This window comes from Schistocerca cancellata, chromosome 10, assembly GCF_023864275.1.
Source record: "Schistocerca cancellata isolate TAMUIC-IGC-003103 chromosome 10, iqSchCanc2.1, whole genome shotgun sequence".
Classification (NCBI taxonomy): Eukaryota; Metazoa; Arthropoda; class Insecta; order Orthoptera; family Acrididae; genus Schistocerca; species Schistocerca cancellata.
In genome coordinates, this window is record NC_064635.1 from 100,669,005 (window position 1) to 100,813,183 (window position 144,179).

At 43.6% G+C, this 144,179-nt stretch overlaps 1 protein-coding gene across 1 annotated transcript; it reads left to right on the top strand.

Moving 5' to 3' along the window:
• The first annotated feature begins 27,988 nt into the window (after positions 1–27,988).
• On the top strand, positions 27,989–118,775 carry LOC126106574 (MD-2-related lipid-recognition protein-like). The gene is made up of 4 exons (XM_049912917.1): positions 27,989–28,145; positions 74,972–75,109; positions 100,702–100,871; positions 118,468–118,775. Exons 1-4 carry the CDS (start codon positions 28,061–28,063, stop codon positions 118,573–118,575), a joined length of 501 nt encoding a protein of 166 aa, XP_049768874.1. The 5' UTR covers positions 27,989–28,060; the 3' UTR covers positions 118,576–118,775.
• The last annotated feature ends 25,404 nt before the right edge of the window (positions 118,776–144,179 follow it).

Below are 144,179 nucleotides of genomic sequence, written 5' to 3' on the forward strand. Positions count from 1 at the left end.
CTTGAAACAAAGACTATGACAATAACAAAGGCATTGAGAAGAATCTGAGGCTGTACGAAAGACGGAGGTACTTGGAGAAGAAGAAAGACTAATGAAATTTATGAGACCAGGAACAAGGCCAATGTTTTACGTTGTAAAATTTATAATATCAAAAGAGCAGATGACCCTAGCGGACATATCATTTCTGCATGTACACCTACATGATTACCCCGCAATTCACAATACAAGTGCCTGCTAGAAGGTTCATCGAACAACCTTCAAGCTATATTTCTCTGCCGCTCCACTATGGAACAGCGTGAGGGAAAAAAGAAGTCGTAAATCTTTCCGTGCGAGTTGTGATTTCTCTTATTTTATTGTGATGATCGTTTCTCCCTATGTAGGTGGGCGCCAACAAAATATTTTCACACTTTGAGGAGATAGTTGGTGATTGAAATTTCATGAAAAGATCCTGCCGCATCGATTTTGCTGCCCCAATTCTCTTATCATATCCGTGGCACTCTCCCCCTATTTGGCGATAACACAAACCGAACTGCCCTTTAAACTTTCTCGATGTCCTCCGTCAATCCTATATGATGCTGGTCAATACTCCTGAAGAGGAATCTCTAGTAGACCTATTCCATTTTTTAAGCGTTCTCCCAATAAGTCGCAGTCTTTGGTTTGTTTTTCCTGCAACGTCATCTATGCTGTAGTTCCAGATTAAGTTATTCGTAATTTTAGTCCCTACATATTATGTTGAATTTGCAGCCTTTAGATTAGGGTGGTTTATCGTGAAACCGAAATTTAGCGGCTTCCTTTTACTGCTTATGTGAACGACGCACAATTTTCATTATTTAGAGTCAATTTCCACTTGTCGCTTAATTCAGGTATCGTGTCTAAATACACTACAAGATTGGCGCCGGTGGCGACACATACAACGTGCTGACATGAGGAATGTTTCCAACCGATTTCTCATACACAAACAGCACTTGACCGGCGTTGCCTGGCGAAACGTTGTTGTGATGCCTCGTGTAAGGAGGATAAATGCGTAGGCCTACCATCACGTTTCCGACTTTGATAAAGGTCGGCTTGTAGCCTATCGCGATTGCGGTTTATCGTATCGCGACACTGCTGCTCGCGTTGGTCGAGATCCAATGACTGTTAGCAGAATATGGAATCGGTGGGTGCAGGAGGGTAATACGGAACGCCGTGCTGGATCCCAACGGCCTCGTATCACTAGCAGTCGAGATGACAGGCATCTTATCCGCATGGCTGTAACGGATCGTGCAGCCACGTCTCGATCCCTGAGACAACATATGAGGACATTTGCAAGACAACAACCATCTGCACGAACAGTTCGACGACGTTTGCAGCAGCATGGACTATCAGATCGGAGACCGTGGCTGCGGTTACCCTTGACGCTGCATCACAGACAGGTGCGCCTGTGATGGTGTACTCAACGACGAACCTGGGTGCGCGAATGGCAAAACGTCATTTTTCGGATGAATCCAGGTTCTGTTTACAGCATCATGATGGTCGCATCCATGTTTGGCGACACCGCTGTGAATGCACATTGGAAACGTGTATTCGTCATCGCCATACTGGCGTGTTGGTATGGGGTGCCATTGGTTACACGTCTCGGTCACCTCTTGTTCGCATTGACGGCACTTTGAACAGTGGACGTTACATTTCAGATGTGTTACCACCCGTGGCTGTATCCTTCATTCGATCCCTGTGAAAACGTACATTTCAGCAGGATAATGCACGACCTCATGTTGCAGGTCTTGTACGGGCCTTTCCGGATACAGAAAATGTTCGTCTGCTGCCCTGACCAGCACATTCTCCAGATCTCTCACCAATTGAAAACGTCTGCTCAACGGTGGCCAAGCAACTGGCTCGTCACAATACGCCAGTCACTACTCTTGATGAACTGTGGTATCGTGTTGAAGCTGCATGGGCAGCTGTACCTGTACCGGCCATCTAAGGTCTGTTTGAGTCAATGCCCAGGTGTATCAAGGCCGTTATTACGGCCAGAGGTGGTTGTTCTGGGTACTGATTTCTCAGGATCTATGCACCCAAACTGCGTGAAAATGTAATCACATGTCAGTTCTAGTATAATATATTTCTCCAATGAATACCCGTTTATCATCTGCATTTCTTCTTGGACTAGCAATTTTAATGGCCAGTAGTGTAACGCTCTGTAAAGAAGCATGGGACTTCATTTCCGTTTTTTTCCAAGTGTAATTATGCAATTCCTTTTGATTATATGATGGCTTTACGAGACGTCAAATGGCAGCATTATCTGCAAACAGTCTTATGAGGTTGCTCATACTGTTTCCTAAATCGTTAATGTAGGTCAGGTACAGCGGAGTGGCTATAAGACGTCTGTGGCGAACGTCAGATATTGCTACTGTTTTACTCGATGACTTCCTGTCAACGAATCCACACGCCAGAAACCTGACTTCCTAAACAAGCTTTCATTTCTCACGTTACTGCAAAGAGATCCCGTGGAAGGCGTGAAGAAACAGATTGGAAGACGACGTAAAAGAAGATACGGATACTTTGATTGTTGTCAGTTGTGAGGAAACAGCAACAGACAGAACGCAGCGGAATCGACTGACGACACCGCTCGTGGTATACAGGGTCGGTGACCATTGGGTAAGTACGTAATCTACAATGAGTAACGTTAATATTCCGACGCTGTGAGATTTTTGTCTTTGTAGTGTCGTAACATTATTCTTAACAAAACAGAAATAAAAAATAATCAATAAGGTACATAATCAAAATATCCACGGGTGTGCTGCCGGTCTATAGTGTCCAACGGGCACAATATTTCGGCGATCATACATGTCGCCATCATCAGGTGAACTGACGGACTGAGCTCCTGTGAACGTGCCGGCACGGAGATCCGTACGCTATGGCTGCTCAGGGGGAACTGGGTTCGGTCGCGGCCGCGGCCGATTTAAATACCCTCCGCCCGCGGCGCGTTCCCTCCGCCGTCCGCGCCCCGCTCCACGGTCGCGCGGCGGAACAGATTGCGACGGCGTCTGAGATGACGTCGGTGTGATGGCTCTGTCCGCCGTGGTCGTCACAGCTATACGTTTGCTCGATTTACTCTTGATTAACCCAATCGCTGGTTCCCAAGCCTTGCTAAGATTATAGCCACAGTCACGGTTTATGAGGTCGTCATTGGTGCGAATTTCGATGGCCTCTCTAACAACGCTGTCCCAGTATCTCGACGTCTGTACCAGAATCCTCGTGCGGTCATACTCCATGGCCTGATTTTCCGACAAACAGTGTTCAGCGACCGCCGACTTGCTCGGATACATCAGTCGAGTGTGCCTCTGGTGTTCACGGCATCGATCCTCGACGTTACGCATCGTCTGACCAATATACGACTTGCCACATTGACACGGAATCTGGTACACGCCGGCCTTCCTCAAACCGAGGTCATCTTTGGCGCTCCCCACCAGTGCACGAGTTTTATTTGGAGGACAAAACACAGTTCCGACCTGGTGTTTCTTCAGAAAGCGGGCGATTTTCCCCGAGAGTGCGCCTGTGTATGGAATAAATGCAGTGCCTACCTCCTCCCTCGTGGCTTCATCCATCTCAACAGGTTGTGCTGCAGTGGTTGGGCGGAGAGCACGTTGAATCTGCCACTCTGAGTACCCATTTTTTCGAAATACAGTTCTCAGGTGTTCCAATTCCTGGAGTAGACTCTCTGCGTCAGAAATAGTGCGCGCCCTATGTAGTAGAGTTGTGAGTACCCCGTTCCTCTGTGAAGGGTGGTGGCAGCTGTCTGCGTGCAAATACAGATCAGTGAGCGTTGTCTTCCGATACACCCCATGACCTAGGGTGCCATCAGCCCTTCTCTTGACCAAGACGTCAAGGAAAGGTAATTTACCCTCCGTTTCTATGGAGACTGAAACGGAGGGTAAATTACCTTTCCTTGACGTATTACATATTCAAAAAGATTTCAGGCTTGCAGCCGGTCGTCGTTAGCTTCCATCCACGATATTTCGACTGGACAACTGCCAGCCATTCTCAGGTGAGCCATCGAAGACTGCTGAAGACCCCCTCCGTTCCGTAATACACTCCTGGAAATTGAAATAAGAACACCGTGAATTCATTGTCCCAGGAAGGGGAAACTTTATTGACACATTCCTGGGGTCAGATACATCACATGATCACACTGACAGAACCACAGGCACATAGACACAGGCAACAGAGCATGCACCATGTCGGCACTAGTACAGTGTATATCCACCTTTCGCAGCAATGCAGGCTGCTATTCTCCCATGGAGACGATCGTAGAGATGCTGGATGTAGTCCTGTGGAACGGCTTGCCATGCCATTTCCACCTGGCGCCTCAGTTGGACCAGCGTTCGTGCTGGACGTGCAGACCGCGTGAGACGACGCTTCATCCAGTCCCAAACATGCTCAATGGGGGACAGATCCGGAGATCTTGCTGGCCAGGGTAGTTGACTTACACCTTCTAGAGCACGTTGGGTGGCACGGGATACATGCGGACGTGCATTGTCCTGTTGGAACAGCAAGTTCCCTTGCCGGTCTAGGAATGGTAGAACGATGGGTTCGATGAGGGTTTGGATGTACCGTGCACTATTCAGTGTCCCCTCGACGATCACCAGTGGTGTACGGCCAGTGTAGGAGATCGCTCCCCACACCATGATGCCGGGTGTTGGCCCTGTGTGCCTCGGTCGTACGCAGTCCTGATTGTGGCGCTCACCTGCACGGCGCCAAACACGCATACGACCATCATTGGCACCAAGGCAGAAGCGACTCTCATCGCTGAAGACGACACGTCTCCATTCGTCCCTCCATTCACGCCTGTCGCGACACCACTGGAGGCGGGCTGCACGATGTTGGGGCGTGAGCGGAAGACGGCCTAACGGTGTGCGGGACCGTAGCCCAGCTTCATGGAGACGGTTGCGAATGGTCCTCGCCGATACCCCAGGAGCAACAGTGTCCCTAATTTGCTGGGAAGTGGCGGTGCGGTCCCCTACGGCACTGCGTAGGATCCTACGGTCTTGGCGTGCATCCGTGCGTCGCTGCGGTCCGGTCCCAGGTCGACGGGCACGTGCACCTTCCGCCGACCACTGGCGACAACATCGATGTACTGTGGAGACCTCACGCCCCACGTGTTGAGCAATTCGGCGGTACGTCCACCCGGCCTCCCGCATGCCCACTATACGCCCTCGCTCAAAGTCCGTCAACTGCACATACGGTTCACGTCCACGCTGTCGCGGCATGCTACCAGTGTTAAAGACTGCGATGGAGCTCCGTACGCCACGGCAAACTGGCTGACACTGACGGCGGCGGTGCACAAATGCTGCGCAGCTAGCGCCATTCGACGGCCAACACCGCGGTTCCTGGTGTGTCCGCTGTGCCGTGCGTGTGATCATTGCTTGTACAGCCCTCTCGTAGTGTCCGGAGCAAGTATGGTGGGTCTGACACACCGGTGTCAATGTGTTCTTTTTTCCATTTCCAGGAGTGTATATAGCGTGCAGCGAGTATTCCGCGCATGCGTCAAAATCATATGGAGTGACGAACCACACCGCCCGCCAGCAGCGCCCTCGCTGGTGGAACTGCAGAACTCAGCTGCCTTCGGCGTTGTCAATTGCCGCGGCCATCGGCGTACTCTGACGTCTGCGTCTGGAGCAGATCTTAGAGATGACGGGGATCCACGCATTATCTAGCTGGTAGCCATTGTCACGGTTGATAAGATTGTCTGTCATGCGAATTTCCACTCATTCTTTTATGACGGAGTCCCAAAAGGATGTTGCTGTGGCCAAAATTGTTGTTTTGTCATACTCCATTGAGTGTCCAGAATGCAGAGTCTATTGAACTGAAATACTTTTAATTTGCTGTTGCGGTACATCACACCATTACATACCGGTACCCATAATGCTACAAAAGGGACTCAATATGGCGGCCATCAGTGTCCAGAAGAGCGCAGGATTGCATTCTGCACGGCAGAACGAAGCGTGTCCGTAAGTACACTGGCTACCTCTTTTGATATGCTGCACTTCGGATCAGCGCATGTGCGAATGTTCCCCTGGTAAACATTGTCCTTCAGGTAGCCCCACAACCAGAAACCACTGTGAGTGAGATCAGGTTATCGTGCCGGACAAGCATCTGGAAACGATCAGCTGGTAATAATTCGATCCTTTTCAATTGCATTTGAGAGAAGCTGGTGAACTTCACGAGCGATGTGCGTTGGGGTCCCATCTTGCAGGAAAACTGTTGAGTTCAATGCGTGTCCCTCCTGTAGGGCGGGACAGACACGCTGGTGAAGCATATCGCAGTAACGCTGGCCAGTCACACTGCACGTCTTTGGTCCCTGAGCGCCAACCTGCTCAAAAAAGAATGGGCCAGTGATGAACATAGCCATGAAACCACACCATACAGCGACACGATCACCATATAGAGGAACTTCATGCACAGTGACTGGAGGTGAAATCCCCACACTCGGCAGTTTGTGTGCTCACCTCACCTGTCAGAGGAAAATTACCTTCGTTTGTGTATAGGATGGTCCAGGGCCAGCCCTCGTCAACTTCAAATGGTTCAAATGGCTCTGAGCACTATGGAACTTAAGGGGCTCCGGAAAGGTTCAAAATCATGAAAAGTTCAATTTTTACTTTTTTGCGTTTTCTGAATCTGCAGACTATTACCTTTTAATAGATATATAATTTATTCAATTCCGAAGACTACAACTATTTTTAAATTTTTTTTGAAATGTGTTCTACATGTGCGTGACCCACTGTGGCGCTGTTAAACTGCTGTCAAATGGTGTTATTATTAACGTCCGTGTTCATCAGGTACATTTTAGTGATGTGAGATAAAGTATGTGTTGTGGCTAACCTATGATGGTTCAATATATATCGCTGGTGTGACTGTCGATTGTTTCATGTTTATTTACTCTGTCGTTATCTCGAAAATATTCGTAATTAATTCTGTTTCTTGAGTCTCTCTTTTGATGAAGTATAATAATGAGTAAAAGTAAAGTTGCTGTTGCGACTTTCAATGATGGCAACATTGTAAGGTGCAAGGTATTTAGAAATATGGGAATGAAGATAGGTTCTAACATGGTACGAGCGATGCTTGCTTTAGACAAGGAACGCCTTCGGGCTGCAGACAGGGCTGTAAAGGGTCTAGAAATACAAGCAAGAGTAAACAGGAGGAGGAACAAGATGAAGCTGGAGGAGGAGTTTGCAGAGGATGAAGATAATTCATCGTATGGACCTGGAATGCACTAAAAAGTTAATCCAATCTTTGTCGCTCGATTCCCAAAACTTTTATTTTCTCATACTAATTACATGTTTTCTAAGGATCTTCCAAACATATTTGTTTCAAACTTTCAGTAAATGTTACACAGTACCTTCTGCATAATTTAACACAGCCTTTTTTCCAAAAAAACTGTATATTTTTGAATATATAAATAAAAAATTGCAAAAAAATGTTGTGAATTTTCATTACAATTGAAAAAAAATCATCTTTAATAACTGAACTAAAATTTCGTAAAATCCCTGTGTTAAGCTGTAGCCCATATTCCAATAAATAATCTGTAAAAAGTTCAACTTTCTACCTCAAATACTTTGTGAGGAAAGATGTAATTTATATGCGTTATTTTAACATTGCAAGTATAGGGCGTTCCGGAGCCCCTTAACAGCTCAGGTCATTAGTCCCCCATACTTAGAACTACTTAAACCTAACTAACCTAAGGACATCACACACATCCGTGCCCGAGGCAGGACTCGAACCTGCGACCGTAGCAGCAGTGCGGTTCCGTACTGAAGCGCCTAGAACCGCTCGGTCACAGCGGCCGGCCAACTTCAATTCGTGCGAGAGAGTGGAGAGGAAGTCAACATGTCGGTGTGCGTCCTGTGGTGCAAGCTGCAGTACGATATGGATCTTGTACGGGCACCATGTGAGAATGGTTAGAAGCATCTTCCACACAGTGAACCACGGGTTGTTCAACCATCGGGACACACCACGCGCACTGCCTGACGATCCGGAATTGCGCGCAGTGTCGACTGCCGTAGCAACAGCGATTTCATCAGCCACCTGTGGTGCAACCGGTCGTCGGTCTCTTCCCGGAGCGACGCTCATTTCTCCATTTGATTCGAACTTCTTCATCACGCTCCGCACAGCAGGTGGAGAAACAGGACCCTTCCGTAATGCTTTCAGCGGGCGATATTCTCGAAGTGCAGCTGTAGTATTGCTGTTGTTTTGATAATAGCGCTTCACCAACAATTCCCTGCTCCTTTTGTCCAAGCTCGTATTTACACGTCAACAAGTGCACTGCGACTGGACAGATCTGTGAAACTATGAACCCCGATGACAGATCACGGCCCCTGGTGCTCATAGCTGGAACTGGATGGTGGCGCTGTGATGCACGGAAATCATATACCGCATACTCTGGACAATAATGCTACCATGTTTGCTACTCGTATGGTAATTATTTTCCGTGTTATAACGTACTAAATAGGGAAAGCTTAGTTATAACCACCCGGTACTTTCTTCTCAGTCTCGTTTAGAAGCTCACTTGCTAATATGGCTGAACCGAGAGTTCTCTCTTTTTCGTAATACACTCCTGGAAATTGAAATAAGAACACCGTGAATTCATTGTCCCAGGAAGGGGAAACTTTATTGACACATTCCTGGGGTCAGATACATCACACGATCACACTGACAGAACCACAGGCACGTAGACACAGGCAACAGAGCATGCACAATGTCGGCACTAGTACAGTGTATATCCACCTTTCGCAGCAATGCAGGCTGCTATTCTCCCATGGAGACGATCGTAGAGATGCTGGATGTAGTCCTGTGGAACGGCTTGCCATGCCATTTCCACCTGGCGCCTCAGTTGGACCAGCGTTCGTGCTGGACGTGCAGATCGCGTGAGACGACGCTTCATCCAGTCCCAAACATGCTCAATGGGGGACAGATCCGGAGATCTTGCTGGCCAGGGTAGTTGACTTACACCTTCTAGAGCACGTTGGGTGGCACGGGATACATGCGGACGTGCATTGTCCTGTTGGAACAGCAAGTTCCCTTGCCGGTCTAGGAATGGTAGAACGATGGGTTCGATGACGGTTTGGATGTACCGTGCACTATTCAGTGTCCCCTCGACGATCACCAGTGGTGTACGGCCAGTGTAGGAGATCGCTCCCCACACCATGATGCCGGGTGTTGGCCCTGTGTGCCTCGGTTGTATGCAGTCCTGATTGTAGCGCTCACCTGCACGGCGCCAAACACGCATACGACCATCATTGGCACCAAGGCAGAAGCGACTCTCATCGCTGAAGACGACACGTCTCCATTCGTCCCTCCATTCACGCCTGTCGCGACACCACTGGAGGCGGGCTGCACGATGTTGGGGCGTGAGCGGAAGACGGCCTAACGGTGTGCGGGACCGTAGCCCAGCTTCATGGAGACGGTTGCGAATGGTCCTCGCCGATACCCCAGGAGCAACAGTGTCCCTAATTTGCTGGGAAGTGGCGGTGCGGTCCCCTACAGCACTGCGTAGGATCCTACGGTCTTGGCGTGCATCCGTGCGTCGCTGCGGTCCGGTCCCAGGTCGACGGGCACGTGCACCTTCCGCCGACCACTGGCGACAACATCGATGTACTGTGGAGACCTCACGCCCCACGTGTTGAGCAATTCGGCGGTACGTCCACCCGGCCTCCCGCATGCCCACTATACGCCCTCGCTCAAAGTCCGTCAACTGCACATACGGTTCACGTCCACGCTGTCGCGGCATGCTACCAGTGTTAAAGACTGCGATGGAGCTCCGTATGCCACGGCAAACTGGCTGACACTGACGGCGGCGGTGCACAAATGCTGCGCAGCTAGCGCCATTCGACGGCCAACACCGCGGTTCCTGGTGTGTCCGCTGTGCCGTGCGTGTGATCATTGCTTGTACAGCCCTCTCGCAGTGTCCGGAGCAAGTATGGTGGGTCTTACACACCGGTGTCAATGTGTTCTTTTTTCCATTTCCAGGAGTGTAGATACCTCTTGTCAAGCGCGTCAAAGTACTTTTGAGGTTTTTGAATCGTCTGACGATATCTGCCACAGTACTCTTACTCGTCTTGAGCATGGCGGCAGTTTGTATTTATGATTTGTCTTTCGTCTTACGAAAAATCACAAGTTGTCGAAACTGGCATTAGTTTTGCGTCGCATTGTACGGTCTGGACAGTCGGCCGCGCTTGTACAGAAACTCAGCCTTTCAACTCAAGAGTACCGGATGGTTATAATTAAGCTTTCCCAATTTAGTACGTTATAACGCGGAAAATAATTACCGTACGAGTACCAAACTTGGTGGCATTATTGTCCAGAGTATGGGTTGCATGTTTTCGATGCGTCACAGCGCGACCATCCAGTTCCAATTATGGCCAACAGGTGCCGTGATCAGTCATCGTGGTCCATAGTCCCACACACCTGACCAGTCGCAGTGCGCTTGACGTGTCAACATGAGCTTGGACAAAAGGAGCAGGGCATTATTGGTGAAGCTCTGTTTTCAAAACAGCGGTAATGCTGCAGCTGCACTTCGAGGATATCGCTGGCTGAGAGGATTACGGAAGGGTAATCATTCTCCACCTGCTGTGCGGAGCATCATGAAGAGGTTCGACTCAACTGGAGAACTGGGCGTCGCTCCGGGAAGAGTCCGGCGGCCGGTTGCACCACAGGTGGTTCGTGAAATCGCTGTTGCTATGGCAGACAACGCTGCGCTCAATTTCCGATCGTCAGGCTGTGTCACGACTGTTGAACATCTCGTGGTCCACTTGAAAGGGTACAGTACCGCCCGACATTGAAAATAGGTACAACATACTTCATTATTCTTGTCAGAACAACACATTTTTTGTAAAAATAACTCAATTTCAATTAATACAGCGAAGCCGGATACCAGTGTGGGAAAGAATGACAATTTATTTATTTAATTGATCACATGTGCACTCCCACAAAATAAATCCCTACATCCAGTTTGGTGAGATCTGTGAAATGAATGAATGTATGGTCGTCTGCTAACCGCAGATAGTGAATGTGAATATATGATCATCTTTGAGACGATCCTTTGGCCACCTTTGGTGGAACCAAAGAGATGAAACTTACCGGAGCTTTGAGCGCCTGAAATGTGGCTGACCAATACGGTAGCATGGTCTTCCCCCACCTCGACAGAGGTGCGAGATGACCTGAAGAACGGCCATGTTTCAGCACTCTGCCGCTGGATCTAGTGTTGGTAAGACCTGTCTTAGGCGTACTCCGCAAGGACAAAAGAGTGGAGACATGGTATGCATGTGAAATACTTAAGAGTAGTTTAGAATAATAATTTCTCTATTTCAGGAACTTTTGTGGCGAGAATTAAATGTCAGGCAGGTAATATTAATGGGATCGTAGTAATCTTAGGAAGTGACCAACGGTCACAATGAAACCACGTGTAGCAATAAGTTGAAATACTTCCGAGTGCTGAAGTTAAGCTGAATTACTAGAGTGTGTACTATAAGTTGGAAATATTTAAGAAATGGCGTGTGCAGGACTTGAAATTTGAGACGAGTACTTCCACGTGGTGAGTACTGTGTGAGTCTCAATCTGTGTGTGAGACAAAGGATAAAGAGAAGTACTCGTCCATGGTATCAGTTGAGGACTAGCGTGTGTGATGAATATGTTCTTAATATTACTTTGCGTGTTGTGTTTCCGTGTGACGCTTGATTCAAACTATAGTACTCTGAGAGAGAAGCAAGGTGAGTCAGCCGTCTATCCAGCAACGCCACTTGGCTTGTATTGCACAGGAAGACGTGCATATAACATCCAGAGTTCGTAGTAGGAAAGAAAAGTTACGAAGTGGGGCAGTGTCGTGTGGAACTGGGATGAATACTAATTGAAGTGGGAAAGCTGAAAGTGATGGGATTATAATGTTTTGACTATCCCTTATGTCGTATTCCATGTTGCAGTGTGGTGTATTGTCATGTAATTTAAGTATGTGTGGTTTGCATGGGAGAGTAGCAAGGTAGTTTCAGATGTAGTGGGTTATGCGTGTTCCTTTTGTACCGCTCGATCTGGAGGAAAGTTTCGTGATGATGGTTGTGAGAGTCGAAGTGTGAGATATAGAAAAAGATCCACCATCCTATCCAGAAAGTGCACTGTAGCATTAAATAATTACGAGACCATAAGATAGAGAATCACCAATGTAAAGCCATGCCCACTGGGCGGAAATTCTCATGTGTTATTGTTGTAGGTTATAGAATTTGTGTGTTTAGGTTATAGAATTTATCGGAATAAATAAGATAGTGAAAAGAAAAAGATTGGTGGCCTTTTCCTTCGAATTGTATGTTGTCATGATATCCAGAATTTATAATGTGTGCGCCATTCATATTCAGTGCGATGGCCACGTGTTGATAAAAGCCGTTAAATAAGAAAGAAAATGTGGTGTTGCCAGTGCGTAGTGAACAGTCAGTGTTGTGTAAATTACTAATAGTCAGATGTGCGTTTCCGTTGCGTAATATCCAAGCAGGAGAAGAACTTTTAATTTAATTGTGAGTACTAGAGTTCATGTTACCTGATAAATAAAGAAAAACAACCCACTCGCTTGCAGGCCACTCATCTTGCAGGCCTGACTGCTTGATGCCACAGTATGAGCAAGGCATGTGGGTGCCTCTCACACTGTACCGAAATTACTTCGAACCATTCTCAAATTGTATCTGAACAAGATCCAAACAGTACAGCATCTTGCACTACAGGGCGCATAACGACGTGTTGACTTCGCTCTCCATTTTCAAGGATAACAGTTGACGATGGTTGGCCTTGGACCATCCTATGGACAGAAGAAAGCTCATTTTGCTCTCATGGGTCAGATGAAAGCACAGAACTGTAAAATGTGGGGATCTTCACCTCCAGTCACTGCGCATGAAGTTCCTCTATATGGTAACGTGTCACCGTATGGTGTGGTTTCACGGCTATGTTCATCACGGGCCCATTGTTTTTTGAACGGGTTGGCGCTCAAGGACCAAAGACGTGCAGCGTGACTGGTCAGTGTTACTGGAATATGCTTCACCAGCGTGTCTTACCCAGCCTACAGGAGGGAGACCCATTGAACTCAACAGCTTTCATGCAAGATGGGGTCCCACCGGACATCGCTCGTGACATTCACCTGATTCTCCGACACACATTTGAAAGCAATCGAATTAACTGCCGATCGTTTCCAGGTGCTTGGCCGGCACGATAACCTGAACTCACTGTGATTTCTGGTTGTGACGCTACCTGAAGGTTTACCAGGGAAACATTCACACATGCGCTGATCTCAAGCGCAGCATATCGAGAGAGGTAGGCAGCCTACCTACAGACGTTCTTCGTTCTACTGTGCAGAATGCAATCCTGCTCCTTCGTACGCTTCTGGGCACTGATGGGCGCCATATTGAGTCCCTTTTATAGCAGTAATGGTAACGGTGTATAATGGTGTGATGTACTGTGGCAGCACATAAAAAGTTTTTCAGTTGAATCGATTCTGCATCATTTCCCTGCCCTAAGTCCTTGACATTATTGCTACCAAGTCAGGTGCACGTACGGTAATTATTTTCCGTGTTGTAAAGTGTTAAATAGGGGAAGTTTAATTATAACCACTCAATACATCTACAAACGATTCTAAGAGCACTGAAAGATAGTGGCTCCAACGGGAGAGTGGTTAGGAAGAAACCGTAAATGAATGAACAGATTCGAAAGAAGAGATCGGACTTCCCTAAAGAGTTTATTACGAAGGAAGAAACATGGTGGAAAGACGTCATTTTTACCGTGAAAGTAAATTTAACATTTTGGGGACGGTTCGACCAAAGTTGTTTTGGCATAATGAGAATGACGTATTTAAAGTCACAAATGTTAAGCCGGCTGCAAAGCATGTAGATGGCACAGTGTTCTTGTCTGGGGCTATAGATCCACTTTTGGACTGGGCTAGTTACTGTTCATCGACAATACTCTGGACAATTTTGTCTATCTGAACATATTAAAAAATAATGTACGCAAAAGTGTTGAAGAAATGAAGATATCAAACACATTCAGGTTTTACTAGGAGCGTGACCCAAAATATATAAGGCTCGCATTGTGTTGGTATATACAACTGCCCGAAATTCGTCTTACAACCACAACCTCTATCCCCAGACATCAGCCCTGTTGAGAATGCGCAGGGAGAACTGGCGCAATGTATTAGAAAAACACCAATATCTTCCATAGAAATTTTGAAACGTCGATTAAAAGACGAATGGGTTGGTCTATGTACTGCCTATTTTTTAAAAAACAAGCATCATTAACAGTATACCGCATTGTTTGAAAGAAGTGATACAACAGATGACTACAATGTGACAGACGTCATAGGATAGCGATGCGCACATATGCAGATGGCGGTAGCATCGTGTACATGAGGTACAAAAGTGCAGTGCATTGGCGAAGCTGTCATTTGTACTCAGGTGATTCATGCAAAAAGCTTACCGACGTGATTATGGTCACACAACGGGAATTAACAAGACATTTCATATAGAATAGTAGTTGGAGCTAGACGCCTGTGACATTCCGTTTTTGAAATCATTATCGACTTCAGTGTTCCGAGACCTAGTGTCAAGAGTGTGCCGAGAATATCGCTTTTCAGGCATTACCTGTCACCATGGACAACGGCCTTCGCTTAACGACCGAGATCAGCGGCTTTTGCGTAGAGTTGTCAGTACTAACAGACAAGCAACACTGCGCGAAATGAATGCATAAATCAATGTCGGGCGTACGGCGAATGTATCCGTTAGGACATTGCGGCGAAATATGGCGTTAATGAGCTATGGCAGCAGACGACCGACTCGAATGCCTTTGCTAACAGCACGATATCGCCTACAGAACCTCTCCTGGGCTTGTGACCATATGTATTGAACCCTAGACGACTGAAAAACCGTAGCCTGGTCAGATGAGTTCAGATTTAATCGTATGGCTAGGGCCCCCCGTCGGGTAGGCCGCTCGCCGGGTGCCGTTCTTTCAATTTGACACTTTGGCGACCTGCAGTCGATGAAGATGATAGGATGATGATGCGGGCAGCTCAACACCCAGTCCCTGGGCGGAGAAAATTCCCCGACCCAGCCGGGAATCGAATCCGGGCCCAGAGGATTGATAATCCGTCACACTGACCATTAAGCTACCGGGGGTGGACGCCGATTTCAGTTAATAAGAGCTGATGGCCCAATTTGAGTGTGGCGCAGGCCCCACAAAACCATGGACCCGAGTTGGCAACAAAGCACTAGGCAAGTTGGTGGTGGCTCCATAATGGTGTGGATTGTGCTTACGTGAAGTGGACTGGGTCCTCTGGTCCAACTGAACCGATGATTCACTGGAAATGATTATGTTCGGCTACTTGGAGACCATTCGCAGCCATTCATGTATGGATGACAATGCGCCATGTCACTGGCTCACAATTGTTCAAATGGTTCAAATGGCTCTGAGCACTATGGGACTTAACATCTGAGGTCATCAGTCCCCTAGGCTTAGAACTCCTTAAACCTAACTAATCTAAGGACATCACACACATCCATGCCCGAGGCAGGATTCGAACCTGCGACCGTAGCAGCAGCGCGATTCCGGACTGAAGCGCCTGGAACCGCTCGGCCACAGCGACCGGCTCCACAATTGTTCGCGACTGATTTTAAGAACATTCTGGACAATTAGAGCGGAATGATTTGGCCACTCAGATCGCCGGACATGAATGCCATCGAACATTTATAGGACATAATCGAGAGGTCAGTTCATGCACAAACTCCTGCACCGGCAACACTTTCGCAATAATGGAGGGCGATAGAGGCAGTATTTGGCTCAGTATTTCTGCAGGCCTCTATCAACGATTTGTTGAGCTCATGCCACGTCCAGTTGCTGCACTACGGCTGGCAAAAGGAGATCCCCAGAACATTAAGAGACATCCCATAACTTTTATCAGCTCAATGTGTATTTGTCACAAAAATGTGTCTCGAAATAATTAATTCTAGTTCCGGAAAGTGTTTGAATATTGAAGAGACGTGAAAATGAGGCCGAGTTTTACTTAAATCGTATTATTAAAGAACTTTTGTAAGTTATGTTAATGAAGTTGAGGCTGTTATTAAGACATATTGTATTGTATGTTAATCGGGGACCTAGAAACGACAGAGAGATTCCGTCCCCGCCGCAGCCGCAGCGGTCCGCAACCCCACGGCGACTACCGGAGTCCACTTCAACCCTCCGCCACCCCACACCGAACCCAGGGTTATTGTGCGGTTCGGCCCCTGGTGGACGCCCCCCCCCCCCCCCGCACCACCCCTCCCTCCCACCAGGGAATGTCTCACACCAGACGAGTGTAATCCCTATGTTTGCGTGGTAGAGTAATGGTGGTGTACGCGTACGTGGAGAACTTGTTTGCGCAACAATCGCCGATATAGTGTAGCTGAGGCGGAATAAGGGGAAACAGCCCGCATTCGCCGTGGCAGATTGAAAACCGCCTAAAAACCATCCACAGACTGGCCGGCTCACCGGGCCTCAACGCAAGTCCGCCGGGCGGATTCGTGCCCGGCACCAGGTGTTCCTTCCCAATCCGGAAAGCCGTGCGTTGGACCGCACGGCAAACTGGGCTGGCCACAAGACATATAACTTGATATAGTAGTTAGTTATGTTTTTTTTATTTGTTTCGTTAAGAATAAAGTTACGATGTTTCATTTTAAGTACAATTTTTTTTGTTGCACTATTCGTTTATTTACTCATAGTGATACAAGTTACGTTGTCTAGTGTACCTCAGAAGATAGTAAATAGGTATAATATCGTTCCTTACGTCTGTGTTCATTGATATCTACATACTGCAACTCGTGTTTGTGTCTTAGTTGGTATGACGTGGTCCATATGAGATCTTGGAGAGTAAATGTCGGCATCTTTCTGTTACGATATGATCATGTTATTTATAAGTATACCGAGTGAAGTGGCGCAGTGGTTAGCACACTCAACTCGCATTCGGGAGGACGACTGTTCAAACGCGCATCCGATCATCCTGATTTAGGCTTTCCATGATTTCCCTAAATCGCTCCAGGTAAACGGCTGGCTGGTTCCTTTGAAAGGGTACAGCTGATTTCCTTCCCTAACGCGAGCTTGTGTTCCGTCTCTAATGACCTCGTTGTCGACGGGACGTTAAACACTGATCTCCTCCTCCATTATTTAGTTGTTTGCTGTCTGTTTGCCTAATCTTGTAAAGTTATATTTTACGGCCTTTTGACAGCTTCGGCTGTAGCGATGCTGTGTGTTTGCAATAGAATTTCTATTTCATGGGAAGTCGTTGATTACGTTTAATTTTTCAGAGATAGTATTTGCGATTTTTGCCCGTAAGTGATAAGTTTTGTATTGTTTTGTGTTTATCGCGATAATTTACACTTTTCCGTTTATAATGTCCGTAAAATTTTGAGGTATTTTTTGTGTTTAAAATCTGTTTGTTCGCTGAGGATGTTTTCTCAGCATTTTGCTGTACGAGCGTAAATTTCAATTTCCTCCAAAAACTTGTACTTAAAATATATTGTTCTTCGACCTCCTGTAACCAGCGGCACCACTGGAAATGAAAGTCATGATCCTACAAAGTAAGCCGGCCGGTGTGGCCGAGCGGTTCTAGGCGCTACAGTCTGGAACCGCACGACCGCTACGGTCGCAGGTTCGAATCCTGCCTCGGGAATGATGTGTGTGATGTCCTTAGGTTAGTTAGGTTTAAGTAGTTCTAAGTTCTAGGGGACTGATGACCTCAGAAGTTAAGTCCCATAGTGCTCAGATCCATCCTAGCGTGGTTCCAGACTGTAGCGCCTGGAATCACTCGGCCACTCTGGCCGGCTTTTGAAAGAGTCTTTTTGCCAGCATTATAAGGTCATCCGGATTTTCAGCGATTAGTGCTATGTCATCTGGAAAGGCCAGCACATTTATTTCTGTTCCTATTTGAATTCCCTCTTGTGCTTCACTTGCTGCATCCACGCTTGCTGTAGGACAATGTTGAACAAGAGGGGCAATATTCCATCTCCTTGCCTGACTCCTGTTTTTATATCAAACGCCTTGGAATACTCTCCATCCATTTTCACTGCCCGTTTCGAGCCTTTCAGTGTCACTTGTAAGATTTGTAATCTTCTTCGGTATTCCGAATCTCTGCATTTTCTTCCACAACTTGTCTCTGCATATACTGTCATAGGCTTTCTTAAAATCGACAAATAGTATTGCCATTGTTTTGTTACACTCACAATATTTGAATACGGCTTCTTTCAGTACGAATATTTGGTCAGTAGCCGAACGATTCTTCATGAACACTTGTTTCTCATTTGTTATCTCTTTTTAATATGGCTCTAATTTTTTCTGGAGGATCTTGGAGATTACTTTATAGGCGGTGCTAATTAAGGAAATGCCTGTGTAGTTCCTGCATTGTTGTTTATCGCTCTTTTTTTTTGAACTGCTGTTATTGTCGTTCCAGTCCGCTCTTTCTTCATTTCAAATGTTCATGACAAATTTGTGTATTTGTTTCACAATTTTTATTCCTCCCTTCTTAAACAATTCAGCTGCTATGCCATCTCTCCCTGGAGCTATTCTGATTTTTAATATTTTGATTGAGTCTATTGTCTTTCATTGTCGATTTACACTGTGTTAATCATGGTTGTTGCACCATTCTTGCACTTCTATCTTTAAAATTTAGAAGCTCACGAAAATATTCCCTCCAAATTTACATACCTTTGGATCTTTCCAGAACTGTATTGCCACTTTAACCTTTAATGTCATACATCTGTAGTACATATCTTTTTCTGAAAAATCTAATTGATGTGTAAAAATCTCTTGCATTCCCTGCACTGTTATCCTCCTGTGCTCTTTTGATTAAACTATCCACATGTTCTCTCTTTTCCATTCTGAGAAGATTTTTAGTTTCTCTATTAACATTTTCATATGCTTCTTTATTTTCGTTGGAATCCTCTTGTAGATGTTTTCCTTCACTGCTCTTTTTCCTTTCACTTTTTGCTCACATTCTTTTGAAAACCATGGAATTTTCGTCCTTTTTCTTTCTCCGCGTACTTCTGGCGCCGCTTCTTCCACATTTGTTTTTATCATTTCCCAGTGGTCCTCAATGTCAAGGTTGTCTTTCATTGTTAGAACATCAAATTGGTTTTGCAACTTAATGACAAACTTCTGTGCTTTGCCGCTATCCTTCAATCTGTCTGTGAAAAAGTTATGGTCTTTAATGCTCTTCCCGCCCCCCCCCCCCTTTGACTTTTCTATGGCTATTCGTTGGCGTACCTCTGCTACGGGTAGATAATGGTCTGTGTCTGCCTCTGCTCCCTTGGTTTTCACATTCATTATACTGCTTTTATGTCTTTGATCCACTGGCACATGGTCTATTTGGTTTTTTATTCTTCTCTCTGGTGATACCCAAGTCACCTTGTGAATGTCCTTCCGAGTAAAGTGTGTGCCCATAACCATTAGGTTGGCTGCACTTGCACAGCTTAGTAGCCTCACTCCATTACCATTACTTTAACGTGTAGGCTTTCAGTCCCGGCCATTCCTTTCCAGATGATCCCCCATCCACCTTTAGCACTGGCATCTCCCACAATGAGCTTCGTATCCTATCCTGGTGTCTTACTAATAACCTCTTCGAGAATTTCATAAAAACTGTCTTTCTTTTAGTCTTCCACCTCGGTCAGAGCATATAGTGTAACTACTGTTACATTTGTGAATCTACCTTTTAGTCTCACGACAGCTATTCTATCATCAATCGGTTGGAAATCAGTTACTGCTGCTCCTAAAATTTTGCTGATCGTAAAACCTACTCTCTTTTGGAACATTCCATATACCGATTCAATGTAGTATAGAATGTACCTGTCCGTTTCCAGTTTTCCTGTTCCTGGGTATCTAATTTCTTGCAGTGCTACAAGATCCATTTCAATATCAACGGTGTTGTTGTTGTGGTCTCCTGTCCAGAGACTGGTTTGTTGCAGCTCTCCATAGTACTCTATTCTGTGCAAGCCTGTTCATCTCCGAGAAACTACTACAACCTACATCCTTCTGAATCTGCTTAGTGTATTCAACTCTTGGTCTCCCTCTACGATTTTTACGCTCCACGCTTCTCTCCGACACTAAATTGGTGACCCCCTAGTGCCTCAGAACGTGTCCTACCAAACGATCCCTTCTTCTAGTCAAGTTGTGCCACAAATTCCTCTTCTACCCAATTCTGTTCAGTACCTCCTCATTAGTTACATGACCTACCCATCTCATCTTCAGCATTCTTCTGTATTAACACATTTCGAAAGCTTCTATTCTGTTCTTGTGTAAATTGTTTATCGTCCATGCTTACTATCATACGCAGCTACACTCCATACAAATACTTTCAGAAAGGTCTTCCTGACTCTTAAATCTATACTCAATGTTAACAAATTTTTCTTCTTCAGAAACGCTTTCCTTGCCATAGCCAGTCTATATTTTATATCCTCTCTACTTCGACCATCATCAGTTATTTTGTTTCCCAGAGAGCAAAACTCATTTACTACTTTAAGTGTCTCATTTACCAATGTAATTCTCTCCGCATCACCTGATTTAGTTCGACTACATTCCATTATCCTCGTTTTGCTTTTGTTGATGTTCATCTTATATCCTCCTTTCAAGACACTGTCCACTCCGTTCAACTGCTATTCCAGGTCCTTGGCACTCTCTGACAGAATTACAATGTCATCGGCAAACCGTAAAGTTTTTATTTCTTCTCCATCGATTTTAATTCCTACTCCAAATTTTTCTTTTGTTTCCATTAATGCTTGATCAATATACAGATTGAATAACATCAGGGATAGGCTACAACCCTGTCTTACTCCCGTCTCAATCACTGCTTCTCTTTCGTGCCCCTCGACTCATAACTGCCATTTGGTTTCTGTACAAACTATAAATAGCCTTTCGCTCCCTGTATTTTACCACTGCCACCATCAGAATTCCAGTATTCCAGTCAACATTGTCAAAAGCTTTCTCTAAGTCTACAAATGTTGTAAACGTAGGTTTGCCTTTCATTAACCTGTCTTCTATGAGAAGTCGTAGGGTCAGTATTGCCTCGTGTGTTCCAACCTTTCTACGGAATTCAAACTGATCTTTTCCGTGTTCGGCTTCTACCAGTTTTTCCATTCTTCTGTAAAGAATTCATGTTAGTATTTTGCAGCCGTGGTTTATTAAACTGATAGTTCGGTAATTTTCTCACCTTTAAGCACCTGCTTACTTCGGAACTGGGATTATTATATTCTTGTTAAAGTCTGAGGATATTTCGCCTATTTCATACATCTTGCCCAACACATGGAAGAGTTTTGTCGTGGCTGCATCACCCAAGGCTATCAGTAGTTTTAATGCAATGTTGTCTACTCCCGGGGCCCTGTTTTGACTTAGGTCTTTCAGTGCTCTGTCAGATTCTTCACACAGTCTCATATCTCCCAATTCATCTTCATCTACGTTCTCTCCCATTTCTATAATATTGCCGTCAAGTACATCGCCTTTGTATAGACTTGCTATATAGTCCTTCCGCCTGTTTGCTTTCCCTTCTTTGCTTAGGACAGGTTTTCCATCTAAGTGCTTGATATCCATACAGGTGGTTCTCTTTTCTCTAAAGGTCTCTTTAATTTTCCTGTAGGCAGTATCAATCTTACCCTTGTGATATATGCTTCTACATCCTTGCACTTGTCCTCTAGCTGTCCCTGCTTAGCGATTTTGCACCTCCTGTCGATCTCATATTTGAGACGTTTGTATTCCTTTTCGCCTGCTTCATTTACTGCTTTTTTATATTTTCTCCTTTCATTAATTAAATTCAGTATATCTTCTGTTACCCAAGGATTTCAACTAGCCCTCCTCTTTTTACCTACTTGATCCTCTGCTGCCTTCACTATTTCAAAGCTACCCACTTTTCTTCTATTGTATTTATTTCCCCTGTTCATGTCAGACGTTCCCTAACGCTCTCTCTGAAACTCTCTACAAGTGCCGGTTCTTTCAGTTTATCCAGGTCCCATCATCTTAAATTTCTACCTTTTTGCAGTTTCCTCAGTCTTAATTTACAGTTCATAACAAGTAGATTGTGGTCAGAGTCCACAATTTAAAACCTGGTACCTAAATCTCTGTCTTGCCATTATACAGGGTGGTTCATTAATAGTGACCGGGCCATCTGCTGCGTCGAGAGGACCCCCCTCATTGTCGCTGTGGTGAAACCATGACTGTGGCCCATCTGTTGTTGGAATGTCCTCTTTTAACCGCTCTCAGGCGTGCATTTAATCTTCAGGGTGATTTATCATCTCTTTTAGGTGACAATGTCTCTCTGGCAGATCGGGTTTTAAGTTTTATTCGCGCAAGCGGCTTTTATAGGTCCATTTAATTTTATTACATCACCCTCATTTGTGCTGTATCTTTTACTTTGTTTTGTGTTGTAATTCGACTCCACCCTAATCTTTTAGGCTGGAGGTTTTAACTTGTTGCAGAGTGGCTTGCTCATCCTATTATTTTCGTGATCAGCCAGCCACAGTCCTCTGCTGTGCAGTTTTAATTCCTTCTGCCTTTGTTCTCTATGTAGTTTTTGTTGCTGTGCTCCGTTTTCCGTGTTGTCTTACCATTGACCATGGGGCTTTTCTTCCCCCGGAATTTTTATTTTAGTGCTTCGCCTGACTGGTGGATGGTTTCACTGTGCTCTGTGTTTTTATGAAGGAAGGGACCGATGACCTTTGCAGTTTGGTCCCTTTAATCTTTAAACCAACCAATCAACCACGAAACAAGCATCAAACGAAAAAACTACAAAAAACGAAACTCGTCTAGCTTGAAGGGGGGAAACCAGATGCCGCTATGGTTGGCCCGCTAGATAGCGCTACCACAGGCCAAACGGATATCAACTGCGTTTTTTTAAAAAGATGAATCCCATTTTTATTACATATTCGTGTGGTACGTAAAGAAATATGAATGTTTTAGTTGGACCACTTTTTTCGCTTTGTGATAGATGGCGCTGTAATAGTCACAAACGTATAAGTACGTGGTATCACGTAACATTCCGCCAGTGCCTCGTGATACATAACCCGTGTTAAAATGGACCGCTTACCAATTGCGAAAAAGGTCGATATCGTGTTGATGTACAGCTATTGTGATCAAAATGCCCAACGGGCGTGTGCTATGTATGCTGCTCGGTATCCTGGACGACATCATCCCAGTGTCCGGACCGTTCGCCGGATAGTTACGTTATGTAAGGAAACAGGAAGTGTTCAGCCACATGTGAAACGTCAACCACGACCTGCAACAAATGGTGATGCCCAAGTAGGTGTTTTAACTGCTGTCGCGGCTAATCCGCACATGAGTAGCCGACAAATTGCGCGATAATCAGGAATCTCAAAAACGTCGGTGTTGAGAATGCTACAACATCGATTTCACCCGTACCATATTTCTATGCACCAGGAATTGCATGGCGACGACTTTGAACGTCCTGTACAGTTCTGTCACTGGGCACAAGAGAAATTACGGGACGATGACAGATTTTTTGCACGCGTTGTATTTAACGACGAAGCGTCATTCACCAACAGCGGTAACGTAAACCGGCATAATATGCACTATTGGGCAACGGAAAATCCACGATGGCTGCGATAAGTGGAACATCAGCGACCTTGGCGGGCTAATGGTGCGGCATTATGGGAGGAAGGATAATTGGCTCCCATTTTATCGATGCCAATCTAAATGGTGCAATGTATTCTGATTTCCTACGTAATGTTCTACCTTTGTTCCTACAAGATGTTTCACTGCGTAACAGAATGGCGAAGTCCTTCCACCATGATGGATGTCCGGCACATAGCTCGCGTGCGGTTGAAGCGGTATTGAATAGCATATTTCATGACACGTGGATTGGTCGTCGAATCATCATACCATGGCCCGCACGTTCACCGGATCTGACATCCGCGGATTTCTTTCTGTGGGGAAAGTTGAAGGATATTTGCTATCGTGATCCACCGACAACGCCTGACAACATGCGTCAGCGCATTGTCAATGCATGTGCGAACATTACGAACGGCGAACTACTCGCTGTTGAGAGGACTGTCGTTACACGTATTGCCAAATGCAGTCAGGTTGACGGACACCATTTTGAGCATTTATTGCATTAATGTGGTATTTACAAGTAATGACACTGTAACAGCATGCGTTCTCAGAACTGATAAGTTCACAAAGGTACATGTATCACGTTGGAACAACCGAAATAAAATGTTTCTACGCACCTACGTTCTGTATTTTAATTTAAAAAACCTACCTGTTACCAACTGTTCGTCTAAAATTGTGAGCCATATGTTTGTGACTATTACAGCGCCATCTATCACAAAGCGAAAAAAGTGGTCCAACTAAAATATTCATATTTCTTTACGTACTACAGGAATATTTAATAAAACTGGGGGTTCCTGCTTAAAAAAAAACGCAGTTGATATCCGTTTGACCTATGGCAGCGCCATCTAGCGGGCCAACCATAGCGCCATCTGGTTTCCCCCTTCAAGCTAGACAAGTTTCGTTCTTTGTAGTTTTTTCGTTTGACGCTTATTTCGTGGGATATTTGGCCCGATCATGATCAATGGACCACCCTGTATATGTGGCTCGGTTGTTTAGAGAACATTCGCTGCCGGGATGTTCGCTTCGAGACTTTTATGGAGTGTGAACAAATACCTATTTTGAAAGCGACAAGTTAATATGTACCTTACGACGTCACCCGTGGTTGAAATGGCTCTGAGCACTATGGGACTTAACTGCTGTGGTCATCAGTCCCCTAGAACTTAGAACTACTTAAACCTTACTAACCTAAGGACATCACAAACACCCATGCCCGAGGCAGGATTCGAACCTGCGACCGCAGCGGTTCCAGACTGTAGCGCCTAGAACCGCTCGGCCACTCCGGCCGATCACGATCAATGGACCACCCTATATAATCTATCTGAAACCTTCTAGTGTCTCCAGTTATCTTCCACGTATACAATCTTCTTTCGTGATTTTTAAACCTAGTGTCAGATATTAATTTGCGCTGTGTGCCAAATGTTACCAGGCGGCTTTCTCTTTCATTCCTTACTCCCAGTCCATATTCATCGACTAGTTTTTCTTCTCTTCCTTTCCCTACTATAGAAATCCAGTCTATATCAACGCTACTCACTGTAAATCGTTCGGAGTGCAAGTGGCTCACGAAACGTGTAACTATAGTTCAATTCTTTTATCTTGGCGGTTCGCGCATGCCCACCCAGATGCGGGAGATCGCTGCGTTCCCAGTTGTACGCGCCAAGAGAAGCAGCGCCATAGTATAGTTCGCAAACTTACGTTTAGGGGGAAGCGCGCAGTTTATGAAGTAAAGGCACCTCGGCAGCATTAACCCTTCCGCTGCTACAGAGACGTGTTCCCCGCATTCCGCGATGTGCTCGATTTTGTCATAATTGCACTGCTCGCCTGTGCAGACACATAGTGTTCCGACTGCTTTGACACACTTCATCATTCGTTTTCACAAAAACTATTTGGCCAAAAAATTTGATTTTTACACATCTTCTTGACTGATACCTTCCCCTGATAAATAACTTAATTTTGTTTCGATGTTAAACGCAGTTGTTGTGCAGCATTAGATGTAGTAAACCATTGCACGAAATTTTGAAGAGTTTGCAGAGGTAAAAGTCCATAGCGTATACTTTCCGTAGGGTCGATTTTAGTTGCCGCTAGAAATTTCAAAAAATTACATTCAAACGAATAAAATTCATGAAGTAAGACACTTCGATATTGTTTTTAAATAAAGAAAATATTAAGCACCAAACAAGGTCTTTAAAATAATACGCAAAATACCGACAAACACTATTGATATGACTACGAATTACTAACGTTTCGTCGAAGAACAATAGGAAATAAACAATTACCGCTGTTCTTTATTGTGAAAAAGCGGTTAGTGAGAATGATACAAACACCTTTCCTTGCCATCGCCTGAATTAGGAGACTTATTGCTTGTTTGGTTTAATTAATTAATAGAATATGAAGCAATTGGTATAAAGAATGCTTTTTCCAAACTTTCTATAAAAGAAAGTCTGCTATCAAGACATTGCTTTTGTTCAATTACTTTATTTATGACTTAACGTTTCTAAAACTGAAGACACTCGTCCGTGCTCTGCACTGCAGTCGAGCTCTGGCAACGTCGTTCTCTGTTCATTGGCTGACACTGTTTTGTGACGTAATGCTCGGTTTACACTAGCAAGTTATTGCAGCAATTTACGTGCGCGGAGGAACTTGCTGCGCGATTTTGCGAGTGTAAACATATCGCCAAGTCGACTTGCGACCGAAACAATTTATTGCGGAAGAGACTTACCGCACGTTTTCCGCTTCCCGTGTGAACACCACGCAAGAAGTATCTGCAAGTAACTTGCAGCTTTTAGGATTTATTTATATTTCCTGCAAGTAGGAAGCGCAAGTTGTAGTAAGTATGTCGTCTGCATAACACTCATATTTAACATTTTACTTAATGTGGTGACTGAATTTTATGCAACCATCTTACGCATTATATGCAAACAAATTTCAGAAATGGAGGAGAAACGGGAATGGGTGCAGCAGGATACAGAACATTTTACTGAAGCCGTGGAGAGCTACCCCGAAATATGGAACGTGCATAAACGAGACTTTAAGGATAGAGTGAAGAAGATGAGCGCATTAAATGAAATCTCGTCGATATTCGACACATCTGTGAAAGAAGTACAGAGAAAGTAGGATAACTTGAAGACACAACCCCTTTGCCACCTGCATCCACTCGCTTGTTGTTTTAGGAGTCTAGAAAAAGACGATGTGTAACTATTACATGTTCTATTTAATTATCATGTCACTTTCCATTTTATGAGCGTTAGAAAAAAAAAACATTTTTATAAGCATATCATTCTGTAAAATGCAGTTTATTTCAATAAAAATTTAATTTTATTGTTGTGTTCTCACATACCTTGAAATAATTTTCCCATTTCAAGACGTTAAAAATGGCTCTACATGCATCGGGTACGATCAGAGAAATCGTGCTGATGGGAATATGAAAGAAGTACATTAGGGACTCGTATGAGTTTCCTACAAATAAAGTATTTCAAAAAACATACTTTTTTTGGTTGTATGTTCCACATAAATAAATGAAATGCCTATTTTATTCGTAGCTCACCGGTAGCTATAAATCGTAGAGTGACTAGCAAACGTTCCTTTGCTGAAACAGCAGTACGGAAGTTTGTGTCTCGTTTTGATATGACGGGCGCTATTAACCACTATTTGTCATCAACTAATACTCCAGATCATTTGAGGACATTCTGCAAAAGTTTTCAAAAGTATCCAAGCTCTCGATACTAAGTTCTTGCAAAAGATTATTATAGGCACCATTTTGCGATCTTCTAATTATCTATTCTCTAACCCAAATATTTTTCTTTTTCACGTTTTGCATTACAATTACAAGAGCTGCAGCATATTTCACCCGCCTACTTGTTATTATACACTTTGGCTGACACTCGTAGTGGCACTGAAGGCATATGTAAACACTATCAGCAAGTTGTTGACGCAAGTTTCTTGCTAAATAACTTGCGGAAGAATCTTGCTTAATTCTTGCGCTGCTGTGTAAAGACAGTTGCAGGCGCCTAGCAATAACTTGCAGCAAAAACTTCTGCAAGCGACTTGCTAGTGTAAACCCAGCTTTAGATGCGCAGAACGAACCTAAACTCGGCCGCCGTCATAAATGACGCGCACTTTAACTGGACACTATTACCTACAACCCTTTCTGTATCTCGCTTCCTGAGGGGGATAAGACGCTGTTTTCTGACGTTGTATTTTCGACTTGCTGTCACGTTGTGACCTCTCGACCTCCAGACTTTGGCCTCTCCGGAGCGCCGGCAGTACGGTACACACGGGCTGTTGTGGTCGCCGCGTTGGACTTGGCGGGCGATAGAGCGCTGTGTGACGTCACGGCGGGGTCAGGCGACCCTCGCCCCAGTAATCGGTTGTCCGCCCCGCAGCAGACTGCCAGAGCGTGTCACGCTGCCCACCGGACGAGAAGGGAGACGGGATGCTGCGATCCGCCGCGTGTCTGCTGCTGCTGCTGGCCGCCTGCGTGGCCGAGGAAGTCATCTTCCGGAACTGCAACGAGAAAGGTGAGGCTCCGCGACCGTTCGTTCACTTCCTGGAAGCCACGAATCGGGGGTAGGTGCGGCGTTTCCCGCTGTGGTGTACGGGAAGGTGTCGTCGTTGAGTGACTGTAGGAGGATACAAGATGACTTGGACAGGATTTCTGATTGGTGTAGAGCAGGGGTCTCCAAACTACGGCCCGCGTTAGCTGGCCGGACGTCCCCGGTATCCGGCTGCCAAATATTTGAGGTGGTACCTGTACTGCCAACAATTGAGTTTCGAGGCCTATCGCGACCAGTACACCGCGACATTGTCGGAGCTCTATCTTTACAAAGCGGTAGGTCATGGTTAAACTTGTGGCTATCCACAATAAACAGACAGACCATTCTCCGTGCGACAGTAGAAAAAAAAAGAACGGTAACAGACTAGATTGGCGAAAACATTTTAAGTAAAAAAATTCTTTGCATTTTATTCTACTCACGAGTCTGGTGCAAGTCTTTCAAATGGGCGCCACTTCGGCGACTAGCCTTAGTAATCAATCATTATCGAAGATGCTTCTTAAGCAATGTTTCACTTTCTTTTGATTACGTTGTAAAATACATACAGAAAGTGCAGTGATATACTTTTATGTCGGTGAAATTCGCCAGAATAAAATACACCAGAATTTCGGTCAGGTACATCCACCAATCAAAATTATGTAATTAAATAAAAATCGTAGTTCGTTTCAGTGCTAGCTATTCCCACAACCTTAGATTTTTGCGATTTCATCTTTCCTTTAGCCTTACATCACGGTGATCATGGAGTGCTAGGGTGCTTTAATCCCACTAGGTAGATCTTGGCCCTTATGACTTCGTGGAGGAGTCAATGTGGCCCGCGGACTAAAACGTTTGGAGACACCTGGTGTAGAGAATGGCAGCTAACTCTAAATATAGATAAATGTAAATTAATGCAGATGAATAGGAAAAAGAATCCTGTAATGTTTGAATACTCCATTAGTAGTGTAGCGCGCGTCACAGTCACGTCGATTAAATATTTGGGCGTAACATTGCAGAGCGACATGAAGTGGGACAAGCATGTAATGGCAGTTGTGGGGAAGGCGGATAGTCGTCTTCGCTTCGTTGGTAGAATTTTGGGAAGATGTGGTTCATCTGTAAAGGAGACCGCTTATAAAACACTGTTGTTGTTGTGGTCTTCAGTCCTGAGACTGGTTTGATGCAGCTCTCCATACTACTCTATCCTGTGCAAGCTTCTTCATCTCCCAGTACCTACTGCAACCTACATCCTTCTGAATCTGCTTCGTGTATTCATCTCTTGGTCTCCCCCTACGATTTTTACCCTCCACACTGCCCTCCAATATTAAATTGGTGATCCCTTGATGACTCAGAACATGTCCTACCAACCGATCCCTTCTTCTGGTCAAGTTGTGCCACAAACTTCTCTTCTCCCCAATCTTATTCAATACTTCCTCATTAGTTATGTGATCTACCCATCTAATCTTCAGCATTCTTCTGTAGAACCACATTTCGAAAGCTTCTATTCTCTTCTTGTCCAAACTATTTACCGTCCATGTTTCACTTCCATACATGGCTACACTCCATGCAAATACTTTCAGAAATGACTTCCTGACACTTAAATCTATACTCGATGTTAACAAATTTCTCTTCTTCAGAAACGCTTTCCTTGCCATTGCCAGTCTACATTTTATATCCTCTCTAGTTCGACCATCATCAGTTATTTTGCTCCCCAAATAGCAAAACTCCTTTACTACTTTAAGTGTCTCATTTCCTAATGTAATTCCCTCAGCATCACCCGACTTAATTCGACTACATTCCATTATCCTCGTTTTGCTTTTGTTGATGTTCATCTTATATCCTCCTTTCAAGACACTGTCCATTCCGTTCAACTGCTCTTCCAGGTCCTTTGCTGTCTCTGACAGAATTACAATGTCATCGGCAAACCTCAAGGTTTTTATTTCTTCTCCATGGATTTTAATACCTACTCCGAATTTTTCTTTTGTTTCCTTTACTGCTTGCTCAATATACAGATTTAATAACATCGGGGAGAGGCTACAACCCTGTCTCACTCCTTCCCAGCTTTACTGTATGATTAAATAAAACACTAATAGGACCTATTCTTGAGTACTGCTCGTGCGTTTGGGATCCCTATCAGGTCGGATTGAGGGAAGACGTAGAAGCAATTCAGTGGCGGGCTGCTAGATTTGTTACTGGTAGGTTTGATCATCATGCGAGTGTTACGGAAATACTTAAGGAACTCGGGTGGGAGTTTCTAGAGGAAAGGAGGCGTTCTTTTCGTGAATCGCTACTGAGGAAATTTAGAGAAACAGCATTTGAGGCTGACTGCAGTACAATTTTACTGCCGCCAACTTACATTTCGCGGAAAGACCACAATGATAAGATAAGATTAGGACTCTTACAGAGGCATAAAGGCAGTCATTTTTCCCTCGCTCTGTTTGGGAGTGGAACAGGGAGAGAAGATGCTAGTTGTGGTACGAGGTACCCTCCGCCACGCACCGTATGGTGGATTGCGGAGTATGTATGTAGATGTAGATGAAATCGTTTACTCAGGACCTAGCAGACTGCCTCTCTAAGCCCTTCTTCGTACTTGGACGAGTTAAAGTTCATTGTCCAGACAAAAAAGCTCGATAAAGTCGCCTTTGAAGACTAGCTGTTAAGTACGAAACATTTGTTAACAATGAACGTAGCAGTCTGCAGCTGAGCACGTAGTGTAGAAGTATCTACATCTACATTATATTCCGCAAGCCACCTAATGGTGTGTGGCGGAGGGTACTTTCGGTCCCACTATCTGATCCCTCCAACCCTGTGTAAGTAGGCTGTTTAGGTTTCTATGTTGGTAACGTCACGTAGCGCTCGTGTCAAAATCACTGGCTGTGCTGTGTGCAGTCTGTGGCTGGTTGGCATTGTTGGAATCTTCGCTATTGTAGTGCTGGGCAGTTGGATGTGAACAGCGCGCAGCGTTGTGCAGTTGGAGATGAGCCGCCAGCAGTGGTGGATGTGGGAAGAGATGGCAGAATTTTGAGAGCGGACGATCTGGACGTGTGTCCATCAGAAAGAGTACATTTCTAATACTGTATATCGTGAACTGATACATATATATAATGACTTTTGAATATTATTAAGGTAAATACATTGTTTGTTCTCTATCAAAATCTTTCATTTGCTAACTATGCCTATCAGTAGTTAGTGCCCTCAGTAGTTAGAATCTTTTATTTAGCTGGCAGTATTGACGCTCGCTGTATTGCAGTATTTCGAGTAATGAAGATTTTTGTGAGGTAAGTGATTCATGAAAGGTATAGCTTATTGTCAGTCAGGGCCATTCTTTTGTAGGGATTATTGAAAGTCAGATTGCGTTGCGCTAAAAATATTGTGTGTCAGTTGAGTATTGATCAGAATAAGTAAAGAAAGAAATGTCTGAATACGTTCAGTTCTGCTCAGCTGTTTGAAAATCAAAAAGCGTAAGAGGTTAATCAGCACAGTAACTCATTAATTTTTCTAAGGGGATGTTTCACCTGTTCCACTCACGAATAGTGCGTGGGAGGAATGATCGTCGGTACGCCACCGTATTGGCTCTAATTTTCTCCTCATGGTCCATACGCAAGATGTGTATGGGGGGAAGTAATATGATGTCCGAGTCCTCCTGAACAGTGCTGTCCCGAAATTTCAATAGTAAATCTCTCCGTGATGGACAATGCCTCTCTTGTAACGTCTGCCAGTTGAGTTTGTTTTTTTAGCATCTCCGTAGCGCTCTCTCGCCAGCTAAACGATCCTGTGACGAAACGCGCCGCTCTTCATTGGATCTTCTCAATCTCCTCTATCAGTTCTACCTGATAGGGATCCCAAATAGAAGAACAATATCTACATCTACACGGATACTCTGCAAATCATATTCCAGTGCCTGGCAGAGGGTTCATCGAACCACCTTCTCAGTTCTCTATTATTCCAATCTCGTATAGCGCGCGGAAAGAGTGAACACATATATCTTTCCGTACGAGCTCTGATTTCCCTTATTTTATCGTGGTGATCGTTCTTTCCTATGTAGGTCGGTGTCAACAAAATATTTTCGCATTCGGAGGAGAAAGCTGGTGGCAACGAAAAACGCCTTTCTTTTAATGATTTCCAGCCCAAATCCTGCATCATTTCTGTGAACTCTCTCCCATATTTCGCGATAATGCAAAACGTGCTGCCTTTCTTTGAACTTTTTCGATGTACTCTGTCAGTCCTATCTGGTATGGATTCCACATCGCGCAGCAGTATTCTAAAAGAGGACGGACAAGCCTACTGTAGGCAGTTTCCTTAGTAGGTCTGATACACTTTCTAAGTGTCCTGCCAATAAAACGCAGGTTTTGGTTAGCCTTCCCCACAACATTTTCTATGTGTTCTTTCCACTTTAAGTTGTTTGTAACTGTAATACTTACGTATTTAGTTGAATTTACGGCTTTTAGAATCGGGCGAAAGAGCGCCTTATAAGCCACTTTTTTCGTGGATGAGTTACATTTCCTTAAGATTCTTCCGATGAATCTGAGTCTGTTGTCTGCCTACAGCAGTGGATTTCTTTTCCTATGCACGCGCAATACGTTACATTTATTTACGTTCAGGGTCAACTGCCAGAGCCTGCATCAATCATCAATTCTCTGCAGGTCGTTCTGCAAATTCTTACTATCTTCTGGCGCTGCTACTTTGGTATAGACAACTGCACCATCTGCGAATAGCCTTAAAGAGCATCCGTCGCTTTCTAACAGATCATTCATCTATATTGTAAACAGCAACGGTTCTACCACACTTCCCTGTGGTACTCCGTATATTACCTTTACATCCGTCGATTTTGTTCCGTTAAGAGCGACGTGTTGAGTTCTATTTGCAAGAAAGTCTTCAATCCAGTCGCAAGTCTGCTCCGATACTCCGTAAGCTCGTATTTTTTTTTTCATTAAACGGCAATGCGGGGCGGTATCAAATGCGTCACTAAAATCAAGGAACAAGGCATCAACCTGCGCTGCGGATCTCATGGAGAAACAGAACAAGCTGAGTTTCGCAGGATCTCTGTTTGCGGAATCCATGTTGATTTGTATAGAGGAGATGTTCATTTTCCAGAAACGTCATAATTCTTGAGCATATAACATGTTCCATAATTCTACAACAGATTGAAGTCAACGATATAGGTCTATAATTGTGTGGATCTGTCTTACGGCCTTTCTTAAAAACGGGAATGACCTGTGCTTTTTTCCTGTCGTTAGATAACTTTAGTTGCTCAAGGAATCTACGATGAACTACTGCTAGAAGGGGAACAAGTTCTCTCGCATAATCTTTATAGAATCTTATAGGTATCTTATCTGGTGCTGATGCCTTTCCACTACTAAGCGACTGTAGCTGAGATAGTTCGGATATGGCTATATTCCGTCCATACTAAGAATAAACCTCATGTAAACATTACATTATGTATTCTTCTGCGTTTGATGGAACCCCATTGGATTTCGGTTCACGTGGAGCAGGACCCAATCTGTCTCGAGTACAGTCAAGTACGATAATGAGGATACGCTTTATGGTGTGCGTTACGCGTACATCGACTCAGCGATAATACGGGACAACAGCTTTACCGGCGCATTTGACTTGGAAAGCTCTGGCCAGCTACCTGGTCCAACTAACCTGCAGTGGTGTGAACAGTTGCAGTAAAGACGCAAAAAGAGACGAGCAGAGAACAGTGTAGCGTTGAACGTCATTTAATTTTTTAACGGAAGGAAATAATGGTAAAACTCAGGCGATACGCTTCTTAGGTGATCTGCTGGAAAACATAGCATGCTCTCGGTCTTAGCTAACATAGTACTGCAATTAAAAACGAGTGTGTTAGAAATTCCTTAGTTTAGCAAGGGTAAGTTTTCTGCATGAGCTATGTGCGGAGTAAAAGCGCACTACTGGGTTTTCAGCATGCAGTTAAATATTGAAGCCACGGAAGGTGTTACAGTCAGTTGTCTGGTAACCACCGAACTTCTTCCATATCGGACTCCGAGGAAAGTGGTACACTTCAATACTGTTACATTGATACCGAGACGATCAACAGCAGAACCCCAAGCCACCAAAAAGTCCATATTTCCTCCTCCTCCTCCTCCTTTATGACGTGCTGTTCTGCATTTCAGCATCGTTCGCCAGTGATGTGCCATAAAGCTTCGTGCATTAGTTGCAGTAAGTTTGGCAGCTTAAATGTCTTGTTACTTCTCGCGGCAAATCCCTTAAATAGGTTCCAGATCAATTCTATTGGGTTCAGATTGCAGCATTAAGGCGACAACTTTAAAAATGCAGCATTTGTACTGTAATCGACTCCGTGAAAGTTACTGTTCCCTTATTTCTACGACGCTTGTCACTCTTCGCTCGTGTGAGACCACATCTGTGCTATAAAACGGTGGGCATATGCAGAAAGAGTATTTGATCTTTCATTTTTCTCCAAAAAATTTAAATGTGTAATGTTTTCTTAACTTCAAAATCTTTAACAATCTTTTTTAATATAACTGTAATTAAGAATGTGTATTTGCAATGAAAACCAGAATTCTGCGTGTGATATGTAATTAGAAACTAGAAGACGTGCATTTTTCTCGAAAAAGTGATGGTTAAACATGAGTTAATTACCACATATTTGATAAATTTTATGTTACATGATTTAGATATTGAATCCGAACTTTCAGTAGAGCACAACGAGTTTCGAACCGCGGCCCACCCATTCGGTTATCAACCTACGAATCTACCGATTACGCTACGAATATAATTAAATTACCGCCTCGTATATTTAGTACATTGTGATTCTCGAAAAACGTCAAAGCCGATTTTTCTCTGTAATGTGAAAAACATTAAGAACAACTTATTTCTAGCCATCAGCGGCGTTCCGTGCGCGTCTCTTACTACGAAGCACGAGGCAGTGTCATCCATTTTCTCGGCACATACAAACAGCGGGGCAATCAAAGCCCAAGTAGCGCTTACTGAGACTGTGACTCTACACGAGTTTTTAAATAAAAATAACGTAGCTAAAGTATGATGAAGAAAAACGTTGGCGGCTGTTCATACATCAGAATGTCTTAAAGTTTCATTTACAGTGACATAGTAATAAGATATCCGACACGTAAGTTGGACCTACTTCCAAGAGCGGAACAACACCAGTGTACTAGAGTTATGGCTGCTGACTAATCTCGCGCCTGTGTTTGTTTAAGTCAGGTTTATCGTTATGATGAACGGAGTATAGTACACATCTCTTTTACTTTTAAATTCTGTATTTATTTACAGATATAAATGCTAATTAACAAATATTCAATCGTAATTTTTCAATAAAGTTACATTTCTTTTAATTACGATACTAGTCGTATGGATATAAATAAAAATTTTATATAGATATGCGAAATGCTTCATTGTTAAATAAAAAATATATGCAAATCAATAATATTGTACAATTTCTAGAGATAAAAAGTACTTTATTTTCTTCTTCTCTTGCTTGTATAAGGTCCTCTTATGACATTTTTATATTTTTGACAAAATTACATGTAAATCGTTTATTTCTTGTTGATTACATAGGATTCGGCATATGTGGCATTTTCAAGTGTTCCTGTTGACATTGCATGTATGTATAATTTTATTCTACGTCTAGGTAATAGTTCTATGGAACTTTATCTTATATTATATTTGTGTCTAAATGGAGTAATGTCCATAAAAATGGAGTAATGTCCATAAAAATGGAGTAATGTCCATAAGAATTACAGTGGAATTTCACATTTTTTTTACTATTATAAAATTATATATCGCTCCAGTGTCAATTATAAGATTATAGATAGTTTCATTGTCAATTGGATAGATCTATTATCTTATAGCTGCCAAAAAAATGAAATTTCACTATTGGTCTTCTATAGAAATTAAATACGAGACCTATGTTAACAACACAATACATAAAAGAAATTATATTCCAAGATGTTTTATGGACATCACTCCATCTAGATGTAAATATAAGATTAGCTCCTGTAGAACTATTATTTAGACGTAGAATAAAATGATATATACATTTAGTGTCAACAGGAACACCTTAAGATGGCAAAAATGTCGAAACAAGCTTGTCGTGAACCTATGTAATCAACAAGAAATAATTTGCAACTATTTCTGCCAAAAGTATAAAAAAAATTTATTTTGTATTTGACGTTCCGCATTTTTAATTATTTCTATAAAAGACATAAAGTCACTGTATGAGCCTACGACCATTGTCAGGAAGATTCTCCGTGTTGATCACTATTTTCATTTTTAGGGTTCTGTACCTCAACCTATAAAAACGGGACCCTTACAGGATGACTTTGTTGTCTGACTGTTAATAACCCTTTTTCTCAGGAACGGGGTGACGTATCAAGCTGAAAGTCATGTCCCATTCTAAGGTCTACGGCCCCTTTGCGGTATAAAACATTTACGCTTGAAAGTGAATGCAATCAAAAGATACACCTATTAATGTCACACATGTTGATATGTTGCCTGTATCAATATCGATGACGGACGAAAATCGTCGAAATTCTCGATTTTCGTGAGTCCTTCTCGCACTTATTCGGATTTCTTTTGTTATGCAGTAATACACCTTAACGGGTTTCGGCCACAGCCACCCTCAGAATTTGTCATCAACTAATAGAACAACCGAGAAGTAGTATTTCTAGAAATATTACAGTAACACATACACAGTATAAAACGAAATAGTGTCACATTTAAAGTCTCGATACCCTGGCAGTTCCCATGTATACTTTTACATTAGAGAAGTGCTGTGGCCGCTATGTGGGATTAAATGAAAATAGACGTGTCAAAGTTAATATTCAAATAAACACCAACAAGATTTTTCTGGTATTAAGCAGACAGTTATTTTATAAAAAATAGTGTGCAAAAATAATGAAATGGTCAAATTTGACGATGAAAACCATTTAAGATGTGGCTTAGAAGTATACAGGGTGGAGTTTAATGTAACTTCCACAGTAAGTATTAGGTACGTGAAAACGTTTTCGTAATCCCTTTCTCTTTTTCTAAAATTTAAACCTTATGACTTCATTATTTAAAATACACAGGAAGGACGTTAAAATGTGAACATAAAAGATGGAAACGTCGTCATTTTGCTGCTGTAGTGTTTACTTCTGGTGTTGACATAGCAACCTTGGCCATGTCCACCGTATGTTAACATTTTAATGTCCTTCCTATGTATTTTAATAATAAAGTCAACAAGTTTTATATTTCAAAACCTATCCTGTGCAAGACTTTCCTTCTATGCATAACTGCTGCACCCTATATCGATCTGAACTTAATTTTTTTCTCGTCAAACGTTGTTCTCCGTCTGCAATCTGTAACCCCCCCCCCCACACACACACTAACTTCCATCACCAAACTGACGATTCCTTGATGGCTCAGGCTGTATCCTGTCAAGCGATCCCTTCTAGTGCCACAAATTTCTTTTTGCCCATGAGATTCAGCACTCTCTCTTTAGCTCTTTGATCTACCCGTCCAATTTTCAACATTCTTCTGTGGCAGAATCTTTCGAAAACTTCTATTCTCTTTTTGTCTGAACTGTTCATCGTCCACGTTTCACTTCTGTACAAAGCTACACTGCAGACTCATACCTTCAGAGAAGACTTCCTAACGCTTAAGTTTATTAGAATTATATTAATACCTTCAGCTGCTGACGGGCGTTGATATATATCAACAGGCCATGTAAGCAGGAGATTCCGGGTTCGAGTCCTGGTCGGGACACACATTTTCATCTGTCCCGCTGATATACGAGTATCAACTTCCGTCAGCAGCTGAAGGTATTAATATAATTCTAATTTCGTTCTAGACGGCTGCAGGTCATCAATGGTGTTTATATTCGATGTTCACAAATTTATAATTTTCTGAAATTCTTTTCTTGTAGTTACCTATTTGCATTTTATATCCTCTATTATTTATTTGCTATTCTTAAAATCATAAAATCATGGGTATGTGTGGTTCGTTAAGAGTGGAGGTGCCTTGCCGCCGTCCGATCACCGAAGTTAAGCTCTGTCGGGCTGGGCTAGCACTTGGATGGGTGACCATCCGGTCTGCCGAATGCTGTTGACAAGTGGGGTGCAATCAGCCCTTGTGAGGCAAACTGAGGAGCTACTGGATTGTGAAGCAGTGGCTCCGGTCTCGGAAACTGACCTATGGCCGGGAGAGCGGTGTGCTGACCACATGCCCCTCCATATCCGCATCCAGTGACGCCTGTGGTCTCAGGATGACACGGCGGCCGGTCGGTTCCGTTGGGCGTTGATGGCCTGTTCGGGCGGCGGTTAGTTTAGTTTAAGAGTGGAGGTGATGGCAATTTGATGCGAACGTGATAGGGTGGCGGCGGACGGGAAAAGATAGTAAATGATTTTTAAACAATCAATTGTTTTGTGAAATGATTTGTACAAAAGTAAGAAATATAACAGATTAGAGAAACGTTTGACACGTCTTTGAATGATGCTCGAAGTCATGTAAAGCAAATAAGATTCGTCACATGCTTCTCTAGTATATATTATTTCTTATTTGTCGAAATCATTTCACAAATTTTTGACCGTTTTCTTTTTTGCAACTTTTGTATAGAAAACACGAAGAATAATATACTTCAATATCGATCGGTATTCTGTTATTATTAAGAGTATATAGGTCAAGAGAAAGCAGAGGAGTTTCTATATACGCTGTACTTTGATACCTTCATTTTACTTTTTTAACACAGACGAAAGAGTTCGACGATTTGTGCTCCAATGCAACATTTTACGGACCAAAATACATAGGCCTTACAGAGATGAACTTTGACGCATCATTTACGTAGTCAGCAGTAGCCGTACGTCAAATATTTCAGTTTGCCTGAAATCACTAATTAAGTTTTTCTTAATTATCCTGATTTCTTTCAAGCAATTTTTTTTAGGTTCCGTCTTTCAGTCGGTAAAAACGGAACCCTTATAGGATTAGTTTGTTGCCCGTCTGACTGTCCACCCGACTGTTAAGACCAAATTTTCTCAGGAAAGGGCACACGTAGATCAAGTTAAAATTTGTCGCATACTGAATTCTATGGTGCCTTGGCGGTGTAAAAACATTAAGCTTCAAAGTCAGTGCAGTGAGAAGACATTGCCATTTATGTTACATATTTTGCTACTTTCAAACTCATTCATCAAAGCCTGTAGGGTGCATCCCACTGACATAGAATCGTGAAATTTGGCAAGACGGAAGGTTTTACAGTCCAAGTAAAGGAAAAAAAAACATGATAACTGTTAATTTATAATATCACACGATTTTTTTTTTTTGGCACTTATTATCCGTCTGTCTTTCTGTACGCCTGTTAAGACACCTTTTTCTCTGGAACGCGTAGGCGTATAATCTTGAAATTTATGTCACATACAGAAGTCTACGGTTCCTTGACAGTGTAATAAATTTAAGTATTCAAGCCAATGAAATCAAAAGATACTGCTGGTTATGAGGGTCGTTCAATAAGTAATGCAACACGTTTTTTCTCAAGGCCGGTTGGTTTTATTCAGGATTCCAATACACTATATTATTCTCTACTCTTCTGACTACAAAACGCTATTTTTCAACATAATCTACGTTCAATGTGACAGCCTTATGCCGTCTTACTAAGACAGCCTCTATGCCCACATGGTACGACTCTACTGCTCGACGTTGGACCCAACAAGGCACTGCACCAATAACCTCCCCATCATTCACGTACTGTTTCCCTCGGAGTGCATCCTTTATTGGGCCAAACAGATGGAAGTTGGAAGATGTGAGACCAGGGCTGTAGGGTGGATGAGGAAGAACAGCCCATAAAGTTTTGTAAGCTACTCTCGGGAGTGCAGACTTGTGAGTGACCTGGCGTTGTTGTGGAGTAGTACGAGGGGCGTTTGAAGTCCGTGCAAAAACAAAAGCTACTCACGTGTTTGGGGTAAACCATTTTAGTTTTCGACGTAGTCTCCTTTTAGACTTATACACTTCATCCAACGCTGTTCTAATTTGTTGATCCCTTCCAAAAAATAGGAATTGACCAAGTCTGCAAAATAGCTATTAGTTGCTGCGATCACCTCCTCGTTTGAATAAAATATTTGTCCCGCCAGCCATTTGTTCAAATTGGGGAACAAATAGTAGTCGGAGGGAGCCAAGTCTGGAGAATAGGAACCCTATTTCGATTAATTTTTTGACGACAACTGCGGAGGCGGGTGCTGGTGCATTGCCGTGATGGAAAAGGACTTTTTTGCGGTCCAATCGTCGCTGTTTTTCTTGCAGCTCGGTTTTCAAACAGTTTAATAACGACGAATAATATGCACCTGTAATAGTTTTACCCTTTTCTAGATAGTCGATGAGAATTATCCGTTGCGAATCCCAAAAAGACAGTCGCCATAATATTTCCAGCCGAAGGAATGGTCTCCGCCTTTTTTGGTGCAGATGCCCCCATGGTAACACATTGTTTAGATTGTTGTTTGGTCTCAGGAGTATAGTAATGTATCCATGTTTCATCCACAGTGACGAAACGACACTTAAAGTCCTGCGGATTCTTCCTGAACAGCTGCAAACCACCCTTGCAACACTTCACACGATTCCATTTTTGGTCAAGCGTGAGCAATCGCAGAACCCATCTTGCGGATAACTTTCTCATGTCCAAATGTTTATGCAAAATATTATGTAAACGTTCATTCGAGGTTCCCACAGCACTAGCAATCTTATACACCTTAACTCCACTGTCATCCATCACCATATCGTGGATTTTATCAATGATTTCTGGAGTCGTAACCTCCACAGGCCGTCCAGAACGTTCAGCATCACTTGTGCCCATACGGCCACTCGAAAATTTTTGAAACTACTTATAAACTGTTCTAATCGAAGGCGCAGAGTCGCCGGAATGTTTATCAAGCTTCTCTTTAGTCTCTTGAGGCGTTTTGCCTTTATACAGTAATGTTTGATCAGCACACGAAATTCTTTTTCTTCCATTTTTTGACAATCACTCGACTTCCTTGATCCATACAAATGCCAAACACAAAGAAATAGACCAATATGGCTGAAACTTGGTGTGCGTTCTTTCCAGGCCCCCACAACCGCACGAGTGGTCGACTGTGAAGAGCGGACAAATTGAATAGCTGGGCGGCGGCCATTAGAGTGGTAAAGTGACGCGCGGAGTTCGAATGTTTATACATCGCTTTTGATTATAAAATGCCTTCCCTTGAGTTAGGTCGCAAACATAATGCCTCATTTAAACACGTTACTACAATATACTTTTTAATTTATGAACAAACAGCAACTAGTCACTGTTTATGAATTTATCTTACGTACTACATGGAATCTGCCGTTGCTAAAAGTTATGTACTGGACCCCTAGCATTTTTCGTAGTTCATTTACGATAGATGTACGCAAAATGCATCAAAATACTCGAAGATTTGCCCACTATATTAATAGATATCTTCTGACTCTACCTTGCTTTAGATTTTATGACGAGAAGTGCGTTATATATGGCTTAGTGCTTTGGCAACTCACGACCAAATTATCAAGTTTCAACCTAACCTAGACCATGAAAACACTACCGATCAGCGAACTTTCTTCAAAATGATCAGAACATATAAAAAGTTATTCTGTCGGTCGGAAATCTTGCCTCCTGACAGCGTGTAACCATTTTTGTAACAGCTGTGGTTTTGAGAAAGGAAACCTGCAAATAGATGCACAGACATTATGCTAATACCGTGTTACAAAAACATTTATTAAGCAAGTGCACTGACATACAAAACAACTTAAAATATCCACATACCTGTGAAATGTAATATCCGTTCCTTTCTCGAATTTACAAGTCAATTAATCGCTGCACAACCCTTCACCATTGTACTTCTTTTGATTGGAACGTACAGACAGTAGAATTACGAGTAACAAATACCGTATGTACGCCCCAACAAATATACAACGTTGAATCAGCGTCTTCATAAACAACAATACTATACAACACATCAGACTACAACCACTATAATGGCGTCCAGCCGAAGGTTCAAATTATCCCGCGAATGCAGCGCCATAAGTGAGTCTAGTTATTTTTTACAATGTCTTTGGTTCCTTCCAAAGATGCTACTAACTAAACATGTCAGCGATACACGCCGGTGGTGCCATCTCTCGGACTTTGCACAGACTTTTCAAACGCCCCTCGTAGAAGGTCGTTTTCATTTTTGTGGCGACTATCTCGCTGACGTCGTTTGTTCAGTTTCCTGAGGGTAGCGCAGTACGCTTCAGAGTTGATCGTTGCACCACGAGGGAGGACATGAAACAGACTAGCCTCTGCAGAATCCCAGAAGACTGTCGCCATGACTTTACCGGCCGAAGATGCGGCTTTGAACTTCTTCTTCAGAGGAGAGGTGGCGTGGTACCACTGCGTGGATTGCCTTTTTGTTTCCAGTGTGATGCACCCACGCTTCATCGCCTATGACGATGCCTGACAAAAAATTGTCACGATCTGCCTCGTAATCCGAAAGCAGTTTCCTCACAGATGGTCCTTCGTTGCTCTATATGGTGCTGTATCAGCACTGTCAACAGAAACATCCAGCTGAGCAGCAACGTGTCTGTACGAGGTGCATTCAAGTCCTAAGGCCTCCGATTTTTTTTCTCCGGACTGAAAAGAGATAGAAACATGTGCATTGTTTTAAAATGAGGCCGCATTCTTTGTCAATACGTCCCAGAGATGGCAGCACCGTACGGCAGATGGAATTTTACCGCCAGCGGCGAGAATGAGAACTGTTTCAAATACTTAAAATGGCGACGTTTTCCTTACTTGAACAGCGTGCAATCATTCGTTTTCTGAATTTGCGTGGTGTGAAACCAATTGAAATTCATCAACAGTTGAAGGAGACATGTGGTGACGGAGTTATGGATGTGTCGAAAGTGCGTTCGTGGGTGTGACAATTAAATGAAGGCAGAACATCGAGTGACAACAAACTGAAACAACCTCGGGCTCGCACAAGCCGGTCTGACGACATGATCGAGAAAGTGGAGAGAATTGTTTTGGCGGATCGCCGAATGACTCTTGAACAGATCGCCTCCAGAGTTGGCATTTCTGTGGGTTCTGTGCACACAATCCTGCATGACGACCTGAAAATGCGAAAAGTGTCATCCAGGTGGGTGCCACGAATGCTGATGGACGACCACACGGCTGCCCGTGTGGCATGTTGCCGAGCAATGTTGACGCGCAACAACAGTACGAATGGGACTTTCTTTTCGTCGGTTATGACAATGGATGAGACGTGGATGCCATTTTTCAATCCAGAAACAAAGCGCCAGTCACCTCAATGGAAACACACACACATTCACCTCCACCAAAAAACTTTCGGGTAACCGAGAGTGCTGAAAAAATGATGGTGTCCATGTTCTGGGACAGCGAGGGCGTAAACCTTACCCATTGTGTTCCAAAGGGCACTACGGAAACAGGTACATCCTACGAAAATGTTTTGAAGAACAAATTCCTTCCTGCACTGCAACAAAAACGTCCGGGGAGGACTGCGCATGTGCTGTTTCACCAAGACAACGCACCCGCACATCGAGCTAACGTTACGCAACAGTTTCTTCGTGATAACAACTTTGAAGTGATTCCTCACGCTCCCTACTCACCAGACCTGGCTCCTAGTGACTTTTGGCTTTTTCCAACAATGAAAGACACTCTCCGTGGCCGCACGTTCACCAGCCGTGCTGCTATTGCCTCAGCGATTTTGCAGTGGTCAAAACAGACTCCTAAAGAAGCCTTCGCCGCTGCCATGGAATCATGGCGTCAGCGTTGTGAAAAATGTGTACGTCTTCAGGGCGATTACGTCGAGAAGTAACGCCAGTTTCATCGATTTCGGGTGAGTATTTAATTACAAAAAAAATCGGAGGCCTTAGAACTTGAATGCACCTCGTAAAACGCCGGTCAACTCGAAGAATGGCCGCACGTTCCACCACTGCAGGAGTCACAGCCGACGAGGGCGCCCGGGACGCGGAAGGGACAGGTTTGAGCGACCTTGTGATGATGACAGATGCCTCGCCCAGTGACCCACCATGCTTTTGTTCACTGCCAAGTCTCCGTAGACATTCTGCAAGCGCCTATGAATATCTTCGATGCTCTGCTTTTGCACCGAAAAAAATCAACAAAGACTCTGGTTGGAACGCAGCTCCGTTACAGACGCCATTGTGAAGTCTACTTATAGTGCCGCCACCTATCGGAAATTCATGAAACTATAGCGGCTGAAGTGGGAATATTCCACGATACCACGCGCCAAAATCCGCATTTGTGGTGCAGTCCTTATTGAAAGCCCCTCGTATGTCACATGTTTTGATAGTCGCAAACTCACTCATCGAGACCTATTGCGCAGAATTATTATTTAATTTAGGGGCGACTAGACCCTTCAACAATAACAAAAAACAATAGGGTTCGCGTTGTTACAACTTAGCAAATAGCCTCTAATTCCCTAGTGTTACATCAATACCCATTCCCAACTGGCCATGGTTGATTGGCTGATGGAGATAGGTGCCTTCAATAACTGCTTACACAACGTCACTAATTTACGTAATTTATTAGCAATAGTTCACCAACAACAACAAGTCTTAAAACACCTCATAAAAGACTGAGTAAACAACTGTTTATTTGGGTAATAAATTCTCAACCAATGACAGTAGCAAACATCAGCACTTCCAAATGAAAACTTACAGAATCGTAATGGTAGAAAGGTACCTTTCAGACTTCAAAATTAACTTTCATTTAACACGTAGATATAAAAACCTATCCAAAACTCACAGTTAGCATATTTGTCGAATGTTTATAACCCGCTGAGCTACATCACAGAACTGAATTTCAAATCTATCCAATGAGTAATCCTGATAAAATTATGTTCACAAATGAGAAATATAATAACTTTATGATAACGCCCCCGGCATTGGCCACACTTTTACACAGTCGTCAGTTCCTTTGAAAAGTGACAGTTACTGCTCAATATCAACAAAGCTAAGCAAACTAACACCGCGGAAGTCACTGAAGGTTAATACACGTACCGTATTCCACTACTTTCCTCTCCAATATCACGACATCCTTATTGTGGGCGAACATGCTACAGCACAGCGTGTTCAGGTTGGGCCCACGCTGCCTTGTTTATCTGCCGTGCCAAAACACCCACAAACGACATCGGCCTCAGCTCGCCGTAATTGCGTCCATATAATTGCAGAGCCCACGGCTTATCGTTCCACAGCTGCGTTGAATTCCCAAGCGTCTCGGTTTCACCATCAGCCCACAACCACCGAATGCCAAAATTATTAAATGCACAATTCGGACGATGCGGACCCCAGGATTCAGCCGTTCTGTCCTGCTCGCTCGGTACTCTCCAACCCTCCTCTCCTCGTCGCCAGAGGGCCACTACTTGCCGCCACTCGGCGCCCCAGTATCTCTGGCGAGGCCAATATCGACCTTATCACTCGCGGCCGGAACACAAGCGTGCTGAAAATCGGCACACTATATGGTGATTCCCATTAACCTAGAATCATAACATTTGACACGAAGCAAGGTTTTACAGTACAAGTAAAGGAAAGATTCGAAAATTGTGAATTCGTAATTACAACACAAGAAGAAAGAAAATATTTTTGTCATGTTATCTGAGTATCGATCAGTTTGTTAATACCCGTTTGTCTCAGAAAATGGTAGACGTAGTTAGTTGAAAAGTTAAATGGCTCTGACCACTATGGGACTTAACATCAATGGTCATCAGTCCCCTAGAACTTAGAACTACTTAAACCTAACTAACCTAAGGACAACACACAACACCCAGCCATCACGAGGCAGAGAAAATCCCTGACCCCGCCGGGAATCGAACCCGGGAACCCGGGCGTGGGAAGCGAGAACGCTACCGCACGACCACGAGATGCGGGCGTAGTTGAAAAGTCCACGGTCACTTGGCGGTGTAAAAAAATTTAAGCTATTACGTCAATGCGGTCAGAAAATATGGCTATTTGTGTAACATATTTTGATATCTTGCGAGTATCGATACCGATAACAGGCCCATCCGGGTAGATGTACTTTATATAGGCCTACCCATAACAAAGTTTGTACGGAACTCTCAGTGCGTGAGATCTACTCGCATTTAACAAATTTAGTTTTTTTTTTTTTTTTGTTTTGCAATACTAGACTTTTTTTCTGGTCAGTTTGCTACAACATTTGTCCATTTTCCACTGTTCGTTTGTTTATAAATATTCGAACAGAGTACATTGTGTAATGTCTAAGGAGCCTTGTTTTCGCCCCAAACATTTAACGAGGAATTATCACACTCCAAGAATCGAAACGTAGATATACGCCTCCCGGCTCTATTCGGGCAGGGAGAATGACTGATTCCCGCTGAAGCGCCAAAGAAACTGGTATAGGCATGCGTATTCAAATGCAGTGCTATGTAAACAGGCAGAATAGGAGGCTGCGGTCGGCAACGCCTATATAAGACAAGTGTGTGGCGCAATTGTTAGATCGGTTACTGCTACTACAATGGCAGATTATGAAGATTTAACTGACTTTGAGCGTGGTGTTATACTCGATGCACGAGCGATGGGACACAGCATCTCTGAGGTCCGAGGCAGCGATGAAGTGGGGATTTTCCCGTAAGACCATTTCACGAGTGTACAGTGAATATCAGGAATCAGGTGCAACATCGCATCTCCGACAGGACTGCGGCCGGAAAAACATCCTGCAGGAACGGGACCAACGACGTCTGAAGAGAATCGCTGAACGTGACAGAAGTGCAAATTGCTGCACATCTCAACGCTGGATCATCGACAAGTGTCAGCGTGCGAACCATTCAACGAAACACCATCGATATCGGCTTTCGGAGCCGAAGGCCCACTCGTCTATCCTTGTGACTGCACGTCACAAAGCTTTACGCCTGGCCTGGCCCGGTCAGCACCGACATTGGACTGTTGATGGCCGGAAACATGTTGCCTGGTCGGACGAGTCTCGTTTTAAATTGTATCGAGCGGATGGACGTGTACGGGTATGGAGACAACCTCATCAATCCGTGGACCCTGCATGTCAGCAGGGGACTGTTCAAGCTGGTGGAGGCTCTGTAATGGTGTGGGGCGTGTGCAGTTGGAATGATATGGGAGCCCTGATACGTCTCGATACGACTGACAGGTGCACGTACGTAAGTATCCTGTATGATCTCCTGCATCCATTCATGTCCATTGTCCATTCCGACGGACTTGGGCAATTCCAGCAGAACAATGCGAGACCCCACACGTCCAGAATTGCTACAATGTGACTCCAGGAACACTCTTCTCAGTTTAAACATTTCCGCTGCCCACCAAACTCCAGAGACATGGACATTATGGAGCATGTCTGGGATGCCTTGCAAAGTACTATTCAGAAGAGATCTGCACCCCCTCGTACTATTATGGATTTATTTACAGCCCGGCAGGACCCATGCTGTCAGTTCCCTCCAGCACTACTTCAGACATTAGCCGAGTCCATGCGACGTCGTGTTGCGGCACTTCTGCATACTCGCGGAGGCCCTACACAATATTAGGCAGCTGTACTAGTTTCTTTGGCTCCTCAGTGTAAATGCATCTGTGGGCATTGTGATTAGTTCATGTTGTCTTCGGCGTCGCTTAGGGGACTGAAGTGCATTCATAGATTCCGCACCGCCGCACGGAGTGACCGCGGGGTTTGAGGCGCCACGTCATGGATTGCGCGGCCCCTCCCGCCAGAGGTTCGAGTCCTCCCTCGGGCATGGGTGTGTGTGTGTTGTTCTTAGAATAAGTTAGTTTAGGTTCGTTTAAGTAGTGTGTAAGTCTAGGGACCGATGACCTCAGCAGTTTGGTCCCTTAGGAATTGACACACATTTGAACATTTTTGATTCCGCATTCAATACTTGTTCTTGATTTTTTCTAAGTAGAGTTTCTCGGGTAGTTAACACTCAGCTTCAAGCGAAGAGAGGTTTTTCAGCGTTTCCGTGACTCTCTCCTTTGTCAAAAAATCCTGTGACCATTCGTGCTACCCTTTTCTGTGTACGTTCAATATCCACTGTTGGTCCAATTTGGTACGGGTGCCACACACTTGAGCAATATTATAAGGAAGGTGGCACAGATGTTTTATAAACAATATCCTTTGTAGACTGTATTTTCTCAGCATCCTCTCAATGAATCGAAGTCTGCTTGTGCTTCACTTACTGTTACGCTTATGTAATCATTTCATTTCATATCCCCATGAACTGTGACACCGAGATATTTGTATGAGTTACATGATTTCAGCAGTGATTCACTGATATCGTAGTCAGAGGATAATACTTTAATGTGTTTTTCCAACTGTACAACTTCACTTTTCTTACCTTTAAGGATGTTGGCGTTCTTATATCACCACTTTGAAATCTCATCGATATTTGAAACTTCCTGGCAAACTAAAACTGTCTGCCGGACCGAAATTCGAACTCTGGACGTTTCTCTTTCGCGGGCAGGTGCTGTACGGACTGAGTTGCCCAAGGACGACTCACGACCCGTTCTCACATCTATACTTGCGCCAGTACCTCATCTCCTAGTTTCCAGACTTCACAGAAGATCTCCTGCGAAACTTGCACGACTAGCACTCCTGGAAGAAAGTAAATCGCGGAAACATGGCTTAGCGACTGCCTGGGGGCTTGTTTCCAATTTTTGCTTGAATATCGATACAGTTTTTTTCGGATAGGGACCATTATACAGTAGATAAATGCATCATCTGCAAAAAGTTTTACACAGTCCAATGACATTAATACGAGTGTTGTAACTTAGATAGTGGCAACTATTTATTCACAACCGATACAAAAGAGTTACATTTTTGCACCTTTTACTGTCCTTCAAAGTAGTCACCAAGGTTGTATAGAACCCGTTGCCAGCGATGCGGAAGTCATAGTATGCCGTTAGCAGAGCCTATTCCGTTGATGTTATTACTGTTCGTTTTTGGAGCAACACCTGCGACCAGCTTTGCAAAAGAAGCGGCGACACTTTCTGCGCAACCCACCCTTCATTTTGCACGACAAGCTGACCAGGATGTCGTTTGGTGCAAGTTTTAGTTTCCTCAGCGTCTCAATGAAATTTCCTGAGTCCTTTATGTACGTGTCAGTCTTTCCCACGTGAGGCTGAAGCAGAGAGGTCAAGTTTCGCCAGTTTATATGTCGTTGAGCCAGGAGCGCTAACAATTGGTCTTAGTGGAACATTGTTCTTACGGATCTTAGGTAATCCATACAGCCGATGTGGTAAGGCTTCTTGTGTTGCGCAAGTTCCTCTGTATGTCCGCCGGCAGAGGAGACGTCTTGGTTAACCGATTCCGTGTGATAAGCTGCGTCGGATCTGCGCTTAGTTTTCGGTACGTCGTCGGATCTAATAGGTCCCAGATCTTTTGCGCATAGTCTTCGGTCTTCATTACGACGATCGCATGCTGTATCATGCGTACCGATATTTGCTTCTAATCCCAACTCTTTCCGTCGCCTGATATTAATCCTATGTCTGCTCCATGCTGTTGGCTACGAGTTTAGAGAATATCTTCTACATTACAGAGAGGTAATTAAAAGGGCTGTAGGTTGTTTGTTTTTTTGTCTCTTCCATTTCCTAAATAGCACACTCCCAACATTGTTGCATTTTTGGCAATTGTTTAGTGTCTCAAACGCACGGAAATTGTGCTGGAGCTAATTTTGTATTAGTTTCCGTGAGGATAACATTTAACCGCCACACACATTCACTGATTTTATCAACCCATTCATTCATCAGATTTCAATAGTTTTGACATCATATGTTCCACCAAGTATCTCAATAATTGCGAGGGAGTATCGTCTGCTCCATGTGCTTAGTTCCCCACCCACGGTGACGACAATGAAATTTTCTGAGTAGTAAAAACATTTGCGGTTCAGATATAATTCAATCAAGGAAAAAATACTTTACAAAAGTCATTTCTATTATCACTATCGGTTGGGCTATAATATTTATTAAGTATAACCAATTACTACCAAACATTTTCGAATACGAACATTCGCGCACGATGCAATGCGCCGGAAGGTGCAGCTTGTGAAACGAATATGTTATCCTTCCTATATGCAGTTCTCGCAGTCAGCGATGGTCACAACTTAGCAAATAGCCATCTTGTTTGGCACTGTGTGTTCAGTGATAGAGCGAATTATCGCCCCGTTTGCCGTTCAACGGCTCTCCCTGAGAGTTGTTAGTTCGCCAACAGGGCCAAACCAACAGAACACATATTTATTTCCAAACTATCAAACCTCGTAATCCATACTAATATTATAAGTGCGAAAGTAACTCTCTCCGTTACGTTTTCACAACTAAACCAGTGAACTGATTTCGGTGAAAATCGATATGGAGACAGCTTGAAAGCTGAGAAAGAACATAGGCTACTATATATAGTAAAAAGAAAAAAAGAAAAATCATCACTAAAAGGGTACAGTAGAGAATGGAACGTCTTTTTTACATCAGTGACCATGTTGTTGTTGTTGTGGTCTTCAGTCCTGAGGCTGGTTTGATGCAGCTCTCCATGCTACTCTATCCTGTGCAAGCTTCTTCATCCCCCAGTTCATAATGCAACCTACATCCTTCTGAATCTGTTTAGTGTATTCATCTCTTGGTCTCCCTCTACGATTTTTATCCTCCACACTGCCCTCCAATACTAAATTTGTATCTTTCGCATGACATGCCAACTAACATAGCACGTTTAAACTTGGACCCTACGTAAAAAGAACAGCTACATTATAGTACAGACGGTTGTTGTTGTTGTCGTCGTGGTCTTCAGTCCAGAGACTGTTTTGATGCAGCTCTCCATGCTACTCTATCCTGTACAAGCTTCTTCATCTCCAAGTAACTACTACAACCTACATCCTTCTCAATCTGCTTAGTCTATTCATCCCTTGGTCTCCATCTACGATTTTTACCCTCCACGCTTCCCTCCAGTACTGAATTGGCGATCCCTTGATGCCTCAGAACATGTCCTACCAACCGGTCCCTTCTTCTTGTCAAGTTGTGCCACAAACTCCTCTTCTCCAGAATTCTATTCAATACCTCCTTATTAGTTATGTGATCTACCCATCTAATCTTCAGCATTCTTCTGTAGCACCACATTTCGAAAGCTTCTATTTTCTTCTTGTCCAAACTATGTATCGTCCATGTTTCACTTCCATACATGGCTATACTCCATACAAATACTTTCAGAAACGACTTCATGACACTTAAATCTACAGTTGATGTTAACAAATTTCTCTTCTTCAGAAACGCTTTTCTTCCCATTGCCAGTCTACATTTTATATCCTCTCTACTTCGACCATCATCAGTTATTTTGCTCCCCAAATAGCAAAACACATTTACTACTTTAAGTGTCTCATTTCCTAATCTAATTCCCGCAGCATCACCCGACTTAATTCGACTACATTCCATTATCCTCGTTTTGCTTTTGGTGATGTTCATCTTATATCCTCCTTTCAAGGCACTGTCCATTCCGTTCATCTGCTCTTCCAGGTCCTGTGCTGTCTCTGACAGAATTACAATGTCATCGGCGAACCTCAAAGTTTTTATTTCTTCTCCATGGATTTTATTACCTACTCCGAATTTTTCTTTTGTTTCCTTTACTGCTTGCTCAATATACGGATCTCACTCCCTCCCAACCACTGCTTCCCTTTCATGCCCCTCGACCTTTGTAACTGCCATCTGGTTTCTGCACAAATTGTAAATAGCCTTTCGCTCCCTGTATTTTACCCCTGCCACCTTTAGAATTTGAAAGAGAGTATTCCAGACAACATTGTCAAAAGCTTTCTCTAAGTCTACAAATGCTAGAAACGTAGATTTGCCTTTTCTTAATATTTCTTCTAACAAGGGAACCTCCCCATCGCACCCCCTTCAGATGTTGTTATAAGTTGGCACAGTGGATAGGCATTGAAAAACTGAACACAGATCAATCGAGAAAACAGGAAGAAGTTGTGTGGAACTATGAAAAAAAAAAAAGCAAAATATACAAACTGAATAGTTCATGCGCAAGACAGGCAACATCAAGGATGATCTAAGCTCAGGAGCGCCGTGGTCCCGTGGTTAGCGTGAGCAGCTGCGGAACGAAAGGTCTTCGGTTTTAGTCTCCCTCGAGTGAAAATTTTAATTTTTTATTTTCAGACAATTATTTTCTGTCCGTCCGTCCGTCCGATGCGAGGTAACCGCGCCGTAGTATGGGGACGCTACACCTGAACAAACATTTAAACACACGACGTGAGTCGACTACAGGACACGGATGAGAGAGTATTCCTGCTAACAAGGCTCCCTGGCTGGCAGTTGACTGTTCGCTACTTTGGACGAGAAATACGTGAGATGTATTCCGTGGGCAATATGAATCCAGCAAATATAGCGGACGGACTCGAGGGAAGACTTGAACCAAGGACGTCTTGCTCCGTAGCTGCTCACGCTAACCACCGGACCACGGGACTACGGCGGTCCTGAGCTTATATTACCCTTGATGTTGCGTATCCTGCTCATGGACTACTCAGTTTGTATATTTTGCTTATTTTTTTCACAGTTCCACACAACTTCTTCCTGTTTTCTCGATGGATCTGTGTTCAGTTTTTCAAGGTCTATCCACTGTGCCAACTTATAACTAAATCTGAGGAGCGTGCGATGGGGAGGTTCCCTTGTAAGATAAGTCGTAAGGTCAGTATTGCCTCATGTGTTATAACATTTCTACGGAATCCAAACTGTGACCATAAATAATGATAAATGAAACTGACCGGTTGCGAGTAGAACTCCTACCTTGAGGGTTCCGTAAAAACTTAGATATTCACATAGACCGTTCGTCCATTCCGTGAATGGAGACTGTTGACAATTTTTTACTTGTTATCGACATTGATACTTGTAGGATATCGGCCCCAGGGATTCCAAGATTTTCGAGAATGTTTTAATTTCAGTCATATAAATATGGCATAAAGTGATGCAGGAGGCGGGCCGCGCGGCCTAGCCACGCAGTCTGGGGCGCCTTGCCACGGTCCGCGCCGCTCCCCCCGTCGGATGTTCGAGTCCTCCCTCGGGCATGGGTGTGTGTGTTGTCTTTAGCGAAAGTTAGTCTAAGTTACCTACCAATATTCAAGAAACGTAGTAGGAGTAATCCACTAAAGTACAGGCCCATATCGTTAACGTCGATATGCAGCAGGATTTTAGAACATATATTGTGATCGAACATAATGAATCACCTCGAAGAAAACGGTCTATTGACACACAGTCAACACGGGTTTAGGAAACATCGTTCTTGTGAAACACAACTATCTCTTTATTCACATTTAGTGCCGAGTGCTATTGACAAAGGATTTCAGATCGATTCCGTATTTCTGGATTTCCAAGGCTTTTGACACTGTACCACACAAGTGGCTCGTAGTAAAATTGCGTACTTATGGAATATCGTCTCAGTTATGTGACTGCATCTGTGATTTCCAGTCAGAGAGGTCACAGTTCGAAGTAATTGACGGAAAGTCATCGCGTAAAACAGAAGTGATTTCTGGCGTTCCCCAAGGTATTTTTATAGGCCCTTCGCTGTTCCTTATCTGTATAAACGATTTGGGAGACAATGCGAGCAGCCGTCTTCGGTTGTTTGCAGATGGTGCTGTCGTTTATCGACCAATAAAGTCATCACAAGATCAAAACAAACTGCAAAACGATTTAGAAGAAACATCGGAATGGTGCGAGAAGTGGCAGTTTACCTTAAATAACGAAAAGTGAGAGATCATCCACATGAGTGCTAAAAGGAACTAGATAAATTTCCGTTACACGATAAATCAATCTACTCTAAAAGCCGTAAGTTCAACTAAATACCTAGGTATTACAATTACGAAGAACTTAAATTGGAAGGAACACATCGAAAATGTTGTGGGGAACGCTAACCAGACTGCGTTTTATTGGCAGGACACTTAGAAAATGTAACAGACCTACTAAGGAGACTGCCTACACTACGCTTGTTCGTCCTCTTTTAGACTATTGCTGCGCAGTGTAGGATCCTTACCAGATAGGACTGACGGAGTGCATCGAAAAAGTTCAAAGAAGGGCAGCACGTTTTGTATTATCGCGAAATACGGGAGAGTGTCATTGAAATGATACAGGTTTGGGATGGACATAATTAAAACGAAGGCGTTTTTCGTTGCGGAGGAATCTTCTCACGAAATTCCAATCACCAACTTTCTCCTCCGAATGCGAAAATATTTTGTTGAGACCGACTTACATAGGGAGCAACGATTACCAAGACAAAATAAGGGAAATCAGAGCTCGTACGGAAAGATACAGGTGTTCATTCTTTCCGTGCGCTATACGAGATAGGAATAATAGAGAATTGTGAAGGTGGTTCGATGAACCCTCTACCAGGCACTTAAATGTGATTTGCCGAGTGTCCATATAGATGTAGATGTAGAAGTTAGATTAAGTAGTGCGTAAAATTAGGGACCGATGACCTCAGCAGTTTGGTGCCGTAAGACCTTACCACAAATTTCCAAAAATTTCCTGGAGGCGGGCGACCATTATTGTAATAATCGCTAGTTCTCGATTCAGGCTGAATGGATCGCACTTGCGAAAGTCAAACAGCAGCCAAGGAACGACTTTATTGTTCATATCACGCGCTCCGGAATTTATCCATCTGCATATACCCAGGAGCGACTACTGCACGTATGTGAAACAAATATTCGCAGACTAGTCTGTTTTGAATAGCGCCATCTTGCCATGTAAGGTATACTTAACAACGACGGCACGCGAACAATTTACAGGATGACAATTATTGAACTATATGAAAAAAAGTAAATTAGTTACAAACTACGGTGTGCACACACTTTATTCAACATGTAAACGTCGGTACAGATACTCGGATTTAGGTTATGACATGTTCGATAAGTCTGCCATCATTGGCGAAGATGTGGCGCAGTCGAACAGCGAAATATTGCATGACCCGCTGAAGTGTCGGAACATCGATGCTGTCGATGACCTCGTGCATCGCTGTTTTCCGCCTAGCAATGGTTTTGTGGTTTTTGCTGTACATCTTGTCTTTAATCTAGGCCCACAAAAAGGAGTCGCAAGTGTCCAGATCCGGAGAATACGGCGGCCAATGGAGGGCCATGCCAGTGGCCTCTGGGTACCCCAGAGCCAAAATGAGGTTCCCAAAGTGCTCCTTCGGGACATCTAACAGTCTCGTGCTTCGATGGGGTCGAGCTCCGTCTTGCATTAACCACATTTTGTCGAAATCAGGGTCACTTCGGATAATGGGGATGAAATCATCTTCCAAAGCCATCACGTAGCGTTCGGTAATCGCCGTGCCATGAAGGAATATCGCACCGATTATTCTGTGACTGGACACTGCACGACACACAGTCGGCCGCTGAGGGTTAAGAGACTTCGATCGCTAAATGAGGATTCTCAGTCCCCCAAATGCGCCAGTTTTGCTTATTGAGTTGGGGGGGGGGGGGGAGTTGGGTTGTTTGGGGAAGGAGACCAGACAGCGAGGTCATCGGTCTCAACGGATTAGGGAAGGACGGGGAAGGAAAGTCAGCCGTGCCCTTTGAACGGAACCATCCCGGCATTTTCCTGAAGCGATTTAGGGAAATCACGGAAAACCCAAATCAGGATGGCCGGACGCGGGATTGAACCGCGTCCTCCCGAATGCGAGTCCAGTGTTTTGCTTATTGACGAACCCATCCAAATGAAAGTGGACTTCGCCGCTAAACCAAACTATACTAATTCCCGTCATTCCTCGCGGCTAACCGGTCAATTTGAACGTCCTAACGCAAACCGTTCAGAAGTCACGACGATTATATTTCATACAGTTCAATAATTGTCACCCCGTACAAACTTAGCCGTTTCGGAAATGCTTTCACCTTTGGCCCGAAAGCCAATGATCGTGCCCTTTTGGGCGTCAGATAAATCGCTCCTTTTCCTAATTGCGGCAACGACTGCTCTGTTTTCTGCGTCCCCTCGACACGCTTTACGTATCCTCCACTGCCAGTGCCTCCATCTGCCGTCTGTGAGATCGCAAGAGTATAGGTGGTCTAATTAATATTTGCAATTATTCTGAGAACACAAGATACCAATAATGCGCCATACACTCGTATTACCTCACTGTTCCGGAATAATTTATAAAAATTCAGCGAAAATATTAATCCAGTCAAAATGTGCCTTGGCGCAATACATAATGATACATCATACGATTAATAATATATGCAGCTGTGTAACAAATAATTTCATCTTCCACAGCTCCAAAGGCTCGTTACAATAAATAGCGTCTGCAATATATTTTTACAAACGTTAGCAGAGATACATTATGTGATCAAAAGTATCAGGACACCCCCAAAAACATACGTTTGTCATATTAGGTGCATTGCGCTGCCACCTACTGCAGGTACTCCACATCATCGACCTCAGTAGTCGTTAGACGTCGTGAGAGAGCAGAATGGAGCGCTGTGTGGGACTCACGGACTTCGAACGTGGTCAGGTGATTGGGTGTCACTTGTGTCATACGTCTGTACGCGAGATTTCCACACTCCCAAACATCTCTAGGTCCAGTGTTTCCGTTATGAGAGTGAAGTTGAAACGTGAAGGAACACGTAGAGCACAAAAGTGGACAGGCCAATCTCGTCTGTTGACTGACAGAGACTGCCGACAGTTGAAGAGGGTTGTGATGTATGACAGGCGGGAGGTGAGAATCCTTGGATTTCGTGGTCGAGCGGCTGTTCATAAGCCACACATCACGCCGATCAATGCCAAACGACGCCTTGCTTGGTGTTAGGAGCGTAAACAATGGTCAATTGAACAGTGGAAAAATGTTGTCTAGAGTGACGAATCACGGTACACAATGTGGTGATCCGATGGCAGGGTGTGGGTATGGCGCGCGGGATTAGCCGAGCGGTCTGAGGCGCTGCAGTCATGGCCTGTGTGGCTGGTCCCGGCGGAGGTTAGAGTCCTCCCTCGGGCATGGGTGTGTGTGTTTGTCCTTAGGATAATTTAGGTTAAGTAGTGTGTAAGCTTAGGGACTGATGACCTTAGCAGTTAAGTTCCATAAGATTTCACACCCATTTGAACATTTTTGGTGTGGGTATGGCGAATCCCCAGTGAACGTCATCTGGCAGCGTGTGTAGTGCCAATAGTAAAATTCGGAGGCGATGGTGTTATGGTGTGGTCGTGTTTTTCATGGAGGGAACTGGCACCCCTTGTTTTGCGTGGCACACACCTTCTTGCTTCCCACTGTTGAAGAGCAGTTCGGGGATGGCGATTGCATCTTTCAACACCACCTGTTCATAATGCACGGCCTGCGGCGGAGTGGCTACACAACAATAACATCCCTGTAATTTGACTGGCCAGCACGTCCTGACGTGAATCCTACTGAACACCTTTGGGATGTTTTGGAACGCCGACTTCGTGCCAGGCCTCACCGACCGACATCGATACCACTCCGTGAAAAATGGGCTTTCATTCCGCAAGAAACCTTCCAGCACCTGATCGAACATATGCTTGCGAGAGTGGAAGCTGTCATCAAGGCTAAGGGTGGGCCAACACCACACTGAATTCCAACATTACCGATGGAAAGCGCCACGAACTTGTAAGTAATTTTGAGCCAGGTGTCCGGATACTTTTGATCACATAGTGTAGGTGCCCAGTATTCCTTGTCTTCCGGAAAGCAATGGGTACAAATGGTTCAAATGGCACTGAGCACTATGGGACTCATCTTCTGAGGTCATTAGTCACCTAGAACTTAGAACTAGTTAAACCTAACTAAACTAAGGACATCACACACATCCATGCCCGAGGCATGATTCGATCCTGCGACCGTAGCGGTCTCGCGGTTCCAGACTGCAGCGCCTAGAACCGCACAGCCACTTCGGCCGGCGCAATGGGTACAGTTCGACACTGGATAAAGAACAAAATACGAGCGTACGAATTGTTAGACCAACTGTGTGAAGAGTTCCTAGCAAACAGAGAAGAAGCACGTGATCCTGAACTGAGAGAGGTCTTCAGACATAGAAGTTACTTCGGGCGTGGCCCTGGGGATTGTTATAGGACCACTACTTTTCACACAGTAGATAACGTCCGAAGTTCCATGAGTTTTCCGGCGATGATGCTGTTGTATACAGAGAAGTCACGACGGTAGAAAATTATAGTGAAATGAAAGAAGACCTGCAGAGGATCGACGCTTGGTAATGGGAGTGACAGCTGATTCCCAACATAAGCAGGTCTAATGTATCGCGAATAGCTATACAGAAAGGCCCTTTATGGTGTGGTCACACAATTGCAGAACAAACAGTGGAAGCAGATACTGGCATAACATATCTAGAAGTACACCTACGGCGCGATTTGAAATGAAACAGCCACATAAATTAGTCGCAGCCAAGGCAGATGCCTGGCCGAGATTCAGTGGAAGAATGCCCAGGAACTGCAGTCCACCCACAAATGAGACAGCTTATAACTCACTAGTTCGACCAATACTTGAATATTGCTCGTCAGTCTGAGATCTGTATTAGATAAGATTGATAGACGAAGTAGAGAAAATTCCAAAGAAGAGCAGCACGGTTCGTCACAGGTTCTTTTAGTATGCGCGAAAGCGTCACGGAGATGCTCAGCCAGCCCCAGTGGCAGGCGCTGCAAGAGAGGCGTTCTGTGTGGCGTTACGGTCTACCGTTAAAGTTCTGAGAGCGCACATTTCTAGAAGAGACAACAAATATACTGCTCACTCCCGCGTATATCTCGCGGAAAGGCCGTGACAGTAAAACTGGAGACAAAGGTCCAACTGTTACGGACTTTCGTCCTTCCCGTGAATCACACTTGTCCGGAACAGCGTAAGGGGAAAGTGACACTCGCACTCGAAGTACCCTCCGCCACATACCTTAAGAAGTCTTTCGGAGTATACGAGCAAACGGAGATGTAGGAGCTCTTCGCCTCTCCAACCACCTGTGGCACACGGCTGCTACGAGGGCTGATCAACAAAGACAGATTGATTTTTTTTTTCTGTAGCTTCCGTGATACCTTGAATAAGCCCGCCCGGTTATCCGTGCGGTCCAACGCACGGCTTTCCGGATTGGGAAGGAGCACCTGGTCCCGGGCACGAATCCGCCCGGCGGACTTCTGTGGAAGACCGGTGAGTCGGTCAGTCTGTGGATGGTTTTTAGGCGGTTTTCCATCTGCCTCGGCGAATGCGGGCTGGTTCCCCAATTCCGCTTCAGCTACACTATGTCGGCGATTGCTGCGCAAACAAGTCCTCCACGTACGCGTATACCACCATTACTCTACCACGCAAACATAGGGTTCAAAAATGGCTCTGAACACTATGGGACTTAACTTCTGAGGTTGGTTGGTTGGTTGGTTTCGGGAAGGAGACCATACAGCGTGGTCATCGGTCTCATCGGATTAGGGAAGGATGGGGAAGGAAGTCGGCCGCGCCCTTTCAGAGGAACCATCCCGGCATTGGCCTGGAGTGATTTAGGGAAATTACGGAAAACCTAAATCAGGATGGCCGGACGCGGGATTGAACCGTCGTCCTCCCGAATGCGAGTCCAGTGTCTAACCACTGCGCCTAACTTCTGAGGTCATCAGTCCCCTAGAGCTTAGAACTACTTAAACCTAACTAACCTAAGGACATCACACACATCCATGCCTGAGGCAGGATTCGAACCTGCGACCGTAGTGGTCGCGCAGTTCCAGACTGTAGCGCCTAGAACCGCTCGGCCACTCCGGCCGCTTCAGTGTGAAAATCTCATTCTGGGTAGGGGTTACACTCGTCTGGTGTGAGACGTCCCCTGGGGCAGTGCACCGGAGGCCGAACCGGACAATAACCCGGTGTGGGGCGGCGGAGGGGTGAAGTGGACTGCGGTAGTCGTCGTGGTGTTGTGGACCACTGCGGCTGCAATACAATATAATACTTTGAATATCTGAAAATACCGGGTTTTTATGTATAATGTCTATTGGCGGCAGCACACTCGTTACGGCAGATCGGTAGTGATGCTATGTTTTGTAGACGCTCTTTGCATTTCGCATACTGCAAGCCGAGAAGTGCAGCATGTCTTGGCTGACGGAGGGGACGCGTTTCTGAAGCCAATTATCATCAGTGATGAGTCCTGGCTGCATCATTACAACCTGGAAGTAAAACGAGCCAGCACAGTGTGGAAATCGCGAATGCCAACACCAATACAGGCGAAAGTTATTCCATCTGAAGAGGAAGCGATGGTGATCACATTTTTTTACCGCCATGGAATGGTTTACGAGCATGCAGTTTCCCCTCACTCTACTGTTACAACAGAATGCTACAAACGCACTGTAAGGAAACGACCAGAACTTTCTCGGAATTGGTGCTGACTTCATCATGACAACGCCCGGACTCAGGTCGCATATCAAGTCATGCTGTTCTAGCTCAGTTTAACATTATCTGTATACTACATCCGCTTATAGCCTCGATGTTGCACCCTATGTTTTTTTTTTAATTCCCATCACCAAAGGAAAAGCTTTGGGGCATTCGTTTTGGGAGTCCTGAAGCAGTGCTCAAGAAAAGTGAGGCGATTCTCAAGCACCTGAGATATAATGGACTGTACTATGTTTTAAAGGACTAGCAGAGACGCCATAAAAAGAATATTTGTAGAGGAGGAGAGTAATTTAAGGTCGTGTACACACTGGAATGGAGTAATAAACATCTGTGGAATAAAGTCACTCTGAGTCTTTGTTGAAGAGAAGAGGAGCACGTTCTTTCGTGTACTCAGATTCAGTGAGCCAAAATCTTGGAGACCTTTTGGGAAATACTGCAGTCGTTCCGTTAGTCTTCTGAATGATCTTCGCCGGTTCGAGTGAGGATCGCGGGATAAGGCGCGTGTCGTGGGTCGACGTATCGGGACCAGAAGTTGCAACATGGGCGCTTCTCAGGGACGACAAACAAGCTGATGTGACCCCTGACCCCGTAGCGATAGCCGTGTGCTGCGCTCCTCCACGCAGGGGCACGCAGCGGTCCTAATCGCTGCTGCGGCTTTATTCACTCGGGTCAAAGGCACGACAGACAGCGTGTAAAACGTTCTCCGTCTTCCTGTAGAGCCCATTTAGAGAGTAGTTGTCCCCAGTCTGACGGGTAATATCAACACTGGCGGGTGGACCGAGTGATACTCGCGAAAGGGTAAAAACCTAGAAATGTAATACACTAATGTCTGAGAAAACTGGAACACCAAGAAGGAGTCGTGATTGATGGGAGTGGGAACGCCCTATCCCGCTGATGTTAAATTTAGTGACTTGGCTTCCCTGTATTTCAGGAACCACTGTAGCTATTGACATGAAACTTTTAGAGGACATTAAACTGTATGTTCAGAGACTACTGAGCTACAATAATTGCATTTCAGCTTTCTGAAATACAATTTTTTTAATTACACAGTTAAATTTTGTGTACTTTTTTGTACGTTATCATAAATAATTTTAATTATACATAACATTATGTTCTTCTTTTAGTTCAGTAGACTCAGGATATGTATGTTATTACTCCCTGAAAATTTGAATACTCTACTCGAAGTGTTTTCTGAGATTTAGGGAAAAATGCAACAGAAAATCTAAGTTTTCAGGAGCGGCTTCTAAAGTTTCAAAAGACTGTAACTCACTTAATATGTAGTTAATTTTTTATTTTTAGTCACTCAGAAACACCCTACACCATACTGTATATCATCCTCTTGATCTTTTTCCAAGTTTTTTCTTCTTTCTGGACTCCTTAGTGGCCAACTGTGCTGCATTCTCTACTTTATCCATGCGAACCTTGTCCATCCGTTCAAGTTCTCTTATGCAGTTTGCTCCAGGATTAATTCCCATATTCTGTAGCATTTTCACCCTAGCAAAGTTGCCATCATTAAAAGCAATAACAGCGTCACTGGACCCCCCCCCCCCACTTTAGTGTCTTCATTCCAAGAAGTAAGCGAATTCATATAAGATTATTGAACGACTCTTTGGGATTTTGAGTCTGACCATGCAGACACTTCTTCAGTAATTTAGGATTTGCCAGGTCTCTGTAAATAGGTATTATGACTTCCACGAATACTGCTGCGACGTAATGTTTATGGCTGCATGAACTGTTTGAGTACTGCACGTTACGGTAATTACATCATGAATCGCCGGCCGCTGTGGCCGAGCGGTTCTAGGCGCCTCAGTCCGGAACCGCGCTGCTGCTACGGTCGCAGGTTCGAATCCTGCCTCGGGCATGGATGTGTGTGATGTCCTTAGGTTAGTTAGGTTTACGTAGTTCTAAGTCTAGGGGACTGATGACCTCAGATGTTAAGTCCCATAGTGCTTAGAGCCATTTGACCCATGAATGAGGTCCAGGAGGGCAATTGTGGTGTACTGGTTTTTCATCAGTTGACAGTCTGTGGAAGAAAGTAGCCCATACTGCCTGCTTCATTTTCAACAAGTCCTGAGTATTATTTCTAATGGCCATCCCATAATACGGGTGCAGTTCATCAATCATTTTGTCTGTCAGCCTATTTCTTATGGTTTTACCATCAGAAAGTTTCTTGCCTCTCAAACTTTGTTCCAACTTCCTCAACCTGGTGCCCATCCTCTTCTGGAGATGACCAACACATTCCAGTTTTGTGTAGTTCATTTTACGGATTTTATTAGATCTTGAAGTAATGCACGGAAAAATTTTAACATTGTCAACATTTATAGATTATATTTTTAAAAAATAAAATAAAATACTTCTCATGTGAGTTATATATATATATATATATATATATATATATATATATATATATATATATATATATATATATACAGGGTGGTCCATAGTGACCTGGCCAAATATCTCACGAACGAGAAAACTACATAGATCGAAACTCGTCTAGCTTGAAGGGGGAAACCAGATGGCACTATGGTTGGCCCGATAGATGGCGCTGCCATAGATCAAACGAATATCAACTTTTTTTTTAAATAGTAACCCTCCCTTTTTTTTATTACATATTCGTGTAGTACGTAAGGAAATATGGGAAGATATAGGTGTTCGTTCTTTCCACGTGCTATGCGAGATTGGAATAATAGAGAATTGTGAAGGTGGTTTGATGAACAGTTTGCCAGGCACTTAAATGTCATTTGCAGAGTATCCATGTAGATGTAGATGTAGATGTAGATGTATCGCACTCACATCAGAAAGACATGAATACCACACGAATCCTTTGTCTACATCTCGTTGCTTACATACGCCATCGGAGTCGCTCTACATTGTATGTACATTGCAGCAACGTCCTCAAACGGAGACATTGTGATCACTCCTACTTTATGAAGGAACTGATAACCTCGTTTCAGCGTGCTGGCGGTATATCTGTCTTATGGATACTGCACTCGTCTGAAGCAACAGACGCTGAAAATCTATTTTTGACTGGTATGGGGTAAAGATATGACATTACATGTCAACAGGACACCGGAAATTGGTTTCCAAAGTGTGGTTTTCGTCTTTCGCGCAAGTTGAATTTCCTGGAAACGTAATGTCGCAAAGATTGACAGAAATCGCTACATTAGGGTAAAAACTCAAGCTTCCCAGCGATTACCTCCCGTCTTGGTTTCGAGTAATCCTAGTTGCTCATAAGGTGGCCTCGTGTAACAGTTTATCGGCAGCTGATTGCTCGACCTGCGTCATCGTGACGTCATCATGCCAGCGATCGTGTCAATCTCTGCGAGGCAGCTACAGTAGAACCACAACCGCTCACATTGGAACGTAAACATCTCAGATTTCTCTTCACTGGTTCACGGGCGTCGCGTCGGATAATGTGGAAGTTGCACAGTATTTCAACAAGACAGCTACTACATCTGCACCTATGTGGCTGCTCTGCAAATCACATTTCATTGCCAGGCAGAGGTTTCATCGAACCACCTTCAGAGTATTTCTCTGTTATTCCACTCTCGAACAGAGTGCAGAACGAACACCTATATCTTTCCGCGCGAGCTCTGATTTCCCTTATTTTACTACGATGATCGTTTCTCCATGTGTAGGTCGGCGTCAACAAAATACAGGGTGTACATTAAGTCCAGGAGCACTTTTAATCATTTATTGCACAAGAACCAAACACTTTATATATATCATTCATATGTCATTTTGAAGAGAAACCATGAAACTTTTTTTTCATGTATACCGCCACAGCGTAGTTTGGTAATTTGCCGACAGTCAGCGCTAGTCGCAAGCATGGGGAGTTCAGGTGCAGAGCGAGCTTTCTGTGTGTTGGAGTTCGAAACCTGGTAGTTAAGGAAGGCAGGATTCGGTTACAATTGTGGACGGGGCCGTAATCAGTTACTATTGGTTCCCTTTTGCAATTTATAATGGCTCCTCTTATTACTAGGCTAATTACTATTTAGCTCTACAGGGCCTTTATACTGAAATGGTTCTCCACACCACCTAGTATTGTCTTTCTATGTGTATGAGTAACTGTTTGTTCACTGTTGTGGGTAAATACATACAGCGTACACAGGGCGGTGTGTGAAACTGATAGCGATTACACTCTTCCGCTGTTGTAGAAATCTGCTCCAGATGCTGCAGATACCGTGTTGAGCTGAAAGTGGTAACCAAAGTACGGAGAAATATTCTTCGGGGCTCTGTTGCATAGCAATCAGATTGCTTTCAGTTCTGAGAAATGTCCAGTTACTATTGTGGATTTGAATGATCCATGAAGTGACTTCTTTTCCGAAGAAAACATCGAACTATTTCACTAGAACTGAACGCTCCCGTCGGAACTGTTCTCAGCTGGTGTTTATTAGTAGATCACAATAGCAGTATATCGCTGGGTGCATAATAAGACGTACCTTCTTGAAATGAACAATATTTTATTGTTCTATTAACAAATTTCCGTCCATATGCACTTATATTTTACAATGTGAATCAAAACTCGCAATGGCGTCGATTTTTTACATCACAAGAATGGCTCTCCTCTCCTAAAATTACTCTTAACAGGAAGAAACAAAAAACTATATCCTAAGAATAATTATGTGAGCGCTGACCGCCACAGAGTAATAAACAACATCTTTGTCTCTCTCTCGCACTGTCACAGCAAGTCACGCTGCATGATACATCATAGGAGTTCAGGTGCGGAGCGAGCTTTCTGTGTGTTGGAGTTCGAAACCTGGTAGTTAAGGAAGGCAGGATTCGGTTACAATTGTGGACGGGGCCGTAATCAGTTACTATTGGTTCCCTTTTGCAATTACACACATTTACTTTAAAACGGTAATTCCTGACTCAGCGATAAATAAAGATATCACATGTTATTAATGAAACAACTGAAACGTCCCCTTAGAAAAATTATACATGACTGTGCTTAAACTGACACACAATATTTTTGGCGCAACGCAATCTGACTTTCAAAAATCCCTACAAAAGAATGGCCCTGACTAATATTAACCTATACGTTTCACAAATCACTTACCTCACAAAAATCTTCGTTACTCGAACTACTGCAATACAGCGAGCGCCACTACTGCCAGCTAAATAAAAGATTCTAGCTACTAAAACCACTAACTACTGATAGGCATAGTTAGCAAATGAAAGATTTTGACAGAGAACAAACAATGTATTTACCTTAATAGTGTTCAAAAGTCATAATATATATAGCAGTTCATGACATCCAGTCTTACAAATTTCAAAACTCTGCCATTTCTCTCCCCACATCCACCATTGCTGGCGGTTCACCTCCAACTGCACAACGCTACGCTGTTAACAGCCAACTGCCCAACACTACAATGGCAAATTCCAACAATGCCACCCAGCCACAGACTGCACACAGCACAGCCAGTGATTTTCATACAGAGCGCTACGTGGCGTTACCATTAAAAAAACCTAAACAGCCTACTTACAGAACAAACAACTGTGTAATTAATAGTGCTTTCAGTGCGTTACAATTTACCAAATGAGCATAAAATACAGACACAGCAAATAATGTTTTAAAAACAAGCCAATGTGATCCCAATTAGAATTTTAAGGCAAGTAACCACTGTCACAGCTGAAGGCCTTTAACGCCAGGAACGACACTTATAAAAAATTTAACAAACACACTGTAAAACAGCAGTGCAATAGAAAATGTTAATTTAAAAAGACAGGCAACTGATCACCAAACAGGCGAGACAAAACGATGGTAAACTTGGTAGCACAATCATTTAAACCTGCTGTAACGCCAAGAATGGCAATTATACAAAAAAATTCAGAAACATACAATAAAATAGCTAATTCAATAATAAAACAGAAGGGCCAGTCACAGACAGTGCACCAGGAATCGACCTCTGAGTAGGTCCGCCAAAAAACACTTCCGTGAGCGATGAGATAGGCAGCCAAGAGTTGCATTCACTTGACAAGACGGTAACTCAGACTAGAGGCAGTCTAACGAATGACTAATGATAATCTTTCTGAGGCTGCCTGACGTCCAATAAACCAAATGCAAAGATGTAGAAACACGCCAAAGCCGGAACCGGCAGTCCGGACTCCATCCGCAAAATACTGTGCTTAGAGCGCCCGGAACGAGAAAGGAATCACTACCACCAGAGTAGAAGAATCGCCTCCAACCTACAATCAAGAAAGCTGCCAAAACTACACGCCTCACTGGACAGCAGCGGCAAGGCAAGGAAACGTACACTGCCGTTATACAGGGTGTTACAAAAAGGTACGGCCAAACGTTCAGGAAACATTCCTCACACACAAATAAAGAAAAGATGTTATGTGGACATGTGTCCGGAAACGCTTAATTTCCATGTTAGAGCTCATTTTAGTTTCGTCAGTATGTACTGTACTTCCTCGATTCACTGCCAGTTGGCCCAATTGAAGGAAGGTAATGTTGACTTCGGTGCTTGTGTTGACATGCGACTCATTGCTCTACAGTACTAGCATCAAGCACATCAGTACGTAGCATCAACAGGTTAGTGTTCATCACGAACGTGGTTTTGCAGTCAGTGCAATGTTTACAGATGCGGAGTTGGCAGATGCCCATTTGATGTATGGATTTGCACGGGGCAATAGCCGTGGCGCGGTACGTTTGTATCGAGACAGATTTCCAGAACGAAGGTGTCCCGACAGGAAGACGTTCGAAGCAATTGATCGGCGTCTTAGGGAGCACGGAACATTCCAGCCTATGACTCGCGACTGTAGACGTAGAACGACGAGGACACCTGCAATGGACGAGGCAATTCTTCGTGCAGTTGACGATAACCCTAATGTCAGCGTCAGAGAAGTTGCTGCTGTACAAGGTAACGTTGACCACGTCACTGTATGGAGAGTGCTACGGGAGAACCAGTTGTTTCCGTACCATGTACAGCGTGTGCAGGCACTATCAGCAGCTGATTGGCCTCCACGGGTACACTTCTGCGAATGGTTCATCCAACAATGTGTCAATCCTCCTTTCAGTGCAAATGTTCTCTTTACGGATGAGGCTTCATTCCAACGTGATCAAATTTTCACAATCAACATGTGTGGGCTGACGAGAATCCGCACGCAATTGTGCAATCACGTCATCAACACAGATTTTCTGTGAACGTTTGGGCAGGCATTGTTGGTGATGTCTTGATTGGGCCTCATGTTCTTCCACCTACGCTAAGTGGAGCACGTTATCGTGATTTCATACGGGATACTCTACCTGTGCTGCTAGAACATGTGCCTTTACAAGTACGACACAACATGTGGTTCATGCACGATGGAGCTCCTGCACATTTCAGTCGAAGTGTTCGTACGCTTCTCAACAACAGATTCGGTGACCGATGGATTGGTAGAGGCGGACCAATTCCATGGCCTCCACACTCTCCTGACCTCAACCCTCTTGACTTTCATTTATAGGGGCATTTGAAAGCTCTTGTCTACGCAACCCCGGTACCAAATGTAGAGACTCTTTGTGCTCGTATTGTGGACGGCTGTGATACAATACGCCATTCTCCAGGGCTGCATCAGCGCATCAGGGATTCCATGCGACAGAGGATGGATGCATGTATCCTCGCTAACGGAGGACATTTTGAACATTTCCTGTAACAAAATGTTTGAAGGCACGCTGGTACGTTCTGTTGCTGTGTGTTTCCATTCCATGATTAATGTGATTTGAAGAGAAGTAATAAAATGAGCTCTAACATGGAAAGTAAGCGTTTCCGGACACATGTCCACATAACATATTTTCTTTCTTTGTGTGTGAGGAATGTTTCCTGAAAGTTTGGCCGTACCTTTTTGTAACAGCCCGTATACACTAACCCCCAGGGCAGGTAACTGGGGCGTTAGCGGCCACGAGGCAGGAAAATACCGCTGGTTGAACTTAGCAAATAGCAACAAACTGAACGCAATAAATAGTAATTAGATGTCCAGGAAAGCTGACCAGATCCGCCTTCCCCAAGCACTTCCCCTCACCTCAGCAACACTACGAGCAGCAACATGAACCCAAGTCACTGGAGAATCGCAAGATCTCACAATGGTGCGGGTTTCGCTACTTAAATCCAAATGCACTCAACTTAAAACTTGCAGGATCCGGTTTACGACGAGGTCGTGCAACCTCGTGACCACAGGCCTTCGATCCAGCAGTCCGTGCACGCCGCCAGCAATCCCGGCGTGTTCTCGCACTGCACGGACCTGGCTCCGCCAGAGTCCCCAACAGAACTGGTACACTCACACGACCCAGAAGAACCACGAGGTCGCTCCAAAGACAGGGCCACTCTTACTATATATCGATAACCGCCGATGCTGCCACTAGCGGACAGGCAACGCTTGCGAAACCGAGTGGCGCCAGTCAACACGAGAAGAAGACAAACAACCGCAACCGAGTCAACTAAACGATACGGCCTGGCCTCCAACACAGGACGGAAACCCACAAACAGTACCAACGCGAGCCGCAGCACGGCTCAAAACAAGTGTGCTACAGCTGTTCAACGGATGTTTAGAACCAAGTACGGTAAGAAGCCACCAATAAGGAAGGCCATTTACCACTGGCACAACAATTTCGTTACGACGTGTTGCGTGTGCCCGGCAAAAAGAAGCGGATGTCCCAGTGTGAGTGAACTGAATGTGGACCGATTCTTCTACAATTCTCGCAGCTGTTGCGGTCTTCTTTTCTAAATAGTGATATCCCCTTTGTGACAGTCTTCCTGGAATAGCTTCCGTTCTCCAGCAAATATGAAATAAATGTAGTAGTCTCTTTGGTTGTAGGCTGCCTCCATATTGTAGCAGTTCAACGTTTATAACTTCCATATCAGTGGCGTTTCTGTTTTTTGTGGAGTTGAAGGCTTCTCTTAATTCTACATCTACATGATTACTCTGCAATTCACATTTAAGTGCTTGGCAGAGAGTTCATCGAACCACAATCATACTATCTCTCTACCATTCCACTCCCGAACAGCGCGCGGGAAAAACGAACACCTAAACCTTTCTGTTCGAGCTCTGATTTCTCTTATTTTATTTTGGTGATCATTCCTACCTATGTAGGTTGGGCTCAACAAAATATTTTCGCATTCGGAAGAGAAAGTTGGTGACTGAAATTTCGTAAATAGATCTCGCCGCGACGAAAAACGTCCTTGCTTTAATGACGTCCATCCCAATTCGCGTATCATATCTGCCACACTCTCTCCCCTACTACGTGATAATACAAAACGAACTGCCCTTTTTTCCACCCTTTCGATGTCCTCCGTCAATCCCACCTGATAAGGATCCCACACCGTGCAGCAATATTCTAACAGAGGACGAACGAGTGTAGTGTAAGCTGTCTCTTTAGTGGACTTGTTGCATCTTCTAAGTGTCCTGCCAATGAAACGCAACCTTTGGCTCGCCTTCCCCACAATATTATCTATGTGGTCTTTCCAACTGAAGTTGTTCGTAATCTTATCACCCAGGTACTTAGTTGAATTGACATCCTTGAGAATTGTACTATTTATCGAGTAATCGAATTCCAACGGATTTCTTTTGGAACTCATGTGCATCACCTCACACTTTCCGTTATTTAGCGTCAACTCAAAAATGGCTCTGAGCACTATGGGACTCAACTTCTGAGGTCCTTAGTCCCCTAGAACTTAGAACTACTTAAACCTAACTAACCTAAGGACATCACACACATCCATGCCCGAGGCAGGATTCGAACCTGCGACCGTAGCGATCTCGCGGTTCCAGACTGCAGCGCCTAGAACCGCACGGCCACTTCGTCCGGCATTTAGCGTCAACTGCCACCTGCCACACCACACAGCAATCTTTTCTAAATCGCTTTGCAACTGATACTGGTCTTCGGATGACCTTACTAGACGGTAAATTACAGCATCATCTGCGAACAATTCATCAAAACATAAATGGTCTATGCATTCTATTTCAGTATCAACCTCTATATTCTCTGCAGAGAGTGTTTCTTCATACCTCAAGTTCTTATAATGATCTATCGATTTCGATTGTTGGATGTTATTTATTTGAGCAACTATTTTTTGTGTTTGATTTAGCAATTTCATTGTCTTATAAGCTATCGTTTGCATTCTGTGAATATCGTCTTCTGTTACGTTTGTAAACGTATCCGAAGATTATTGACGAGCTCGCTTCATTGCACCTGATTTCTTGCATTTCTCTCTTGTTTGTAAATTTGATGCTACTCCTCTGTTGGTTCATTAAGATACTTACGTTCGTATAAATTTTTGGAGAACAGCGATCTTTATTGTTATAAAATTATTTAAATACAGTGCCAGCCACGGTGGTCTAGCGGTTCTAGGCGCTCAGTCCGGAACCGCGCTGCTTCTATGGCCGCAGGTTCGAATCCTGCCTCGAGCATGGATGTGTGTCATGTCCTTAGGTTAGTTAGGTTTAAGTAGTTCTAAGTTCTAGGGGACTGATGACCACAGATGTTAAGTCCCATAGTGCTCAGAGCCATTTGAACCATTTTTTAAAAAAAAGTCATGGTCAGAGACCATGTTAACTTCTGACCGGTGTCGGCCTATTAATTACGGGCAATCATCCAAGTTTGCACTATAATAACAAAAGTAAAAGTGCTATATTACATAGAGAAGTCAGTGATGTAAAAGTGTACTCTAAAACGATGTATCATTATCCATCTGGATGACGGTAACGGCGCCTGACCCGCGGGGCGGCCTCAGTCACTGTTAACTGGTGCTGATCCCGACGGCTGAGCAGTCTCGAGTTGTACAGGGTAGAGAGAGGGCGCTCCAGAGTCCGAGGCAATGGGGAACCGCTTACTTATCATCTACATCTACAGGGTTATTACAAATGATTGAAGCGATTTCACAGCTCTACAATAACTTTATTATTTGAGATATTTTCACAATGCTTTGCACACACATACAAAAACTCAAAAAGTTTTTTTAGGCATTCACAAATGTTCGATATGTGCCCCTTTAGTGATTCGGCAGACATCAAGCCGATAATCAAGTTCCTCCCACACTCGGCGCAGCATGTCCCCATCAATGAGTTCGAAAGCATCGTTGATGCGAGCTCGCAGTTCTGGCACGTTTCTTGGTAGAGGAGGTTTAAACACTGAATCTTTCACATAACCCCACAGAAAGAAATCGCATGGGGTTAAGTCGGGAGAGCGTGGTGGCCGTGACATGAATTGCTGATCATGATCTCCACCACGACCGATCCATCGGTTTTCCAATCTCCTGTTTAAGATATGCCAAACATCATGATGGAAGTGCGGTGGAGCACCATCCTGTTGAAAGATGAAGTCGGCGCTGTCGGTCTCCAGTTGTGGCATGATCCAATTTTCCAGCATGTCCAGATGCACGTCTCCTGTAACGTTTTTTTCGCAGAAGAAGAAGGGGCCGTAAACTTTAAACCGTGAGATTGCACAAAACACGTTAACTTTTGGTGGATTGCGAATTTGCTGCACGAATGCGTGAGGATTCTCTACCGCCCAGATTCGCACATTGTGTCTTTTCACTTCCCTATTAAGAAAAAATGTTGCTTCATCACTGAAAACAAGTTTCGCACTGAACGCATCCTCTTCCATGAGCCGTTGCAACCGCGCCTAAAATTCAAAGCGTTTGACTTTGTCATCGGGTGTCAGGGCTTGTAGCAATTGTAAACGGTGAGGCTTCTGCTTTAGCCTTTTCCGTAAGATTTTCCAAACCGTCGGCTGTGGTACGTTTAGCTCCCTGCTTGCTTTATTCGTCGACTTCCGCGGGCTACGCGTGAAACTTGCCCGCACGCGTTCAACCGTTTCTTCGCTCACTGCAGGCCGACCCGTTGATTTCCCCTTACAGAGGCATCCAGAAGCTTTAAACTGCGCATACCATCGCCGAATGGAGTTAGCAGTTGGTGGATCTTTGTTGAACTTCGTCCTGAAGTGTCGTTGCACTGTTATGACTGACTGATGTGAGTGCATTTCAAGCACGACATACGCTTTCTCGGCTCCTGTCGCCATTTTGTCTCACTGCGCTCTCGAACACTCTGGCGGCAGAAACCTGAAGTGCGGCTTCAGCCGAACAAAACTTTATGAGCTTATCTACGTATCTGTAGTGTGTCGTGACCATATGTCAATGAATGGAGCTACTGTGAATTTATGAAATCGCTTCAAACATTTGTAGTAGCCCTGTACATGTACATCCATTCTCCGCAAGCCACCTGACGGTGTGTTGCGGAGGGTACTTCGAGTACCTCTATCGGTTCTCCCTTTTTCTTCTCGGGGAAGATCAGTTTGGATTCCGTAGAAATGTTGGAACACGTGAGGCAATACTGACCCTACGACTTACCTTAGAAAATAGATTAAGGAAAGGCAATCCTACGTTTCTAGTATTTGTAGACTTAGAGAAAGCTTTTGACAATGTTGACTGGAATACTCTCTTTCAAATTCTGAATGTGGCAGGGGTAAAATACAGGGAGCGAAAGGCTATTTACAATTTGTACAGAAACCAGATGGCAGTTATGAGTCGAGGGGCATGAAAGGGAAGCAGTGGTTGGGAAGGGGTGAGACAGGGTTGTAGCCTCTCCCCGATGCTATTCAATCTGTATATTGAGCAAGCAGTAAAGGAAACAAAAGAAAAATTTGGAGTAGGTATTAAAATCCATGGAGAATAAATAAAAACTTTGAGGTTCGCAGATGACATTGTAATCCTGTCAGAGACAGCAAAGGACTTGGAAGAGCAGTTGAACGGAATGGACAGTGTCTTGAAAGAAGGATATAAGATGAACGTCAACAAAAGCAAAACGAGGATTATGGAATGCAGTCGAATTAAGTCGGGTGATGCTGAGGGAATTAGATTAGGAAATGAGACACTTAAAGTAGTAAAGGAGTTTTGCTATTTGGGGAGCAAAATAACTGATGATGGTCGAAGTAGAGAAGATATAAAATGTAGACTGGCAATGGCATGGAAATCGTTTCTGAAGAAGAGAAATTTGTTAACATCGAGTATAGATTTAAGTGTCAGGAAGTCGTTTTTGAAAGTATTTGTATAGAGTGTAGCCATGTATGGAAGTGAAACATGGACGATAAATAGTTTAGACAGGAAGAGAATAGAAGCTTTCGAAATGTGGTGCTACAGAAGAATGCTGAAGATTAGATGGGTACATCACATAACTAATGAGGAGGTATTGAATAGAATTGGGGAGAAGACAACACATACTTTATCTCACATCACTAAAATGTACCTGATGAACACGGACGTTAATAATAACACCATTTGACAGCAGTTTAACAGCGCCACAGTGGGTCACGCCCATGTAGAACACATTTCAAAAAAAATTTAAAAATAGTTGTAGTCTTCGGAATTGAATAAATTATATATCTATTAAAAGGTAATAGTCTGCAGATTCAGAAAACGCAAAAAAGTAAAAATTGAACTTTTCATGATTTTGAGCCTTTCCGGAGCCCCTTAAAACAAGTTGCGATTTTTGACTGTTTGTTACGTAGCGGGTGGAGAGAAGCGTAGCTGCGAGCGTGCTGAGCGCATGAGCAGGTGACCGCAGTATCTCAGGCCTCAGAAGCGCAGCGTTTGTGTCGGCTGGTCAGCGAGCTTCCTCAAACGATTTTAAACAAACTATTCGGTAATAAACTTTCATCCTCGCACATCTGATAGTTTAATTAGTCAGCTTCATGCTGAACTGCCTATCATTTCGTTAATGGCCATAGTTATTGCGATATTTCGATAGTATGTAAATTGCTACAAGAAATTCTTAGATTGCGGTGAAAAATAGCTATCGCCATGAATGTGTTTGGTGCGTGTTAGGTTACTTGTTGCTGCGTATTAAATGAACTATTCTTTTAACCTGGATGGGTATCGCTTTTTACAATCTCGTGAAAATGGAGTTTATCTAAAGGGCTCCGTCATGAACTCGTGCGTCAGTGAATACTAGAATGAAATATTCATAAATTCCTCGTATCTCATAGACGGTTTGAGATATTGAAACACGATTTTGGTAAATGACAGCGCCCAGAGACAAGAGTGTTTTGTCATATGATTAATATGCAACACTTCCATGTCTACCGCGACATTCAAGCGACTACAGGTTTTTTCAGTGAAATAATGTAGTTATTGAGGGCCATCGATAGAATGTAATTATTGAGGGCCATCGATAGCTGATGAAACGAGAACTTCTGTGGGTTTTGTAACAATACAAGTGAAGAAGTTACAAGTTTGTTTTTATACTGACAATGAACTGTTCATAAACTATTGACCTGACTGTGTGATGTCCTTAGGCTAGTTAGGTTTAAGTAGTTCTAAGTTCTAGGGGACTGGTGACCACAGATGTTAAGTCCCATAGTGCTCAGAGCCATTTGAACCTTTTTTGAATTGTCATCCCGTATTAGCAGTTACATCACAAACCTAGGCTCGTCGCCAATGACAAGTGCTGAAGACGATGGACACGATGCGCACTCGATTCGAGTTGTCTGCTGGGCTGAATGTGTGCGTGTGTTGTGTTTCAGGGCTGGATGACGTGGGCACGTCGCGCAACTGCAGCATCCACCGGGTAACGGTGAACCCGTGCAGGGAGGCGGCCCAGAACAAACCCTGCAGGCTGGTCAAGGGCCGCAGCGCCGGCATCTCCTTCACCTACACTCCAGGTCAGTGCAAACTACCACTCATTGACCCTTTCTCCACCACTCAGTCACATGTATCCTGCATTGGCTTACCACTGAACTAGTGGGAATTTATTGCATGTTATTGCTATGTATTACTGTCTCACTAGTAAAAGGAACCTCGCTAATGGTTGGCTGGCTGGTTGGTTGGTTGATTTGAGGGGAGAAATGGACCAAATAGTGAGGTCATCGGTTCCACAGGATTAGGGAAGGATCGGGAAGGAAATCGGCTGTGCCCTTTCAAAGGAACCATCCCGGCATTTGCCTGAAATGATTTAGGAAAATCACGGAAAACCTAAATCAGGATGGCTGGAAGCCGGTTTGAACCGTCGTCCTCCCAGTATGCTAACCATTGCGCCACCTCACTCGGTCGTGTTAATTGTTTACAGAATTCTTATACACTGAAGCGCCAAAGAAACTGGTATAGGTATAGGTATTCAAATACAGAGATATGTAAACAGTCGGCAACGCCTATACAGGGTGTTACAAAAAGGTACGGCCAAACTTTCAGGAAACATTCCTCACACACAAATAAAGAAAAGATGTTATGTGGACATGTGTCCAGAAACGCTTAATTTCCATGTTAGAGCTCATTTTAGTTTCGTCCACCTACGCTCAATGGAGCACGTTATCATGATTTCATACGGGATACTCTACCTGTGCTGCTAGAACATGTGCCTTTATAAGTACGACACAACATGTGGTTCATGCGCGATGGAGTTGGACATTTCAGTCGAAGTGTTCGTACGCTTCTCAACAACAGATTCGGTGACCGATGGATTGGTAGAGGGGGACCAATTCCATGGCCTCCACGCTCTCCTGACCTCAACCCTCTTGACTTTCATTTATGGGGGCATTTGAAAGCTCTTGTCTACGCAACCCCGGCACCAAATGTAGAGACTCTTCGTGCTCGTATTGTGGACGGCTGTGATACAATACGCCATTCTCCAGGGCTGCATCAGCGCATCAGGGATTCCATGCGACGGAGGGTGGCTGCATGTATCCTCGGTAACGGAGGACATTTTGAACATTTCCTGTAACAAAGTGTTTGAAGTCACGATTGTACGTTCTGTTGCTGTGTGTTTCCATTCCATGATTAATGTGATTTGAAGAGAAGTAATAAAATGAGCTCTCACATGGAAAGTTAGCGTTTCCGGACGCATATCCACATAACATATTTTCTTCCTTTGTGTGTGAGGAATGTTTCCTGAAAGTTTGGCCGTACCTTTTTGTAACACACTGTATAAGACAAGTGTCTGGCGCATTTGTTAGATCGGTTATTACTGGCAGGCTATTAAGATTTGAACGTGGTGTTATAGCTGGTGCACGAGCGATGGAACACAGCATCTCCGAGGCAGCGATGAAGTGGGAATTTTTCCTGTGCGACCGTTTCACGAGTGTATCGTGAGTACCAGGAATCCTGTAAAACATCAGGTCTCCCACATCGCATGGGCCAGAGAAATATCCTGCAAGAAAGGGACCAACGACGACTGGAGAGAATTGTTAACGTGAGAAAAGTGCAACCCTTGCGCAAATTCCTGCAGATTTCAATGCTGGGCCGTCAAAAAGTGAGAACCATTCAACGAAACATCATCGAAATATGATTTCGGAGCCGAAGGCCCAATCGTGTACCCTTGATGACTGCACGACACAAAGCTTTACGCCTCGCCTAGGCCCGTCAACAGCGACATTGCACTGTTGATGACTGGAAACATGTTTCCTGGCGAACGAGTCTCGTTTCAAATTGTATCGAGTGGATGGACGTGTAAGGTGTGGAGTCAGCCTCATGAATCCATGGACCCTGCATGTCAGCAGGCAGCAGGGACTGTTCAAGCTGGTGGAGGCTCTGTAATGGTGTGGGGCGTGAGCAGTTGGAGTGATATGGGATCCCTGGTACTTTTAGATACCTCTCTAACAGGTGACAAGTACGTAAGCATCCTGTCTGATCGCCTGCATCCATTGTGCATTCCGACGGACGTGGGCACTTCCAGCAGTACAATGCTACACCCCCACACATCCAGAATTGCTGCAGAGTGGCTCCAGCAACACTCTTTTTAGTTTAAACACTTCCATTGGCCCCAAACTGCCCAGACATGAACATTATTGAGCATATCTGGGATGCCTTGCAACGTGCTGTTCAGTAGAGATCTCACCCACTCGTACTCTTACGGTTTTATGGACAGCCCTGCAGGATTCTTGGTGTCAGTTCTCTCCAGCACAACTTCAGACATTAGTCGAGTCCATGTCACGTCGTGTTGCGGCACACTTCTGCGTGCTCACGGGGTACCTATACGATATTAGGCAGGTGTACCAGTTTCTTTGGCTCTTCAGTGTATTACACCTTCAACCAGTAGATTACGCAGTGTTCAAGTTTCATTGTTAACCCTGTGGCCTGCTCCGCTCCGTATTATCGCATCGAATTACACTGCGTAACGGAATTGAAGGATCAGTTTTACAAAACTCGGTAATATTCTCCCATTGCGACATTGTAAATTATGAAATGAGACCCTAATCTGCCGACAGGCGTTGATATACTGCAACGGGCACAGTTGAAAATGTGTGCCCTGACCGGTACTCGAAGCCGAGATCTCCTGCTTACATTGCAGACGCTCTATCCATCTGAGTCAACGAGGCTACAGAGGATAGTGCGAGTGCAGGTATTTGTCCCATGCACGGTCCCCGTGAGACCCACATTCCCAACTTAATGTCCACACACCACATTCGTAGTGCCCCTGCCCATTACACTCATTGCTCGTGGCAGACAATCTTACCAAGTCCCGTAAGAGTTCGGGCAATGTGTGTGCATCTGCGCAGTAGAAGGGATAAATCCGTGCAGTCGCGGTATCCTCTTTCCCCTCGCTGGCTCAGATGGATAGAGCATCTGCCATGTAAGCAGTAGATCCCGGATTCGAGTCCCGGTTGGGGCACACATTTTCAACTGTGCCCGTTGATGTATACCAACGCCTGTCGGCAGCTTAGGGTCTTAATTTAATTATCATTTCATTCTAGAGAGCTGCACGGTCACCGATGATATCTGTTCTTTCGGACATGTCCGAAAGAACAGATACCATCTTCATATATTTTAAATTATGCTCAAAGGTGCCAACAACCGTACTCTGTGACGATGAAAAGGCGTGGCGCGCTGCGCCGTCACCTTCTGGCTCGGCGACACTCCAAACAGCAAGGTGTCGACACATGCAGAAAAAGGGTCACAGCTCAGTAGTCCACGTAAGGTGCGTTCATGATGTCACATTGACAGCAAATTTTACCAAAAATCTTCACAACGCCACTCTGGGCGCATCACACGATGGGAAGGTCGTCACATTCTCTCTTACCCACATTTCACCCCTTCACCCTACGATGGATATCTGAATCTTGACGCCCAGCACTGAAATCACGCGGCTTTCTTAGGGGTGACCCAGGAAAATATTTCAGCCATATCGCCACTCAGAATCGACACGAAGAGGCCTCAGAGGATGGCATAAAGGGCGTGAAAGAAACCACCCCTTTCCTTGGGTCGTTGATTTCCACACATTTCGCGGTCTCAAACGATAGTTCTCAGTGTGATGAGCAAGTGGACGACATTCTTGATAATCTTTGACACTGCTGACACCTCCTGGTGATCCCACCCCCTTGGTGTGCAGTGCGACAGCAATTTTTGCCCTCTTGTACAAATTGGGTCCACTAGGGACGGTTCATAACCATTCGACGAAATTTGGACGTGATGTGAAGCAGCAAAGGGTACGTATGATTTCTCAGCACTCTTGCGCCCTCCTATGCCGTGCTCACAGAGGGGGTGGGGAGATGGGGGGGAGGCGTGAAATTGACGAACGAGTAAATAAAATAGCAAAGGGCCACTAACAGCTCCCCCAGTTCGAAGGAATATTCGGTGACATCTGCCACCTGCAGTGCGGCAGCAATTCTTGCTCTCTCGTAGAAATTGGGACCACTAGGGATGATTCGAAACCGTTCTACGAAATTTCAACGTGATCTGAAGCAGCAAAGAGTACATATCATTTCTCAGCCCTCTTGCGCCCCCCTATGGCGAGGTCACGGCGGGGGTGGGGAGATGGGGGGAGGCATGACATTGACAAATGAGTAAACGGTAGAGTAAACGGTAGAAGGTCACTAACAGCTCGCTCTCACACATTTAGACAAAATACTCGGTGACATCTGCCACCCTTTATTGAGAATTTTAAAAATGTGGGTTTAGAGACACAACCTGCTAAGTAGTCATAGGATCAATTATTCAAATTGAAAGTCACCCGCAATGGGGTCATCTTCAGGGCAATTTACACCATTTGGTCGCTCGCTGGAGTCGTCACCCTGCCTGTGCACGGTTGGTAACTATAGTGTAAATTGCACTGAAGATGACCCTATCGCTGGTTGAAACTGGTTGGCGGCAAAGTAAATAATGCGATTGTGACTGTCATTTTGAATAATTGATTATAAGTAAATTAATCGCTCTTTATCTCCATACAACTATATTGTCTAAAAAAAAGTAGTCATAAGAGTCTGCAGGCAGGCAATTGAATCGTAGCAGCGTCTAGAGGTTGCATGCCTGCAGGCATGTGCGACTACTGCGCAGGTTATCTCTCTCAATGTACGTTTTTAAAAATCTCAATAAAGGTGGGCGTATCCCACCGAGGGTTTACCGATCTAGGGGTCTTAGAGAGGCCCTTTGCCATTTTATTCATTCATTTGTCAATGTCGCACCCCTCCGTGATCACGCCACAGGAGTGTGCGAATAAGAGGCTGAGAAAGGATAGGCACTCTCTGCTGCCTCGGATTACGTTCTCATTTCTTTTAATGACTTTAAACAGTCTCTATTGGTTACAAGCTCTACACCATAGCAAAAACTGCGGTTGCACTGCACACCAAAGGTGTGAGACCGCGTTTAGTGGGGTTGCTAGCCCACTTCGAGAAGGGCTGACCCATCCAAAAGGTTTGGCAGTGTCAAAGGTTGTCAAGTACATTGTCTTGATGCTCACGACGTCCCAGGGGAAGGAATGGTTTCATTGACGCCCTTTCTACCATCCCCTAAGGCCATTTCGTGCCGATTCTGAATGGGCAGGGTTGTCACAAGTTCTGGAAATCAGGGAATTTCAAACGCATGAGAGAAATCAGCGAAATTTGAAAAAAAAAAAAACACTGGAAAAAACTCGTTTTGGTATCAGTAGCATCAAATTGTTTGTTTACTGAAATGTCATGCTTCGTCACTGGCTGGGCGCAGCTGAGTTTGTACACTGCTTCCTTACTCTCTCATTCCTACTGCTTCTCCTCCCTCTCACCCCTCCCTGCAGCTGCCACACAATTTTCTGCTAGCCTAGCAGCTGCCGATGAGTGGCAGGGTGGGAGGGGGGGGGGGGGGGCGTGAGGAGTGGTTTGTTTGGATCTGGGTCTCAGAGCTTCTTGACGGAGCAGCTGGAAACACAATGGTCATCTGTGCATTAGTTTTGTTTGAATGACTGTGTGCACTCCCGTTTTCTGACAAAGCCTATGGCCAAAAAATTAGTTGTGAGAGTGTGATTGTCTTTTCTATGTGCCTGTCTGTGGCTCAGCGATCATCTTTACGGTGATCTGCTACCTTTCCTTATACACTACTGGCCACTAAAATTGCTACACCAAGAAAAATTGCAGATGATAAACGGGTATTCATTGGACAAATATATTATACTAGAACTGATATGTGATTACTTTTCACGCAATTTGGGTGCATAGATCCTGAGACATCAGTACCCGGAACTACCACCTCTGGCCGTAATAACGGCCTTGATACACCTGGGCATTGAGTCAAACAGAGCTTGGATGGCGTGTACAGGTACAGCTGCCCATGCAGCTTCAACACGATACCACAGTTCATCAAGAGTAGTGACTGGCGTATTGTGAGGAGCCAGTTGCTCGGCCACCATTGACCAGACGTTTTTAATTGGTGAGACATCTGGAGAATGTGCTGGCCAGGGCAGCAGTCGAACATTTTCTGTATCCAGAAAGGGCCGTACAGGACCTGCAACATGCGGTCGTGCAATATCCTGCTGAAATGTAGAGTTTCGCAGGGATCGAATGAAGTGTAGAGCCACGGGTCGTAACACATCTGAAATGTAACGTCCACTGTTCAAAGTGCCGTCAATGCGAACAAGAGGTGACCGAGACGTGTAACCAATGGCATCCCATACCATGACGCCGGGTGATACGCCAGTATGGCGATGACGAATACACGCTTCCAATGTGCGTTCACCGCGATGTCGCCAAACACGGATGCGACCATCATGATGCTGTAAACAGATTCTGGATTCATCCGAAAAAATTACGTTTTGCCATTCGTGCACCCAGGTTCGTCGTTGAGTACACCATCGCAGGCGCTCCTGTCTGTAATGCAGCGTCAAGGGTAATCGCAGCCATGGTCTCGGAGCTGATAGTCCATGCTGCTGCAAAACTCGTCGAACTGTTCGTACAGATGGTTGTTGTCTTGCAAATGTCCTCATATGTTGACTCAGGGATCGAGACGTGACTGCACGATCCGTTACAGCCATGCGGATAAGATGCCTCTCATCTCGACTGCTAGTGATACGAGGCCGTTGAGATCCAGCACGACGTTCCGTATTACCCTTCTGAACCCAGCGATTCCATATTCTGCTAACAGTCAATGGATCTCGACCAACGCGAGCAGCATGTCGCGATACGATAAACCGCAATCGCGATAGGCTACAATCCGACCTTTATCAAAGTCGGAATCGTGCTGGCACGCATTTCCCCTCCTTACACGAGGCATCACAACAACGTTTCACCAAGCAACGCCGGTCAACTGCTGTTTGTGTATGAGAAATCGGTTGGAAACTTTCCTCATGTCGGCACGTTGTAGGTGTCGCCACCGGCCCAATCTGGTGTGAATGCTCTGAAAAGCTAATCATTTGTATATCGCAGCATCTGTTACCTGTCGGTTAAATTTCGCGTCTGTAGCACGTCATCTTCGTGGTGTAGCAATTTTTATGGCCAGTAGTGTAAGTATTGATTCTCAGAGTAGTTGTGCCGGTTATCTTTTGCACGAATTGATCAACGCGGTCTCAGTTCATGAACATGATGTCTGTGACACGTGAATAGCTGGCCACACGACTGGACTTCCACGACGAGCCAAAAGCGCAGGCCATTTCTGTGGGTTTCTCTTACGGACCGGGCCTGCCGATCTGAAGCTCATAGTTTCCCACTAACGTGCAGGCCCTCCCTGTCGGATCTAGTCTCACCGATCTGCCGCAGACTGGGACTGTTTGTGTGTGGCGTAATGCAGCGGATTTTCAAGGTTTATCCGTGGACCCGGGATTGTGGTGCACCGCGGCAGGCCGGAGCCATGGCGACGGATTTTAGAAATTGCGACTGTCTCACCGCAAGTACACTATGTGATCAAAAGTATCCGGACACGTGGCTGAAACTGACTTACAAGTTCGTGGAGCCTTCCATCGGTAATGCTGGAGTTCAATATGGTGTTGGCCCACCCTTAGCCTTGATGATAGCTTCCACTGTCGCAGGCATACGTTCAATCAGGCGCTGGAAGGTTTCTTGGGCAATGGCAGCCCATTATTCACGGAGTGCTGCACTGAGGAGAGGTATCGATGTCGGTCGGTGACGTCTGGCACGAAGTCGGCGTTCCGAAACATCCCAAACGTGATCTACATAATTCATGTTTGAACTCTGTGCAGGCCAGTCCATTACAGGGATGTTATTGTCGTGTAACCACTCCGCCACAGGCTGTGCATTATGAACAGGTGCTGGATCGTGTTGAAAGATGCAATCGCCATCCCCGAAATGCTCTGCAACAGTGCGAAGCAAGAAGGTACTTCAAACATCAGTTTAGGCCTGTGCTGTGATAGTGCCACGCAAAACAACAAGGGGTGCAAGTTCCCTCCATGAAAAACACGACCACACCATAACACCACCGCCTCCGAATGTTACTGTTGGCACTACACACACTAGCAGATGACGTACACCGGGCATTCGCCATACCCACAGCTTGCCATTGGATCGCCACATTGTGTACCGTGATTCGTCAATCCACACAACGTTTTCCCACTGTTCAGTCGTCCAATGTTTACGCTCCTTCCACCAAGCGAGGCGTCGTTTGGCATTTACTGGCGCGATGTGTGGCTTATGAGCAGCCGCTAGACCATGAAATCCATGTTTTTTTACCTCCCGCCTAACTGTCGTATTTCTTGCAGTGGATCCTCATGCAGTTTGGAATTCCTGTGTGATGGTCTGGATAGATGTTACGACCCTCTTCAGCTGTCGGCGGTCTCTGTCGGTCAACAGACGAGATCGACCTGTACGCTTTTGTACTGTACGTGGCCCTTCATGTTTCCACTTCACTATCAAATTGGTAACAGTGATCCTAGGGATGTTTAGGAGTGTTGAAATCTCGCGTACTGGCGTATGATACAAGTACACCCAATCATCTGACCACATTCGAAGTCCGTGAGTTCCGCGGAGCTCCCCCATTCTCCTCTCTCACGATGTCTAATGGCTACTGAGATCGCTGATATGGAGTACCTGGCAGTAGGTGGCAGCACAATGCACCTAATATGAAAGACGTATGTTTTTGGAGGTGTCCGGAGACTTTTGATCTTATAGTGTGCGTTGTAGAGTGCGGCGTTTTATAGACACTTTATTTATTGAAGTACATTTTGGCACTTCGAAAGTAATTTATGTATTAGAAAGTATTGACGATAAGAAGAAGAAAATTGTGGAAGTCTCTGGCAGTTTGTAGTACTCAAGTCTTTCTTGAAAGAAAAATCACACAATACCCGTAGATAATAGACATAACACAGTGGGTAACAACAGACAATAACGAACATAGTAGAACCAACATTTTACTGGCGGTTACCTATAGTGTTGGTTTACACAACTCTTCCCCGCCTTATACATTTCTTACAAGAGGCCTACATTTTTCTGCAGTTGTTTCTGAAAGCAGTGAAGGTATTTTAAATCTGTCTCGCGACTTCAACAAAATGCGCATTTTTGTCACAAACTGTGTTTTGTTTTAATAACATAACATCAGTGGTCTTAATGAAACGTGTATACCAAAAAATGTTCAGATGTGTGTGAAATCTTATGGGACTTAACTGCTAAGGTCATCAGTCCCTAAGCTTACACACTACTGAACCTAAATTATCCTAAAGACAAAGACACACACCCATGCCAGAGGGAGGACTCGATCCTCCGCCGGGTCGAGCCGCACAGTCCATGATTGCAGTGCCTTATAGGCTAGGCTTAAACTGAAACGCGTATAGCACGTGTGACGTGACACGACACTACAGCGCGACACGCACGTGCCGCACGAGTCGCGCGAGTGCAGCTCATATTGCGACGCGTACACCAGACTTCGCACGCGCCGACTGGCGACGCTCTGCGCTGACACAACCGACGTGCGCGTAACCTGTCATCTTTCTGAAACGATTTTACAGAAACTATTCACTGAAAATATTTGATTTCTGCCGTACTTGTAGCGTTATATGTCAGCTTCGTGGCGAAGTGTCCATCATCTCGCTAATGGCCATTCTTATTGTGATGTACGTGTTTTAGTAAGACACTACGGAAAACTCAAAAAGTTTGCAACGAAAATTAGGGGTCGCTATGATTTTGCGTTTGGTGCGTATTACACCATACGTTGTTGCGTATGAAATTTAGCTAAAATGTTGAATTTTTGTTTAGACTTGGGAGGAGGTCTCTACCTGCCTCCGATCTCGAGAAAATTGATCCCATGTAGCGCGCTCACTTCCGATCTCACGCCCGCGAGAATAAAATATGCTCGCAACATCTCTCATACCTCCTGAACCGCTGAACGAAATTTTGCACACAAGGAGGAGAGTGTTTTGTCAGTTCTTAAACACACCGAACTTTCTTATCTATGGCGATATATCAGTACTTATACTTCCCTTTTTATTTATTTCGCTCCAGTGACTGTAATTTTTTTAAGAATTATCGACAGCTAGCGAAATAAGAGCTTCCTAGTATGAAAATAAACATGAAATTTCTTCTTTTATGTTACTGCAAACCGACACTATGAGGCTTTTCGTAAGCTATTGAGCTCTGTGATTGCCAATTACTTGTTTAATGAGGCACTCCGTTTCGGAATTCTGTCTCAATAGCTTCTGTGAGATGAGTTTGGCAAATTACACTGTGCCAAAGCAAGTACAATTAAACCAGTCACCAAGAGAAATGATACCGTCACTCACAAACGGTGATGCTTCTTCGAATGAGAAAAGGTTAACAACTCACACGAAAATAGACTGCACATTCTGTTGGAATGGAAACTTACCAAAGGATTTTATTCCTTCTCTTGATCTGAGCAGTATTAAAATAATGGCGAGCGTTCCTTCAGGCGGAATGATAGGCACATGCCAGATACTGGTTACTCACCTACTGCTTGCCAAACTGACAATGTGTGATCGCGAATAAAATTGATTGAGAAAAATAAACAATTGATTTGTCGCACAACACAATGGTCAGTGTATTGTCAGCAGTGGAGGATAATGCGCGCGTCAGGAATGCACAAGCTAGCCATACGTGCCTTGTGAGTTGGAGTTCGAAAAACATTGTCATGAAAGTAGATCTGCCTTTGTCAGCAGTTCAGTTCAACAAATTAAATATATCTAATCATAACACTCTTTTAGGATATTCCTACTTTCGTAATAATACCGACCATTTTCTTCATTTGTGTAGCCTGTTCTATAATTAGTTTGTTAATGCTGATAATGTGCATGGAAGAATTGAAATGCTTTTTCTCACCACGGCGAACCAATTAAAACGTTATTTGTGACTGCTTTTCGACTGTTTCTAGCTTGCAGTGGAAATGTGATGTTCACATGCATGTAGTACAGTGTGTCGTATTACATTATTATATCCATATCCAAGTAATCACAATGAGACTTCTATACTTCAGATCTTGGACGCTTTTTACCAGGAGCACAAAGGGATCACACCTGTGGAGATTATCCCTTCCAAATTTTTGTAACAGATCGTACAGATACGCCAGCATACTAGGCAGCGAGAAGATAACCTTGTTTTACTTTCCTGCCTTGCTTCTTAATCACATGATTGTATAATATTCCTTGCTTCCTTATTCACTACCCTCTGTCCCTTCTTGAGATCTGAAAACATCGCGGAGGCATATGATACAATTCCAGCGGCCAATGGTTCATCAGATACTGAAGTATGCATTTTTCTTGACAGAAGAAAAACAAAACAAAACTATACAGATATAAATAACAGAGAAGTATAATGTACTAACGAAGAAAGCTGGAGCCTTTAAATGGGGGAAACGAAACACTACCCAAAGGCAATAAAATTTAGTACACAGTAAGGCAAAATTTATCTGCTCATATGCACCGTTTCGATGTGAGCATATGGCCGGGCTACTTTTCCGCTCCCCTCCTCAAATTTCCCACGGTGCTAGCGAGGCAAGCGCGACGCGTGGCGCGAGAAACTGTGCCTCAACCACAACTCCGTGCGACCTGGCGCAGGCGCGTGTCGCGTCCCAGTCGCGTCGCGTCGCAATTTGCGCGGTCACATTTGAACCTGTGATGTTACAAAAACGCGCGCTGCGCTGCGTCGCGCCACACGCGCTATACGCGTCTCAATTTGCGCCTAGCCCAACGCCGCGCGACCTGGCGCAGGCGCGTGTCGCGTCCCAGTCGCGTCGCTTCGCAATTTGGGCGGTCCCATTTGAACCTATGAAGTTGCAAAAACGCCACACGCGCTATACGCGTCTCAATTTGCCCCCAGACTGCTAGGCTAATCCCGCGCGGCGAAACGTGTATGCCATTTGACTTGCCTTCTCTATCTTGCTTTTCGTTACAAAAGATGTTGATGTTAGTAGTTAAGATTTTAGCTCACTTGTTTAGAAATACACAAGTCCTTATATTTTTTTGTCAACTTACGTCTTTACTTACCCTTGAGATCTCAGAATTTGTCAGGGAAAAATAATAAAATCTGTCTGAAAATCAGGAAAATATCAGGGAATTTCACTTGTGGAAACTTGTGGGAACCCTGACGGCGGTGTGTCTGACATACTTTTCTCTGGCAACCATACGAAAACGACCTGATTTCAGCGCTGGTTGTCTGGGTTCAGACCTGAGTCGCAGAATGGTAAAAACAAGGAATCAGATACGTGTAAGAGGGAGTGCGGCGATAGTCTGATGGAATTTGGTGCGAATGTGACATCATTAACTCATCTTACACGTCACAAGAATCTCTCACTCCGGCCTTTTTTCGCATGTGTCGACACCTTGTAACCTCCCAACAGATAAATTAATTATATCATTCACATGCAGTGTAACTTCCCAACAGATAAATTCCCGTATAACATTCACATTCAGTGTAACCTCCCAACAGTTTATTGTTCCATAACCTCACAATAATAGCATGACTAACATCCTAATAACAAATGTCGCTCATGTATAACCTTTCAGTAATTAACTGGTAAATTTGGACATCAGCAGTGCTGCGTCATGGCCCTGAAAGATCATTCTGAATAAATTGAAAATTCTTACCTCCATGAAGTCGCCGGATAACGCGTATATATCTGCTCCTATAAGAATTTTTTCTGGCACAGCCCAGTGTCATGTATAAAAAGAAACTACTGATTTTTCTTTACATTGAGATGACCATGGATTGCAGAAATTAGTAAATTCTTTAAATTCAAATGAATGATTGTCAAAAAAGTTCATTTTATAAAAACGATTACTATTAAAAGAATTTTTAAAAACATTTACATGGGACTTGATATAACAATAATACAAACTTTGTTGTAACAAACTACATATGCGCGCAGCTGTTTTCACCTTATACTACATGGCTCAGGCACAACACTGCCCTCTGGTCTGAGATTCTCTTATAGCTTACATATCGTAGGCAGCGCGTGAGCAATCCATCGAAATTACATCTGCTCGAGTGCGCTAGTAATAAATTCTTTAGTCATGGACCCCTTACAACCTTATTGTTTGAAGAGTCGCCGCCCCCGAGGGCGATGTCGCAGGGCGCTCTCTTTGGCATCGCTACAGAGGAAGCTTGTAGAGACCTTTGAACCAAATTTCAAACTTCTGAGTCACAATGGTAGACAAGTAAGGGGTTTCGAGAAAGTGATACTTGACTTCTGTTGAGCAGTGTAGTTTGAGCCTGAAGATGGGAAACATCGCGAAGAGACTGGCGAAATAGTCACCTGTAGCGCCTTCTTAGGCCGCGTCCTACGTAAGCGACAGAATCGACCGACAGCGCGCGACAGCTGCAGACGACAAAACGTAAACGCAGGTGACGTGAGCGACATCTGTGTCGCTGCCTGCATGGAGGTAAGAATAAGGGGAGATGGCGCTACGTATCCCAGCCATACTACGTTTTGAAGCCATGGGGGCGTGGCTCGCTGCCATGACACTCTGACCAAAACATTGCCAGTGTGCTATAGCGCTGCGTGTATTACAGTCGCTAATTGCACCATATACGCATGTAACGTCATCAGATTGGTTGTTTCAAAGTTTTTGTTTAAAATAAAATCTCGTAAAGGCGAAATTCCGCGTTTCTTCTGATTAAAAATAGTTTTTAATGTAATATTACGAATAGCTAGCCTGCAATGTAAACGATACAATTTTGTTAATTCAGTAATAAACGTGTATCACAAACTAAATAATAGAAACTGAAAACTAAGTTAGCTATACCCTCCCTCCAAAGCCCCATAAATACATCTTGTTTGTAATACGTACTGGGACATTTCAGTTACGTACCACTACTGGGAAACACTGTTCATTACCACCAATATTTACTGAAATACGGTACATAGAATGGCAAATCTACACAGTGTCCTGTTTAGGCCTATACTTTACGCCAGTTAATGTAGTGTTAGCTTTTAATTTGGTACATGATGAAGACAAAGTGAGTCACTCAACACTTCGATTATCGACGATATGTACGTATTATACTGAAACATGAACTTAAAAACTAAGAATTTAATTCTTTGAATTAACATACCTTTTGCAAATGTTTTGGGTGTGTAGGGAAAACTGATGGTACAGCATTTTCTCGGAGCCTTACTGTTGAAAGGGAAGTTCGGTCTATGTCCTCATCTCGGAAATGCTGAGAACATATAGTGCTCCATTTAGACGCACGCCAATTCTTCCTCCTCACGGCATTCTCCCACAGAGCTTTCCGACTTTCATTTTTAGGAAATCTAAAATCACACAGGAGAAAAACACGCTATAGTACAAGTGCCGATGTAGCACACGTTCATTGACAATGAAGTTGTAAAATCACACTTAACGAGACAACTTACACATGAAATGTTATTCCCTTCGATTTCGCATCACAATCAGAACGATTCGTACATCCCAACACCACACAAGTCATCATAATAGCGCAAAATCCTTCCAAAAGCGAGCGACAAGCCTATGCACACAAGCTTACAGCAGCAATGTTTTGGTCGGATTGAGATGGCTACCCTCGGCTTCACATAGCTTCGCAGCTGTGACGTCACGGCGTCTCCCTCTATTCTTACCTCCATGGCTGCCTGTCTCCCGCTGCAACTGGCGACGTTTGAATTCAAACGTGTTTGAATCTTGTCGCTGCAGCACGCGCGACACAGAGCGACAGCCACGTTGTCTTATGGGCAAAGCAGTGGAGCGGACGCGACTGTAGCTATGGAATACTTATCATGCGATTTTAAGAAAAGTATTCGGTGAAAAAATTTGATTCTTCCGCATCTTATAGTTTGATACCTTTAAACGACAAAAGTCTGAATTTATTTTCTTTATTCTCCGTAGTTACTGTGCTACACGAAATCGAATACATGCCTGCACGAAATTTTTAAGAATTTGTAGAGGTAAAATGACATTGCGTAGACCTTCCGTATAGTTCATTTAAGGCCATTCATTACTGCATATGAAATGTAACCAATATATCTAAATTGTATGTAAAGTTGAGATCGGAATGATATCTCTTTTCATTCTTCAGATATTGATTGTTATATCCGCGGACGGGTAGCTCGGAGCGCGTCCGTACCTTTCCTGCGTTTCGGGAATCAAGTGGTCGTAAAAATCGTTGTATCTCATAAACGGTTCAAGATACCGAAACGACGATTTTTGGAAATGACAGTACGCAGAAAGGACTACTTTATCGTATGATTAACACTCGATACGTTTTTGTAAACGGGTGAGCAGAGCGAAAACAAGACTCCCTATAAATTACATCATTAGGTTTTTCCCGAATTTTCAGTAGCCAAACAAAGAGAGAGAAACAAGTAAACGGGGTCTCAAAGTGACTAGCGTGAGGTCTAGTTCTGCATGAAAATATTTCTGCTTGAAAGTAATCAGGGTAATTAACGAAAACTTAATTAATGAGCTGAGGAAAAATTGAAATATTTCACGAAAAGCTGCTGCCAAGCTAAGTAAATAAAGTGTCAAAAATTTCATCTGTTCAAGGCCTAGCTATTTTGCACATAAAAAAATACATAGGTGCGTTATTTAAATGTGAAAAAGACTTACTTCAAATCAAGTACAGGGCTATTACAAATGATTGAAGCGATTTCATAAATTCACTGTAGCTCCAGTCATTGACATATGGTCACGACACACTACAGATACATAGAAAAACTCATAAAGTTTTGTTCGGCTGAAGCCGCACTTCAGGTTTCTGCCACCAGAGCGCTCGAGAGCGCAGTGAGACAAAATGGCGACAGGAGCCGAGAAAGCGTATGTCGTGCTTGAAATGCACTCACATCAGTCAGTCATAACAGTGCAACGACACTTCAGGACGAAGTTCAACAAAGATCCACCAACTGCTAACTCCAGCAATTCGCAATTCACCAAAAGTTAACGTGTTTTGTGCAATCTCACGGTTTAAAGTTTACGGCCCCTTTTTCTTCTGCGAAAAAAACGTTACAGGACACGTGTATCTGGACATGCTGGAAAATTGGCTCATGCCACTACTGGAGACCGACAGCGCCGACTTCATCTGTCAACAGGATGGTGCTCCACCGCACTTCCATCATGATGTTCGGCATTTCTTAAACAGGAGATTGGAAAACCGTTGGATCGGTCGTGGTGGAGATCATGATCAGCAATTCATGTCATGGCCTCCACGCTCTCCCGACTTAACCCCATGCGATTTCTTTCTGTGGGGTTATGTGAAAGATTCAGTGTTTAAACCTCCTCTACCAAGAAACGTGCCAGAACTGCGAGCTCGCATCAACGATGCTTTATAACTCATTGATGGGGACATGCTGCGCCGAGTGTGGGAGGAACTTGATTATCGGCTTGATGTCTGCCGAGTCACTAAAGGGGCACATATCGAACACTTGTGAATGCCTAAAAAAACTTTTTGAGTTTTTGTATGTGTGTGCAAAGCATTGTGAAAATATCTCAAATAATAAAGTTATTGTAGAGCTGTCAAATCGCTTCAATCATTTGTAATAACCCTGTACATTAGGAAGGCAAATGAGGAGCCAGTAAAACTTGAAAATAAAAAATGAAAGTAATCAGTCAAATATTTTATGAAATGATTTGTATAAAACAAATCAGTACATCAGAGAAACGTTCTACATCCCTTTGAACAATGCTCGAAATCATGAACAGAAAATGAGGTGCATCAAACGTTTCTCTAATATTTTTTTATCTCATACTTTTAGACAAATCATTACACAAAACGTTTCACTTTCTTTTCAAAAATTTTGTATGCTTTACTTTTACAGACTATTTAGATTAATTGAAATGCTTGTCCTTAACAATGACTGCTGATGAATTACGTTCGCAACATCAAATATCTGTAAAATTTCATGGTTCATTGTAATTTATTAGGATGATGTTGATGTTGTTGTGGAGGAGGAAACCACACTGCGAGGTCATCGGTCTCATCGGATTAGGGAAGGATGGGGAAGGAAGTCGGCCGTGCCCTTTCAAAGGAACCATCCTGGCATTTGCCTGGAGCGATTTAGGAAAATCACGAAAACCTAAATCAGGATGGCCGAACGTGGGATTGAACCATCGTCCTCCCGAATGCAATTTATTAGGAATTTAATGTGTGTGATATACTGGGATAGGTGTTATACACTTAAAGATCAAGTTCTTTGGCAAGACCTTAATCTACATCTACATTCATCTACATTTATACTCCGCAAGCCACCCAACGGTGTGTGGCGGAGGGCACTTTACGTGCCACTGTCATTATCTCCCTTTCCTGTTCCAGTCGCGTATGGTTCGCGGGAAGAACGACTGTCTGAAAGCCTCTGTGCGCGCTCTAATCTCTCTAATTTTACATTCGTGATCTCTTCGGGAGGTATAAGTAGGGGGAAGCAATATATTCGATACCTCATCCAGAAACGCACCCTCTCGAAACCTGGCGAGCAAGCTACACCGCGATGCAGAGCGCCTCTCTTGCAGAGTCTGCCACTTGAGTTTGTTAAACATCTCCGTAACGCTATCACGGTTACCAAATAACCCTGTGACGAAACGCGCCGCTCTTCTTTGGATCTTCTCTATCTCCTCCGTCAACCCGATCTGGTACGGATCCCACACTGATGAGCAATACTCAAGTATAGGTCGAACGAGTGTTTTGTAAGCCACCTCCTTTGTTGATGGACTACATTTTCTAAGGACTCTCCCAATGAATCTCAACCTGGTACCCGCCTTACCAACAATTAATTTTATATGATCATTCCACTTCAAATCGTTCCGCACGCATACTCCCAGATATTTTACAGAAGTAACTGCTACCAGTGTTTGTTCCGCTATCATATAATCATACAATAAAGGATCCTTCTTTCTATGTATTCGCAATACATTACATTTGTCTATGTTAAGGGTCAGTTGCCACTCCCTGCACCAAGTGCCTATCCGCTGCAGATCTTCCTGCATTTCGCTACAATTTTCTATTGCTGCAACTTCTCTGTATACTACAGCATCATCCGCGAAAAGCCGCATGGAACTTCCGACACTATCTACTAGGTCATTTATATATATTGTGAAAAGCAATGGTCCCATAACACTCCCCTGTGGCACGCCAGAGGTTACTTTAACGTCTGTAGATGTCTCTCCATTGAGAACAACATGCTGTGTTCTGTTTGCTAAAAACTCTTCAATCCAGCCACACAGCTGGTCTGATATTCCGTAGGCTCTTACTTTGTTTATCAGACGACAGTGCGGAACTGTATCGAACGCCTTCCGGAAGTCAAGGAAAATGGCATCTACCTGGGAGCCTGTATCTAATATTTTCTGGGTTTCATGAACAAATAATGCGAGTTGGGTTTCACACGATCGCTGTTTCCGGAATCCATGTTGATTCCTACATAGTAGATTCTGAGTTTCCAAAAACGACATGATACTCGAGCAAAAGACATGTTCTAAAATTCTACAACAGATCGACGTCAGAGAGATAGGTCTATAGTTTTGCGCATCTGCTCGACGACCCTTCTTGAAGACTGGGACTACCTGTGCTCTTTTCCAATCATTTGGAACCTTCTGTTCCTCTAGAGACTTGCGGTACACGGCTGTTAGAAGGGGGGCAAGTTCTTTCGCGTACTCTGTGTAGAATCGAATTGGTATCCCGTCAGGTCCAGTGGACTTTCCTCTGTTGAGTGATTCCAGTTGCTTTTCTATTCCTTGGACACTTATTTCAATGTCAGCCATTTTTTCGTTGGTGCGAGGATTTAGAGAAGGAACTGCAGTGCGGTCTTCCTCTGTGAAACAGCTTTGGAAAAAGGTGTTTAGTATTTCAGCTTTACGCTTGTCATCCTCTGTTTCAATGCCATCATCATCCCAGAGTGTCTGGACATGATGTTTCGAGCCACTTACTGATTTAACGTAAGACCAGAACTTCCTAGGATTTTCTGTCAAGTCGGTACCTAGTATTTTACTTTCGAATTCACTGAACGCTTCACGCATAGCCCTCCTTACGCTAACTTTGACATCGTTTAGCTTCTGTTTGTCTGAGAGGTTTTGGCTGCGTTTAAACTTGGAGTGAAGCTCTCTTTGCTTTCGCAGTAGTTTCCTAACTTTGTTGTTGTACCACGGTGGGTTTTTCCCGTCCCTCACAGTTTTGCTCGGCACGTACCTGTCTAAAACGCATTTAACGGTTGCCTTGAACTTTTTCCATAAACACTCAACATTGTCAGTGTCGGAACAGAAATTTTCGTTTTGATCTGTTAGGTAGTCTGAAATCTGCCTTCTATTACTCTTGCTAAACAGATAAACCTTCCTCCCTTTTTTTATATTCCTATTAACTTCCATATTCAGGGATGCTGCAACGGCCTTATGATCACTGATTCCCTGTTCTGCACTTACAGAGTCGAAAAGTTCGGGTCTGTTTGTTATCAGTAGGTCCAAGATGTTATCTCCACGAGTCGGTTCTCTGTTTAATTGCTCGAGGTAATTTTCGGATAGTGCACTCAGTATAATGTCACTCGATGCTCTGTCCCTACCACCCGTCCTAAACATCTGAGTGTCCCAGTCTATATCTGGTAAATTGAAATCTCCACCTAAGACCATAACATGCTGAGAAAATTTATGTGAAATGTATTCCAAATTTTCTCTCAGTTGTTCTGCCACTAATGCTGCTGAGTCGGGGGGTCGGTAAAAGGAGCCAATTATTAACCTTGCTCGGTTGTTGAGTGTAACCTCCACCCATAATAATTCACAGGAACTATCCACTTCTACTTCACTACAGGATAAACTACTACTAACAGCGACGAACACTCCGCCACCGGTTGCATGCAATCTATCCTTTCTAAACACCGTCTGTGCCTTTGTAAAAATTTCGGCAGAATTTATCTCTGGCTTCAGCCAGCTTTCTGTACCTATAACGATTTCAGCTTCGGTGCTTTCTATCAGCGCTTGAAGTTCCGGTACTTTACCAACGCAGCTTCGACAGTTTACAATTACAATACCGATTGCTGCTTGGTCCCCGCATGTCCTGACTTTGCCCCGCACCCGTTGAGGCTGTTGCCCTTTCTGCACTTGCCCGAGGCCATCTAACCTAAAAAACCGCCCAGCCCACGCCACACAACCCCTGCTACCCGTGTAGCCGCTTGTTGCGTGTAGTGGACTCCTGACCTATCCAGCGGAACCCGAAACCCCACCACCCTATGGCGCAAGTCGAGGAACCTGCAGCCCACATGGTCGCAGAACCGTCTCAACCTCTGATTCAGACCCTCCACTCGGCTCTGTACCAAAGGTCCGCAGTCAGTCCTGTCGACGATGCTGCAGATGGTGAGCTCTGCTTTCATCCCGCTAGCGAGACTGGCAGTCTTCACCAAATCAGATAGCCGCCGGAAGCCAGAGAGGATTTCCTCCGATCCATAGCGACACACATCATTGGTGCCGACATGAGCGACCACCTGCAGATGGGTGCACCCTGTACCCTTCATGGCATCCGGAAGGACCCTTTCCACATCTGGAATGACTCCTCCCGGTATGCACACGGAGTGCACTTTGGTTTTCTTCCCCTCCCTTGCTGCCATATCCCTAAGGGGCCCCATTACGCGCCTGACGTTGGAGCTCCCAACTACCAGTAAGCCCACCCTCTGCGACTGCCCGGATCTTGCAGACTGAGGGGCAACCTCTGGAACAGGACAAGCAGCCATGTCAGGCTGAAGATCAGTATCAGCCTGAGACAGAGCCTGAAACCGGTTCGTCAGACAAACTGGAGAGGCCTTCCGTTCAGCCCTCCGGAATGTCTTTCGCCCCCTGCCACACCTTGAGACGACCTCCCACTCTACCACAGGTGAGGGATCAGCCTCAATGCGGGCAGTATCCCGGGCAACCACAGTCGTAGTCCGATCGGGGGATGCGTGGGACGAGCTGGCCGTCCCCGACAAACCCCCATCCGGACCCCCACAGTGATGCCCATTGGCAACAGCCTCAAGCTGTGTGACCGAAGCCAACACTGCCTGAAGCTGGGAGCGAAGGGATGCCAACTCAGCCTGCATCCGAACACAGCAGTTGCAGTCCCTATCCATGCTAAAAACTGTGCAAAGAACGTCTGAACTAATCTACAGAGAGCGCAAACAAAACGACACAAAATTGAAGTGGTTATTAAAATACAAGATTGCCTAGTAAATGCAGTAATGCTGCCACTTGTGCACTGCTGACACACTGCTCGGCGGCGGAAGGAGACTACGCGATTTAACACTATTCGAGTACTAAAACGTGATGCTACAACTCTCAAATACTATAATACGCCCGAAATTTATGAATTAAACAATGCAAGTACCAAAAACACGCAAAGAAATTAAGAATTAAACTATGTAACAAATGAGTGAGCTAGGAGTATACGACTTGCTGCTGCAGCTGCTTATCCAACGGCGGCAGGGAGCACACTGACTGTGACCAACCGACACTGGCCGTTCAAAACAAAAACAGTTGACAGACGACTACGCGAATTTACACTATTCAGGTACTAAAAACGCGATGCTACAACTCTCAAATACTATAATACGCCCGAAATTTATGAATTAAACAATGCAAGTACCAAAAACACGCAAAGAAATTAAGAATTAAACTATGTAACAAATGAGTGAGCTAGGAGTATACGACTTGCTGCTGCAGCTGCTTATCCAACGGCGGCAGGGAGCACACTGACTGTGACCAACCGACACTGGCCGTTCAAAACAAAAACAGTTGACAGACGACTACGCGAATTTACACTATTCAGGTACTAAAACGCGATGCTACAACTCTCAAATACTATAATACGCCCGAAATTTATGAATTAAACAATGCAAGTACCAAAAACACGCAAAGAAATTAAGAATTAAACTATGTAACAAATGAGTGAGCTAGGAGTATACGACTTGCTGCTGCAGCTGCTTATCCAACGGCGGCAGGGAGCACACTATACTTAGAGATGCAGTGTAAAGAATATACATAAAACTTTGTATACAGAATTGGAACTGAGTCAGTTAAAATATAAGACGAAGCTGGCATCGACCCCAGGACCTTTTTGCAAAATGTATCCTTAGTTGTAACTCTGCCGCTACACCACAATGACCTGTCGCTATTGAAGTAATTTATCTGTGTATTTACAGTAGTTGATCCTATAGTCAGTCATTCTTCCGCATTTATTGACTGTTAAAAGTTCTTGATAATGTAAAAAACGTTCTTATTTAATTTATTGCTGAGATATGCGAATGCTCTTCTGCTCATTCACGTGTATTCAAAGAATTTGTTTGGTGATCTTGGTAGTCATGATATTTACGAAATTCTCCATGGAGGTTCCCCCCTTTGTAAATTTCATACACAGCATTACTTTCCGCTTTATTTTCTTAAGAAAGCCTAATTTTGTAGCCTCACTCTCCAGCTACAGTATTCTAATGTTAACGGGCGTCGTTTTATAGAAACAGCTGGTTGGCTCTAAGCAGCCATCTTGTAGCGCGACATGGTCGCTCGCACGTAGGACACTCGAGCTTTTCGCTTGATGTTGCTGCTTCCCACTGGAGTGTCACGTATCCAGAAGTCACTCGCTGTCGGTTGCTTCTGTCATCCACGTAGGACACCGCCTTAGACAATTTGTACCACTGAAATGCACGCATGTATTGTCGTTTACTGCTTCTGTTACGGCGCAAAGTCAAGCGCCGGCAGGCCAGTCGGGAACGATAGAGCGGAGAGGGCTGTGACAAGACGTCAGCCAATCGCACGCTGACCGACCCCTCTCCAGGACGACAACGCGACAGCAGTGACCTCTGTGCGAACAGGACATTAGCGCCGCGCCCGACTGGTCGCGCTCAGTGCAGCAGAAGCTTCAAGACTAGCGACCTGGATAGAAGTCAAAGCTCGTCACTTGCTTGAACATTCTACGAGGGTGGTTTGAAAAGTTCTCAGAATCACACCGAGAGGTCAGCGCTAGCGCAACGAGTTGTTCACGTGATATTCATTGGACTGTTGCCTGTAAACATGTGCCACGTCAGTGCTCTTGGAAGAGAGCTGTGGCTCTGTTGTTGTTCTCGCGTAGTGATTTGCGAAGATGAAATAAAATCGAGATACGAGCAGTGATTAAGTACTTCGTAAAGAAAGGTATGAAAGCAAAGGACATTCATGCCGGTTTCCAGAATACACTGTGAGACTCTGGTCCTTCATATTCGACTGTTGCCAAGTGGACAAATGAATTTAAATTTGGTCGGGAGAGCTTAGATGATGATCCGCGCAGTGGTCAGTCAAGATGTGGCACTACTCCAGAAGGCATTGCAAAAATGCATATAATGGTCGTGGAGGATCGCCGATTGAAAGGGCGTGAAATTGCTCACGCTTGCAAGATGTCATCTGAAAGGGTATATCATATTTTAACTGAAGAATTAGAAAGAAAAAAATTATCTGCATGATAGGTGCCACGACTCTTGACGCTGGATCAAAAACATGTGCCGTCGACATGGTAAAATTACACGAACTAAGGTATGAATTGTCGACACACCCACCTTATTCACCTGATATGGCTTCCTCAGACTTCCATCTCTTCCCAAAACTGAAAATTTTTCATGGTGGACGAAGATTCACTTCAAATGAAGAATTGATAGCTGGAGTTGACAACTATTTTGCAGGCTGGAGGAAACTCATTTTCGAGATGGGATCAAGGCACTGGAACAAACAATGGCTCTGAGCACTATGCGACTTAACTTCTGAGGTCATCAGTCGCCTAGAACTTAGAACTACTTAAACCTAACTAACCTAAGAACATCACACACATCCATGCCCGAGGCAGCATTCGAACCTGCGACCATAGCGGTCGCTCGGCTCCAGACTGCAGCGCCTAGAACCGCACGGCCACTCCGGCCGGCGCACTGGAACATCGCTGGACTAAGTGCGTTAATCTACATTGAAAAATAAAAAAAAAAGTTTCAATGATATGAGTACTTTTTTCTATTCCGTTCCGAGAACTTGTCAGATCACCCTCGTATGTAGCTCAATCTTGGAATTGTTATACTGAAGAACGTTGATTATTTCGCATGTCGCCCTTTGTTCTCAAAATTAATATAGTCATTTACTCTTCGTAATAACACTCATTAATACGATTTGCTTGAATTGTTGTCTGGTTTTCGAAGGTTTTCGAAGACCTAGATCATCTTTCACTGAACCCAGTAGAGTCAAGGTTTTTGCAGGGGGTCGGAATACACATTTCACATTGTGTTTCCCGAGGATTCTACCGATTTTTCTAGGTCTTCGAAAACCGGGCGTTTATCAAATTCCTGTCAGTGCAGAAAATCCTACATTGGGGAGACAGTCCGCACTGTTGAAGAGAGTTGCCGCGAACACAAGTGCCATACCCAGTTACGCCAGGCCACTAAATCAGCCGTGGCTGACCATCGTATAAAGACTGGCCATACTATGGACTATGAAAAAACAAAAATACTTTGTCAATCCTCCTACTTCTGGGACTGCGTTACTAAAGAGGCCATCGAAATCCGACTACAGGACGATCCAATTAATAAAGACTGCGGCCTTCAACTTAGTCAGGCTTGGAACTCTGCACTCAGCCTGGAGAGAAAGATGCGGTCCCAGAGATCGAGGACTTACGATGAACTGTTGCAAAGTAGGTTCGACCCAGTTTCAATCGCATAAATCCAGCGAAAAAGTCATATTTAACTGTTTATTCAGTAATTTCCAGTTCACGTCGGCATCCACTATTTTGCATGTGGATTTTACAGGTTGAAATAAAATCCTAACAACTTCTTAACGGTTTTCGTTAGGACGTTCATACTGCATGATTGGTCGCGGGGCGTGATGGGAATTAGTATGCGCATGCATGGTTTGGTTTAGCGACGAAGCCCACTTTCATTTGGATGGGTTCATCAATAAGCAAAATTGGCGCATTTTTGGGAGTGAAAACCCCATTTCACGATCGAGAAGTCTTTTCACCCTCAGTGGGTGTGGTGTGCTGTGTCCAGTCACGGAATAACGGTGCGATATTCCTCGATGGCACGGTGACTACCGAACAGTACGTGAAGGTTTTGGAAGATGATTTCATCCCCATTATTTTCCTGATTTCGACAAGATGTGGTTCATGCAAGACGGAGCTCGACCCCATTGAAGCAGGAGATTGTTTGATGTCCTGGAGGAGCACTTTGGGGACCGCATTCTGGCTCTGGGGTAATCAGAAGCCTCTGGCATGGGCTTCGATTGGCCGCCATATAATCCGGATGTGAACACATGCGACTCCTTGTTGTGTGTCTATATTAAAGAGAAAGTGTACAGCATTAACCCCAAAACCATTGCTCAGCTGATAACAGCCATTCAGGAGGTCATCGACTGCATCGATGTCCCGACGCTTTAGCGGGTCATGGGGATGTCGCCATTCGTCTCCGCCACATTATCACCAATGATGACAGGCATATCGAACACCTCATAACCTAAATCCGAATATCTGTAGTGACGTTTATATGTTGAATAAAGTGTGTGCACGCCATAGTTTGTAACTAATTTCGTCTTTTTTCATATAGCTCAATAATTGTAACCCTGTAACTGACTGGAAAGAAACACCTTGAGTTTCGACATAAGTGTGACCATTCCCCCATAAGTTCCAGTGACATGTGGGCGAGCATTTACGTGTGGTGTTTTGTGTTGCAGACGAGAGCGCGGACGAGCTGGTGAGCGTGGCTTCCTGGAAGGGTCCCCTGATGAACGCCAAGTTCGAGGGCATGGACACGGACGCCTGTCACTTCACCAGCTGCCCGGTCACCGGGGGCCAGACCAGCAACTACACCTTCAACCTCACCCTGGGCCGCCGGATACCCACGGTACGACAATCTCTGCTCTTCAGCTCATCACCATATTGACTGGTTCGATGGAGCCAACCTCTTCAGCTCAGAGCTGCACTTACGCTTACATCCGTACTCCGGAAACCAGAAGAGCGTCGTAGAGGGTACTTCATATTGTGTAACATACTAGGCTTGAAACTTCCTGGCAGATTAAAACTGTGAGCCGGACCGAGACTCGAACTCGGGACCTTTGCAATTTCGCGGGCAAATGCTCTACCATCTGAGCTACCCAAGCACGACTCACGCCCCGTCCTCACAGCTTTATTTCAGCCAGTACCTCGTCTCCCGCTTTCCAAGCTTCACAGAAGCTCTCCTGCAAGGTTCGCAGGAGAGCTTCTGTGAAGTTTGGGAAGTAGGAGACGCCTGCCATATGGTCCGACAGTCAGGAGTGATGGTCTGGAGTGGCATTTTATTTCATAGCAGGACCCATTTGGTTGTCATTGGCGACACTATTACAGCACAGCTGTACGTCGATGATATTTTATATCCCACTTTGTTATCCTTCGTGCCAAGCCATCGTCGTGGGGTTACATTTCAGGAAAATAATGTACACCCCCACACAGCGAGAATATCTACTGCTTGTGTTCGTGTTTTCCAAATCCTATAAGGGGCGTTCAAAAAGAAACGAGCCGGATGCATAATTACAGAAACCACTAAGTGTATGTTAGAAATATTGACCCTGGCTGTTGAAACACTTGTCCCACTGTGACACAAGGCGGTGAATGGGTATCTCATTAAATTCCCGGGACTGCATCTTAACCAGTTCTGCACATACAGCTGGACGTCGTCGTCCGAGGCAAAACGTTATGCTGACGTTCTTCTTTGACCAAGATGGCCCCCCTCCCATTCACTTCCTGCAGCACGGGACAACAGTGAATGCCCAGCGTTACTCGCAAACCTTGACCACCCTTCGCCGAGAGATCAAATCGAAACGACGAGGCAATCTCACCCGTGGCGTCATTCCGCAAAGCCTCCTACGACCAACACAGTCGCGGCACTCCTGCAGAAATTCAAATGGGAGGTTCCCGGCCACCCTCCATACGGTCTGGACCTCTCTCCCTGTGATAACGCCATTTTTGGACCCCTTAAAAAGACTCTGAGGGGCAAACGATTCACCTCGCCTTGTGTCATAGTGGGACAACTGTCTCTATAGCCATGGTCGATGCTTCTAACATACAGGTACGGGTTTCTGTAATTATGCCTCCTGCTCGTTTCTTTTTGAACGCCCTTTATACTTGGGCCAGCAAGGTTGTCGGATCTCTTTCCAGTTGAGGACATTTGGAGCACTATGGGCAGGGATCTCCAACCAGCTCAGGAGTTTGACGACCTAAGCCGCCACTTGGTCAGAATTTGGCACCGAGCGAGGTGGCGCAGTGGTTAGCACACTGGACTCGCATTCGGGAGGACGACGGTTCAATCCCGTCTCCGGCCATCCTGATTTAGGTTTTCCGTGATTTCCCTAAATCGCTTCAGGCAAATGCCGGGATGGTTCCTTTGAAAGGGCACGGCCGATTTCCTTCCACATCCTTCCCTCACCCGAGCTTGCGCTCCGTCTCTAATGACCTCGTTGTCGACTGGACGTTAAACACTAATCTCCTCCTCCAGAATTTGGCAAGATATCCCTCAGGAGGGCATCCAGTAACTCTACTAATCAAGGCAAAAGCCAGCAACTGCTTCCATAAGGGTCAGAGGAGGACCAAAGCGTTATTGAGTTGCTCAATTTGCGAACCTTTTTCTCTTGAGTAAATCATCCATTTTTCCGAAATTGTAGTCATTTGTATGTCTGTACATGTGCATCACATCTACCGATTTCCGTCCTATTCAGATAATTCCTTTGTGGTGCGTTGTTCCTTTTTGTGTGTGTTAGAGTGCATATTACTAGATTCTTCATTTAGTGCTGGTTCTTGAAACATTGTGCATCGATAGGTACATACACAGATTTGACAAATATGTTCAAACACCACGAGGAAACCGCCAGGTTAGCCGAGGGCGCTAATGTGCGGCTGCCTGGACTCAGGTAGGCGTGCTGGCCCCGGTTGGATTCCACCTGGTGGATTAACGACGAGGGCCGGTCTGCCGGCCAGACAGGATGTGGTTCTTAGGCGGTTTTCGACAACCCACTAGGTGAATACTGGGGTGGCCCCCACGTCCCGCCTCAGTTACACGACTCGCAGACATTTGACAAATGTTTGTACTATTTCATGGCTTTCACTGGGCGCAGACAGCTGGGGTACACTACTTCTGTCCCAGGGGTACGGGGTGGCGACACTAACCTCGCCAAATCCATACTCACATGGCCGACCCCGCCCAAAGCAAATGATGATGATTGAAACACCATGAGAAATAAAACCAGAGTCCAGAAACGACGTCACTGGAACCTTTTTGGGATGAGCTGGAACTTCCAATTCGCTCTGGAAATACTGGGTTGCCATTCCACCACAGACATTCCGACACGTCATCGAATGTGTCAAGCAGAGTTCAAGCTACCATAAACGCGGAGGGTAGACACACCCCATATCATTACCCACAAAAACACGAGGACTAGTAGAAATCCTTGGGTAACAGAAGAGATAGTCAATTTAATTGATGATAAAAGTGCAGTAAATAAAGCAGGCGATAAGAAATACAAACGTCTCGAAAACGAGATCGACAGGAAGTACAAAATGGTTAAGCAGGGATGGCTAGAGGACAAATTTAAGGATGTAGAGGCATATATCACTAGGGGTAAGATAGATACCGTCTACAGGAAAATTAAAGAGACCTTTGGAGAAAAGAGAACCACTTGTATGAATATCAAGAGCTCAGATGGAACACCAGTTCTAAGCAAGGAAGGGAAAGCAGGAAGGTGGAAGCAGTACATAGAGGGTCTGTACAAGGGCGATGTATATGAGGGCAATATTATGGAAATGGGAGAAGACGTAGATGAAGATGAAATGGGAGATATGATACTGCATGAAGGATTTGACAGACCACTGAAAGACCTAAGGTGAAACAAGCCCCGGGAGTAGACAACATTCCATTAGAACTACTGATAGCCTTGGGAGAGCCAGCCCTGACAAAACTCGACCATTTGGTGAGCAAGATGTATGAGACAGAAGAATATAATAATTCCAATGCCAAAGAAATCAGGTGTTCACAAGTGTGAAAATTATTGAACTATCAGTTTAATACGTCACGGCTGCAAAATACTAACACGAATTCTTTACAGACGAATGGAAAAACTGGTAGAAGCCGACGTAGGGGAAGATCAGTTAGGATTCCGCAGAAATTTTAGAACACTTACGGCAATACTGACCCTACTAATTATCTTACAAGATAGATAAAGGAAAGGCAAACCTACGTTTCTACCATTTGTAGACTTAGAGAAAGCTTATGATAATATTGATTGGAATACTCTCTTTCAAATTCGGGAGATGGCAGGGGTAAAATACAGGCAGCGAAAGGCTATTTATAATTTGTACAGAAACCGGATGGCAGTTATAAGAGTCAAAGAGCTTGAAAAGGAAGCAGTGGTTGGGAAGGGAGTGAGACAGGGTTGTAGCCTCTCCCCGATGCTATTCAATCTGTATATTAAGCAAGCAGTAAAGGAAACAAAAGAAAAATTTGGAGCAGGAATTAAAATCCATGGAGAAGAAATAAAAACTTTGAGGTTTGCCGATGACATTGTAGTTCTGTCGGAGACAGCAAAGGACCTGGATGAGCAATTGAACGGAATGGACAGTGTCTTGAAAGGAGGACATAGGATGAACATCAATAAAAGCAAAATGAGGATAGTGGAATGTAGTAGAATTAAATCAGGCGATGCTGGGAAAATTAGATTGGTAAATGAGACACTTAAAGTAGTAAATGAGTTTTGCTATTTGGGAAGCAAAATAATTGATGATGATCGAAGTTGAGAGGATATGAAATGTAGACTCTCAATGGCAAGGAAAGCGTTTCTGAAGAAGAGAGATGTGTTAACATCGAGTACAGATTTAAGTGTCAGGAAGTCGTTTGTGAAAGTATTTGTATGGAGTGTATGGAAGTGAAACATGGACGATAAGTAGTTTAGACAAGAAGAGAATATAAGCTTTCGAAATGTAGAGCTACAGCAGAATGCTGAAGATTAGATGGGCAAATCACGTAACTAATGTGGAGGTACTGATGAGAATTGGGGAGAAGAGGAATTTGTGGCACAACTTGACAAGAAGGAGAGATCGGTTGGTAGGACATGTTCTAAGGCATCAAGGGATCACCAATTCAGTATCGGAGGGCAGCGCGGAGGGTAAAAATCGTAGAGGGAGACCAAGAGATGAATACATTAAGCAGATTCAGAGGAATGTAGGTTGCAGTAGATACTGAGAGATGAAGAAGCTTGCACAGGAGTAGCATGCAGAGCTGCATCAAACCAGTCTCTGGACTGAATGCAACAACAACAATAGGTGAAAAGCTTCTTTTGTGCAGAGAGGGTATGTTTTATGTGATTTTTCACAAATTTAGGTCCGTCTGTAATTAGCTGACTATAACAATCGTCGTTTTGAATTGTTTTTACTTTGCACCCCTCCTCGTTCCCAGCACTGGAGGAGAGATGAATGGGAAAAACGAAGCTTAGGGTTTAACGTCGCTTAGACGATGAGATAAACAGAGACGGAGGACAGGTACACTGCATGGGGAGGAAAATCGGCTGTGTCGTTTCAAAGAAACATCACCCTTAAGCGATTTAGTGAAATCACGGAAAAACGGAATTAATGACCCGAAGAGCACCTGATGTGCCATCCTCGCAAGTACACTACGTGATCAAAAGTATCTGGACACCCCCCCAAAACATACGTTTTTCATATTAGGTGCATTGTGCTGCCACCTATTGCTAGGTACTCCATATCAGCGACATCAGTAGTCATTAGACATCTTGAGAGATCATAATGGGGCGCTCTGCGGAACTCACGGACTTCGAACGTGGTCAGGTCAATGGGTGTCACTTGTGTCATATGTCTGTACACGAGATTTCCACACTCCTAAACATCCCTAGGTTCACAGTTTCCGATGGCATAGTGAAGTGGAAACATGAAGGGACACGTACAGCACAAAAGCGTACAGGTCGACCTCGTCTGTTGACTGACAGAGACCGCCGACAGATGAAGAGGGTCGTAATGTGTAATAGGCAGACATCTATCCAGACCATCACACAGCAATTCCAAACTGCATCCTGATGCACTGCAAGTACTATGACAGTTAGCCGGGAGGTGAGAAAACTTGGATTTCATGGTCGAGTGGCTGCTCATACGCCACACATCACGGCAGTAAATGGCGAATGCCTGGTGAGCGTCATCTGCCAGCTTGTGTGGTGCCAACAGTAAAATTTGGAGGCGGTAGTGTTATGGTGTTGTCGCGTTTTTCACCGATGGGGCTTGCACACCTTGTTGTTTTGCGTGGCACTATTACAGCACGTTGCCTACATTGATGTGTTAAGCACCTTCTTGCTTCCCACTGTTGAAGAGCAATTTGGAGTGGCGACTGCATCTTTCAACACGATCGAGCATCTGTTCGTAATGCACAGCCTGTGGCAGAGTGGTTACACGACAATAACATCCCTGCACTGGAGTGGCCTGCACAGGGTCCTGACTTGTATCCTATAGAACACCTTTGGGATGTTTTCGATCTCCGACCGTGCAGGCCTCACCGGCCGACATCGATACCTCTCCTCAGTGCAGCACTCCATGAAGAATGGGCTGCCATTCCCCAAGAAACCTGATTGAACGTATGCCTGCGCTAGTGGAACCTGTCATCAAGTCTATGGGTAGGCCAATACCATATTGAATTCTAGCATTACCGATGGAGGGCGCCACGAACTTGTAAGTCATTTTCAGTCAGGTGTCCGGATACTTTTAATCACATAGTGTACTAGTCAAGTGTCTTAAGATTGCGCCATTTGTTTCTGTCTTACGCCGAGGATAGTTTTTTCCTAATATACTGGTGTGCAAAACTTACGGATGAAAGTACCTTTCGCATGACATGTTACTGCCAACTAACATAGCTCGATGAAACATGGACCCTACGTAAAAAGAACAGATACGATTTAGTACAGAAGGTAACTGAAATAAATACGCAGTGAGACGAAAAGAAATGACACTTTTCTTCAGAGGCACCGCGCAAGTCCTCGTGATGCTCTGGACGTTACAAACGGGCGGCAATCAATCTACGCAACGTTCTCCCATGCTAATGTGGTAGGGCTTTCCATTCCTCCTCCAGTGCGGTTGACAATTTCTGAATGGTTATTTGTATGCATGTCTGTTCCTTTGACAGAACAGACACCCATCTACATTTACATCTACATCATACTACGGAAGCCGCCTAATGGTGTGTGGCGGAGGGTACTTTTGGTACCACTATCTGATCCCTCCAACCTCGTTGCACTCGCGAATAGAGCGTGGGAAGAGTGATTGTCGGTGAGCCTCTGTATTGGCTCTAATTTCTCGAATCGCATGGCGTTGGGCCTGGTGAACGTGGAGGCCATGCAAAGCAATCCCTGTCATTGAGCCCCTTGCGGCCTATACAGCGCTTGGGTACAGTGAAGTTCAACCCGACCTAATCCCATGCGATTTTTTCTTTTGGGGCTTCATCAGGGATCGTGTTTACGTGCCTCCGGTACCAGCAGACCTCCCTGAATTAAGAAACCGGATTGAAGCAGCTGTTGCTACAATTACTTATCAACGTTTGGGAAGAACTCTGCTGTAGACTTGATGTGTGCCATGTGACAAATGGTACTCACATTGAACATTTATAAGGTTCTTGGTAAAACTATTTGAGTTGCTCTTTCATCGGACATATCATTTGTAACTGTAAGTTTAATGTAATAAATATTATAAAGCGTTAAAACCCGAATATTTATTTACAAATACCCTGTATTTCTAAAGGTTATCGGGAATCCGACATGTCGATATTTAAAACGATATCATTATCGGGTCTCGATATATCGTGAGAAGGTATCAACATATTACGGAAAGAATATTGACGTACCTGGCTACATAAATATCGGATGCACATTTTAAATATATTACCGAGTTTAGTTCTGTATTTGTAAGTATTGATTAATTATTATATATTCTGTACATCAAGAAGCTGGCAGCCTGTCTACCCCCCTTAGAGCAAGAATTGAAACGAAAACGATGTATATTCACGTTTGTTGAAAACCACTTTGCTAACAATGGTAACTGCATTTTAGTGGCACAATAAAAGTTGTCCGATGGGTCTGTCGTTCGATTTCGTCGCACATCGCATTTGTCTGGAAAACTTAATGTCGACTTCCCTGTTTTTCCAGTTCTGTAGACACCAGCGACCTAGCAGCGTGTTGACTTTAAACGTTACGAGCGCCAATTACGTCAGCATTTCCACTCACACACCTACGCCCACCGTAAAGATCAGTCTTGTCACTTATAATTTTATACATTATTTTCAACATCTGTTTTTGAAGAATGCCGATGTGAAGAAATAGCACACCAGTTGCTTTAAAAACTGTTTTCAAAGCAACTGGTGTGCTATTTCTTCACATCGGAAATCTTGTTATTCCATTCACACGGCCCCGCCCCCCCCCCCCCCCAATCAGTGAGATCTGACTTCTTCTTTGTGCTACCTATACTTTCTTCACACAGTCAAAGAGAAAGACTGAATGTAATGAAAGCTCAAAAAATAGTGGGACTCCTTCAGACAGTGAACGTAAAATTATGTTCAAAATGGTTCTAATGGCTCTGAGCACTATGGGACTTAACATCTGAGGTCATCAGTCCCCTAGAACGTAGAACTACGTAAACCTAACCAACCTAAGGAAATCACACACATCCATGCCCGAGGCAGGAGTCGAACCTACGACCGTAGCGGTCGCGCGGTTCCAAATTGAAGCTCCTAGAACCGCTGGGCCACAGCAGACGGCAAAATTTTGTTGTAATACAATTTCAAAAGAATAATTTCAAATATTTATCGAAAACTGTGAAAAAAATAGAATATTAAAAAATTTCGGCCCTCAAATTATCATTATGGTATCGATATATCAAGGAAAAGTACTATGTATATCGATATCTTTCTGAAAACATGTCGATAAAGCGGGATATCGATGGTTTGTCAACAGGACAGGACAAGCGCACCAGAGTTCCTCCGTCCCAGGGACCTATTCCTCCACCGCGTCACGTGTGCAAGACTAGATCGGCACGAATTCCTCCGTGCCTCGGCTATACAAGGCGGTGCAAGCCACCCCGTCGGCATTTAGCTGCACTGAAGCTCTGAGCCATTTCATGCTGGCTGTTAGCAGCCCATCAATCAGAGCCCGGTCAGAAAGCACCACACTGGGACCTACGACTTTCCAGCAATATCCCGAGACGTACCTGTCGGTCCACTACTTCGAACGCTTAACCTCCGTCGATAGATTTTATCAGTGGCCTAGTGTTCACGTCCCAACAACGTTTATCCACTGTGTGTTCCAGGCAAATGCCTGTTACTGTCTGAGAAGCTGTTTTATTTTTATTGAGAAGAGTTTTCCTTTGTTATTAAATCTCTCTACTGTCAGCGTAATAAGCCCTTGTTTTTATTTAACTGTGTCTTACTATTGCTTATCAAGCATCTCTCAGTGGGAGATATAGCACTATAACACAATAGTTTTGGTTATCCAGGTGATATGATGTGGGAAGACATGATGTAGAATGAACTTACTGCTCTCCAGACCGCTGAACATGGTACGATGACCGTCAACGTTATTGTGGCACTACAACCATTTCGCATGCGGTGTGTTCGGGGTTGCATTCGGCTCCGACCTCATTTTTATGGGTGACAGTGAAACAGCGCAGGTTGGGAAGCTCTGGAACGAGAGAATATCCGGCAGACTGCCCTGCCCGTTCCCCCGACTTAAACTGCATCGAGGACGTGTCGGATGCGTTGGGGAGACGTATAGCAGCACGTTCACATGCACCATCGACCATTGAGCAGTTGTGAACCGAGCTGGTGGATGAATGGAACTTCCTACCACAAGAACTCTTTACCAGCTCTCGCGAAATTATATACAGCGTAAAGCGAAATTCGCGCACTCGGGCTTCGCACCGCGACTCCTCACATCCCAGCGATAAAAAAATGTCTGATTTTATCCGTGGCCTAGTGTTCACGTCCCAATACGTTTATCCACTGTGTGTTCCAGGCAAATGCCTGTTATTGTCTGAGAAGCTGTTTTATTTTTATTGAGAAGAGTTTTCCTTTCTTATTAAATCTCTCTACTGTCTGTGGGAGATATAGCACTATAACACAATCGTTTTGGTTATCCAGGTGATATGATGTGGGAAGACATGATGTAGAATGAACTTACTGCTCTCCAGACCGCTGAACATGGTACGATGACCGTCAACGTTATTGTGGCACTACGCCCCGCCTTTTTAATGTCCAGAGGACCTCAACGTAATTATTGTATTACAATAAAAGTGTCGTTGTTTTCGTAACTTTGTGTATTTCTTTCAGTTATCTTCTGTACTATACTGTAGTAGTTCTTCCCATGTATGGTCCGAGTTTGGTCGAGGTTTGTTAGTTTGCAATGACACGCCACCGGAATATTACTTTTGTGGTTAAGTAGTCAGCCAAGTGGGATAAATTCTAGCGTCCGATTCTACTCATCGGCTTTGAGCAATGACGTCATTCCTAAGGCAAAGACGCTACGTATAGGCAATTTACAAAACCAACGGATCATACACGTAAACAAACGAATCTAGCATACAACAAAATTACAATAATATTCACGCGGTTATTTACTTAATAATAAATTATGTCGAAACGAATTGAAAATAACGAAAAAAGTTAAGAACAAGATTTAAAAACTAATTTTCATGTCTGGTAAGAAGTATTTTCGTCATTTATGCGACTAGAAAAGCATAGATAACCCTTAAATTGTATTACAGTAAAACACATGCTGAAGTCATACTATTATAAAATAGCGCTAATTTTATATTAATTATTGAATCTAACGGGAGAAGCGCAGGAAAATGGTGGTTTTGGCGGGGAGAAACTGAAATGTATCAGAAAAACTGGAATATTAAATGAATGACAACAAATACGAAACAGTAGCATAAACTGTGTAGAAACCGACACAGTAAACTCTAAAAGAAAAGTCAGTAGATGACAAACGAATATCCACAAAAAATAAGGAATATTGGCATCAATAACTAGAATTAACTTACGTAGGTAAATTCCAGTTACAGATTCCAACCGCTCCATGATTCATATCTAAATTATTATTGCAGTTGTATGCACTGAAACATAATACCATTTCTACATTTGTAATTACCCTCTAAAAGTGCTGGGGTGTATAACAAAAACTGGAATCGGTAACTAGAACTGGCCTTCAGTGTAGGTCAATTATAGTTACCGATTCCAATGTTAGTAACTTTCTTCCAGTAGTTCATAGAGCAATTACAAATACAGAAATCATATTAACCTTCATTTAATGCAACACGTACTGAAAAAAACGATCTAATTAATGAATCATCGAATGGCTGGAATCGATAACTTGAAGTGACCTATATAGTAGGTCAGCCTTACAGTTACCGTTTCCAGCTTTTCGATAGTTCATAAATTTGGACATTTTTGCAGTAAATATGTGGACTATGTTTTTGTAGGATTTCTGCATTTCTTATTGATCTCAGAACTACTACGAAAAACTAATAAATATTGCAGGTACAGCTTCCAAATTTTTCTCTTTTTCATAGTAATGAGGATGGTAATACCATATGTAGAAATCCTGTAACACTTAAGTGCACACACTTGTTAAAACGATATAAATAACGAACAGTAGAATGATTGGAATCGGTAACAAGAATTAACATTTATAAGTCAGTTCCAGTTACCGATTCCAGTATTTGTTAGACCCTACTTTTTGTCAATTTTCGTTGCTTGTATACTCGTCCCGTTAGAATTAACAATTAGTATTAAATTTTAACGCTGATTCATAATGTTATGACTTCACCATGCGCTATACTGTACTGGATTTAAAGATTCTCTGTGCTTTTATTACTCGCATAAACTACGATAATAATTATTTCAGACATGTGAACTTCTCTTTTTGTGTTCTTATTTATGTCCGTTACCTTTAATTCTTGTCGGTATAATTTGTGGCTAAGTAACTGATCACGTGAACTGTGTTTGTAATTTTATCGTATGCTACATTCGTTTGTTCACGAATATGATAGTTGCTTTCAAAGATTGTCTCTATGTAGCGTCTATGCGTTAAGTAAGACGTCATCGCTCAAAGCCGACGAGTGGAATCGAACACTAGAATTGACCCAGGTGTGCGGGAGGGAAAAAATTCTCCTTTGTAGGAATGACGTGGACTCCACAAACAGTGATACTGTGAGATTCAGGTCGCTCTCTTCGCCAGTGAGATCCAGAAGGAAGAGTAGACAACGGAGCCAACGTTATCCCTTGTTCTATGGTTTCTGGAAGGCTTTCGATGCACCTTATCTAATCGGCTAATGAACGAAAAACGCGTTTACCGGTTGCACTATACACAGGACACAGACTGCACGCGGTACCGCAGAGTGATAATTGTTGCCTAAGCAGCAGGCGTTAAAGCAGCGAAAGGGCACCGCAGCTCCGGTCGTGTCTACAGTAGGCGCCGCCATTGCTGCACTATATTGTAGCGACTGTCACGTGCTCGTAATTAGAGCGTACATCATTTTTTGCGGTCACTGGGAATTTAGGGACCACACAATGAACTGCAGTTCAGCTGCAGAGTCAGCGGGTCAACTTCCGGGGCTGATGCCCTGCCAGATACACCGCGCAACATAATTAAAGGACCACTTTTTCTAAACCGCGTAACTATATCCCATGGCGATATATAAAGTTGAAATTTGTTTCAAGGATGCCTACAACCTTTCTGTGTAACAGCGCAAAGACTTTTTTTTAATTTTGCTTTAGGGCGCAAAAAACAACTGGGGTCATACACGCCCACGTCAAAGCCATAGAACACGAAGACAGAGTGTCGCGTAATCCCCACCGCGCTTTTGACTTTATATGCAGTTTATTTGGCATAATATTTTAATTAACTGTATATTGCTTATTGTTGCGAACACAATAGATAAAAAACGATTCTCACTATCAGTTTCTACAGTTGGAAATATTTTAACTTTGTACACCTTGATCTATTTCGTGGGGATTCGCACAACACTAAAAGATTTCCTGCTGTGCACGTATGATCTTTACTATGCAAACTATTTTTATGTAACCCTGGTCTGGCTTTTTAGAAACGAAACACGGTATCATTGCTGTAACTAATTATGAAATTAGACATGTCCTTCGCTACTTTCATCTCTGAAATGCACTGAAAATTGCTTTTATTATACGTACAGAAGTTACAGTATGCTATGTTCGCTAAACGTAAAAGGTGAAGTGGATTTTTTAATTTATGAACACTATTTATTGCCACGACTAACACGAGAGCATGAAACTACAAATGAAAATTGGTTTTTGTATTATTAGCCAGAATAGGTTTCATCACAGCATATTTGATATCACACAAGTAAAACTTTATTCCTCTGATTTATGTAAATTATTTACGTCACTGATATCGTAATATCAGTTGCCCATTCCACCTGAAAATGACATAATAAAATCCACTATTCACCTCTGAGGTCTCCGGGAATCTGAAAGAAATAATTTTAATGTACCGTTACCTGCCCGCTTACTTGCGGGAAAACTGCTTTCATTCTATTTAATTTGAATTTGCCGAGGCAGCAGCTCCCGCGATCGCTGCACAGCTCTGCTCATGAAAAATTCTAAATATGCTGAAAACGGCTAAAAATATGGAATGAAATACTGGGCAAGCTAGCAATAAATTATTACAAGTATTTTTAACAATTTCTATATTCAAAAGTCAACATAAATTTAATGTACACACCTTTTTCATTCATCAGCTTCCGATGGTGTCTTTCCAAACAAGGCCCGAGGGACACCACCTCCTGACAGACGGCAACACAGAGATCGTCGGAGGGAATATAGGAACGTGGAACCCTGCGACGCATCCCTGGGCTCTGCAACGCTTCAAACAGCAGGGTGTCGACATGCGAAAAAAGGCCACAGCTCAAAAGGTCATGTGACCTGTAAGGTGGATTAATGAAGTCACATTGGCACTACATGTCACCACAGTTGTGCCGAACGTCACCATGGGCGTGTTACACGATGGGAAGGCCGTCACACCCCTTTTACCGACATTACAAAAAAAATGTTCAAATGTGTGTGAAATCTTATGGGACTTAACTGCTAAGGTCATCAGTCCCTAAGCTTACACACTACTTAACCTAAATTATCCTAAGGACAAACACACACACCCATGCCCGAGGGAGGACTGAACTTCCGCCGGGACCAGCCGCACAGACTATGATTGCAGCGCCTTTAGACCGCTCGGCTAATCCCGCGCACTACCGACATTACACCCCTCCTTTTAACGCTTCTGCGTTGGAGATATAACAATGACACCAACTTTGAAATTACGCTGTTTCCTTATCGGTGGCAAAGGAAAACATTTCATAATCGACACTGAAACCACCGCATCCCTTTGGGGCTTTGATTCCCGCACATTTTGTGCTCGCAAACGACAGTTAGCTGTGCGATGAGCAACATGAGGACGTTCTTAACAATATTTAAGACGTTCCAACCCTTCTGTAAGGACAGAGTGGGGCTGCAGCCACATCGAAGGTGATCTGACCTTTGGTAACGCACCACGACCGCAATTTCGCTCTGGTATACAGGGTGGAACGACTATGGAACGTTCGAATCCACGTGATACGAAGCAGCAGAGGGTGTTCGTGCTTTTTCAGCCCTCCTGTGGCGTGGTCATGTGGAGAAGTGGGTGGCGCAGAATTGACACATGCCTGAATAAAAGGCCAAATGGTATCTCTAACATCCACCCCACTCCCCAGTTCGGCAACACCCTGAGTGCCACCCGTGCGTCTTTGTAGCGCACTTAAGGAATGTACCTGTACATAGACTTAAACGTTCATTTAAATATTTGGCACTTCGATGCTGCTCTAACGCCTGAGGGCAGTCACAACCACTTCGAAAGTGTAAAATGGGATTTCCTCGCCTCAGGCGCTAGAGCGCCCCTAATGTGAATCGGTGTCGAACTCTCTATACAGACAAGTTTTTACGAGCGTCGTTCAGTAAGTAATGCCCCACATTTTTTTAAAAAAGCCTTTAATATACACAAATAAAAAAAATTGCATCACCTCGGTTCCGAGAGTTCCGGAACCTATACAGAAAATTGGAATAGAGATCAACACAAACATCATTACCGCCCTTTTCACTGCTCATGAAAGCCAGACTTTGCATGTTGTACCACCATACAGCGAGACCTTCAGAGGTGATTGCTGTACACACCAGTACCTCTAATACCCAGCAGCACGTCGTCTTGCATTGATGCATGCCTGTATTCGTCGTGGCATACTATCCAAACGTTCATCAACCCTCAACGGCGATTCGGCGTAGATCCCTCAGAGTGGTTGGTGGGTCACGTCGTCCATAAACATCCCTCTTCAATCTATCACAGTCATGTTTGGTACTGTCCATATCTGGAGAACATTCGGGCCACTCGAGTCGAGCGATGTCGTTATCCTGAATGATCTCGTTCACAAGATGTGCACAACGAGGTGTGAATTATCATCCATGAAGACGAATGCCTCGCCAATATGCTGCCGATATGGTTGCACTATCGGTCGAAGGTTGGCATTCACGTATCGTGTAGCCGTTACGGCGCCTTCCATGACCACCAGCGGCGTACGTCGGCCCCGCATAACGCCACCCCAACACAGCAGGGAACCTCTAGCTTGCTGCACTCACTGGACGGTGTGTCTAAGTAGTTCAGTTCTAGCGGGTTGCCTCCAAACACGTCTCCGACGATTGTCCAATTGAAGGCATACGCGACACTCATCGATGAAGAGAACGTGATGCCAATTCTGAGCGGTCCATTCGGCATCTTTTAGGCCCATCTGTACCGCTCTGCGTGGTGTCCTGGTGGCGAAGATGGACCTCGCCATGGACGTCGGTATTGAAGTTGCACATCATGCAGCCTATTGCCCACAGTTTGAGTCGTAACACTACACCTGTGGCTGCACGAGAAGCATTATTCAACATGGTGCGTTGCTGTCAGGGTTCCTCCGAGCCATAATCCGTAGGTAGCGGTCGCTCACTACAGTAGTAGCTCTTGGGCGGCCAGAGCGAGTCATGTCATCGACAGTTCCTGTCTATCTGTATCTCCTCCATGTCCGAACAACATCGCTGTGGTTCAGTCCGAGACGCCTGGACACTTCACTTGTTGAGTGCCCCTCCTGGCGCAAAGAAACAATGCGGACGCGATCAGACCGCGGTATTGACCGTCTAGGCATGGTTGAACTACAGACAACACGAGCCGTGTACCTCTCTCCTGGTGGAATGGCTGGAACTGATCGGCTCCGTGTAATAGGCGCTGCTCATGCATGGTTGTTTACATCTTTGGCCGGTTTAGTGACATCTCTGAACAGTGAAAGGGACTGAGTCTGTGATACAATACCCACAGTCAACGTCTGTCTTCAAGCGTTCTGGTAACCTTGGTGATGCAAAACGTCTTTTGATGTATGTATAAAGCAGGAGTGTTGTTACCAAAAGTCTCGAAAACTTCCTGGCCGATTTACTTCAGGCGTTCACATGTTACTCTGCTAAACATTCAGATGGACATTGGCTGTATAATTTTTTAACAGACAAAGTGAGGTTTTTGTGTTAAAACCGACTGCAAGAAAAAATGCTGTGCTATGCACTATTCTAAAAACGATTGGTTTTGTTTTCTTTCCAGCCAGTTTTATCTAGGATAGTAGAGCATTTAAACCATTAGACAAAATGTTTCTCTCACATATTTTCCTTCTCATTGTACATATTTTTAAACAAAGATTATACAATGATGTGCTGGTTTTTTTTCTTCCACAGAATCGGATTTGAGAGGAAAGAGGAAAGCTGTATTCATGGCTTGTAGGCTTATGATTAGACTATGTCTACAGAATCTGAATTTGCAATTGCAGTATACACTGAAGAGCAAATGAAACTGGTGCACCTGCCTAATATCGTGTAGGGCCTCCGTGAGCACGCAGAAGTGCCGCAACACGACGTGGCATGGACTCGACAAATGTCTGAAATAGTGTTGCAGTGAACTGACACCTTCAATCCTGCAGAGCTGTCCATAAATCCGTAAAGGTATGAGAGTTGGAGGTCTCTTCTGAACAGTACGTTGCAAGGCATCCCAGATATGCTCAATTATGTTCATGTCTGGCGAGTCTGGTCGCCAGCGGAAGTGTTTAAACCCAGAAGAGTGTTCCTGGAGCCAGTTTGTAGCAATTCTGGACGTGTGGGGTGTCGCATTGTCCTGCTGGAATTTCCCAAGTTCGTTGTAATGCAGAATGGACATGAATGGATGCAGGTGATCAGAAAGGATGTACATGTATATGTCGCCTGTCAGAGTCCTATCTAGACGTATCTCAGGGTCCCATATCATTCCAACTGCACACGCCCCACACCATTACACAGCCTCCACCAGCTCGAACAGTCCCCTGCTGACATGCAAGGTCCATGGATTCATCAGGCTGTCTCCGTACCCGTGCACGTCCATCCGTTCGATACAATTTGAAACGAGACTCGTCCGACCAGGCAACATGTTTCCAGCATCAACTGTCCAATGTCGGTATTGACGGACCCAGGCGAGGCGTAAAGCTTTGCGTCGTGCAGTCATCAAGGGTATACGAGTGGGCCTTCGGCTCCGAAAGCCCATATCGATGATGTTTCGTTGAATGGTTCGCACACTGACACATGCTGATGGCCCAACATTGAAATCTGCAGCAATTTGCGGAAGGGTTACACTTCTGTCACGTTGAACGATTCTCTTCAGTCATCGTTGGTCCTATTCTTGCAATATCTTTTTCCGACCGGAGCGGTGTCGGAGATTTGATGTTTTACCGGTTTCCTGATACTCACAGTACACTCGTGAAATGGTCATACGGGAAAATCCCCACTTCATCGCTACCTCGGAGATGCTGTTTCCCATCGCTCGTGTGCAGACAATAACACTACGTTCAGACTCATTTAAATCTTGATAACCTGTCATCTAACAACTGCGCCAGACACTTGTCTTATACAGGCGTTGCCGACCGCATCGCCGTATTCTGCCTGTTTTCATATCTTTGTATTTGAAAACCGCGTGCCTATACCAGTTTCTTTGGCGCTTCTGTGTACGAGCCTCAGAGAGAGGAGGAAAGAGTAGATGGACAGAGGGAGGGGCTTGGGAGGAAATGGCCAGAGAAAAGCAGAAAGAGGAGGTGGAAAGAGAGAGGTGGAGGAGAGGAGAAGAAGGTCGAAGAGCGAGGTGGGAGTGAATCGGCAGAGAAAGGCGGGAAAAGGAGATTTGGATGTACATCCAGTTGCCAAACATATTTAGCAATTACGAAGCACTGCGAGTTTGGCTAGCAATGACATATCACTGTAATTCTCATACTTGCTCCATTTTTCCTTTGTTATTATTTATCGAGTATTATTAAAATTGTATTTTCCTGTATTGCAGAGAGAATACGACGTGATGTGGAAGCTGTGGAACAAGGGTGAGGAGCGGAAGTTCGAGTGCTGCTTCCTGATCACCATCAAAATCGGCGGCGCCAGCTCCAGAAGCTAGAAGGCGCCTGTCAGACGCAAGGGCCTTCAGCACGTGCTCCTCTGCCTCGAGTCTGTCTGCCAGAGAGCAGACATTCAGTTACAGTCTTACAGTGCCGTTACCCCAGCAGCTGTGTAAATTTCTTATTGTAAAAAATAAAATGGGAATTTGGAAATAAACTATGCCTTTAGGCTTTAACAGCTTGGGCTGTGTTACTTTTATTACTTTTTGGATTTCTTTCTAACTTTGTATCTCAGTTTGGCGTGTGCCGTCCCAGCGACAGTTGTGTCGTAAAGACCTAAAAAAAAAAAAAAAATGTACACGAACCTTATGTGTTTCACCGAGGGTAGCATTCATCTCACGCTAGGTGAGGAGAACCCTGCGTGATAGTGACGTAACGTTACGTCATCGTGACGTAAATATACCTGAACGAAGGAAACATAATAATAACGAAAGTAAAAAAAAACGAGTAGCTAATTTTTTTAAAAAATCCGATTAATTGTGCATAAATCATGTGGCTAGAAACGTTAAACAGGGAGAAGTTAAGGTGTTTCGTATTTTTATAAAAGCCAATCGATTACACATAATTCTTCTGGGCAGAAACGTTAAACCGAGAAATTAATGTGGTTCCAAAGATAACTCCGAATGTGATTACGAAGGCTTTCCCGGCGTAATAATTGATAATATTCTTCTCGGGTGTGCAGCCGCATCTTGACACAATATTTCCACGGTCCAACTGGCCGCCATCTTCAGGTGAGAGTGCTGGCACACGATCTCGCCGGAACTGACTTCTCAGCGCAAGCGGCGGCCCCTATATAGGTCGAAGAAGGCCCACAACGCGTGCGCGAGAAGGTGCCGTAACTGCCCTCTAGCGCAAGTAATTCCGAATGTTGCTGGAATTAAAATTTTGCCTTCATGTTGTAGATCAAATCAGAAAACTTTGCTCTTCAGAAATAAATTATTGCTGATGATTATAATGTACTGCACTATTTATAACACACGTCATTATTTTTCTTTATACGCTGTATACTGTGAAAAAAAAACAATATTTCCTCTATAATTATTACTTACATTTTAATATTTAAACAGTATCAGTTATAAAAAATAAGTTTCGTAGTAGTTGACAGACGATGTTGAACACTGTCACAATGGATGACCTACTTGACAAAATAACCTCAACAGCCCTCTGTTTTTAGCAGCACTAAGTGATGTTTCATATGCGATGGTGGAATACTGTGTTTGTTTATTCTCTCAGTAGACGTGGTATGAATTTTGGTGGTATTTGGCATGATTACTATAGCTATTTCCATACTGCCTAAGAGTCACACAAAAAGTAGCTGAAAATGGCAACAGCACTCACTGCTTTCAGTTGCTTAAAGTGATGTTAAATGTGACTTGCATGTCATTGTTTTTTCACAGCATACAACGTACAAAGAAAAATGATGTGTGTTATAAACAGGTCAGTCACATTATAATCATCAGCAAAAATTTATTTCTGAGGAGCAGAAGTGTCTGAGTTGATCTACGACATAGGGTAAAATTCAAATTCCAGCAACATTCGGAATGATCTCTGGAACCACATTAATTTCTCATTTTAACGTTGCTGCCAAGAAGAATTATGTACAATTTATTGGCTTTTATAAAAGTACGAAACACTTTAATTTCTTTCTATTTCACGTTTCTATCCACAATATTTATGCACAATTAATCGGATTTTCTTAAAAAATGACTAGACCCTATTTTTGACTTTCGTTATTGTTATGGTTCCTTCGTTCAGACATTCATTACATTCCAGAAACACGCAATAACATCCATAATTGTTGGTATTACAGCTTAATAAGTAATTCAACTGGGATGAGCATACCACACAACAACTGTCACTTCGTTTGTACACACCTATTTACATTTAGCTTTCACGTTATCGGTGCAACATCTGTGTACAACTGCGAAGATCGATAGACGTACTCATGTAGTCGATTTAGGTTATTTACGTCACGATGACGTAGCGTTACGTCACTATGACGTACGGTTCTCATCCAGTGTGAGGTGAATGCTACCCTTTCACCAACCGCATAGGCGGCGTAAATTTTTCCTGTTTTATAGTAAATATTAAATTTAATCTTAGTATCAAGTAGTAAACTCCTTAAATGTAATAACTTCTATGCAATTAATAAGGGAGAAGAACACTCCTAGATTGTTCTTCTCTTACTCTCTTCGCTTGTTTCTAGTAATAGGAAGCAGACATATTGTACCACGAAAGTTACATTAAAGTTCATATGTGAGTTATTTCGATGTACAGTGAGCCGTCTGTCGTGTTCCTTGCATTGAATTAATATTTCTTAAGACGTTTTTCGCGGCCGCTGCTTCAGCGAACGCAATTACGCGTCGACCTATAAAGCGAAATCATAGCGGAAGCGCAGAGATCGCCCGCTTTAACATTTAACAAACATTTTTTCACAGCAGTGACCCGCAGCGGAGAGCAAAATTACTTTCAAGATCTTACTTTTCAGCTGAGACCGAGAGCCAGGATTCGGCTACCACAGCCTGAATATTATGGTAACAGGAGTAATCTTCGAGTGTTGTGTGGGTCCACAATAATTTCAGTATTTGAGTTCTGATGTAAGGAAATATTATTATTAAGCATTAGGTTGAGAAGGGGAAGCAACATATACTTGCGTGGCTCCCTTTCCCGTTTAGAAAGTGCCGCGGACCATTGTGGAACAGTGAGGCTTTGTGCAAGCGATGAGCGATTTGAGAGTGAAGTTTGCTAAGAAATTCCCGGACGTCATCGCACTGAAAATGTACCTAAGGGCCAGTTTGCAACAGAGTTTGAAAAATATTACAAGGGGGGGGGGGAGAGAATGAAAGTAGTATGTTAACGTCGGCTCGACTGTTCTGTCCACACAATGACAGGTCGGACACGGTTGGATCTGTGAAAAAAATAAAACTTGGCACATAGAAAGTAAATGATTAAGGTTGTCCAGTAACTAAAGCAAACACAAATTTAGAATAATTGACACTATAATTACGAGCTTGGACTTGAAACACATATAACATGTTAACACTTAAGTCAATAACAATGACACAGCCTGAGTGGTTTGTTATGTCCATAAAAGTTTATAAATCACCTAGAAATGTCTATTCATTAACCACTCTGTGTTTTTCACACATACTAGTCTCACATGCAACAAAATAACAGTATTTCTCAATAGACTTATACAAATTACGAATCTTATAATGGCGCCTATGTAATTGTGCCTCCGTGTTATACAGGAGATAAAAAGAGAGTGATATCGTCCGGTAGTGGACGATGGGTTGCGCTCTTGTTTTTTGTAATATTCAAATGTCTTCAGAGTCTGTCTTTAATTTGCGCGTTGAAATAGTCTATAGTTTCTTAGGCGCGTCAGTGGCACTGGATTCATTTCTCCCTGTAAATCCTCAAAATGCATCATTACAATGCGTAGTTAAATATTATTCATTGGCAAATAAATGGCTCTTGGCCTCTTTCGTTACTCAAATCAGTGTTTTGTGTGACGAGATGCGGCCGTGTGAAAATACAACATCTCAGAGTCCATGCTCTTAAAGTACAAATACGCCGAGGCTAATGATAATACTGTTATATTTTCATTTTCAAGTAATATTCTTGGGTGTAAATCAGTCCATTATGTTAGATGATTTTACTGCTCATTTGCGCGTTACGTAAAAGTAAAACCCATTTTTAAATAGTTTTCTAAAATAGTTAAATAACTCAACAATCAAATATCAAAGTGTGTATTTAAATCTCTTTGAATGATAGATTTCAAGTAAAAATCATTTAACAATTTTTGCATATTGCACCACACAATTAAACTCACGCGTGTTTCTTAGGACACAGCGCAAATGAGAAAAATATAAATAAATGAATATACTCCTCCCGAAGAGCCACTTCATGCGACAGGCTTAACTCAGATGTGGGGGAAGAGACCAAACAGCAAGGTCATCGGTCTCATTGGGTTAGGGAAGGAAGTCGGCCGTGGCCTGTCAAAGGAACCATGCCGGCATTTGCCTGAAGCAATTTAGGGTAATCACGGAAAACCTAAATCAGGATGGCCGGACGCGGGATTGAACCGTCTTCCTCCCGAATGCGAGTCTAGTGTGCTAACCATTGCGCCATCTCGCTCGGTCTTACCTCAGCCTTTCTAGCCTTATCTAATGTAACCTGTGTTAGGTCTGCTGGTCGATTCTGGAATAACCGTGCTGGGAGGCAGCCCAACAGCTAACAGAAAGAGTACGAATCGGCATAAAATTTACGTAATGAGAGATAATTATCACTTGCAGTACTGGAATTAAAGTATGAATTCTTGTTGAAACTAAATTGGTGCCATGAACAGTCATCCTCGCAATGTAAGAAAATACAATACTGAAGACACACAAACCGTATTTTGCAGCAAACTTAGTGCTTAACAAAAAGTCAATTGTTCGATTATTACACACATATATATGGCATGTATATTTAATAGAAGTCACTATTAAGTTACGCTGACACCATTAATTTAACTCTAAGTTTCTGTGGTTGCCGATCATACAATCTTGATGATTAGCACATACGTATTTTAAAATGTCTTGCAGGATGGAAGAAATTACTGCCTCTTCTTATGATTGCACGCAGAAGTCCTGCTTGTGAACGAAAATTTGCGTAACAAATAAAAATATTCTTGTGTCTATGATAAATCTTAATATACGTATTTTCTTGCATTTTTTATCACACATTCCATTTACTGCACATATTGTTGAATGCGGTCGATAACTGAAACCCCTAACAAGTGTGGTATAGAACGTTGATACCACACATATCATTTACTACACATATTGTTGGCGCACGAGTGAAAATTACACGTCCTTTCTTGTGTGAGATCTAAAACATAAGTGCAGTACTCTTAAGCGAGATTGAAACGAAAATTGTTAAAAAAACTGAATATTCTCCAGACATGGTTCTTTTGTTACAAAAAATCTTTGCAGTCTTCTGCGGCAATGAACAAATTTCTTATTACTAATGAGGAAAAGAAAACACCCATAGAAATTAATAACGAGAAAAAAATAAAAAGAATGATATTGGGAGTTAGTTGTTTAGGTATTACACAAACCACAAGTCTTTTTTGCATTAACCTTTGGGCACACCACAGTGAGCGACGAATCACAATAATTACGAAAGATTTACTGTCAGAAGTTTATTACAAAAATTGACAGAAAAAATTTCAACTTGAGGAAACAATGTAGAGTAATGAAACATCAGCCGGCCGGGGTGGCCGAGCGGTTCTGGGCGCTACAGTCTGGAACCGCGCGACCGCTACGGTCGCAGGTTCGAATCCTGCCTCGGGCATCGATGTGTGTGATGTCCTTGGGTTAGTTAGGTTTAAGTAGTTCTAAGTTCTAGGGGACTGATGACCTCAGCAGTTAAGTCCCATAGTGCTCAGAGCCATTTGAGCCAATGAAACGTCTGGAATATATTTTCCTAGGTAACATGTTTAAGTGATTAGTGCTGTAAGATCACAGTTTAATGTAACCGCGAAAAAATCGATTCCAAACGTGAAATGCTGGTACATTAATAAACAGTGTAATCGCCAGAATGTTGAATGCGAGCATGCAAACTGCACTTGGTTAGTCAATGAAGGGACGATTAGTGCAGGTTGTGGATGATGCTGGAGTTGTCCGGTGGTGTCCCATATTACTCTTGATTGGAGACAGATCTGGTGATGGAGCAGGCCAAGACAACATGTCGATCTCCTGTAGAGCATGTTGGGTTACAACAGAGGTATGTGGGCCAACGTTGTCATGTTGGAAAACGCCTTCTGGATCGCTATTCGCAAATGACAGCAAAACAGGTCGAATCACCAGATCGACATACAAATTTTCAATGAGGGTGCCTGGGATAACAGTTAGAGCTCTCCTGCTCACTTACGAAATCGCACCCGGGACCGTAACTCCGAGTGTACGACCAATGTGTTTTAACATGCAGGTGGGTTGGTTGCATGCTCTCAACAGGCCTCCTTCTGACCAACACACGGCCATCACTGGCGCTGAAGTAGAACCAGCTTCCATCAGAAAACACAACAACCTGCAAAGACCTCCAGCTTGACACCACTCAAGCAGTTGCTTGGGGCCATCTGGGATGCACGGTACAAGGCGTCTGGCTCGGAGCTGTCGTTGAAGTAAGCGATTTGTAACAGTTCGTTACGTCACTGTGTTGACAACTACTGCTCACATTGCTGCTGCAGAAGCAGTACGATACGCAAGACCCATACACCAAGGTATATTTTTTTATCACACATATCATATTGTTGACGCATGAGTGAAAATTACACGTCCTTTCTTTTGTGAGATCTGAAACCTAAGTGCAGTACTCTTAAGCGAAACTGCAACAACGTGACGTTCCGGGGCACGGTCCTCTTTCGACTGTACCCTCCTGTGACCTTCGCCGCCAGCCGTCATGTACAGGGGCTACGTTCCTGCCGAGCCTTCCTGCAATATCGCAGAAGGGGCATCCAGCTTCTCGTAGCCCTGTTACGTGATCCCACTGAAACTCAGCGAAGTGTTGATGATGGTGTCTTTGTTGCCTTAAAGGCATTCTTGACTAACATCATCTCACTACGTCCAATGTCCGCCCCGATAGCTGAGTGGTCAGCGTGACGGATTGCCGTCCTACGGGCCCGGGTTCGATTCCCGGCTGGGTCGGGGATTTTCTCCGCTCAAGGACTGGGTGTTGTGCTGTCTTCATCATCATTTCATCCCCAGCCAGCGCGCAGGTCGCCCAATGTGGCGTCAAATATACGCTACTGGACATTAAAATTGCTACACCACGAAGATGACGTGCTACAGACGCGAAATTTAACCGACAGGAAGAAGATGCTGTGATATGGAATGATAAGCTTTTCAGAGCATTCACACAAGGTTGGCGCCGTTAGTGACACCTACAACGTGCTGACATGAGGAAAGTTTACAACCGATTTCTCATACACAATCAGCAGTTCACCGGCGTTGCCTGGTGAAACGTTCTTGTGATGCCTCGTGTAAGGAGGAGAAATGCGTACCATCACGTTTCCGACTTTGATAGAGGTAGGATTGTAGCCTATCGCGATTGCGGCTTATCGTACCGCGACATTGCTGCTCGCGTTGGTCGAGATCCAATAAGTGTTAGTAGAATACGGAATCGGTGGGTTCAGGAGGGTAATACGGAACGCCGTGCTGGATCCTAACGGCCTCGTATCAGACCGTGGCTGCAGTTACCCTTGACGCTCCATCACAGACAGGAACGCCAGCGATGGTGTACTCAAAGACGAACCTGGGTGCACATATGGCAAAACGTCATTTTTTCGGATGAATCCAGGTTCTGTTTACTGCATCATGATGGTCGCAGCCGTGTTTGGCGACATCGCGGTGAACACACATTGGAAGCGTGTTTTCGTCATCGCCATACTGGCGTATCACCTGGCTTGATGGTAGGGGGTGTCATTGGTTACACGTCTCGGTCGCCTCTCGCTCGCATTGACGGCACTCTGAATAGTCGACGTTACATTTCAGATGTGTTACGACCTGTGACTGTACCCTTCATTCGATCCCTGCGAAACCCTACATTTCAGCACAATAATGCACGACTGCATGTTTTAGGTCCTGTACGGGCCTTCTGGATACAGAAAATGTTCGACTGCTGCCCTGGCCAGAACATTCTCCAGATCTCTCACCAACTGAGAACGTCTGGTCAATGGTGGCCGAGCAACTGGCTCGTCACAATACGCCAGTCACTACTCTTGAAGAACTGTGGTATCGTGTTGAAGCTGCATGGGCAGCTGTACCTGTACACGCCATCCAACCTCTGTTTGACTCAATGCCCAGGCGTATCAAGGCGGTTATTACGGCCAGAGGTGGTTGTTCTGGGTACTGATTTCTCAGGATCTATGCACCCAAATTGCGTGAAAATGTAATCACATGGCAGTTCTAGTATAATATATTTGTCCCTTGAATACACGTTTATCATCTGCATTTCTTTTTGGTGTAACAATTTTAATGACCAGTAGTGTATTTATCGACCATGTCTCGCTTCCATACATGGCCACACTCCATACAAATATTTTCAGAAAAGACTTCCTGACACTTTAATCTATACTCGATGTTAACAAATTTTACCCCACTCTAAGTGAAAAATATCGCGGATTAACTCTCCGTTTGGATGTGTAGGAGGGGAATGCCGAGGGGGAGGTGACCGTGAAAAAAAAAAAAAAAAAGACTGAATTATCATCCGAAGAGTGACATTCTACGAGTCGTGGTTTGGAATGACGGAAGTTTGAACATAGTATCAGTTAGTAACTTACATCTTACTCAAAAATAAAGTAAAATGAAAGCTTACAAATATTCATCATGAAACCACATTTACAAATTAATTAGCCACGTGAATGTACAAGGTCTGTTCAAAAAATTCCGGAACATTCGTAATTTCACATAAATGGTGTGTAGGAGCGAAATGCGGTTGCCACGTCTGCACTCGTCTGTGTTTAGTATGTAGCTGTCTGATGTTTCATTGTTGTATGTCTGTTAGTTACTGTGCAGAGTAGAGATGGGCAAACTGAAACACATAACTGTTTCGAAACAAATGAAACAATACAATGTAATGTTTCGAAACGCTGTTTCGAAACAGTGAAACAGTTTGTGTTTTGTAATAGTACTGGAGGCGGGAACAAACTGCAGAAACAACGGATACGCTACTGGGATTCCCAAATTTCGTTAGTATGGATAATATATACCCGGCCTGCTAATATTCATGCACACACTGTGAAGAATAGGCACATTGACTATAGACTCATGAATAAAGCCACATAATTCGAAAAAATAACGAAATATAAGAGAAAAAAATTTTCGTCCCTCAAGGTGTTTCAAATCATTACTATAAATGCACCATGCTTCCCAGCCCTTCCCGTTCACCATTACATCATCAATGATCCGTCAATCACATTGCTTGAAAGTACATCCAATTTACGTATATGTCTAAAAACTGCCACTCTACGCCTTTTCTAATTCAAAATGTTGTAGCTTTACTTGAGTTTTTTTTAATGTGATTACTGTACATGAACAGAGAAGCATATTTTATAGGAGATGTGTAATTTAACTGAATGTTTTTCACACTTTCATTATTTTGAATGCGAATAGTGTGCTTTATTTTATTGTTTGTTAGTGTTTATAAAGCATATATTACGCCATTTCGGAATAGAGCAGTCAATTAGAAACGAAACTTTATTTTCGGAAATCTTAAGCATCATGCTGTTGTGTGTCAAAAAGATTTCGACACTCTTGAAGAGTTTGACGAAGTACTATGTTAAACGTATTACCGTATCTGTGCCGTGCCCGAATCTCGTCCGAGACAAAGTGAAATGAAGCATCACTGTTTCGATACAGTTAGTCCGTCCAAGCACAAGTGGACTGCCAGAGCCAGTCTACATTTTACATCCTCTCTACTTCGACCATCATCAGTTATTTTGCTCCCCAAATAGCAAAACTCCTTTACTACTTTAAGTGTCTCATTTCCTAATCTAATTCCCTCAGTATCACCTGATTTAATTCGACTACATTCCATTATCCTCGTTTTGCTTTTATTGATGTTCATCTTATATCCTCCTTTCAAGACACTGTCCATTCCGTTCAACTGCTCTTCCAGGCCTTTTGCCGTCTCTGACAGAATTACAATGACATCGGCAAACCTCAAAGTTTTTATTTCTTCTCCATGCATTTTAATTCCTACTCCAAATTTTTCTTTTGTTTCCTTTACTGCTTGCTCAATATACGGATTGAATAACATCAGGGATAGTCTACAACCCTGTCTCACTCCCTTTTCAATCACTGATCCCTTTCGTGCCCCTCACCTCTTATAACTGCCATATGGTTTCTGTAAAAATTGTAAATAACCGTTCGCTCCCTGTGTTTTACCCCTGTCACCTTAGAATTTGAAAGGGTGCATTCCATTCAACATTGTCTCTAAGTTAAAAATGCTAGAAACGAACATTTGCCTTTCCTTGATCTATCTTCTATGATAAGTCATATGGTCAGTATTGCCTCGCGTGTTCCAACATTTCTACAGAATCCAAACTGATCTTCCCCAAGGTCGGCTTCTATCGGTTTTTCCATTCGTCTGTAAATAATTCGTGTTAGTATTTTGCAGCCATGGCTTATTAAACTGATAGTTCGGTAATTTTCACACCTGTCGACACCTGCTTTCTTTGGAACTGGAATTATTATTATAGACTCTAATATGAAAATTCTTTTACTCTAATAACTTCCATTGTACAGTAAATTAAACGCAGAATACCAATCAACAGAATAACTATCAAAAACTCGACTGTGCTGAGGGTGAAGTGGATCAACAATAAAAGTCTACAAAAATAAAAAAAATAAACTTTTTACCTTATCAAATAATACCTTATTCTTCATTTCAAAATCATTTTTATGTCTGTATGCTATCCAACCATTGTTCTGAGTCATCATTCCTCCTCGTCCTAAATTTGCAACTAACACAGTTCCAAACGTGCATCCATGCATTACACTGTACACTCAACGAACCCCACCTGTTGCACAGCGCAGGTATACTACACTACTGTCAAAGATTCTACAACTCCAGACACAGATACTGTTGCTTAACAACTGTCTCCATGACCACAGTTCTTCAAATATGAGGATTATTCAATAATGAAGGAGACAAATTCGTCTGGGGTAAAACAGTTAGTAGGTCAAATTTAGTACTTTATGGCTTTAAGTTGGCATCACTGGGATGTGCTCTGATCAGCTGATGTATCAACATTGTTTTGTTTATAACCTCAAAAATATATCTCAAAATGGCGAGTCCGCTTGGAACGTCCACATTAGTTGAACAACGTTATGTTATTCATTTTTTACTTGCTGAAGGCGAGAAACCAGTGAATATATACTGTAGAGTATCTATAGTTTATGGTGAAAATTGTATGAATCGTGCAAATTCTTACAAGTGGATAGCAGTTCAAAAATGGTCGCGACTCAGTGACTGACGAATTCCATTCTCGCCAACCATTTGTAATATCAACCCGCTCACTTGAAAGTCGAATTAATGACATTATTCGCGTCGACCGCCGTGTGACTGTGGAAATGATAGTTGATAAGGTTCAAGTTAGTACTGGTACAGCTCATAATATTTTCTGGAACAAGCTGAAGTACCGCAAAACATGTGCAAGATTGGTCCCAAAGGAGTTAACGTGGCTACACAAGGAAACAAGGTTGAGAGTGTGCACAGAGCTAAAGGAACGTTATGAAAGAGAAGGTGAGCACAAAAACAAAATTTTAACTTATGATGAAATTTGGAGTCACTATTATAAGCCAGAATCATAAAGACAAAGCATGGAAAAAATGGTTCAAATGGCTCTGAGCACTATGGGACTTAACATCTGTGGTCATCAGTCCCCTAGAACTTAGAACTACTTAAACCTAACTAACCTAAGGACATCACACACATCCATGCCCGAGGCAGGATTCGAACCTGCGACTGTGGCAGTCGCGCGGTTCCGGACTGAGCGCCTAGAACCGCTAGACCACCGCGGCCGGCCAAAGCATGGAGTCGAAGCACACCAACACACCCGTCAAGAAAAAATTCAGAACCCAAGCATCAGCAGGAAAAGTCATGTTGACGGTTTTTTGAGAAGCGGAAGGTCCAATTTTTTTGTGATTGTCTCGAAGAGCAGCGTACAATAAACAGCCAATACTTGGATTTGATTTTAAATAAGGTGAAGCCAGCGACGAGAGAGAGACGCCGTGGATATCAGAGGAGATGTGTGATTCTCCAGCAAGACAACGCACGTCCTCATATTGCTCAACTAACCCGTGAAACCATCGACAAAATGGGCTGGGAAGTACTGCTCATCCCCCTTACAGTCCTTATTTAGCACTTAGTGATTTCCATTTCTTTGGTGCTCTGAAGGAGGCATTACGTGGGAAGAGGTTCCAGGACAACGAGGACGTGAAAAAGTTTGTGAGAAATTGGTTCAAACATCAAAATAAAGAGTTCTTTGAAGCTGGAATAAAAAAGGTTGTAGCCCATTGGAACAAGTGCACAAATGTTCAAGGGGATTGTGTTGAAAAGTAGAAAAAGTATTGTTTTGTAAAATACTTGCATAAGGATTCCAATCATCATCCACAACAGAAAAGAGGTGTAATTAAAAGTATAGTGGACGGAGCTAAAAGGATTTGTACGCCGGAATACCTGGACGCCGAGTTAAAACATCTGAAGCAGGCTTTGAAAAGAATGGTTACTCTAGTAAGGAAATTGAGTTTTGCAACCGAATAACAGGAGGCCTAAGGCCAACGATGGAAGAATACGGTTTCTCTACCCTTCATTAAAAAAGTAATGGATCAAATCGACAAGATTTTAAGGAAACGGCCGCCCGCAAAGGCCGAGCGGTTCTAGGTGCTTCAGTCCAGAACCGCGCTGCTGCTACGGTCGCAGGTTCGAATCCTGCCTCGGGCATGGATGTGTGTGATGTCCTTAGGTTAGTTAGGTTTAAGTAGTTCTAAGTCTAGGGGACTGATGACCTCAGATGTTAAGTCCCATAGTGCTTGGAGCCATTTGAATTAAAAAAAAAACATAACGTTCGATTGATTTTCAGACCAACTTAGAAAATAGGCCAAGCACTTCGTTCTGTTAAGGATAAACGCCCCCTCTGTCTGCAAGTGGTGTATACAAGTTTCCGTGTACATGTGGTAAGGTCTACATTGGAACTACAAAGACAAGTGTGAATACACGGTTGAAGGAACATAAAAGTCTTTGCCGACTAGGGAAAACAGACTAGTCAGCTGTGGCGGAACATGCTCTTCAGTCAGATGATGACGTAGTGAAACTTTCGGAAACTGAAGTTTTATGTACTATGACGAACTATTATCCACGGCTATATAGAGAATCCATCGAAATATATAAACATGGGGATAATTTTAACAGAAAAGAAGAAGCCATGAAACTCAGCGATATGTGGACATTGGCACTACAGAATCGATGAGAAGTGTTTACCTTTGACGTACTACGATCGATAGTTATATTTTATCTTTGACAAGGTTTACCTCAGCTATCACGTGAAATCCAGACCACGCCCACTTCCACAGTATTTAGGCCGCTCTTCGACGTCCGATTTGTCAGTCGGCAAGACTCAGCGCAACCAGGCGCACCTCTGAAGATGTCCAATGTAGCCTTGGACGAAACGTCAGGGACAGAAGAGTTCCATGGACCATGGCCATACAACCCGGAAGAATTCTCAGAAGCTGAAACATCCGGTCGTGAAAGCCTTCGTTGTATGGTAAAAGTAAATGTTTTTTTTTTCTCCAGACCAATTTCTCTCTTTAATTATTGAATGACCTTTGTATATCATTTTCCTTTACAACTATTAAAACATTCAATAAAATCACCAAAAAATAGCCATCTTACATTAGTTGCCACCATTGTTCAGATATCTGCGATAGCGGGAAAACAACTTTTCTGTTTTCTCTTTATAGAAAGATGTCGCTATCAGGGCCAAAGCGCCTCCGTCCAAAGTCACGCTTCAAGTAGACGAACGAGGGTAGTCAGCAGGTGCGAGTACGGCGCCTGATCGAGCTGCTCCCAACCTTATCGCTGAATAAGTGACATGAGCAGAATGAGGATGTCCGTTGTCATGAAGCAACACGATGGCTTGACTGGGCAATCCATGTCTATTTCGAATTGCGCGCCGAAGTTCAGTGTTTCTAAGTATGGTATTGCATTCACGGTTTAACCTCTTGGAGGTAACTCAGTAAGCAGAATACTGTGTCTGTCCCAGAACACAGTGCACATGACGTCTTGTGCTGAAAACACATGATGTCTTGTGCTGAAAACATCGTTTCGAATTTTTGTTTTTTGGGGGGTCGTGAGTGCCTTCACTCCATCGACTGTTTTGATTCTGTAATGACATGAAAAACCCAAGTTTCATCACCAGTCACAGTTCTGTTAAAGAATTCACCTCCTTCATCACTGTATCGGATAAGAAATGTCGAAGCACTGCCATGTCACTTTGTTTTGTGAACATTCGTAAGCATTTTCGGAACCGAACGGGAACACAATTCGCGAAACTTTAAGTGATTTGTGATAATCTCAAGTAAATTTTTTGAATTTTGTTGAAACTCGTCACAAAGCATTCTTATTGTGAACTGTCTGTTTGAATCCTACTTTTACAACCATAACATCATTGACAACAGAAGGCCACCATCTCCGTGTTTCGTTATGATTACTGGTTCGTCCATCACTGAATTGTCTCACCTACATTCTCACCATTCCATCAGTCATTAAGTTTTCACCACGAATCTCTACAAGTTGACAATGAAGTTCAGCTGGGTTAACATGCTCCTTTGCATTCGAAAACCGTATTACAGAACGCATTTCAGAGTTGGCGGGTTCAGAGATTGTCTTAAACATTTTAAACGATCACAACAAATGTTGGAAAGCTTTGGAATCCCGCCACAACTGATTTATGGACTCAGCACTTTCGTCGCTGAAAGACACATATGGGTTCGGTTCCAAAATAAATTAATTGGACCACGTCGTCTTACAACAGGTCTTCCACAAGGAGCTATCCTCAGCCCCCTACTCTTTGCTCTATATACTAACGAGTTGGCGAGGATTATTCCTTTTCCAGTTAAAATCCTCCAGTATGCAGATGATATATGTTTGTAAGTGTCGACGAAAGGAATGGATCAGACTGTGTGTGAGCTATCAAAGGCGATGGGCACATTGGATCCAACATTACGTAGCTGTGGGTTACAGATTTTGGCAGAAAAATCGGTACTTGTTCCTTTCACGAACCAAACTATGCCACGCTGCTTGAATAGTGTAAGACTTTCTGGTCGTAAAATACCATAAAAACCCAGGCGAGGTTTCTTGGTGTTCTCTTCGATTCCAGAATGAGTTGGATACCTCGTATTCAAACCGTCGTCAGTACGTGTGAAAAAGCATTGAACCTTATCAGATCAGTGACAAGATTATGGCGGGAGGCTCATCCCAACACTCTACTCACTCTCTACCGCGCGTTGATACGTTCCTGTATAGACTACGGATGCACGGTCTATGACACTGCTGCTAACAAGTACCTAGCACTACTGGATAAACTGCAGTACAGAAGCTTATGCATCTGCCTCGGAGCTATGCATTCTTCTCCCACCAACGCCCTTCTCCTGGAAGCATCAGAAATGCCGCTATTCACAGAACAATGATGTGTGATCGTTATATCTTACAGCGGATGGCAGATACTAAACATCCACTGATAAAAAAGTGCGAAACGCTCTCTCAATTCGGGAATAACAGAAACGTCAGGAAGCAGCAGTTATATATCTACAAACGGTACGAAGACTGGAAACGTCTCCAAAAGAAAGCATATCGAAGTGATGTGCTTCCAATGTTCCTATATGACTATCACAGCTCTTATCACAATATTCTTGTAACATATGTCGACTATTCCAGCAAAGGAAAAGCGTATAGGCAGTTTTCACCTACATCGCACCTGGCAGAAAAGTGGGCAGGATATCTTAAACTATACACAGATGGCTCAAAAACGGGGACGGAAAATAATACCGGATGTGCTTTCTTCTGTCCAGTATCTGCAGAAGAAAGGAAGTTTCAACTACCAGGTGTTGTTTCCATATTTCTTGCTGAAACTTTCGCTATTATAGAGACAAGCAAATATGCAAGATCCTTCAAAATACCCAAGGCAGTAATAATCACTGACTCTCAAAGCGTTCTGAAATTCATTAGTTACAGGAAGCGGGACAAAAGAACTAGTAAATACACCCTCGACATACTTGATCTTTATCACAAAGCTAAGAAGACTGGTCAAATAGAATTTGTACGGGTCAAATCGCACTCCGGCATTCTATACAATGACGAAGCAGATCAACTAGCGAGAGATGCGATTAACAGTGGAACACCTATGGACATTAAACTCCCATACACAGAATACCTCCTAAAAGTAAAACAACAATCGATTCTCTCATGGCAGGAAGAATGGAAAGAAAGCCAACAAACAAGAGGTAAAAGCTATGCACTTATACAGACATTCATACTAAGACAGGCATGGTTCGCGAACTTCAAACATTCAAGGAAAATTATAACGTCCATTGTGAGAATGCGTCTTAATCATGAATCTTTCCCTGCCAACTTACATAGAATCGGCGTATCGGAGACACCCTACTGTCGATGTGAAGAGGAAACAATTGGTGATGTAAATCACATCTTATTTCAGTGTAGACGCTATGAGAAAGGCAGAGTCAACTTTTTAAAGGAGCTCTTCAGACTTGATCATTGCACGATCCCAATTCTCGGAGACACAACTAGGAGTACATACAATGCCATATCCCCGGTTCCTAGCGAAAGAAGACATAAAAATCTAAACTGAATTGAGCTTAACTAAATAACTTAATTAACAAGTAAGTTTTTAGCAGTCAATTTTTAGCAGGGATTTGATCTGAAAACATATGAATGTATGCCCTGAACAGTATGTATGACGAAAAAAATGTTACCTTCTTATGTGCGTCAGTACATTCATTTGTGATGGCTAAAAAGTTTGCATGCTAGAAGCCAATAAAAAGGGAAAAAATGTAAACACAACACAGAGGCATCTGTGGAAAAACAATGAACCAGAGAGACGAGTGAGAACGCGTGGAACTGCGACTAAAGTGCTGCATTGGCGGCTAAGCGAAACGGTACTTCTTTCCGAACATGCCTTGTACTATACAATTAACATGGAGCTACAATTTTTAACGTCATCGCCCGTTAATTGGGTTTAATTATTCTACAGGGTTATTACAAATGATTGAAGCGATTTCACAGCTCTACAATAACTTTATTATTTGAGATATTTTCACAATGCTTTGCATACACATACAAGAACTCAAAAAGTTTTTTTAGGCATTCACAAATGTTCGATATGTGCCCCTTTAGTGATTCGGCAGACATCAAGCCGATAATCAAGTTCCTCCCACACTCGGCGCAGCATGTCCCCATCAATGAGTTCGAAAGCATCGTTGATGCGAGCTCGCAGTTCTGGCACGTTTCTTGGTAGAGGAGGTTTAAACACTGAATGTTTCACATAACCCCACAGAAACAAATCGCATGGGGTTAAGTCGGGAGAGCGCGGAGGCCATGACATGAATTGCTGATCATGATCTCCATCACGACCGATCCATCGGTTTTCCAATCTCCTGTTTAAGAAATGCCGAACATCATGATGGAAATGCGGTGGAGCACCATCCTGTTAAAAGATGAAGTCGGCGCTGTCGGTCTCCAGTTGTGGCATGAGCCAATTTTCCAGCACGTCCAGATACACGTGTCCTGTAACGTTTTTTTCGCAGAAGGAAAAGGGGCCGTAAACTTTAAACCGTGAGATTGCACAAAACACGTTAACTTTCGGTGAATTGCGAATTTGCTGCACGAATGCGTGAGGATTCTCTACCGCCCAGATTCGCACATTGTGTCTTTTCACTTCCCCATTAAGAAAAAATGTTGCTTCATCACTGAAAACAAGTTTCGCACTGAACGCATCCTCTTCCATGAGCTGTTGCAACCGCGCCGAAAATTCAAATCGTTTGACTTTGTTATCGGGTGTCAGGGCTTGTAGCAATTGTAAACGGTAAGGCTTCTGCTTTAGCCTTTTCCGTAAGATTTTCCAAACCGTCGGATGTGGTACGTTTAGCTCCCTGCTTGCTTTGTCCGTCGACTTCCGCGGGCTACGCGTGAAACTTGCCCACACGCGTTCAACCGTTTCTTCGCTCACTGCAGGCCGACCCGTTGATTTCCCCTTACAGAGGCATCCAGAAGCTTTAAACTGCGCATACCATCGCCGAATGGAGTTAGCAGTTGGTGGATCTTTGTTGAACTTCGTCCTGAAGTGTCGTTGCACTGTTATGACTGACTGATGTGAGTGCATTTCAAGCAAGACATACGCTTTCTCGGCTCCTGTCGCCATTTTGTCTCACTGCGCTCTCGAGCGCTCTGGCGGCAGAAACCTGAAGTACGGCTTCAGCCGAACAAAACTTTATGAGTTTTTCTACGTATCTGTAGTGTGTCGTGACCATATGTCAATGAATGGAGCTACAGTGAATTTATGAAATCGCTTCAATCATTTGTAATAGCCCTGTACTTGCAGTTAATGTGGAAGGCAATTTTGGGTTGTGAACAATTTTTATATTAAAATGAAAAGCAATGGCAGCAATGTTAAAAGAAACTGGGGCCTCTTTCATTAATGACTGAATTAATTCTGAACTTTTATTAAACTTAATGAAATTTCTTCTGAAAGCAGAAACGATCCACAGTTTTCGCTTGGAGAGAAAATCTTTTGGTAAAATTTGTTACTGATCGTGATTTTAAATATATTTCCTTGCGGAAATTAGAATGAAACTGATTATTGGACTTCGTAATATTAAAATGATTGGAGATTATATCGCGTTTTATAAACAAAAGACTACGGCACATGAAATGGCGCACGCAAAGTCTAATAACCAAAGGAAACGTTTCCGCATTAAGAAAAGACACAAAAATATGGATCTGTAAAGGTAGGACAGATTTGTATATGAAATATGGTTAAACTTTGACGGTATATTTTAAAGAAATAAAATTCAACACGATTCCATAGAGCCTAATATTTAAAATAAAAGATCCTCTACATGAAACGCGCGATATTCAAATGCACGCTCTTTGTATTCTGATCTCTAATAACAGTTCCAGCTGCAAATAATTAAGTAACAGTCCAAGAAAGATCTCCTATGACGATTTCATCGAATCCGCAGAATAAATTGCGTAACGTGAATCAAGCTAACCGACAGAGTCAAGCACAATGGCAAAAGGAAAAGAGCAAATGAGCCGAGCAAAAATGAGAGCGGTGACCTTGTTTCATTGCTATTTATATTAATCACACATTGTGGTCTTTCGTTGGGTGAATTTCGTGTAAAAGTTGTGGACGTTATACTAGCACCTGAGGAGAATATAGTGTGAGCATGCAAGAGATTAACATTTTAATGAAGTCACTTCATTTCTTGTTTTCATAGTACATGGGCATAAGTTCACAGTTTTATATGTTACATGGATACCTCTTCTTTCGTTTCAGAAAAAAGCAGTTATTTGAGTACATTTACATTTACATTTTCACTTCACAGTTGCTCTTGTTATTTGGCTGAGGCTTGTGTTCTGATATTCAGGCGCGATCCCAAGGAAAATGGGGTAAAAAGCAAGGGGTGGACGTAGAGCCCTTAGACTATTTCTTCATTGAAAATTATCTGAATATTTGTTTAGCAAAGTATAATGATATTTCATATATTGCAAGACGGCACAAACATTGCCGAAATTCATAGGGATTTTATGATGTCATTTTGAAAACACATTACATTCTGAAGTCCATGAAATATTCATCATAACACATGTCAAACAGGATTATTACATAAAATGTTCAGTTTTTAAACAGTTCTTTCGTTTAAGAGTCTGTTCCGATACAGTTTTTTTTTTTTTCTTCATTTGAAGGTCTCAATATGGGAGTTCGCGATAAACGTTCTTCCTCACAAATCAAAATCGTAAGTCTTTAGAAAACTGAGCTCGATTAAGAATTTTTCATAGTTTTACGACGTCAAATGCAATGATTTTCAGATGCGACGATAGACCTTGCATCGGATCCCAAGAACGACGGTTCTTGTTGGTAGATGGTAGATGTCCGGTGCGGACAGGAACATGGAAACACATGCCAGGATTTGCAGCAGGTTACTGGATACATGTGGCTAGGTTCTTCCGCAGGACAGGCATCTCGGGTGTGGGCCACATGGAATACAATCGATTAAGCATTAATATACAACAAGAATACAGTTCTGCTGCTTGGCTGAAAGACAAAAAATGGCTCTGAGCACTATGGGACTTAACATCTGAGGTCATCAGTCCCCTAGAACTTAGAGCTACTTAAACCTAACTAATCTAAGGACATCCCACACATCCATGTCCCAGGCAGGATTCGAACCTGCGACCGTAGCAGGCGCGTGATTCCAGACTGAAGCGCCTAGAACCGCTCGGCCACCAAGGCCGGCTTTGGCTGAAAGAGGGTGTGTTAGTACATATATTGTCCTAAGCATTAATATATAACAAGCATACAGTTACACGGTTTGGTTGAAAGATGGTGTGTTAGTACGTACGAAGGGCGTTTGAAAAGTCCGTGCAATGTCCGAGAGGGCACCAACGGCGCGTATCGAGGACATGTTTAGTTAGTAGCATCTTTGGAAAGAACGCACACCAAGTTTCAGACATATTGGTGTTTTGCTTTGTGTTTAGCATTCGTGTGAATAAAGCAAGTCGAGTGATTGTCAAAAAATGGACGAAAAAGAATTTCGTGTGGTGATTAAACATTATTTTATGAAAGGAAAAATGCCTCAGGAGACTAAAGAAAAGCCTGATAAACATTATGGTGACTCTGCACCTTCGATTAGAACAATTTATAAGTAGTTTCAAAAATTTTCGGAGTGGCCATATGTGCACAAATGATGTTGAACGTTTTGGACGCTCTGTGGAGGTCACGACTCCAGAAATCATTGATAAAATCCATGATATGGTGATGGATGACAGAAGAGTTAAGGTGCGTGAGATTGCTAGTGCTGTTGGCATCTCGAATGAACGGGTACATAACATTTTACATAAACATTTGGACATGAGAAAGCTATGCGCAAGATGGGTTTCGTGATTGCTCGCTCTTGACCGAAAATGAATCGTGTGAAGTGTTGTAAGGATGGTTTGCAGATGTTCAGGAATAAACTGCAGGACTTTAAGCATCTTTTCGTCACTGTGATGGAAACATGGATATATTACTATACTCCTGAGACCAAACAACAATCTAAACAATGGGTTACCAATCGAGAATCTGCACCAAAAAAGGCGAAGACCATTTCTTCAGTCGGAAAGGTTATGGCGACTGTCTTTTGGGAATCGCAAGGGATAATCCTCATCGACTATCTGGAAAAGGGTAAAACTATTAAAGCTGCATATTATTCATCGTTATTGGACCGTCTGAAAACCTAACTGCAAGAAAAACGCCGGCGATTGGACCACAAAAAACTCCAAACTCCATTTCCATCACGACAATGCACCAGCACACACCTCAGCAGTTGTCGCAAAATTATTGGAAATAGGATTCCAACTTGTTCACATCCCCCCTATTCTCCAGACTTGGCTCCCTCAGACTACTATTTGTTCCCCAATTTAAAGAAATGGCTGGCAGGACAAAGATTTTATTCAAACGAGGAGGTGATTGCAGCAACTAATAGATATTTTGCAGACTTGGACAATTCCTATTATTCGGAAGGAATCAATAAAGGAGACTATGTCGAAAAATAAAAAAGGTTTACCCCAAACAAGTAAGTAGTTTTTATTTTTGCACAGACTTTTCAAATGCCCCTCGTATATTGTCCTGTGGGTGCATATAATGCTTGTATATTCTGTTCGTGGTGATAATTCGTTTATCTATTTATTTCTTTTGTTTGCGTTTTGTTTGCAGCAGTGAAGTTTTGCTGTGTGTACTGTTGTCCACGTCGTCGCTTCTTAACGATTGCTTCGTGATTGTTATTTCCTTGCGATGAGCATTGCAATTCATTTATTGGCATATTACGCTACCACTATTGACACTAAAAGGGTGTTCATATCTTAGCGGTGACAAGTCTCTATGTTCTGAAATGCTGCGACTATTGGGTGATCACGTGGCTCACATTCCACCGCAACAATCTAGAGATTCACACGGAACATTGTCGAGGTGCAGTTTGATTGGAAAATTCGCGAAGGTAAGTGTCAACGTTATTCTGTTCTTTGTAACTCTAAGATGTTCACTGCCCTCACAGACTAGTTCCGTTGCACAGTTTAGTTTCTTTGCACATGAAGTTCACGTACAACGGCTTTCTCTGAAAGTCTTTAATAGCACTGACTTTGGCAAACGTTTTGTTACTCATTTGCTATTACATACAGTATTTTGAGTCAAATTACGCTGATATTGAAGCTATGCGTTTAATCTAACGTCCAAAATAGCTTGTTTGTTCGTGTGCCGGAGAATCGTTTGATACATCACTTTACACTACTTGTTTAGTATTAGCATTGGGACGTGGCTGTACATGGACATTAATTATGTCAGTTTTTGCAATATCTTTGAAAATTCACGATGCGAACTATGTTTGGCCATTATTGGCTGTACGTGATCATTAATTACATCAGCTTTTGTAATATTATTGAAAATTCGCGATGCGAACTGGTTTGGCCATTATTGTATGTGCTGTGCGACCGTGCTTTACATGTATGCGTTTCGTTCGTATATGGCCCCTAGTTTATAACTTTATTCCAAGGAAAACGTAGTTCAAGGGCCTTTCTCAATCATGTAATATACCGATAAAAAAGCACACAAAAAAGTAACTTTAAAATGCAAAACTAGTGTCCGAGGACATCAGTAAGTGCTAAAATAAACTCATAGTTTAATGGCAAGATACGTAACCTGAACTCCTTACCTGCTGGTTAAAGCACAGACACAGCACATCATCCTATAGAAAATATGTCTTTGGTATTTATTTACATGAGTACATATACTGGTATTCAAAACTTTTATCTTGAGGTTATGGGACATGTACTTCTGACATGAATAGTACACAGTTATCTGCAACTAATCAAACATTTTGGAGCCGAAGTATAAACGAATAATCTTAAAACTAACACACTATCTAAAAATTCCGTTTAGAAAACTATACTACTATTTCCTATGTATTACGTGAGATGTCTTTATAAGACAAGTTTTGGCTTTACAAGTAAAATGTAGTTTTGGCACAGTCATTTTTTAGTGTCCTTTAAATGTATTTCAGCCTCTCCTTACTCTATCCATACAATTGCTTGAGACTCTTCTACTCACAACTAACTCTACTATGTACATGAAAATAGAAATGAAATACTTACACAGATATATACAATAAGAATATTGTTGTAGTTGTGGTCTTCAGTCCAGAGACTGGTTTGATGCAGCTCTCCATGCTACTCTATCCTGTGCAAGCTTCTTCATCTCCCAGTACCTACTGCAACCTACATCCATCTGAATCTGCTTAGTGTATTCATCTCTTGGTCTCCCCCTACGATTTTTACCCTCCACGATGCCCTCAAATACTAAATTGGTGATCCCTTGATGCCTCAGAACATGTTCTACCAACCGATCCCTTCTTCTGGTCAAGTTGTGCCACAAACTTCTCTTCTCCCCAATCCTATTCAATACTTCCTCATTAGTTATGTGATCTACCCATCTAATCTTCAGCATTCTCCTGTAGCACCACATTTCGAAAGCTTCTATTCTCTTCTTGTCCAAACTATTTACCGTCCATGTTTCACTTCCATACATGGCTACACTCCATACAAATACTTTCAGAAATGACTTCCTGACACTTAAATCTATACTCGATGTTAACAAATTTCTCTTCTTCAGAAACGCTTTCCTTCCCATTGCCAGTCTACATTTTATATCCTCTCTACTTCGACCATCATCAGTTATTTTGCTCCCCAAATAGCAAAACTCCTTTACTACTTTAAGTGTCTCATTTCCTAATCTAATACCCTCAACATCACCCGACTTAATTCGACTACATTCCATTATCCTCGTTTTGCTTTTGTTGATGTTCATCTTATATCCTCCCTTCAAGACACCATCCATTCCGTTAACTGCTCTTCCAACTCCTTTGCTGTCTCTGACAGAATTACAATGTCATCGGCGAACCTCAAAGTTTTTATTTCTTCTCCATGGATTTTAATGCCTACTCCGAACTTTTCTTTTGTTTCCTTTACTGCTTGCTCAATATACAGATTGAATAACATCGGGGAGAGGCTACAACCCTGTCTTACTCCCTTCCCAACCATTGCTTCCCTGCCATCTGGTTTCTGTACCAATTGTAAATAGCCTTTCGCTCTCTGTATTTTATCCCTGCTACCTTTAGAATCTGAAAGAGAGTATTCCAGTCAACATTGTCAAAAGCTTTCTCTAAGTCTACAAATGCTAGAAACGTAGGTTTGCCTTTCCTTAATCTTTCTTCTAAGGTAAGTCATAGGGTCAGTATTGCCTCACGTGTTCCAATATTTCTACGAAATCCAAACTGATCTTCCCCGAGGTCGGCTTTTACTAGTTTTTCCATTCGTCTGTAAAGAATACGTGTTAGTATTTTGCAGCTGTGGCTTATTAAACTGATTGTTCGGTAATTTTCACATCTGTCAACACCTGCTTTCTTTGGGATTGGAATTATTATATTCTTCTTGAAGTCTGAGGGTATTTCGCCTGTTTCATACATCTTGCTCACCAGATGGTAAAGTTTTGTCAGGACTGGCTCTCCCAAGGCTGTCAGTAGTTCCAATGGAATGTTGTCTACTCCGGGGGCCTTGTTTCGACTCAGGTCTTTCAGTGCTCTGTCAAACTCTTCACGCAGTATCATATCTCCCATTTCATCTTCATCTACATCCACTTCCTTTTCCTTAATATTGTCCTCAAGTACATCGCCCTTGTATAGACCCTCTATATACTCCTTCCACCTTTCTGCTTTCCCTTGTTTGCTTAGAACTGGGTTTCCATCTGAGCTCTTGATGTTCATACAAGTGGTTCTCTTATCTCCAAAGGTCTCTTTAATTTTCCTGTAGGCAGTATCTATCTTACCCCTAGTGAGATAAGCCTCTACATCCTTACATTTGTCCTCTAGCCATCCCTGCTTAGCCATTTTGCACTTCCTGTCGATCTCATTTTTGAGACGTTTGTATTCCTTTTTGCCTGCTTCATTTACTGCATTTTTATATTTTCTCCTTTCATCAATTAAATTCAATGTTACTTCTGTTACCCAAGGATTTCTACTAGCCCTCGTCTTTTTACCTACTTGCTCCTCTGCTGCCTTCACTACTTCATCCCTCAAAGCTACCCATTCTTCTTCTACTGTATTTCTTTCCCCAATTCCTGTCAATTGTTCCCTTATGCTCTCCCTGAAACTCTGTACAACCTCTGGTTCTTTCAGTTTATCCAGGTCCCATCTCCTTAAATTCCCACCTTTTTGCAGTTTCTTCAGTTTTAATCTACAGGTCATAACCAATAGATTGTGGTCAGAGTCCACATCTGCCCCTGGAAATGTCTTACAATTTAAAACCTGGTTCCTAAATCTCTGTCTTACCATTATATAATCTGTCTGATCTCCAGGGTTCTTCCATGTATACAACCTTCTATCATGGTTCTTAAACCAAGTGTTAGCTATGATTAAGTTGTGCTCTGTGCAAAATTCTACCAGGCGGCTTCCTCTTTCATTTCTTAGCCCCAGTCCATATTCACCTACTACGTTTCCTTCTCTCCCTTTTCCTACACTCGAATTCCAGTCACCCATGACTATTAAATTTTCGTCTTCCTTCACTATCTGAATAATTTCTTTTATTTCATCATACATTTCTTCAATTTCTTCGTCATCTGCAGACCTAGTTGGCATATAAACTTGTACTACTGTAGTAGGTGTGGGCTTCGTATCTATCTTGACCACAATAATGCGTTCACTATGCTATTTGTAGTAGCTTACCCGCATTCCTATTT

Excerpts from the sequence above, each read along its gene's own strand:
- LOC126106574 (XM_049912917.1), top strand. The coding sequence starts at position 28,061 with ATGCTGCGATCCGCCGCGTGTCTGCTGCTGCTGCTGGCCGCCTGCGTG. Across the intron at positions 75,110-100,701 it reads CTCCTTCACCTACACTCCAG|ACGAGAGCGCGGACGAGCTG; the intron begins GTCAGTGCAAAC and ends TTTGTGTTGCAG. Across the intron at positions 100,872-118,467 it reads TGGGCCGCCGGATACCCACG|AGAGAATACGACGTGATGTG; the intron begins GTACGACAATCT and ends CCTGTATTGCAG.